The sequence below is a fragment of the Leptodactylus fuscus genome, chromosome 3 (genome assembly GCF_031893055.1).
Source record: "Leptodactylus fuscus isolate aLepFus1 chromosome 3, aLepFus1.hap2, whole genome shotgun sequence".
Taxonomy (NCBI): domain Eukaryota; kingdom Metazoa; phylum Chordata; class Amphibia; order Anura; family Leptodactylidae; genus Leptodactylus; species Leptodactylus fuscus.
This window is the reverse complement of record NC_134267.1, coordinates 233,421,695-233,565,873: the sequence shown is the minus strand read 5'-3', so window position 1 is coordinate 233,565,873 and position 144,179 is coordinate 233,421,695. Positions and strand designations below refer to the sequence as shown.

Below are 144,179 nucleotides of genomic sequence, written 5' to 3'. Positions count from 1 at the left end.
CCGGGCCTCCGATCATTATACTCGGGGGTCAGAAAAGACCCCCGAGTATAATAATAGTGTTTGTGGGGCACGCGCCGCGTCACTTACCGATCCTGGCCCGTGCCAGGATCGGTAAGTAAATAGGGCCTGTTACCGGCTGGCGTAACGGCCTATTTTTTAAAAATAAACGCAGCGGTGCAGGCTGTCGCCGGCCACCTAATGTCCCGGGCCCTGTGGCAGCTGCGACCCCTGCTACCCCGGTAGTTATGTAAGCCGTGTACCGAGGTGGGCTCCCCAGGATACAGCGAAGTCACGAACAAAGGAAGTGAGTCCAATTCAATTTAACCAAGATAGGACTTTACTTAGTTTAGATAACCTCTTTTGTCCAAAAGAACACTCCCAGGTATTACATTTACACAGCCTAGAGGCTGGGACCCTGGTGTTATACAGCACGGTGCCCACTAGTGTGGCCTTCAATATACTCCAAGCTTTTACCTACCTGCAAGCTGCGCCTATGCAGCTGCCTGTTACCTGTTATTACCCTATTACACAGGAACAATTCAGTGTGTGTGACACAGGCATCCGGCGGTGTAACACCAGGGTTTACAATCTTATCACAATACTACTAAATTCCCCCCAAACCAAGTACAACTAAGCAAGCATAATGGTTAGTTAGCTTGCAAGCCAAACAGTGTAAAGTTAAACTAAATGTTGCTCCCAGACTTCCTTACAAGTCCCTCTCTGGGAGATATAACTCTGTAGAAATCCTCTGTGACTTAGTCCTTTTACCAGACAGGTAGATAGTTCACCAGTATTGCAGCCTGGGGTGATGATTATACCTAACTAACTAACTACAGGCTTTTTACTCAGTCCCAGCAATATGGTGCAAAACTTGCAGTGTGGTGCGTGCACGCTTACTTCTGTTGGGTACCTTTAGTCTCTGTTAGCATCAGGGTGAAGAGGAGCTCCTCGGACAGCATGCGGTCTCACTGACAGTCTCACTTCTCAGCCAAGTCTCTGACAGTAATCTTCTCCTTAGGATGGTGTCTGGACAGACTCTGAAAGTCTCAAATCCTCAGCTATTCTTGCTGTGGCTTCTCCCTCCAAGGACCCTCTCTGCACAGTGATGTCTCCACAGCTCTCTCTTCTCCTCTAGAGTCCAGCACACTCTGACTCAAAATGGCTCCTAGAACCTTCCTACAACGATCAGGGTCTCCACATCAATCTTCCAGGGGCATGCAGCCTTTTTCCTTTTACTTGTTATCTTGCAACAGCGACCTCTTGTGGTCAAACAACAAAATGTCAGGTTATGAAAACACCAACTCAATTACACATTGCACATTCACTACACAGGGGCTGTTTCACCCTCTTACATGCCACCCCACTAGAGGTTGACGTCCCTGGCAACCTTTCCCATATAAACTCATCTTGTGCATAGCGCTGTGGGGGTACCCCAGCATTGGACCTGGCTGTCCTACGCAGAGTCACAGAATCAGGGGCACCCGGCACACCCAATGATGGCTGTTCTGCAGGTTGTACAACTCCCTCCCTGGGCGGCAAACTAGACTCGACTTGGTTCCCTGGATCGGCTGGGGCAGGGACAACCCACCACTCATCGTCTAAGGGGGTTTCCCTGGTAGCAATGCTAGGAGCCTGTACCACCTCGTCGGCCACCGAGTGTTCAAAATTGCAGCGTCTTAACATGTTACGGTGAAGGTTCCTTGAGGGTCCTCCAGTCCCTACTGGCTGTACCTCATACACTGGAATATCAGGGTCTACCTTTCGCTTCACAACATATGGTACCGCCTCCCACCGCCCATCCAATTTTCCTGTTGGCCTCTTGGCCCTGACAATCACACGATCACCTGGGGCGTATTCATCCCTCTGCACCGGCCCTGGGTTGGGGTGTACTATTTGTCTCATGCGTTCGCCCACAACCTTATGTACTGCTCTCAGTCGGCGACGGTGTTCTTGCGCCCATGCGGTAGTGCTCCTTGGAGGAGGCTGCATTGGATCTGGCATGTGGAGATCCTCAATCTCTTGACCTGCCCTCCCAAACATCAACATGTGTGGAGAGTAACCAGTGGTGTTGTGTACTCTATTGTTATAGGCCCACATCAGTTCAGGTAGATACTCTGGCCACCGAGCTTTTTGACTATCCTCTAGCGTCCGCAACATCTGTATCAAGGTGCGGTTGAACCGCTCGCATGCCCCGTTCCCCTGTGGATGATATGGGGTCGTGCGAGAACGTTCGATCCCATAGAGTTGATACAATTCACTCATCAAAGCCCCCTGAAAGCACGCCCCCTGATCTGAATGGATTTTCTGTGGACACCCAAACACTTGTATAAAGTGTTTGCAGACCGCTTCGGCAGCGGATTCAGCCGTCTGATCTCTGGTGGGTACAGCTACTGCATACTTTGTAAAATGGTCCGTCATAACCAAACAGTAAGAATGTCCTGAGGTAGAGTACCCAATCTGTACATAATCAATCATTAGAATTTGCAGGGGGGCAGATGTTTGAATAGTTTGTACAGGGGCACGTTGTTCGGGACTTTTACTCAGCCCGCAGGACCGACATTGAAGACATGCCTTGGTCACCATCTTTCCCAAATCTGGACAATACACAAATCGTTGGAGCCATTGGTACGTTTTGGCACTCCCAAAATGGGCCCCACTCTCATGGGCTTCCTGAGCGGCTACTGGTCCCAATGACATCGGGATGACAATCTGTTGCCGGTGCTGCAGCTCTGACTGTATGTATATGGTCCGACATAGGAGTCCTTGGATGACAACCAGCTTATCCCACTGTCTCAGTAACTTCTGACCCTCTTGGGTTAAGCTAGCCCGCTCATTCGGCCGTGGCCAGATCTTAGTCCGGATCCACTCTTTCACTTTACATAGGTCCGGACAGCTATTTTGAACCCTTTCCCAATCTTCCAATGTCTTCCCCAGCACCATCGGCATCCCTGAAGCCACCCCACTTGAATGGGTTATGTTCTGGAATGGCGGTATTCTGCCGAGGTGTGGGATTTCACTGTCTTCTAGCCCTTCCTCTCCACTCTTGGTTGGCAACCCCACAGGGACTCGGGAGAGGGCATCAGCGTTGCCATTCTCTCTCCCTGATCGGAACTGGATACGGTATTGATACTTGGAAAGGCGGGACATCCACCTCTGCTCAAGGGCACCTAACTTAGCGTTCTCTAAGTGTGCTAAAGGGTTATTGTCCGTCATCACAATCACTTCTGCACCCGTCAGATACTCTGTGAATCTTTCAGTCATGGCCCATACAAGTGCCAAAAGCTCCAACTTAAAGGAGCTGTAGTTGTCGGGGTTACGCTCTGACTCCCTTAAGGACCGGCTGCCATAGGCAATCACCCTCTCACGTCCATCTTGAACTTGAGATAGCACAGCTCCCAGACCATGTAGACTTCCATCGGTGTACAACAGGAATGGCTTATCAAACTGTGCATAGGCCAGGATCGGGGTACTGGTCAGAGCTTTCTTTAACCCCTCAAAGGCTTCTTGCTGTCGTGGCCCCCACTCAATGGGGCGATTCTTGGGTCCACCAGCTGTGCCTCTCAGTAGTTCATTTAGGGGGCCAGCCCGATGAGAGAACTTGGGTATGAATCTCCTGTAATAACCGGCCAACCCTAGAAAGGCTTGTACTTCACGCAGGGTTCTTGGTTGGGGCCACTTCTGGACGGCCTCCACCTTGCTGGGCGCAGGTTGTACCCCTTCCGGAGTGACTACATGTCCCAAGTACTCTATTCGCTGCTGGAATAGTTGACACTTCTTGGGCTTGATTTTTAGCCCATGATCACGCAATCGCCCTAGGACCTGCCGCAGCTTTTCGAGATGATCTTCAAATGAGGACCCAAACACTACAACGTCATCCAAATATATCAATTCCGACTCAAAGTTTAGGTCACCCAAACAGAGCTCCATCAACCGCTGAAATGTCCCTGGGGCATTGGACAGACCGAAAGGCATTCTGTTAAACTCATAGAGTCCCATGGGTAAGATAAACGCTGTCTTGGCCTTGTCCTTCTCGGCCACTGGCACTTGCCAATATCCACTGGCCAAGTCAAGCGTTGAGAAATACTTGGCATGACCGAGGGAGGATAGTGACTCTTCAATCCGTGGAAGGGGGTATGCATCACGGACGGTCTTAGCATTTAGTTTCCGGTAATCTACGCAGAAACGGAGACTTCTGTCTTTCTTCCGCACCAAGACCACCGGAGCAGCCCATGGGCTCTTACTCTCCTGGATCACTTGATTCTCCAGCATGCTAGCCACCATTTCTTTCACCTCCTGATACATCTTGGGGGGAATCTGCCTATACCGCTCCCGAATAGGCGCAGCGTCGCCAGTGGGGATTTCGTGTTCAATGGCGGTAGCACACCCGAAGTCTTCATCGTGTCTTGAAAACGCCTCCTGGAATTCCCACAGAGTGTCTTCCAGAAGCTTCTGTTGTCCCGGGGTCAGAGACCGGCGATCTACTCCCATCAGAGACATGATCACTTGCCCATTCCACTCTGCCGTTGGAGGCTGCCTTTGCTGGACCTTCACAGCATAGGTCCAAGACGACCTCCCATCAGGCTGCAACGTGAAGCTCTTCCGGCGAAGGATGTCACCCCCGGGCACGTGAACTTCAGCCAGCAGGGTATTCCCAGGCACGAACAACTCACTGTCCAGAACGTTGAGACAGCGTATAGGCACACACCCATCCTTCACAGTGGCAAGTGCTCGGGCTACCAGAGGGCGGGTCTGCGTTTCTCCCTGCAGGGCAGGCTCTATCAAGACCTCTAGTCCATTTAATGGTCGTCCAGCCCCCACCGGAAGCATCACAATATTTTCCTGTCGCGGTGGAATCTTCATTGGGGCACTCAGCGGCACCTTCACGTATCCAATGGAGCGCCCTGCCATGGTGCTCTTCTGCAAACTACAGCTCCTCACCATCTGCTGTAGGACCTTCTGAGTCGGCCGGTGTGTGGTGGCCCGCTGCCAGTATTTAGGTCCTTCCTTTGCATAAAGGTGATGATCTAGGTCTCTCAGCACGTTCATGCCCAGCGTCACATCGAGTCCTCTCCTGGACGGATGGTCTATCAGCACGATCCCCTTTTTGCCAATGTCTTGCCCAAACAGCCGGACCCGCATCCAGACGATCCCTTGTACGTCCATCGCACCATTGTTGGCAGCTATCAACCGGATGACACTTCCATCCTCTGGCTCCATCATATGTCCGAAGTGTCTCTCGAAGAACTCCAGGGGCATCAGGGTGCACTCCGATCCAGTATCAACTAAGCAGCGTACCTTCTGGCCCTCCAGCTCAGCTTCCATAACGGGGCTGCTAGCATATAGGTCGCATTCATCACGTACGGGGCTTGATTGTTGGTGAACCGCCACAGGACGCCCCGTTACTGCGGCGGTCGGGAGTTTAAAGCCGGCTCGGGTTCCACCTCCCCCTTACACTCTCTGGCGATATGGCCATACTGTCTGCAACTCCAGCAGAGGGGTCCCCTTGATACCTGCCCAGCTGATGAGCCTCGGTTGGTGGGTCCTCGGCCACGGTGTACTCTCAGCGGGGGAGAGTAGGACGATGCGGTCATTTCTGGAACCATGGATTGACCTGCTCGCATCTGGGACACCTCCAGTCGGAGTTCTCTCATTTCTGCCCGTAGAGCCTGGACTACATCCTTTAAGGACCCTGGGTCTTCAGGACCTCCTCGGGTCCCTGTCACTTGGGTGCTACTCACAGCCTTCACATTCACAGCCACGGGCGCTTCTTCCCTCTCTACAGCAGCCAGGTAAACATTATAGAATGTCAGGTTGGCATCTGCCCGGATCATCTCTTCCAGTTTATCCTGTAACAACTTATTGGATAACCCTAGGATGAATTGATCTCGTAGCAGCCGGTCCACTTCTTTGAAGGCTCCCATAGCCTCTGAGTCCCGTCGCTGCACTTCATTCAGCATCTCTTGTAAGGCGTTAGAGTATTGCGTTAAAGTCTCACCCTCCCTCTGTGACCGATTGAAGAAGTTGCTCCGCAACTGCGCTACCTTGGCACGCCCTCCCTGAGCTCCCTCTAGCAGAGCAAATATTTTTTCTAAAGTGTCTCTTTCCGATTCGGGCCGTACCATCACTGTCCGTCTAGCGTCACCTTCTAGGGCCCCTAATGCTATCTCTGCACGCAGTTCCGGTATCAGGTTGCTCAGTCTAACTATACTTCGTACCCTTTCAGTCCAGTCCTGCAACGTCATATTATTACCGTCAAACTTTGGCAGATGCTGCATTAGTGCCCCGGCCGATAAGTACCCCACTTGGGCCGGCATTACCAGCGCTGGGGCTTGCTGTGCAGGGGCACCCTGGACCACCACAGCTGGTGCCAGGGGATTCTCTCCCGCCACATTCCCGTCCATGAGGGTCGCTGTATCCTGCCGACTACGCCAAGTTGTAAGCCGTGTACCGAGGTGGGCTCCCCAGGATACAGCGAAGTCACGAACAAAGGAAGTGAGTCCAATTCAATTTAACCAAGATAGGACTTTACTTAGTTTAGATAACCTCTTTTGTCCAAAAGAAGACTCCCAGGTATTACATTTACACAGCCTAGAGGCTGGGACCCTGGTGTTATACAGCCCGGTGCCCACTAGTGTGGCCTTCAATATACTCCAAGCTTTTACCTACCTGCAAGCTGCGCCTATGCAGCTGCCTGTTACCTGTTATTACCCTATTACACAGGAACAATTCAGTGTGTGTGACACAGGCATCCGGCGGTGTAACACCAGGGTTTACAATCTTATCACAATACTACTAAATTCCCCCCAAACCAAGTACAACTAAGCAAGCATAATGGTTAGTTAGCTTGCAAGCCAAACAGTGTAAAGTTAAACTAAATGTTGCTCCCAGACTTCCTTACAAGTCCCTCTCTGGGAGATATAACTCTGTAGAAATCCTCTGTGACTTAGTCCTTTTACCAGACAGGTAGATAGTTCACCAGTATTGCAGCCTGGGGTGATGATTATACCTAACTAACTAACTACAGGCTTTTTACTCAGTCCCAGCAATATGGTGCAAAACTTGCAGTGTGGTGCGTGCACGTTTACTTCTGTTGGGTACCTTTAGTCTCTGTTAGCATCAGGGTGAAGAGGAGCTCCTCGGACAGCATGCGGTCTCACTGACAGTCTCACTTCTCAGCCAAGTCTCTGACAGTAATCTTCTCCTTAGGATGGTGTCTGGACAGACTCTGAAAGTCTCAAATCCTCAGCTATTCTTGCTGTGGCTTCTCCCTCCAAGGACCCTCTCTGCACAGTGATGTCTCCACAGCTCTCTCTTCTCCTCTAGAGTCCAGCACACTCTGACTCAAAATGGCTCCTAGAACCTTCCTCCAACGATCAGGGTCTCCACATCAATCTTCCAGGGGCATGCAGCCTTTTTCCTTTTACTTGTTATCTTGCAACAGCGACCTCTTGTGGTCAAACAACAAAATGTCAGGTTATGAAAACACCAACTCAATTACACATTGCACATTCACTACACAGGGGCTGTTTCACCCTCTTACAGTTACGCCACTGCCTTGTGGCACGTACATGGTTTAAGGTTCCCATTGTGCCACCATACATTATAATGTAGAAGAAGAAGAAAATGGGCGTCTTCACAACTTGACTTCCTTAAAGCTTAGCTTTTATTCCATATAAAATTTAAAAATACAGAAGACGGTGCAAAAGATATGAAAATACATGGTGAAAAAGAATTTAAAAACCGCATCTAACGCGTTTCAGGATATAGTATCCCTTAATCATAGCAGAGCAGATTCTTTTTCCAGCAATGCTATGATTAAGGGATACTATATCCTGAAACGCGTTAGTGGGGTTTTTAAATTCTTTTTCACCATGTATGTTCATATCTTTTGCACCGTCTTCTGTATTTTTAAATTTTATATGGAAAAATAGCTAAGCTTTAAGGAAGTCAAGTTGTGAAGACGCCCATTTTCTTCTTCTTCTACGTTGATTCACACAGCTTTGCAAGTCCCAAAGCCGGGATCTCACACTCTGTGATCTTCCATCAATATCTGGTGAGTCGTAACCATAACAGTATATTTTTGTTTTTTGGATACACTATAATGTCCCTTTGTTGCCCGCACATAGTATAATGTTCCCATTGTGACTCTTGCACATAACAGCGTCCCTTTCTTGTAGTCCCAAAAATGCATAATACCTCCCCCTATTGCCCCTGAGTCCACTCCAGTCTCAGCAGATCCGAGCCGCAGGTACAACGTAGTGACATCACTACATCGCACCGGCCTATGTCCAGGGTGCCATGGGGTGAATGGTGAAGCCGGGAGCCGAGGGCTTCACCCACCCATGTACTCATCTCTACCTATATCCTCCACACAAAATAATGGGGGGCTGTCCGCGTATGGCATCATTGCACCCTCATACACCTTACATTTTCTATATAATGCTATATGGCTCTGTGTACACGACTTTGCAATTGGGGTAAGGCATAAATAATAGCAAACACTCACCGCAAGACTTATGACCAAACATGGGTGTATTGCCCCATAGGTCGCAAATACATAACCTCATAAGTACAAGTAGCGTGACCTTAGCTGGAAGCGAGCCTGCGGCGAGCCATTGTACACAGATACTAGACTTTTACCTTCTGTTTCCTATGTAAGGAACCCGGGGGGCGCTGAGCGCATTCTCATAGACAAACACTGGCCGATGTGAAGTCTGTGCAAGAAAGTGTCTGCCGTCCAGCCCGCCCTCTAAAAATAGCCAGCTCAGCTTTTCCTTCATCCCACCCCGGTCCTCGGTTACAAAGAGAGCCCCTGCTACTTCCTCAGGCTACCCTGTGTCTTTTGTGCTCGCTCGTTTCCTCCCTGTGTGGGAACCTGCTCTGTCCGGCCAACATCTGTCCACCGACCGCCGCTTTCTCATATTTGTCAAAAGTGATGGAATTGTCATTATATTTCTCGTGCCCGAACAATAAACACGACGGGGGAGGGGGGTCTGCTCGGTGTTGGGCGACTAGTACTCCCCGTGGACACGCGCTTGTGTCTCTTCCTCCATTCACATGGACTTCGTTGGATTTATTTTACATGTGCGGCCATTGTTCATACACGGCCCCTTGTTTTTATCACCATGGAAGGTGGTCGAGAAAAAGTTCTGATTCCGTAGGAAACGCTCCACTCTTATTGTCTTCTTCGGATATGGCTGACCCCCCGGGGGGTCTTTAGTTTTTATAAGATGTTTATTTTTTTATGCTATTATTTTCCATCTTGTAACCTTGGGGAAGCCTTAAAGGGGTTGTCCGAGTTGAGAAAACATTTGATCAAATGTGAAAATAACAAAAACCGTAGCCATTTGAGGACCCGCTTCCAGTGCCCACTCTGGTACTGCCTGCAGGACTTTTGTTTACATGTCCGTATACCCACATCCCCATCCAGTCACTGGCCTCAGCAGTATATACCCACATCCCCAGCCAGTCACTGGCCTCAGCAGTATATACGCACATCCCCAGCCAGTCACTGGCCTCAGCAGTATACACGCACATCCCCAGCCAGTCACTGGCCTCAGCAGTATATACCCACATCCCCAGCCAGTCACTGGCCTCAGCAGTATACACGCACATCCCCATCCAGTCACTGGCCTCAGCAGTATATACCCACATCCCCAGCCAGTCACTGGCCTCAGCAGTATATACCCACATCCCCAGCCAGTCACTGGCCTCAGCAGTATACACGCACGTCCCCAGCTAGTCACTGGCCTCAGCAGTATATACGCACATCCCCAGCCAGTCACTGGCCTCAGCAGTATATACGCACATCCCCAGCCAGTCACTGGCCTCAGCAGTATATACCCACATCCCCAGCCAGTCACTGGCCTCAGCAGTATATACCCACATCCCCAGCCAGTCACCGGTCTCAGCAGTATATACCCACATCCCCAGCCAGGCACTGGCCTCAGCAGTATATACCCACATCCCCAGCCAGTCACTGGCCTCAGCAGTATATACGCACATCCCCAGCCAGTCACTGGCCTCAGCAGTATATACGCACATCCCCAGCCAGTCACTGGCCTCAGCAGTATATACGCACATCCCCAGCCAGTCACTGGCCTCAGCAGTATATACGCACATCCCCAGCCAGTCACTGGCCTCAGCAGTATATACGCACATCCCCAGCCAGTCACTGGCCTCAGCAGTATATACCCACATCCCCAGCCAGTCACTGGCCTCAGCAGTATATACGCACATCCCCAGCCAGTCACTGGCCTCAGCAGTATATACGCACATCCCCAGCTAGTCACTGGCCTCAACAGTATATACGCACATCCCCAGCCAGTCACTGGCCTCAACAGTATATACGCACATCCCCAGCCAATCACTGGCCTCAGCAGTATATACCCACATCCACAGCTAGTCACTGGCCTCAACAGTATATAGCATGACCAGTTTTGCACCTGCTGTTTCTAAATAGTCTGCTCCCACATGTCTCAAGCTTTTAATGGACTTCTTGGAACCCAGGGCACGCCACACAGTCCAAGGTGTTTCGCACAAATAAACTTGCAACACTTCACTTTAGCAGAGAGCACTGGCTCTACTCTGCTCACTATTTCACTACTGAACAGTAGAAAACCCATTTATATATTTTATATGTTGTAAGGCAAAATCTCTATTTGGCTTAAGGACCTGCAATCTGGTCATGTGATTATAGGTCCTTCTTACATATAGCTCAACAGGATAAACAAAGTTCAACACAGCAATGACAAACAGGGCTCCCTTTGACTTCAGCCCCATCTAAGCATGTTGGCAGCCTCTAGTTACATGGCACCTAGTGTGGTTATTCATTGCCACCATGTTACAGTTAGGCACAAAGGTCTTCAACTACTATGACCACCAACTTCCCAATCTGTGCGTAGGAGATCCCCCAGTGATCAGGAGCTCAGAGGACCAAAAGTCCTCCTAAAGCCTCCTTGTGAATGGAGCGCCATTGTGCTTGTGTGATTGGTGCTTCATTCCCTTCTATGGGACTGCCAGGACTGTAGTCTCTAGAAGTGCACACAGCCCCATAGAAGGGAATGGAGCACCGATCACACAAGTACACTGATGCTCCATTCACAAGGAGGCCTTAGGGGGACTTTCGCTCCAACATCCTCTGGATCCCTGGAGGAGACGGCCTGTGGATAGGGGATAAGTGTCCTTCTTTTATGGGACGACCCTTTAAAGCAACAGTTACTTAGCTATTTGCACCTACTATCCAGTAGTTAAAGGGGTTTTCCTGGGAGAATATGAAACCCAGGGGCAGCCAGGCTCGGTGTAAAATAAAAAAATAAAGTCATACTCGCCTAATCCTGGCAAAATCATTGCCTACAGTGCCAAGACTGGTTGTAGAGGAAGTGGTTCACATGCCTGCTATGACCAACCACTGGCATCAGTAGGCGCTGGTGAGGAACCAATGATATCTCTCTGCTATGCTGCCAGTCCCTCACCCATGATTGGGCACCGCAGCCACGTGAGCCTCGACACTTCCTATGTGGCCGGGCTCTGTGGTGGACAGAATGGGGATTGGGGTAGTAAAGCAGAGTGTCATGGATAGGTGAGTTGGACTTTTGTTCTTATTTTACACCCATGCTGTTCACCAATGGATTTCAATTTTTTCAAATAATTTAATTCACCATAATACTATAATTCTGCTGTGACGTAACTGCCACTACTACAGGGTCACAGCACATAATCACCACGTGACCACTGAGGCCCAATTACAGTCGCCAGTGGTCTGTGACATCACCAAGCAGGACTGAAGACCGGAGCCCAGGAGAGGTGAGTAACACTGTTTTTTTTATCCCCTCGACTAGGCCTCTGATCATTATACTCAGGGGTCTGTGGGTGGTGAACCCCCAAAACTTGGGGATTTTGCAACATTTGCAATAAACACCATAGGGGCCACTATGGGACATAATACTGTGTGAAGGGTCCACTGTGAGACATTATACTTTATAGAGGCCACTATGGGACATTATACTGTGAGGAGGGGCCACTATGAGAGATTATCCTATGTGGAGAGGCCACTATGGGACACTATACTGTCTGTAGGTACCACTATGGGGCATTATACTGTGTGAAGGGGCCACTATGGGACATAATACGGTGTGCAGGAGCCACTATGGGGCATAATACTGTGTGCAGGAGCCACTATGGGGGATAATACTGTGTGCAGGGGCCACTATGGGGGATAATACTGTGTGCAGGGGCCACTATGGGACATAATACTGTGTGCAGGAGCCACTATGGGGCATAATACTGTGTGCAGGGACCACTATGGGGGATAATACTGTGTGGAGGGGCCACTATGGGACATAATACTGTGTGCAAGGGCCACTATGGGATATAATACTGTGTGCAGGAGCCACTATGGGGCATAATACTGTGTGGAGGGGCCACTATGGGGGATAATACTGTGTGGAGGGACCACTATGGGGCATAATAGTGTGTGCAGGGGCCACTATGGAGCATAATACTGTGTGCAGGGGCCACTATGGGACATAATACTGTGTGTAGGGGCCACTATGGGACATAATACTGTGTGCAGGGACCACTATGGGACATAATACTGTGTGTAGGGGCCACTATGGGACATAATACTGTGTGCAGGGACCACTATGGGACATAATACTGTGTGGAGGGGCCACTATGGGGGATAATACTGTGTGCAGGGGCCACTATGGGGGATAATACTGTGTGGAGGGACCACTGTGGGGCATAATAGTGTGTGCAGGGGCCACTATGGGACATAATACTGTGTGCAGGAGTCATTATGGGGCACAATACTGTGTGGAGGGGCCACTATAGGGGATAATACTGTGTGCAGGGGCCACTATGGGGGATAATACTGTGTGGAGGGACCACTATGGGGCATAATAGTGTGTGCAGGGGCCACTATGGAGCATAATACTGTGTGGAGGGGCCGCTATGGCACATTATATTGTATGGAGGACACTATGGGACATTATACTGTGTGCAAGGGCCGCTATGGGATATTATATTGTATGGAGGGGCAGCTGTAGTATATTATACTGTATGGAGGAGCCACTATGGGATATTATATGGCATGGAGGGGACACAGTAAGACATTATACTTGGTGAAGGGGCTGCTATGGGACATTATACTACGTATAAATATCACATTATACCATGTTGGGGCCAGCATGGGGAGCGTTTTATTGTGTGGGGCCTAAATCAAAAGTTTGCTTTGGGGCCCAGTCTCCCCTGGTTGGGGAGATGTCCCTACACAATCTGGCACTGACCAATCGAACTGTGTATGACTATATAGGACAATCATGTGTCACTCCACCAAATACAGCTCTGTGCTACGGGATGTTGCTCTTCGGTTAGTGACTGTTTTTTGTCCAGCATGTCAGTGACATTTCAGTCAATGACGACCTTCATCAGATTCTGGTAATATGGCAATGGTGATTTTTGCCCCATCTGCATAGACTTTCCTGCCCCATTTGTAGGTCTTCTTTGGAGGTTCCTCTCTCTGGAAGGTCCTATAAAAGGGTGACGGTGAGCAAACTATTACACCAGCCATGGTTGGAATGGTATAACATAAGGACAGATGCTCTTGAATGCTTTTTGTATGAGGAACACACGTATTTACTAAAACAGACTTGGTTAGAGGTGAGGTGTCCTCCTTAAAGGGGTTGTCTCATCTGGACACCCATAGCTGTCAAAGTCAAACAAGTCATCTCTCTAGATGGGACTCCTCGCCATGCCTTCCATATCTTAGCCGTGCCGTCCATGTAATAGTAATAATACCCGAACCCCTGTTTTAATATTTTATACAGCACACCATGAGACCAAACTAAGGGCTGTATATAACTGGCAATATAATATAAGTCAACATTGTCATTGCTCTATATGTCAGCCTCGTAGGAATCCATTAAAAATAGATGATAAATGGCGTATAACAATAGCCTACGTGTATGTGACCAGGTGCACGGAGAGGAAGAGAGGTCTCAGATACAAGACGACCTTCACCAGAGACTATAATAAAACATGAGACGTTAATACACTTGGTGACCCGTGTGATATAGGAAGCAATACAAGGACACATAGGACATTGCTGTGTTATTGGAGCCCTGGCTTATGACTTGAATCTTCCTGTCTTTTCATTTATCATATCTAGACTCTTGTTTAGCCTCTCGGCGAACTTCCTGATAAATGACTTATAAATAGACACAAGATTGATCAGGACTGCGGCAAAGACCCAACGTTATTGATGTCATGGGTGAAAAAGGGTCAAGTGCACGTCTGAATAGGCTGTCAGGACATAACAACCAAAAAGTCAAGACTATCCGACCAAACTGGAGGAAATGTCTACTGAATGTTTACCGGTATATTAAGAGGTCAGACGTGACCGCTATAAGAATATACCAGAATGTGGTCCATATGTGTCTTAGTGCAGTCACCAATAAAGTAATCTGTGGAATCTGAGATAAACATAGTTTCTACCTTTACCCCAATAAAGTGGTCCCAAAAGCAGCCAGAGGGCAAATCTGTTACCAATCTGAAGTTAGTCTTGGCAGCAGTGGTGTAATGATCGTGGTTGCAGGGAATGCGACCGCAAAAGGGTCCAGAGGGGTCCTGCGACCGCAAAAAGGGTCCAGAGGGGTCCTGGGCCCGCGGCCAGCAGGAAATGGCTGGGTTTCAATTCCTTGTTCCCCGACTGCTATACTTATTGTTAATGGAAAGGGCCCTGACTAGGACCCTTTCCATTAAATGCCATAAAAATAAAATAAAAACCAAAACACTTATACTCGCCAGTCCTGGGCTGAACATCCGCTCCAGGGCTCTTCTTGTGGTGGATGCTAAATCCTAGTGGGTTACAGGACCTTTGATGACATCATGACATCATCAAAGGTTCTTTAGTCCACTAGGATACTGTATGATCAGACTCTTGTGTGGGCATAGCTATCTGGATTGTACAAGACAGTGCTAAAGCTGCAAGGAACGAGACTGATGGAAGGTAAGGAAGAAGAGAACATATGTGAGCACGAGAGGGGACATGGGTGTGCAGGCTGTGTATGAGCAAGAGAGGGGATGGGGGTTTAGCCTCTTGTGGAGGGAGGGCACTGTGAGCATATAATTCTGTATGTGGGCCACTGTGAGCATAATACTATGTGGGGACCACTGTGAGCATAATACTGTGTGGGGACCACTGTGAGCATAATACTGTGTGGGGACCACTGTGAGCATAATACTGTGTGGGGACCACTGTGAGCACATAATGCTGCTTGGGAGCCACTATGGTACACGTAATACTGTTTGGAGGCCACTGTGGAGTACATAATACTGTTCGGGGGCCACTATGGAGCACGTAAAACAAAATGCAGTGGTAGTGGCTGTCGCCGGGCCCCCTAATATCCCGGGCCCTGTGGCAGCCGCTACCACTGCTACCCCGGTAGTTATACCCCTGGAGTAGGGGTGTCAGAAAAGAGATCAAGACCGGGGCTGGTAGTCAGGACCGGTAACTCAGGTTTGAAGGTCAGAGACAGGCTGAGGTCAGTAATGGGTGAATAGCAAAGTAGAGGACAATAAACAAAATAAGGTCAGACAACAAGCAGGGTCAAAGTACAATAGAAACAGACAGTATCAAGAGCAGCTTGGCAGAAAACTGGCAAGCTAGGAACCTTATTGCTAAGGCTCATTGTGTCTAGTGAAGGTGCCTAACATTGGCCTGGATAGGAAGGAATTGGCTATAGAAGGATTTGCCTGCATGCCCTTTGAGAAACAGCAAGAGAGCGCATGTGTGCCTTATAGGAGACCAAGGTCGAATCAGAGGGAGAACAAAGGATGCATATATAGCAGGATGGAGGAATGGGGACCACATAGTGTGTAGCACAGGTAATGTGGTGACCATGCCCTCCAGCACCAGGAGAGGCAGTATGTCAGTGGCCACAAACCCCAAGCATTATGCCTGTACACATAGATGATGTTGGCCATTGGCAGGTGTTTGGTGAAAGAAGGTTTGGGCTACCACTAGAAGATTCATACTGTTGTTACAGTCTTCTACTTGGACATACATTGATAAGTCCCAAATCACAGTAGGCTTGAAACTCATCCTATTCTGATCCTGGAATCTTCATGTAGTAAACTCCATACCTCCGATTGGAAGTCGAAGGTGAAGATCAGGAGCTTCTTTAGACTCCACGCCTTAATCTAGCCTGTGCCAAACCAGTTGCAGCCAAAGTATCCCCTTTCTAAGTCAAGAAACTTGGATGGTTGAGCCTACAGCCAAAAATTAGAGTTTTGCAAGCCAAGGAACACATGAGACTAAAGGATCAAAGTTCTCTTCAGCCATGTAAACCTTCACTTGTCATCAGAAGGCCCTGAAGACATGGTCTAAGAAGCGATGCCAACTACAAAGTCGGGAAACCCAGAGATGACGAGACAACCTTACCTCACGCAAGAAAGCCTGAACTTGGGACCTTGGCAGCCTCTGACTTGTGAAAGCATGAATGAATAGACGTATTATAGGAAGCACCTGCTGGACAAGGATATCCAGGACAACGTTTATTATCCCCTTTCAGTGGTCTATTCAGGACTCCATTAGGGGTTTCCTCTTCCCTCTTCTGGTACTTCACACTCGCTAATAACAAAGACAGTATTGTCCTCATAAATGATATGCCAAGAAATATTACTGAAAAGCATGGATCCCAAGGAACACTGGCCAACCTTTCTAACCGTATTGTTAGGAAACAAAAATAATATAAGCATGATATCAAGTGCAATACGATGCTTATCTGAGACCCTTTCATTCAAGATACTAGGCCACCATTGTTTGGAGGAAATGCTCAGACTTAAGTCCATCGAAGGAAATTGCCTTGTTGTAATTAGACATTGAAATGAAGAATATTCCGGTTCCTTGGCCGATGGGAAGGTGCAGGTCTCCATAATCTGATATTCTTTCTCAGCAAAGTAAGGTAAATTATTTGTTGTACCTTATTGACTCTGTGCCGCCTGCCCCTGGATTGCTGTGAATATATTCTACCCGACTTGACCTCAAACCAGACCTCAAGTATGTTTTTGCCTCATTCCTTGGTGCTATGCACTGGTGTCTTTCAACCTGCGGGGTTAGTTGTCACTTATTTCAGAACTACTCCTTGAGGTAGTGACCTGGTGGTTCCTTGCAACAGAGACCAGATTCCTGTACAACAGTTAAAGGACAAAAACCAGGGGATCACTTAGTGCCTTCAGGTGTAGCCCAAAGCACAGTGGGTCTACAACCACTGCACGTTGCTCAGACCATGGACTCTACTGGCAATGTGAACCCTGATCTGAACAAGGTGCTTGTACAAAAACCCTAGAGAGGAAAGTAAAGAAGTTAGAAGTTATAATTGGTCATGGATGATCTCACGGTAGTAGTCAGCTCAACCAACCCTCCGACACTCATCAGGCTGATTCAGGAAAGTCGGGGCCTGTAGTGGTGGTAGTAGTATTCCCTGGGGCCTCCCTGAACCTGATGGTGGTTGTAGTGCCCATGATGGAGATTGCAGGATAGAGGAATCAGAAGACAGTGTTCAGTGATGTAATAGGTAACCCAAAAACATCTATGAAATCGAAGCATAGTTCTTGGGAGCATCGCAAGGCTGGAGCTGAGGTTGATTGTATTCCCTGAGGTCCCTGTTTGCCTTGAAGGAGCAGTCTTCTCCAAAACGTGTGCTTCAAATCACTCAAGAATAACAAAAATCCCTACAATGCCCAGGCTGCGGGATGCAGGTCACACAAAGATGTCCAACCTGGTTCATAGGTTAGATCATAAACCCATCCTAAATTACCTCTCAGTCATTGTGGTGCACACAAAGGGAGCAGGGTGACAGCCCATCTCCTAAGTGCTATTGAGACATGAGCTGACTTATCCTGCAGGATGTCAACCAACCAGTAACTTCAGCTTACACTACTGGTTTCTTGAGGAGAGAGGGAGCTGAACACTCTCTCTCCCAGTAGCTAGGAAGGAGAAGGATTCTTCTCCCTAACTGAGGAGGAAAGGGACTATTTTCTCCCCATCACTAGAATGTCCTAAGATGAAGGCCATAGCAGCTGCCCAGCTTTCCCAGTACGCTACTGGGATGCCCCATTGGTTTGGTAGAGAGAACATCAGGATCAGCTGTTTCTGTTCTTGAGCACCTTCTCCGAACATCTAGATGCCATGTTGGACTCTTCATCAGTTCTGTTTTAAGCTGCAGCCATTCCACCGCCTCCTCAGCCAACACCAGTACTAGTTCACTCTTCACATTGCCATGGTTCCAGTTCCCCAAGTCCTGTCCGGAACATTTCAAATCACTTTGACCTGCATGTTTAGCAGCCTGATGGCCGGAAGTCTAGCAGTTGTAGCTATGGTCACGATGGCAAGGATCTCTACCAGATCCTCATAAACTTCTCTTAGATTTGTACAATTCTGAGTAGGCTTTTGGTGTGTCTGAAGATGGTAGTAGTGTTCCCCCGGAACATGTACGAATATTAGTTTTCTGGAGCCTGATGGTGGTTGAAGTGTTCATGATGGTAGGTGCAGATTAATAATACGATTCAAGAGAGGGTTGTGACAAGGTAGAAACTCACAGTTTTTGCTAAACTTGTTAGGAGTATTTTGGTTCATTGCTTTCTATTTTTCTTACCTGGGGAGTTTTTGGCTGCGCAGTGTCTGGGGTGGCATCCTGGCGCTGCGGGGTTGTCCTGTCGTGGGTATTGGTGCACACCTTCTGACTTGCACGTGCGCACTGCTGGTAGGCAGCTTTATTTCCTGGTTGATTAGTCTGTCCTCCCATTTGCACCTGGGAGGAGTGGTCTCTACTCTGTATTTAAACCCATGCCTCCCATGGTTCTGTGCTGAGTGTCGCTTTTACAGAGCTAGGCCTTAGCAGGAGGAGTAGGTGGTTATCTGGGATAGAGGAAGTTCCGTGGTTGGTTTTTGGGAGGTTTGGGTGAACAAGTTGGTGTGTGAGTTTTCCCTTCTGTGTTCACCAATCCTCCCTCTGTGTATAATTGACTGTGTGAGTGAATTGCCTTATCCTTTGATTTCTACTCAGTTTCCCTGTGTTTGTTTCCTAGTGTAAGGTTCCTTCCCATATTGGTTTGGGGGAATCCTTTCCCACATGTTTCCTGTGTGCTGCTTGTGTTGTTAGTCAGCGCACACCCTTGTCAGTCCCTGTCAGTAGCAGCTTCACTTGTTCGTTAGGGGTGACCCCCTTTAGTCTCCAGTCCCTAGAGGTCTTATAGGGCATTCCTTCTCCCACTTCCATCTAGGCCTACAGAATCAGTGAGAGAGGAGCCGTCGGGGTCAGGCTTAGCCTGAGAACAGCCGACCCACACCCGTGAGGCAGGGACCGGGATAGCTAGTGGGAGTAGTGCAGGGCGAGATTCCCTACTGCTATTCCTTAGCCCCGTTGCAGCTACCTGGACTGACATAACAAAACTAGAACAAAGTGTAAACAAGGAGCTTCCAGATACTGGAGATTCAGGTCATAGGAACTTTCCAGTGTGACTGGGGCTGAAGATGATACTTCCCAGGTGTGTCCCCCTTCCTAGAGCAGTCTTGTACTGATTCCACCAAAACCACAAGTAGTCTGCAAAGTGAAGATCCAAAAAGGGTGCCCTGTTTGACTAGAAGCTACAAGCTTGAAGCTTGTAGAAGCTACAGGGTCATAGCTATTAGGTCCATATAATTTTACCCTCACGGACATGCTATGCAAACAAACTTCACCAATGAGCAGGGATAATTCCCATCTCCTGACTGTGGAACAACACTTGACTGTCCTTGAGCTGATTTGGAGCCCTGCCTAGCCAGGGGCTTAGTCTCCTCCATATTCTTCTACCTGGGACATCTACTGTACCTTACTCCATCCACCCTCCACCAAAGACTCCTGACTCATGTTCTGAACCATTTGCAGCCTTAGGGTGCATTCACACTGAGTAAACGCTAGCTTATTCTGAACGTAAAACACGTTCAGAATAAGCGGCGTCTAAAGCAGCTCCATTAATTTCTATGGGAGCGGGGATACGAGCGCTCCCCATAGAAATGAATGGGCTGCTTCTTTCACTCCGTGCAGTCCCATTGAAGTGAATGGGGAGTGCCGGCGTATACGGCAAGCTCTGCTCATGCCGGAGCGTACACGCCGGCACTCCCCATTCACTTCAATGGGACTGCACGGAGTGAAAGAAGCAGCCCATTCATTTCTATGGGGAGCGCTCGTATCCCCGCTCCCATAGAAATGAATGGAGCTGCTTTAGACGCCGCTTATTCTGAACGTGTTTTACGTTCAGAATAAGCTAGCGTTTACTCAGTGTGAATTCACCCTAAAGGTTTGCATGTCAATGTTTCCACAGTCAAATATAGTCAGTCAGACACTTTTGTGTTTCTAGTGGGACACAACCCATGTCCACCACTACCCTACAGATCTTTTAGTCATTGTAGGTCAACTATCTTTTGAAGACCTGGCTTGGGTGAATCCCATCTGGGATCGATGCCGTCCTGAGACTGTAGGCAGACTTTCTTGGCAACATTCTGTATGGTCTTTGTGGAACCAGGCTGAACAACCTGCTCTAGTCCACAAGGAATAAGATGGTAGAGCATTATACCATACAGTTCCATACTTCCTTCTCAGATAAAAGATGACATCCCTACCTCTCCAGATGCACTTTAGAGAAAGGCCACAGAATGCTGTCACCTCCTGTTCCTTCACCTTCCAGGGAGCCTAGACCGTTTTTTCTATGTGAAATTCACAGTTGTACATTTGCAGCAACAGTTTGGAAAGGTCGTCCTACAGCAACAGCAAGTGTTGTCACAGCAGCAAAAAGCCCGGATGGAAGCTGAGAGGCGACAGCAAGCAAGCGCAAGCACAGCAGCAGGAGATGAACTTGCGGCTTATGAAGAGGCTAACATTGCTCAGCCAGGCTTTGGTTGACCAGAGGATGGCAGTAGAGAGTCCTGGTGTAAGAGAGGTTCAGAGGGTACAGGTCGCAGCCTGAGCTGCCGTGCAGAGTTCCTTGCAAAAGATGGCATCCACAGATGACATGGAGGCCTATCTTCTGGCCTTTGAGCAATTTGCCAAGCGAGAGAAGAAGCCGAGCGAAAGAAGCCGATGCAGTAGCACCTTTTTTCACCCGGAACCTCAGAAGGCCTACTATGACCTGTGTGAACAGGAGGCTAAGGACTACTTTAAATTGAGAGTTGAGATCTTTGCACATCTCGGTGTGAATTTGCTTGTACGTGCTGGGAGAGGGCACCATTGGACTTTCTCTGAGAGTCTCCCACCTCATTCTCAGATGCATGATTGGTCTACTTGGTAAAGAACCTGAGGAGGCCTCTCCAGCAGACGGTGAGGAGAGGGGTACTTGACAAATACACCAGGCCACTTCCACCTAAGATTCAGCGCTGGGTTGGACCTACAATGGCTGACCAGTTGGTATGTTTGGTGGAATGATACTGAGCCACAGAGGAGCTACTGCAGGCGTCTTCCGGATCTACTAACACCAAAGCGGGTAAGACTGCACCTACTACTGTGGGGTCAGGAAGGTTGTGAGAGGAGGACGCTCAGAGGGGGAACAGGCAGCTAAGACTGAAAGTGTCTCAAAATGGAGACCCCTATCGCATCAGGTGTTGGCGATGCCATGAACTGGGATGTGTTGCTGCTCACTGTCCCCTGACAACTGAGGCCATGGACTGCGGCAGTTCTAGGCGGTGTCCCTGTTTGCTAAACCCGCTTGTTCAGCAGAAACTGCGTTTGAACCTCAAAAGTGTAGTGTGACTATAGCAGGGCGTGCGGTACTTGCTCTCCTGGACTCTGCGAGCTTGGTAACCCTGGTGCACCATGATCTGGTCGACCTTGCACTGTACATTGGTCAAAATATTGGGGTCTTGTGCAAACTAGGGAATATCCTATTGCAGAGGACTCCATAATAACTACCTCTGGTACCGCCTCTCACAAAGCGGACATGGTTAAGTCCTGAAAATGTGAATATTGATGATGTCTTGCCTAAGGTTAACACTGAGGCTTTTGATCCTGACAAGGAAACACCAGCTGTAGGGGTGACCCAAGATGGTGATGATTTTCCCCTCTCTGTGTTAGCTGGTGATGCTGAAGGTCAGGAAGGGGTTCTCAAGATGCCGGAGATTGAGGTGTCACATGACAATTTTGGGACTGCTCAAATGAGAGATCCTAATCTGGCTCATGCCAGCGAAAATGTAAAGGTGGTAAATGGTGAAGCCCATTATTCAGGAGCTGATAAGGAGTTCCTTTATATGTCCATGAACTAAATATGAGGAGAAATTGTTGAACAATTGGTGGTACCTTAGCTCTATCAGAGGGTAATGTTAGATTTGGCACATAAGCATGTATTAGGAGGACACCTGGGGTACAAAAATAACAAACAGCACATTCTACAGTGTTTCTATTGGGTAGGAATTGATAAACATATCCAAGAGTATTGTAACTCCTGCCCAGAGTGTCAACTAACCGCTCCTGTGTCACACTTCGGGAGTCCTTTGGTACCCCTGCCCAATATAGAGGTACCCTTTGAAAGAGTGGCTAAGGACTTGGTAGTTCCTGTTGTAAAGTCTGCTAGGAGCATCAGTATATACTAGTGGTGTTAGATTATGCTACACGATACCCTGAGGTTGCACCCTAAGCCAATTGCCAAGGAGCTCTGTTCTCTCGGACAGGTCTACCCAAGGAGATCAGGTTCCGATCCAAAAAACGGGCAACCGTGACTGAATGCTGGTGCAGTGCTCCACTCTGGATTAAGCCCAATGAATGGGCCTACACGGGAGGAGGGAGTGTCTTCAGGCTGAATCACAAGGTGAAACGGCCTGAAGAATGAGCATTTTGCTTCTTTTTCCGGGAGCCGGAACAAGGAAAAAACTCCTGAGCGGCTCCCATTGATTTTGAGCGGTATTGGCCTCAAAATTCTGACCAAAAAACCCCATCTGAACTTACCCTTAAACACCTGCGAACCTCTGTATATCACCCCCAGACAGATGGCCTAGTGGAGAGGTTCAATAAAACCCTTAAGGGCCTGCTAAAGAGGGTGGTTAGCAAAAACAGCAAAGATTGGGATTGCCTACTGCCCTATTTAATGTTTGCAATCCAGGAGGTACCCCAGTCCTCCACAGGGTTTTCCCCATTTGAGTTGGTGTATACTAGACACCCACGTGGTCTCCTAGACATAACCAAGGAAACCAAGGAACAGGAGCAAACTCCTTACCGTAGTGTAATTGAACATATTACCCTGACGCAGGACAGAATTGCAGCGGTAATGCCTATTGTGAAGGAACATATGGAGCAGGCCCAAATGGCCCAGAGCCGGGCCTATAACAGAACGGCTACACTTAGAACCTTTAGTCCTGGTGATCGAGTATTGGTGTTGGTTCCCACAGTAGAAAGTAAATTTCTGGCCAGATGGCAATATGATATGAGATTATTGAAAGAGTCGGAGAAGTGAACAATAAGGTACCAGCTGGGCAAGGGGCAGCCCAAACAAATATACCATATAAATTTACTAAAAACCTGATAGCACGGGGAAACGTTGACATCAGTAGGTGCCCCTAGCAAGGTTACTATTGAAGGGGTAAATACTCCTAGTAAGGGTTCACAGCAGGTGCACATAGCAGAGACCCCGTCTAAGGCACGGAAACAGGAGACAAAAGCCGCAGATACAGGTTAATCTAAAACCATACAGACCTGAAGCTCGCAGACAAGCCATATCTGAGGAGGTCAAAGATATGTTGGCACTTGGGGTAATTGAGGTGTCTAAGGGTGCATTCACACGGAGTAAAATGGAGTGTAATTTGGAGCGTTTACGGAGCGTATACGGAGCGTTTACGGAACGTTTACGTAAACACTCCGTAAACGCTCCGTATACGCTCCGTAAATGCTCCAAATTACACTCCATTTTACTCCGTGTGAATGCACCCTAAGAGTGACTGGTCCAAACTCATTATTTTGATTCCTTAGCCATATGGTACCATAAGGTTTTGCAATGATTTCCTTAAGCTTAATGAAGTTTCAAAGTTCGATGCCTACCTGATGCCCAGAGTCGATGAGTTAATTGAGAGGTTGGGACTTGCCAAGTATTTCTCCACCCTCAACTTAATCAAAGGGTATTGGCAGGTGCCGCCCACTAAAGAGGCCAGAGAGAAAACTGCATTTGTCACCCCAGAGGGCTTGTTGTATGTTACAATGCTATTTGGTTTACATGGGGCTCCAGCAACCTTCCAGAACATAGTCCTTAAGCTCATCTTCAGTACGGACTGAGAAAGTCGCTTGCCAAAAGTTCAAGCCACACTAGATTCCCTCCGAGCAGCTGGTTTAACAGCCAACCCATTAAAGTGTGCTATTATATACCCCAGATACCTGGGGTATATAATAGGAAGACTCCAGGTTAACAAAGTGGAGGCCATTCAAAATTGTCCCCGACCCATAAATAAAGAGCAAGTAAGGGCTTTCATGGGAATTGTTGGCTACTATCGAAGGTTCTTCCCAAACATTGCAACCATTGCAACCCCACTGACAGACCTGATTAAGGGAATGAGTTCCATAATGGTCAAATGGAGTGAAGAGGCTGAGGGGGCATTCCAAGAGTTGAAGTCAATCCTCTGTAACCAGACAGTTTTGGTCACACCTGACTCCAAGAAAGAATTTGTGGTACAGGCTGACGCCTCTGATGTAGGGTTAGGTGCAGTGCTGTCCCAAATGGTGGATGTGCCGTGCCAAAGAAAGAAACACCAGAGTCACCAGGTGGTTTCTGACCTTACAAAATTTTAAATTCGCTGTGGAACACAGGGGAGGCAAGCTACAGGGGAATGCTGATGCCCTATCCAGGACCCATTGTATGATGGCTAATATTGTCTGCCCCTACAGGTCCGAACTAAGGGGGGTATGTGAGAAGGTGACAGGCAAAGTGCTGGAGTCCCGCTATATCAGCCCCAGATTTCTGACCTATGTGTAGTCCAGGGTAGGCTTCAGCCCAGGTCTGGGTCATAGGCTCATTACTGACCCATAAAAGGCTGAAGAGCCTGCACTTCAGGGCAGATCCAGGGAGTGAGAGGAGGCGTCTAGGTCTGTCCTATTGCTCTGAGTCCGGTGAGACTATATCGCGCTCATTGGTTTGTTTGTGTGGCTGGTAGTAATCCACATGTATAGTTAGTTTATTATTACTCTTTAGTTAGTTGCTCAGACGAGCAGGATTTTGTTTCTTATTGTTTTTGCCTGACGTAAAGGCTGTATTTTATTTTGCTCATTTTATTTATTTTCCTACTTTTTCTAAATAAACCTGTTTCCTGCATATTTTGCATCCCTGTCTCTGACTGGTTAGGTCTGCACCACTGCTGCTACCGAGCTACCTTACCCCCAGTATACATATATATATATATATATATATATATATATATATATATATATATATATATATTCTGACTGTCTTCGGTCTCATCTTCTTCTGTATTTCTGACACTTTTTTGTCATCATTACGGTATTAAGAAGCGCTGACAGACTTTCTTTCGGTCCCCTCTTAATCTGTTGATGTTTTTGTCTCGGGTGACTTCCAGGATGAGATGTTTCCCCCATATTTCATTGTTCTGTGCTGATGACTGAGGGTAATCTACAGATTATACTTGTTTTCCTGCCCCTGCCCTTTCTAAACCCTCTCAAGAAGTTAATTTATTTTTGTTGTCATTATGATCAATTTAGGACCTAATTTTGCCGCTGATCATCTTGACTCACATTGTACTGACACTCATGGCTGATATTATATGGATATCACTCTACATATAGTTCAGCACTACAGGATTATGGGCAGAATTTGACACAGAAATCATGTTTTTTTTCAGATTTTTTTATGATTTAGCATGGTGTGGGGTATTCATTGTGGTTGTGGTGGGGCGGGAGTATAATATTACCGAAGTAGACATATTAGGCACTGGATTTAATATCTATTATTGGGCTCTTACTATCAAGGACCATTTCAATGGCAGAGGACTCCTGACAACTGGAAGTGGCCTGGAGGTAAACCCCAGGCCCCCTCAACACTACCCCAACTTAGGAGTTGGGCTGGAAAAGTTGGTTGAGTGGCTACTACTCCCATCTACTGGTTCCCAATGAGTGGTATGAGGCAGCTCCACCTAGACTAGTAGCACCCAAGACCAGACCTTGATCTAATTTGCTCAGATCACTGAATTCTCCCATCTAATATGGATCCACAGTGAAACTGATACACAGAAATTTTTTCACTAGATTTTATGTTGCGCTCTAGGGTCACGGATCTAATGGCCATGCAAGGAGGATCCTATCATGAAAAAGACAAGGGTCTCTAATAAAGTGGCCATTCAGTATAAAATGTTATATAGTTTCCAGTATGGAAATCTATTGGCAGAGACAGGGTCATGGTTTCAAAGGGGTGTGGCTTAAAGGGGGTGGGGTTTCAAAAAATATTCAATTGTGATGGCCAATAAAAGAAGTGAAAAAGTCCAAGGGGTGGTCAAAGTGTAACATATCATTTATGCTGCCCTAGCACCGTCTCGAGCATCTACGACCTACTCTCTGATACGACCATCGATCCCCTACCGGCTTTTACTACTAGCTGAAAAAGGGACCTTGGCACTACATTTCCACCAGATGTGTGGTGCTCTGCTTTCCAATCGAGGCACAAATTCTCCATTTCTTGCAAGGCATGACAGCAAGATTGCAGACGGTGGCGGTGTAGAACTGGTTGGGGCATGATGTTATACATCTGGTGGAACTACCCCCTCCTGTGGCCTTTTTGGCACAAATTATATGGGATAGTTGAGATAGTCACTGGAGTGGTTCTGGAGGACAACCCTGCACCCCTTCTCCTCTCTATCTTACCCCGTAAACTTAGCAAACACACTTGAAAATGCATTGGCTTCAAGCTAGTCACGGACAGGTCCGTCATTCTGAGGTTCCTAGGAGACCTGACAGTATTCTACACTATGTTTTATAGATAGGTTCCTAGGAGCCCTGACAGTATTCTACACTATGTTTTATAGATAGGTTCCTAGGAGCCCTGACAGTATTCCACACTATGTTTTATAGATAGGTTCCTAGGAGCCCTGACAGTATTCTACACTATGTTTTATAGATCGGTTCCTAGGAGCCTTGACAGTATTCTACACTATGTTTTATAGATCGGTTCCTAGGAGCCCTGACAGTGTTCTACACTATGTTTTATAGATAGGTTCCTAGGAGCCCTGACAGTGTTATACACTATGTTTTATAGATAGGTTCCTAGGAGCCCTGACAGTGTCATACACTATGTATTATAGATAGGTTCCTAGGAGTCCTGACAGTATTCTACACTATGTATTATAGATAGGTTCCTAGGAGCCATGGTAGTGTTATACATTATGTTTTATAGATAGGTTCCTAGGAGCCCTGACAGTATTGTGCAATATGTTTTATAGATAGGTTCCTAGGAGCCCTGACAGTATTCTACACTATGTTTTATAGATAGGTTCCTAGGAGCCCTGACAGTATCATACACTATGTTTTATAGATAAGTCCCTAGGAGCCCTGACAGTATTCTACACTATGTTTTATAGATAGGTTCCTAGGAGTCCTAACAGTGTCATACACTATGTTTTATAGATAGGTTCCTAGTAGTCCTGACAGTATTCTACACTATGTTTTATAGATAGGTTCCTAGGAGCCCTGACAGTGTTAAACACTATGTTTTATAGATAGGTTCCTAGTAGTCCTGACAGTATTCTACACTATGTTTTATAGATAGGTTCCTAGGAGCCATAAGAGTATTCTACACTATGTTTTATAGATAGGTTCCTAGGAGCCCTGACAGTATTCTACACTATGTTTTATAGATAGGTTCCTAGGAGCCCTGACAGTATTCTACACTATGTGTTATAGATAGGTTCCTAGGAGCCCTGACAGTGTTATACACTATGTTTTATAGATAGGTTCCTAGTAGTCCTGACAGTATTCTACATTATGTTTTATAGATAGGTTCCTAGGAGTCCTGACAGTGTCATACACTATGTTTTATAGATAGGTTCCTAGTAGTCCTGACAGTATTCTACACTATGTTTTATAGATAGGTACCTAGGAGCCCTGACAGTATTCTACACTATGATTTATAGATAGGTTCCTAGGAGCCCTGACAGTGTCATACACTATGTTTTATAGATAGGTTCCTAGGAGCCCTGACAGTGTTCTACACTATGTTTTATAGATAGGTTCCTGGGAGCCCTAAGAGGACCCTTGGGCCACTACATTATACTCTCAGATCTTCTGGTTCAAATCAAAAGTCCAGTCCGAACTTTCTGCATTCCACAATGCTGGCATAAAAAAGTCACAAAGTAAGAATTTGCGAGTTTTGGAGCTCATACGTGCAAACGTTTTGCAATATTTTTACACCATTCGTTCCACTTTGATGTGGCCGTGATTCAGACATGTCAACGCAACCAGATTTCCCAGGAGTTACACAGTGTTTGATCTCCCTCACTGGGTCACCTGTCGTTCACCGGGTCTGTAGAGTGGGCACCTGGCAGAAATACATTATAAATAGGCGCAGTGCTCTGAGAATTGCTCCCGCCACCTTGTTTCTTTCGTAGAGAAATTATTGAAGAAAGCAGCAGCCATTCCATAGTGTTATTTGCCTGCTACGGATCAGTGAAGTGTTGCAGAGAAGATGATTGATATCCAGCCCTGGTCACCAGGAGCCTCAGAATGGTGCGGGATATCAATCACCTTCACTGGGTTCTGGGTATACAAGGCTGATACTGTGATTACAATCCAAGTCTGACTATTGTAATGTCAGCTACACTTAGGCCTTGTTTTATGCCAACTGAGGTATGTCTCCTGCTCAAGCCCCTCTCCTCTACTCCAGCAGCCCAGAGTCTGCTCCCAACTGGTCAAAGTACCTCCATATTGGCGGCTAGACTGTCTCCATCTGGCTACTTTGCTTGGTGTAAATATTAGACATATGGGATTTTTAAAAGGGGTTATTTAATGACAGCAAGATACCCCCTATCTTGTGGAATTTGCTGATGAGTGGGACCCCCACTGATGGTTTAGCTGCCCTCTATTAACTTTAGATTTCCTTAATAGGGTACAACCCAGAAACCCCTTTAAAGAGGACCTTTCACCACCTCCACCACTTCTTTGCTTACTCCAATAGATACGGCTCCACTGATTCTCTAGCCCCCACCTTTCCTGAGTAACCAGTGCCAGTACGTTCAGCACACAATATGCTAATTAGTGTCTCAAATGTCATGGGGTGGTCCTGAAATGGAGCAGAAAGGCCGGACAGTAGGGAACCTAATTAGCATATTGTATGCTGAAGCTAAAAGTATTATTTACTCAGAAACAATGGGGGATGGAAATAAATTGCAACTGCATCAGAATCAGCTGCACCTAATGAAGGATGCTTAATAATCCTAAAAATCTCACAACCCCACCCCCTAGCTCCATTCACAAGGACGAAGGCTACAGGTGGAAATCTACAGTACGCATCCAATACCCTAAATGTTCATTAGACTGAAAGAGAGACAAAATGTGCAACGCACTTCGGACTCCATAGCAAATTAACGTACCCTAAGCCATGAATCTAATCTCGGCCAACTCTCATTTTGCCTTGGCCATACAATGTCATGCACCTATACAGGATCATGCCCCCTTGTGGCCCTCATACAGTATAACGTCACCCCAGTCGCCCTCGCACAGTATAATGTTCCCTTCTTTTGCCTCCGCACAATATAATACTCCCTCTTTGTAACCCCTACATTATAAGGCTCCCACTCTTCAGTCCCCAAACTAATCCCCTCTTCTTGTGGCCTCTACAATGTAATCTCATGTGGCACCCAGATTGTAATGTTCCCTTCTTGAGGCCTTACAGTGTTAGGGGGCATTTACACTAGTTGTGTCCGTGACATTTTGCATGATTTTAAATGGGAGCAGCATGCAGTGTCCTTTGCTGTCCGTGCCTGTCCTTAAGTGACCGTTCACAAAGATGTCCGACTTTTCAAGCGGACAGCAAAAACCTACATAGGGCTCCTAGGAACCTATCTATAATACATAGTGTATAACACTGTCAGGGCTCCTAGGAACCTATCTATAACACATAGTGTATGACACTCTATCCAATTTCCAGTTCCCTAAGGCAAACACAGTTGAAGTTACAGTGTTGGCCAAAAGTATTGGCACCCCTGCAATTCTGTCAGATACTACTGTATTTCTTCCAGAAAATGATTGCAATCAAAATTCTTTGGTATTATCTTCATTTAATTTGTCTTCAATGGAAAACCACAAAAAGAATTGTCAAAAAGCCAAATTGGATATAATTCCACAGCAAACATAAAAAAGGGGGTGGATAAAAGTTTTGGCACTGTTTGAAAAATCATGTGATGCTTCTCTAATTTGTGTGATTAACAGCACCTGTTACTTACCTGAGGCACGTAACAGGTGGTGGCAATAACTAAATCACACTTGCAGCCAGTTGAAATGGATTAAAGTTGACTCCACCTCTGTCCTGTGTCCTTGTGTGACCACATTGAGCATGGAGAAAACAAAGAAGACCAAAGAACTGTCTGAGGACTTGAGAAGCAAAATTGTGAGGAAGCATGAGCAATCTCAAGGCTACAAGTCCATCTCCAAAGACCTGAATGTTCCTGTGTCTACCATGCGCAGTGTCATCATGAAGTGTAAAGCCCATGGCACTGTGGCTAACCTCCCTAGATGTGGACGGAAAAGAAAAATTGACGAGAGATTTCAACGCAAGATTGTGCGGATGGTGGATAAAGAACCTCAACTAACATCCAAACAAGTCCAAGCTGCCCTGCAGTCCAAGGGTACAACAGTGTCACCCCGTACTATCCAGCGTCAGCGTCTGAATGAGAAGGGACTGTATGGTAGGAGACCCAGGAAGACCCCACTTCTTACCCAGAGACATAAGCCAGGCTGGAGTTTGCCAAAACTTACCTGAGAAAGCCAAAACCATTCTGGAAGAATGTTCTCTGGTCAGATGAGACAAAAGTAGGAAAAGGCATCAACATAGAGATTACAGGGGAAAAAAGAGGCCTTCAAAGAGAAGAAGACGCCCCCTACAGTCAGACCTGGCGGAGGGTCCCTGATGGTTTGGGGTTGCTTTGCTGCCTCTGGCACTGGACTGCTTGACCGTGTGCATGGCATTATGAAGTCTGAAGACGACCAACACATTGTGCAGCATAATGTAGGGCCCAGTGTGAGAAAGCTGGGTCTCCCTCAGAGGTCAGGGGTCTTCCAGCAGGACAAGGACCCAAAACACACTTCAGGTCAGCACTAGAAAATGGTGGTGAGAGAAAGCCCTGGAGACTTGTAAAGTGGCAGCAATGAGTCCAGCCCTGAATCCCATAGAACACCTGTGGGGGAGGAGAGATCTCTTGATGGCAGTTTGGAGAAGGCCCCCTTCACATCTCAGGGGGGACCGCGAGCAGTTTGCCAAAGAAGAATGGTCTAAGATTCCAGCAGAGCCTTGTAAGAAACTCATTGCTGGTTAGCGGAAGCGGTTGTGCGCAGTTATTGTGTCTAAAGGTTGTGCTACCAAGTATTAGTCTGAGGGCGCCAATACTTCTGTCCGGACCATTTTTGGAGTTTTGTGTAAAATGATCAATGATTTGACTTTTTTTCATTCTCTTTTGTGTTTTTTCATTGCAAGAAAATAAATGAAGATATTACCAAAGAGTTTGTGCTTGTAATCATTATCTGGAAGACAACGAGGATTATCTGACAGAATTGCAGGGGGGCCAATACTTTTGGCCAACACTGTAGGTGCTAACCTCCCTGTGACTTGTCCCATGGCCACTACGACTCCCATGTAACCCCAGGCTCTAACCTCTGACCACGACACAACGTGCACATAAAACCAGCCAAGAGAATAGTGTCGCCTTGTGACCTGCGTGTATACAACAGAAGACGAATCCTGATGTTAAACAATCCGTCATACATCTGGCTCATGATCATAGAAATCCTGGACAACGTGTGACTATAAACCTAGAGACAATGAGGATATGTTTACTGTACTGGTGGCCCATTGTGGTGAAGCCGTCAGCCTGTCTACTACATGTGACCACAAGAGGGCATCAGCAGCCATAGTAATAGCATTCCGAGGTCAATGCCGGGGATCCAGGGAAAAGTTCCATTCATCGGGGTCTTAGGTTAACTGGAATATCAGCGTGACATTCATGTATATACAAATTGCGCCAAAAAGTGCAGTGTGTTGTTGGCGCCGGTCTTATGGTGGGTTATGGCAGGCTTTGCGACTCTTTTAGCCTTGTCTATTTTCCTAGATATGGGACATAAATAAGACAATTCCTAAATGTACCATATTTATTCCGCCATACTAGGTTCTGGTGCAAAATATTGGTGGATAGTGTTTAACATACCAAATATATCATGTCATAGGCATCATTTTATAACATCGCTGCAGATTGCTCCGTGCTTGCTGATGTCATGTGTCTTCTGATGTCTTGATAAATCTTCCCCAGAGGACCTTTCACCATCTCCAAGTCCGGATTTTTACACTGCTAAGAGCTGATTCTCCGCTGATTCTGGCACAGTTGGATTTTTTTTTCTCTAGCCCCCACCATTCCTGCGCAATCAATGATGTTAGTTTTGGTGCCTGATATACTGCTTATGCTCTGTATTGTCAGGCAGGGGCAGACAAGGGGGTGTGATTCTGAGCTCTGACCCTGGCTGCCTCTGATTGGAGCTCTGAATCACACCCCCTGCCTGACTCCACCCACCTGACATTACAGAGCCTAAATAGCACATCAGGCATCAAAACTAACTGCATTTGGTGCTCAGGATCGGTGGGGGGAAAATTCAAACAGTGCTGGAGGCGACTATGGACAGATATTAAGAACGAGAATTTGTGGAGGTGGTGAAATGTCCTCTTTAAATACAACATCAGGCACCAAAACTACCTGCACCTTTGATTCAGGATTGATGTGAGGTAGAGAAAAATTCCAACTGTGCTGGAATCAGTGAAGAGGTGACTATTAACAGATGATAAGAACTAGAATAGATGGAGGTGGGGAACGGGTAATAAGCTTAAATAAGTTTTATTACTAATCTGCATGATGAATTATGTAACATCACACAACCTCAGAGAGTGCCAGCTGATCTGGGGGGTATATGGGTGTAAGACCCCCACTGATCTTTGATTGATAGGTCATCAATGATTAAAGACCGCAAGGCCCCTTATTTCAAACACCCAAGACCACACCCCTAAATGAATCATATCCCAAATCATACCCTTAATGACCCCAGACCCCTAAATCAGACTTCAAAATTAATTTAGACCCCTAACCCCCAAATAAATTCAGACTCCATAATAACACCCCACACTAGACTTTAAAGTTAAATTAGATTCCGCACCCCTAAATTTGACCCCAGACCAAACCCACAGACTCCCTTTAACGCCCCAGATCCAAAACCAGTGCCTTATGTAATAGAGACCCCAGACCCGAAATCAGATGACTGTCCTCTCCTCGCTCCAAGCTTCCCTTGTCTTAAGGGCCAGCTAGTGTCATGGCATTCATGCAACGCAACACTCAATATCGTAACCCAACTTACTGATCCTCTGCACCTTTCCTCATGGTGGGTGGAGGGGGGTACATGGAGAGGGTAGAGGTATGACAGATGCTCAGCACTGCTGCAATGGTGTAATGGGCTGTGCACCATCTTGGTTCTGGACGTGACTGGGGGTCCTGGTGGCCGGTGCCATCCTGCAACTTCAGCGTCCAGGTCAGTCATCTCCATATTTCATCAGTATTTGTGTACACACCAATAAATCATAGAGATGACAGTCCGCTCTGTCTATGATTCCTGATGTAACTTCTGTTTATACAACAAAGAAAACATTAGACAACTTGTAATAATCTCCTTCATTACAACAATGCACAAAGTGTGGAGCTGACGGCGTGTGCCTATAAACCAGGAGACAATGGGAACCTGCTGTAAGGTCACAAGTTTCTGTTTGTCTTTAGTTCTTTCCATTGTCCCCAGCTACTGTTTTCAGGGCTGGAATAGAATGTTCTACCAGATGTGACCACTAGAGGGCGATCAGCAACCAGCAATGCTGCACATGATAGAGCAGAGGTCAGGGATTGTTACTGTCCAGCTGTTACAGGAATACAACTCCTATCATGTCATCCACAAGTGTCATTCCCTCCCCGACAAAGAACATTGAGAGATTCCTTACTGACAGCGCAGCATTGTAGCCGCACAACAGAGATTCTCAAGATCCACTGGATATTTTTTGAAATTTTATTGCGTTTCTAAGAATTGTTAAGTTTGCGAAAACTGCATGAAACTAATGTACAAAGTGCAGTGCAAAAATCTACCCAGTACTACCAGATTAATAATGAATAATATATTCTGCTATTGACATGACTACATTGGCGGTATTATAGTAGTTATATTCTTGTACATAGGGGGCAGTATTATAGTAGTTATATTCTTGTACATAGGGGGCAGTATTATACTAGTTATATTCTTGTACATAGGGGGCAGTGTTATAGTAGTTATATTCTTGTACATAGGAGCAGTATTATAGTAATTATATTCTTGTACATAGGAGCAGTATTATAGTAGTTATATTCTTGTACATAGGAGCAGTATTATAGTAGTTATATTCTTGTACATAGGAGCAGTATTATAGGAGTTATATTCTTGTACATAGGGGGCAGTGGTATAGTAGTTATATCCTTGTACATAGGAGTAGTATTATAGTACTTATATTCTTGTACATAGGAGCAGTATTATAGTAGTTATATTCTTGTACATAGGGGGCAGTGTTATAGTAGTTATATTCTTGTACATAGGAGTAGTATTATAGTAGTTATATTCTTGTACATAGGAGTAGTATTATAGTAGTTATATTCTTGTACATAGGAGCAGTATTATAGTAGTTGTATTCTTGTACATAGGAGTAGTATTATAGTAATTATATTTTTGTACATAGGAGCAGTATTATAGTAGTTATATTCTTGTACATAGGAGTAGTGTTATAGTAGTTATAGTCTTGTACATAGGAGCAGTATTATAGTAGTTATATTCTTGTACATAGGAGCAGTATTATAGTAGTTATATTCTTCTACATAGGGGGCAGTGTTATAGTAGTTATATTCTTGTACATAGGAGCAGTATTATACTAGTTATATTCTTGTACATAGGAGCAGTATTATAGTAGTTATATTCTTGTACATAGGAGCAGTATTATAGTAGTTATATTCTTGTACATAGGAGCAGTATTATAGTAGTTATATTCTTGTACATAGGAGCAGTATTATAGTAGTTATATTCTTGTACATAGGAGCAGTATTATAGTAGTTATATTCTTGTACATAGGAGCAGTATTATAGTAGTTATATTCTTGTACATAGGAGTAGTATTATAGTAGTTATATTCTTGTACATAGGAGCAGTATTATAGTAGTTATATTCTTGTACATAGGAGTAGTATTATAGTAGTTATATTCTTGTACATAGGAGTAGTATTATAGTAGTTATACTCTTGTACATAGGAGTAGTATTATAGTAGTTATATTCTTGTACATAGGAGTAGTATTATAGTAATTATATTCTTGTACATAGGAGCAGTATTATAGTAGTTATATTCTTGTACATAGGAGCAGTATTATGGTAGTAATATTCTTGTACATAGGAGCAGTATTATAGTAGTTATATTATTGTACATAGGGGGCAGTATTATAGTAGTTATATTCTTGTACATAGGGGGCAGTGGTATAGTAGTTATATTCTTGTACATAGGAGTAGTATTATAGTAGTTATATTCTTGTACATAGGAGCAGTATTATAGTAGTTATATTCTTGTACATAGGGGGCAGTGTTATAGTAGTTATATTCTTGTACATAGGAGTAGTATTATAGTAGTTATATTCTTGTACATAGGAGTAGTATTATAGTAGTTATATTCTTGTACATAGGAGTAGTATTATAGTAGTTGTATTCTTGTACATAGGAGTAGTATTATAGTAATTATATTTTTGTACATAGGAGCAGTATTATAGTAATTATATTCTTGTACATAGGAGTAGTGTTATAGTAGTTATATTCTTGTACATAGGAGTAGTATTATAGTAGTTATATTCTTGTACATAGGAGCAGTATTATAGTAGTTATATTCTTGTACATAGGGGGCAGTGTTATAGTAGTTATATTCTTGTACATAGGAGTAGTATTATAGTAGTTATATTCTTGTACATAGGAGTAGTATTATAGTAGTTATATTCTTGTACATAGGAGTAGTATTATAGTAGTTGTATTCTTGTACATAGGAGTAGTATTATAGTAATTATATTTTTGTACATAGGAGCAGTATTATAGTAATTATATTCTTGTACATAGGAGTAGTGTTATAGTAGTTATAGTCTTGTACATAGGAGCAGTATTACAGTAGTTATATTCTTGTACATAGGAGCAGTATTATAGTAGTTATATTCTTGTACATAGGAGGTAGTATTATAGTAGTTATATTCTTGTACATAGGAGTAGTATTATAGTAGTTATATTCTTGTACATAGGAGTAGTATTATAGTAGTTATATTCTTGTACATTGGAGTAGTATTATAGTAGTTATATTCTTGTACATAGGAGTAGTATTATAGTAATTATATTCTTGTACATAGGAGCAGTATTATAGTAGTTATATTCTTGTACATAGGAGCAGTATTATAGTAGTTATATTCTTGTACATAGGAGCAGTATTATAGTAGTTATATTCTTGTACATAGGAGCAGTATTATAGTAGTTATATTCTTGTACATAGGAGCAGTATTATAGTAGTTATATTCTTGTACATAGGAGCAGTATTATAGTAGTTATATTCTTGTACATAGGAGTAGTATTATAGTAGTTATATTCTTGTACATAGCAGCAGTATTATAGTAGTTATATTCTTGTACATAGGAGCAGTATTATAGTAGTTATATTCTTGTACATAGGAGCAGTATTATAGTAGTTATATTTTTGTACATAGATGTAGTATTATAGTAGTTATAGTCCTGTACATAGGAGCAGTATTATAGTAGTTATATTCTTGTACATAGGAGTAGTGTTATAGTAGTTATATTCTTGTACATAGGGGGCAGTGTTATAGTGGTTATATTCTTGTACATAGGAGCAGTATTATAGTAGTTATATTCATGTACATAGCAGTATTATACTAGTTATATTCTTGTACATAGGAGCAGTATTATAGTAGTTATATTCTTCTACATAGGGGGCAGTGTTATAGTAGTTATATTCTTGTACATAGGAGCAGTATTATAGTAGTTATTTTCTTGTACATAGGAACAGTATTATAGTAATTATAGTCTTGTACATAGGAGTAGTATTATAGTAGGTATATTCTTGTACATAGCAGTAGTATAGTAGTTATATTCTTGTACGTAGGAGTAGTATTATAGTAGTTATATTCTTGTACATAGGGGCAGTATTATAGTAGTTATATTCTTGTACATAGAAGCAGTATTATAGTAATTGTAGTCTTGTACATAGGAGTAGTATTATAGTAGCTATATTCTTGTACATAGCAATATTATAGTAGTTATATTCTTGTACATAGGAGTAGTGTTATAGTAGTTATATTCTTGTACATAGGAGCAGTATTATATTAGTTATATTCTTGTACATAGGAGCAGTATTATAGTAATTATATTCTTTTACATAGGAGCAGTATTATAGTAGTTATATTCTTGTACATAGGAGCAGTATTATAGTAGTTATATTCTTGTACATAGGAGTAGTATTATAGTAGTTATATTCTTGTACATAGGAGCAGTATTATAGTAGTTATATTCTTGTACATAGGAGCAGTATTATAGTATTTATATTCTTGTACATAGGAGCAGTATTATAGTAATTATATTCTTGTACATAGGAGTAGTATTATAGTAGTTATATTCTTGTACATAGGAGCAGTATTATAGTAGTTATATTCTTGTACATAGGAGCAGTATTATAGTAATTATATTCTTGTACATAGGAGCAGTATTATAGTAGTTATATTCTTGTACATAGGAGCAGTATTATAGTAGTTATATTCTTGTACATAGGAGTAGTATTATAGTAGTTATATTCTTGTACATAGGAGCAGTATTATAGTAGTTATATTCTTGTACATAGGAGCAGTATTATAGTAGTTATATTCTTGTACATAGGAGTAGTATTATAGTAGTTATATTCTTGTACATAGGAGTAGTATTATAGTAGTTATATTCTTGTACATAGGGGGCAGTATTATAGTAGTTATATTCTTGTACATAGGAGTAGTATTATAGTAGTTATATTCTTGTACATAGGAGCAGTATTATAGTAGTTATATTCTTGTACATAGGAGTAGTATTATAGTAGTTATATTCTTGTACATAGGAGTAGTATTATAGTAGTTATATTCTTGTACATAGGGGGCAGTATTATAGTAGTTATATTCTTGTACATAGTAGGTAGTATTATAGTAGCTATATTCTTGTACATAGGAGCAGTATTATAGTAGTTATATTCTTGTACATAGGAGTAGTATTATAGTAGTTATATTCTTGTACATAGGAGCAGTATTATAGTAGTTATATTCTTGTACATAGGAGCAGTATTATAGTAGTTATATTCTTGTACATAGGAGTAGTATTATAGTAGTTATATTCTTGTACATAGGAGTAGTATTATAGTAGTTATATTCTTGTACATAGGAGCATTATTATAGTAGTTATATTCTTGCCTGAAGAAAACTTTTTTTTCCATTCCAGAACCTTGAAATTAACAGTCTAGCCATTCTGTAAGGCTTCTACACTACCTGACCCTCTATGCCACCATCCATCCAGGCTGACAGACCCCCATACTACTCACATAGCCAAGCCTTCAAAATCAGCAGTCCACCCATGCTTCAAGATTCCCGCCACTAGTCCTTTCACACCTTCAAGCCCCAACAATCCCCGGACCTTCATGCTGCAGGCTTCCTGACTTAATAGGCCATCTATACTGCCAGATCCTCCCACACCATCAAGCTCTCCAAACCATTAGTTCCCCACAATTCCAGGCCACCCATTACAACCAGGCCCACTTGACCTTGACCCCCTGAATCTTCACAGTCTCTATAGATACAATTGTCTATAAGTGGCCCTGGAGTTGGAAACTTCCCTGTTTTTGGTGTTACTTTTCCTTCTGACTCTTGTGCAGGTTCATAAACCTCCCAATACACGCGGTTGTGGTTTGGCAGGCGGTGAGCTGACTGGTCGGACTAATGCGGCCTCCTTGTCTGCTAATCTTTTTTTTATTCTTTTACAGTAAATCCCACGAAGCTTTAGCTCCGCTCACATGGCGTGTAATCCCTCTGTGTGATCAGCGGCTGCAGGTTTACCTTGTATTTGGGTTTGTGTAAACCTCGTCCTCTTTCCTGGCTTTTCATCTGACTTGTAAAAGTTTACATTGATCTTTGTCTGCTTTTATGTCGGGATCTAAGACAGGGACTGACGTACACGTTGCCAGTTTCGGGAATTAGCTGAGTATCTTCAGGTAGGGGTCTGCATCAGGGCCAACGTGGAGACCCTCTCCCCCCATGGCGTGTACATTACAATCATACATATATTACAGATACATGCATTGTGTAGATGTAACGTACCCGTATACTCGGAGTGCCTGCATATACATATCATGTACTGGGGCAGTCAATTAGCCGGGCCCAGGGTACTTTTGCATTATGCACAGTTTGCACATCTGTGTTGTCCGCTATATGGGATAATGGCTGCTCTCTACGGTGATATATGGCGGCAGCGGGATTATTAATGACTTGTGCATTTTTACCTTTAAAATTTAGGGTTAGTTATTTATTATGTCACAGGAGTCCGCACATGATGTATGAAGAGGATAATACTCTATGTGCATAGCTATAGGGGATCTATAGTATTTAGCAAACATTCGCTCCATGTAATCTCACTGCTAGCATCTTATATACAAGTCATTTATCACCACTAACACATGAAATGCAGATAAACTGTGAATACAGAATGTAACAAGGAATTTATTGCAATTTGGACCCAAATTTATATAGATTGAAATTCTATATGTTTTAGGGCACAGACCTACTGTCAGATGACAGCCGCTCCTTCCTATCATGTCACCGGGCAAGCCGTACATAGAGTTTGTATGTTTTGGCTAAGTTTGTACAAGTACTCCATGTTCCGACCACTTTCCAAATATACAGTCCTATGAAAAAGTTTGGGCACCCCTATTAATCTTAATCATTTTTAGTTCTAAATATTTTGGTGTTTATAACAGCCATTTCAGTTTGATATATCTAATAACTGATGGACACAGTAATATTTCAGGATTGAAATGAGGTTTATTGTACTAACAGAAAATGTGCAATATGAATTAAACCAAAATTTGACCGGTGCAAAAGTATGGGCACCTCAACAGAAAAGTGACATTAATATTTAGTAGATCCTCCTTTTGCAAAGATAACAGCCTCTAGTCGCTTCCTGTAGCTTTTAATCAGTTCCTGGATCCTGGATAAAGGTATTTTGGACAAACAATTCAAGTTCAGTTAAGTTAGATGGTCGCCGCGCATGGACAGCCCGCTTCAAATCATCCCACAGATGTTCAATGATATTCAGGTCTGGGGACTGGGATGGCCATTCCAGAACATTGTAATTGTTCCTCTGCATGAATGCCTGAGGATTTGGAGCGATGTTTTGGATCATTGTCTTGCTGAAATATCCATCCCCGGCGTAACTTCAACTTCGTCACTGATTCTTGAACATTATTCTCAAGAATCTGCTGATACTGAGTGGAATCCATGCGACTCTCAACTTTAACAAGATTCCCGATGCCGGCATTGGCCACACAGCCCCAAAGCATGATGGAACCTCCACCAAATTTTACAGTGGGTAGCATGTGTTTTTCTTGGAATGCTGTTTCTTTTTGGACGCCATGCATAACGCCTTTTTTTTATAACCAAACAACTCAATTTTTGTTTCCAAAATGAAGCTGGCTTGTCCAAATGTGCTTTTTCATACCTCAGGCAACTCTATTTGTGGCGTACGTGCAGAAACGGCTTCTTTCTCATCACTCTCCCATACAGCTTCTATTTGTGCAAAGTGCGCTGTATTGCTGACTGATGCACAGTGACACCATCTGCAGCAAGATAATGCTGCAGCTCTTTGGAGGTGGTCTGTGGATTGTCCTTGACTCTTCTCACCATTCTTCTTCTCTGCCTTTCTGATATTTTTCTTGGCCTGCCACTTCTGGGCTTAACAAGAACTGTCCCTGTGGTCTTCCATTTCCTTACTATGTTCCTCACAGTGGAAACTGACAGGTTAAATCTCTGAGACAACTTTTTGTATCCTTCCCCTGAACAACTATGTTGAACAATCTTTGTTTTCAGATCATTTGAGAGTTGTTTTGAGTAGCCCATGATGCCACTCTTCAGAGGAGATTCAAATAGGAGATCAACTTGCAATTGGCCACCTTAAATACCTTTTCTTATGATTGGATACATCTGGCTATGAAGTGCAAAGCTCACTGAGGTTACAAAACCAATTTTGTGCTTCAGTAAGTCAGTAAAAAGTAGTTAGGGGAATTCAAATCAATAAAATGATAAGGGTGCCCATACTTTTGCACCGGTCAAATTTTGGTTTAATGCATATTGCACATTTTCTGTTAGTACAATAAACCTCATTTCAATCCTGAAATATTACTGTATCCATCAGTTATTAGATATATCAAACTGAAATGGCTGTTGCAAACACCAAAATATTTAGAACAAAAAATGATTAAGATTAATAGGGGTGCCCAAACTTTTTCATAGGACTGTATACTGATAGTATCATATGGAACTTAGATTGTGAGTCTCACTGGGGACAGGGACTGACCTGAGTGATACAATTCCTGTACAGTACTATGGAATACTTCTATTATCACTATATCTCAGCTTTCTACTTGTACACAAGGTCTTATCCCAATACTTTTCTATGGATATGTGCAGAGCTCACAAGTGTCATCTTCTACTCCTTTTGTGTGTTACGATGGCCTAGAAGCACTCAAAGAGTCTTTTAAAAAAAAATGTATAGCACCTAGAGCTCCAACCACCACAGGCACAATTCTATCTTTGGTCCTTCACATTCTACTAAATTTTGCTCAAGATCTTCATGAGTTTCGTGGCTTCTTTCAGCGTGATGTGTTGGTTGTTCCGGCCAAAATAATGTGATAATTAGAGATGGTCGAACCTGTCAGGATTCATTTTGGGTTTGTGTTGTTCAGGTCCCAGATTTGTTTCGATTGAACAAGTTCGGTACGAACCACATCTTAAATTGGCTTAAAACATAGTATAGAACACTCTTAAGGCTCCCAGGGCCCTATCTATATAATATAGTGTAAAATACTCTTAGGGTTCCTAGGAACCTGTCTATAAAACATAGCGTAGAACCAGGGGTGAACCTAGGTTTTTCGCCGCCTGAGGCGGACGTCAGAAAGCCGCCCCCAGCGTTAGCAGGCGGAGAGCAGGCAGGGAGAGGACCTGCTCTCTGCTAAGCAGTGCCGCACCTCCCATGAGGCGACCTGAAGCGACCGCTTCAGGCGGCGCTATGCCAGGACCCCAGGGAGGGCGGCATTTTCTCTTACCTAAGCCAGTCCAGGACAAGCTGTCCTGGACTGGCTTAGTGTCACCGTCACCGCGCGGTGGATTGGGGAGGCCCTGTGGACGCAGCACTGCTCCAGCGGCCTCCCCTCATGCTCAGGCAGAGAGCAGGTCCTCACCCTGCCTGCTCTCTGCCTGCTAACGCCGCTCTGCCACGTCCCCTTCGCTCTGCCCTGCCCCCTTTGCACCACTCCGCCCCCTCCTCCGGGGGGGAGGGGGCTTTCTGTCGTCCGCCTCGGGCGGCGAAAAAGATAGGTTCACCCCTGCTGCTAAGCGTGAGGGACGGCCGCTGGAGCAGCGCTGCATCCACAGGGCCTCCCCAATCCACTGCTCGCTTCCCGTGCCGGGCTGCCGAGACGGTGACAGCTTGTCCTGGACTGGCTTAGGTCAGCCAAAATTCCGCCCCCCACCCTGGGTCCCCGGCATAGCGCCTCATGAGAGGTGCGGCGCTGTGTAGAACACTGTCAGGGCTCCTAGGAACCTATCTATAAAACATAGTGTATAACACTGTCAGGGCTCCTAGGAACCTATCTATAAAACATAGTGTAGAATACTGTCAGGGCTCCTAGGAACCTATCTATAAAACATAGTGTATAACACTGTCAGGGCTCCTAGGAACCTATCTATAATACATAGTGTAGAATAATCTTAGGACTCCTAGGAACCTATCTAATAAAACATAGTGTAGAATACTGTCAGGGCTCCTAGGAACCTATCTATAACACATAGTGTAGAATACTGTCAGGGCTCCTAGGATATTATCTATAACACATAGTGTAGAATACTGTCAGGACTCCTAGGAACCTATCTATAACACATAGTGTAGAATACTGTCAGGGATCAAAGGAACCTGTCTATAAAACATAGTGTAGAATACTGTCAGGACTCCTAGGAACCTATCTATAAAACATAGTGTAGAATACTGTCAGGGCTCCTAGGAACCTATCTATAAAACATAGTGTAGAATACTGTCAGGACTCCTAGGAACCTATCTATAATACATAGTGTAGAATACTGTCAGGACTCCTAGGAACCTATCTATAAAACATAGTGTAGAATACTGTCAGGACTCCTAGGAACCTATCTATAATACATAGTGTAGAATACTGTCAGGGCTCCTAGGAACCTATCTATAATACATAGTGTAGAATACTGTCAGGGCTCCTAGGAACCTATCTATAAAACATAGTGTAGAATACTGTCAGGACTCCTAGGAACCTATCTATAAAACATAGTGTAGAATACTGTCAGGGCTCCTAGGAACCTATCTATAAAACATAGTGTAGAACACTGTCAGGACTCCTAGGAACCTATCTATAAAACATAGCATATAATACTCTTAGGACTTCTGGAAACCTATCTAAAAAATGATGCATGATGTCAGCAAGAGAATGCTGGATGCCGTGAGGAGCCCCTAAGGAGGTATGAGAAGGTGAGTATCAAAGTTTTTAATGTTTTCCCCAATCCCTGGGCCTCCACCTGTTATACTCTAGGGTTATTTTAGTTTGCCTGAGGTGAATCTCCATTTATTCAGTTTCGTTAAAAAAAAAAAAAAATTGGAATCTTCGGGTCGATCTTGACATGAGTCAGTTCACTCATCTCTAGTCATGATGATTATTATTATGATTATTATTATTACATCTAAATAACCATCTCCATCATAAATATATTTTTGTAAATACTAAAAATTGCAAAAATGCACAACAGAAATATACCTAAAAATACTACTATACTTATTTATATACATTCCAACAAATAAAACTTTGGCTATCTATTGAAAAAAAAATTGTGTTTTGCAAATTTTGTTAAAAATGTTGTTTCATTTGTTTCTATTTCGGTTTACGATTGTAAAAGACAACGGAAGAAAAGTAGCAAGAAAAAAATTAAAGAAAAGAAAAAATTAAAAATTGTGAAGAAAATATTTGACCTGTAATATCGCCCCCATGCAGGCATAACATAAGACTCAGGACATTACTGTGTGCGTTTGCTCCTGGTCCGATCGCTCTTTGTCTAATTAGCCCGGTGATCACATTAGTGTCTGGTTTACACGAGCGGCCAGTTTTGTCATTCGAGCCCTCGCAATGCAATAAATGGACTTAAAGCGACAGGCATCTCTATGGCCTCGAAGCCTAAATTATCCTCATTTAGGGAGTGGATTAATGGGCTGTCTCACTGGCATTACAGATGCCGCCATCCGCCCACGAACTTCCAGTGACATCCACATGCGCCCTGCACTCCCACTGGGTGGAGCGTGGGCGTAAAAATCCATTAAGCCACCAGACCTTTGTTTAAAATCTACTAACAAACCAGCTGCACTTATGGCGCCTGTCACTTACGGAGAGGAACTTAGCGCAGCCGAACAAAGTGAGTGTCAGGGAAAAATAATTGTAAGGTGACCACCAAGGCCCCCGACATTCTATCAGCGAGGGGAGACGATGTCAGGAGTCCGCAGAGACGCCCGCTTGATATACGCCTGCTTTCTAAATTTGATCAGGGTATTGCACTAGTTAGCAATTTTCCGCCACTTTCATAAATCTTGCAAGGGGCGCAGGGGAATAATTCGGGAGGCGACGTGTTCGCTGTAGCAGGGGTCAGCGGGGGCGGTTGTTCAACCTTTTAGATGAAACAATGTTGCGTTTTGTTATTGCGGAGGTTTGTTTGTTGGTTTCGAGGTGGCCAACGCTCATGATCGTATCTGAATCACCTATCAAAGCGGTCATATCATTATTGGGGTTGGCGGAGGGGGCATGCAGTATGGTTATTGTTTATTTCATGGCAGATGAATGGCACCATAGAGTGGCTAGGCCCATGGCGAAAGTATTGTATCATGGCAATGACGTAAACTAGACATGATGTGCCCTACTGTGAAAACCCTTGATATCACGGTCAAGACAATGTGAATTAAAGGGGTGAACTTAATAGGGTGTACTGCCATTTCATTCAGTTCTATGGGGCTCTGTCACACTAAGGTTCATTGGACTGACCAGATTAAATAATGGGTCCAAGCCTTCTATAGCATTAGGAAATAGACCACAGTATCCGTTAAATTTGGGTGGACCATTATTGTATTAGAGCCTGGGTCCATTGGAGGATCTTCTGGGACTCTGATGTTGACATGACCTCTGGAGATAGCGGAACACGGCGCGGTACGCGGCTTATTTTTGCCAGTCAAATGGTGATGAATGTAACACCTGTGCATCCATTGCTCATGCAGATGGGGTACAAGGGAGCCTTATTCTTCCAACCCTACAACCTGGTATTTTAATGTAGCCAATGTAGTATTAGTCTGGTGCACTGTGTGCAATGAGTCTGCCAAGGTGGGTCCCCATCTCCCACTATCTTGGATCCTTTGGCATTTCTTGTCCATGGGGATCTGGGCTATGTTAATATCTTCCTCACCTTCATTCACCAACACCTCACCGAGCACTTAGATACAGGGAGGTCCTTGTTCCATGTTGGATGATGCATGTGAGCCAACATTCCCAATTTCTCCACCATCTATAGTCTTGGCACAATCAGGGCCAGAGCATCACGGTCTTGGCGCCATCTTGAATCTTGTGTTCCAACCTGCTGGGAATCTATTTCGGTTTACTGGACCAGGTCAACTGTTACTGATATTGCCCACCAGCATCCCTCGTTTCTGGGCGTTGAGCTCTTTTACCAGTTGTCGTGGTTTAGCAGGATTTTACAGGAGATCGGTTATGGGAGCGACTACACACATTGTCTGTTCACGTTGACGGCTATGCCAGATCAGGATCATGGAAGTCCTAGACATTGATATCAAACTCTTATCACCTATCCTGTAGAAAAGAGATGTAAGCTTGGCACAATGCCTTAATAGATTGTCTTGGAGGCCATTATGGAAATATGCCACGGGGACAACAGGTCACTAAGGTCACATAAGCCATAGCCTATTGTATCCATCTCCTATCTATCTATCTATCTATCTATCTATCTATCTATCTATCTCCTATCTATCTATCTATCTATCTATCTATCTATCTATCTATCTATCTCTCTCTCTCTCTCTCTCTCTCTCTCTATCTATCTATCTATCTCCTATCCCTATCCCTATCTATCTATCTATCTATCTATCTATCTATCTATCTCCTATCCCTATCTATCTATCTATCTATCTATCTATCTATCTATCTATCTATCTATCTATCTATCTATCTATGAATGGTCACATTTCTAACCAGAACTTGCATTTCACCTCAGTGCAGGTCTTTGGTGCATTCATCCTAGTGCACCATTTCCTAGTGATCTCATAACTTCCTGTTATGCAGCAACCATACTAATGTGTATTGCAGCTGCCGCTCGCTCTGTGTCACTGTTTTTAAGGGACTTGCGGAAATACCATTTCTATGACGCATAGAAAGATGCACATGAAATTCATACTTCCAGGTATCTATTGTCTGCGGGTGTTTTTATGAGATGATGATGTGGGCACGGATCCAGCTCTGCTCCAGATCCTTTCTCCGCTCAACACTTCCTATTTACCTTGTATTTTTTTTTATCTTCCTTGGGGGATTCTCTGGAACTATGAGGAACTGAAATCTTGCCTTAAAGAGAATACGTTTCTTTGTATTTTCTGGCGTGTCGGAAGGCGTTGTCAATGGAGATCCAGGTGCTGAAAACCCCACTGAGTACCACAACAAAGGGGGTGAGGGGTTTTTCAGAGGGCAGTGCCCCTTTCACCCCTGTTGACCTCGCACAGCTTCACTTTCATTCCAATAGGTTAAAAGTTTAAAGAGATCCGATCATTAAAACTCATTTTTTTCTGCCTATCATGTAGGAAAAGCCTTAAGAAAGGCTATTCTTCTCCTACCTTTAGATGTCTTCTCCGCGCCGCCATTCAGTATATAATCCGGTTTTTGTCGGTATGCAAATGAGTTCTCTTGCAGCACTGGGGGCGGGCACTTGCCCTCAAACAGCACTAGGGTTGTCCCCAATGCTGCCAGAGAACTCTCCATTGCCGCCTCCATCTTCTTCAGGAACGGGTCTTCTTCTTGTCTTCTTCCGGCGATGGCTTCAAACTTCTAGGCCTCGGGCCTAGGGCAAAGTCAACTGCGCATGCCCAAAGGCCACAAGAAAATAGCTTCTTACACAGTATTGTAAGTGGCCATTTTCTTGTGGCTGGCAGGCATGCGCAGTTGGCTGCCCAAGGCCTAGAAGTTTGAAGCCACCGCCTGGAGGAAACCCGTTCCTGAAGAAGATGGAGGCGGCAATGGAGAGTTCTCTGGCTACATTGGGGACGCCCCTAGTGCTGTTTGAGCGCAAGTGCCTGCCCCCGGTGCTGTGAGAGAACTCATTTGCATACTGACAAAAACCGGATTATATACTGAATGGCAGCGCGGAGAAGACATCCAAGGGTAGGAGAATAATAGACTTTCTTAAGGCTTTTCCTACTTGGTTGGCAGAAAAAATTGAGTTTTAATGATAGGATCCCTTTAATATATACCTAAAATATTCCCAAAAATGAAAAACATGAAATATTTATCATATGAACCTCAAATGTTAAAAACATTTAGGCTACATTCACATAGAAATATGAAGAAAATGAAGAGGAATTCCTTTTTGTTTTCCGCTTCCGTATTCTGCCATGGTGTAGCTGTGACGAGATGCCCACGCATTGGCATTCCATTGTGGATTTAATTGGCAGGGAACAGTGGCGTAACTACTGGGGTAACTACGGGGGCCTGGACATTAGGGAGCCTGGCGGACGCTGATGTTTTTTTGTTAATAGGCCGTTACCTGCTGGAGTAACTCCAGCCCTATATACTTACCGATCCTCACTCCTGCTCACGGCTGCCAGCACTTCCCCTTCTCCAGCGGAGGCTGTGATCAGGACAGGGGATCGGTAAATAAGACCGTGGGCCACAAACCCCACAAACACTGCTATCATTATACTTGGGGATCTTTATGGAAATATTCCATCCATCGATGTGCGGTCATCAAATTGTAGGTGGACACTTTACCTGGTGAAAACATTGGTGGAACATGGAATTTGGAAAAGTCTCTTGAGGAGAGACTTGTCCTGATCTCTGATCCTTGGGGGGTCTTCTAAATAGAACACTGAAGACTCATTTTCTTCTGTTTTTGAGCTATGGGGAATGTTAAAGATGCACCTCCTTATGGATCACAAGGTTAGGATGGAACGTATTGTATCCTTGTGATCCTTTCTGCACCAAAAGTGCGGAAATCTCAGCATTTCAAAAATAAATTAAATTTTTTAACTATTTCAGCCATATATTAGAAACTGTAAGCCGTATTTATCAAACCCTTCCGTAAGACTGAACCCATTGAAGTCAATGGGATTCTGTTTTGAAGCGCTGACTTGGACATGAGCGCTGCGTTACATCGTGTGCACGGGCCCTTATAGTTACACCTAATTTGTCAAGCATTTGATAAATTTGTTGCAAATTACGCCAAAGCCGATTCCAGCAAATCTCAATTCCCGTAAAGATAAATTTCCTCCTATATCCATATGGCATCAAATTGTGTAAATCTACAAAAAGTTGATTGTTGGCCAGCCATAATTTGTAGAAATATATGTCAGCAAATCTTGAACTGAACATTAACCAAGTTCAGGAAAATTGTTGCTGATATTTTTTTGTTTGTTTGATTTTTTACTCAGTTACTTATATTAAGTCATTTACATTTTTGGAAATTTTTGCAAAATTCTGTCAATTTTCTATACAAAGTTACATTGTTATTTTACATTGTCGATGGCCAAATGAAGATTTTTGTCTTTTGATGCAACTAAGACTACAGCCCGTCTCGGTCCTAACCTTGCAGTAACGTGGACTTCCTTGTCAGCTATTATTTTGTGACCATAGCTTAATGTCAACAATGTATTTTTGTCAACTTATTGCCAAAACCTGAGACGTCCTCAGAGCTGGGTGACTCACAACAACAGGAAACTATCACAATATGTTATTAACATTTTTTTGGGGGTGATCAAGGTCGTAGTTATAGGAAACACTTAACACTTCCAATTATGGTTATTGTTCTAGTCTGTGTTTCTTGTATGGTCCTCTCTGTCATGGCAAATGTTGTAAGTTATTAAGGCTTCATGTGAAAGGAACGGGACTGAGTTTCAGTACCAGACACACACAGACTCGTCCATATGTATTGCGCAGTGTCGATGTGAACAATAAGGCAGCCATAACGCCACAACCGAGCGTGCCGATAGAGTAGCTCCTATCCTGCCCCTGTCAGAAAGGAAAAGAACCCCCATTGAAATGAATGAAGCATGGAAGATGGCACTTAGATGTAATCCAAGGGTCTTTCAATAAAAAATCAGAACCCACAAAGATCGAACGAAAGAATCTTAGAAGAAGCAAGTTCTAGAGTCTCGCTTAGAAATCTCCAGTTGTTTGTGCCTACATACTATACATTCAGAAGGGTAGCGATAAGTAGAGAAGATGGAAGGGATAAAGACACCATCACGAAAGTCTGTTTGTAAAATCGCTTCTTCTTCTTTTTATTATAGTTGCATGGTTGACACATCTTCACGCCCCTTCTGCTACTAGATGGTGTTAATGGTAATATTCTAAAAATCTACCTGGTAAGATATTTATGAAATCCATTGATCTTCATGTGACTTCCCGTATATAATCTGTTATGCGCCATTTTATGCTGTTGTCATTATATGCGACATCTTTCTTGTCCATTTTCTTATCTGTTGATTTATCTATCTAAAATCTAATTAGAAACAAAACTTCAAAGGATTTCATGAAAAAATCTTGGTGTTCTGTTCTTCTATCTTGAAATAGACCCTGATAGCAGTGAAATATCGCATCATTGGCTGATAAAGTCCTTTATTGTTTCTAATTTTGGACTACAGACCAGGACATTTTTACTATACTATTTGTTCTAATACATATGTAAATATATGTATATATATTCTATTATATTATAGTTGGTCAATTGACTATTGACTTGAGGTCTTGCACTGGAGTTATTGGTGCTGCACCTCTATTATCTATCTCCTATCTATCTATCTATCTATCTATCTATCTATCTATCTATCTATCTATCTATCTATCTATCTATCTACAGTATCTATCTGTCCCATATCTATCTATCTATCTATCTATCTATCTATCTATCTATCTATCTATCTATCTATCTATCTATCTTTCTATCTATCTATCTATCTATCTATCTATCTATCTATCTATCTATCTCTCATATCTATCTATCCATCTATCTACAGTGTTGTCCAAAATTATTGGCACTCCTGCAATTCTGTCAGATAATACTCAGTTTATTCCAGAAAATGATTGCAAGCACAAACTCTTTGGTATTATTTTCTTCATTTACTTTATCTTCAACGGAAAACCACAAAAAGAATTGTCAAAAAGCAAATTGGATATAATTCAACACTAAACATAAAAAATGAGGTGGACAAAAGTATTGGCACTGTTTGAAAAATCATGTGATGCTTCTCTAATTTGTGTAATTAACAGCACCTGTTACTTACCTGAGGCACCTAACAGGTGGTGGCAATAACTAAATCACACTTGCAGCCAGTTGAAATGGATTAAAGTTGACTCCCCCTCTGTCCTGTGTCCTTGTGTGACCACATTGAGCATGGAGAAAAGAAAGACCAAAGAACTGTCTGAGGACTTGAGAAGCAAAATTGTGAGGAAGCCTGAGCAATCTCAAGGCTACAAGTCCATCTCCAAAGACCTGAATGTTCCTGTGTCTACCGTGCGCAGTGTCATCAAGAAGTTTAAAGCCCATGGCACTGTGGCTAACCTCCCTAGATGTGGACGGAAAAGAAAAACTGACGAGAGATTTCAATGCAAGATTGTGCGGATGGTGGATAAAGAACCTCGACTAACATCCAGACAAGTTGAAGTTGCCCTGCAGTCTGAGGGTACAACAGTGTCACCCCGTACTATCCGTCAGCGTCTGAATGAAAAGGGACTGTATGGTAGGAGACCCAGGAAGACCCCACTTCTTACCCAGAGACAGAAGCCAGGCTGGAGTTTGCCAAAACTTACCTGAGAAAGCCAAAAACGTTTTGGAAGAATGTTCTCTGGTCAGATGAGACAAAAGTAGGAAAAGGCCTCAACATAGAGATTACAGGAAAAAAAAAGAGGCCTTCAAAGAAAAGAAGACGCCCCCTACAGTCAGACATGGCGGAGGGTCCCTGATGTTTTGGGGTTGCTTTGCTGCCTCTGGCACTGGACTGCTTGACCGTGTGCATGGCATTATGAAGTCTGAAGACAACCAACTATCTATCTATCTATCTATCTATCTATCTGTCTCATATCTATCTATCTATCTATCTATCTATCCATCTATCTCCTATCTATCTATCTATCTGATATCTATCTATCTATCTATCTATCTATCTATCTATCTATCGATCATCTCCTATCTATCATCTATCCCATATCTATCTATCTATCTATCTATCTATCTATCTATCTATCTCCTATCTATCTATCTATCTATCTATCTCCTATCTATCTATCTATCTATCTATCTATCTATCTATCTATCTCATATCTATCTATCTATCTATCCATCTCTCTCTCTCTTTCTCATATCTATCTATCTATCTATCTATCTATCTATCTATCTATACATACAGACACTGCAGAAAAAATCTCCAGCAGAAATGCTATGATTTCAAAAACACCTGCAAAAAAAACACCAGTTACCACTGCAGAAAAGACTCACGTTTTTTCCCGCAGCGCTTTTCACTGAATGTCCAAAGAGTTTCCGTCTACTGATTTTTCTAATCTTTATCTATCTTTATGCCCAGCATTAATAACACTTTAAATCGTGTTTTATAATTTTTTATTATTTTCAGATAAAATTATAACAATGCTGCTTTTTTACATGTTATACAGTATAGTACTTCCACTGACCGCACTGTAGGTGTACACCAACTTACCCCTCAGAGATCAGCACTTACATAACACAGATGACATCACAGATCTGCTGGCTCACTGCGCGTTTCATCCTAGAGGTCGGCTAAATCCTGGTAACTGTGAAATCAGCTTGTTCTAGCACCTGTGACTGGGGATCAACACGTCCATTGTTCCATACAAAGTCTGTTTTATCAGTTTGCATTAAATCCAGCCAGCTCTGTCATAGATATATTAGCAATGTAAGTATATGGTGGCTTAATAGTAAAACCGAGCAAGGAAATCATTTTCAAAAATTTCCAAAACCACAAATAAATACGGTGACCCTTGAAGAATATATAGATTGTTACTTCTGTTTGTATTGTATATACATTCTATAGTTCTAATATTTATTTACATATTCAGTATATGGTACAAAGGGCTAATAACTAATGATAGATAGATAGATAGATAGATAGATAGATAGATAGATAGGAGATAGATAGATAGATAGATAGATAGATAGATAGATAGATAGGAGATAGATAAATAGATAGATCATGAGATAGATAGATAGATAGATAGATAGGAGATAGATAGATAGATAGATAGATAGATAGATAGATAGATAGGAGGTAGATAGGAGATAGATAGATAGATAGATAGATAGATAGATAGATAGATAGATAGGAGGTAGATAGGAGATAGATAGATATGATAGATAGATAGATAGATAGATAGGAGATAGATAGATAGATAGATAGGAGATACATCGATAGATAGATAGATAGATAGATAGATAGATAGATAGATAGATAGGAGGTAGATAGGAGATAGATAGATAGATAGATAGATAGATAGATAGATAGATAGATAGGAGATAGATAGATAGATAGATAGATAGATAGATAGAAGATAGATAGATAGGAGATAGATAGATAGATAGATAGATAGGAGATAGATAGATAGATAGATAGATAGATAGATAGATAGGAGATAGATAGATAAATAGATAGATAGATAGATAGATAGGAGATAGATAGATAGATAGTATTATACTGTACACATCAAAATGTGAGTAACTCAGCAAACATATTTCTTAGCTAATCCTGTGACCTCCTGTATTATAACCCAGAGTTGCAGCTTTTTGCAAGTTACTTGCTTAGGGTATATTCACACAGCAGAAAAGAAGAGGCTGTCCTCTTCATTGTCCAATGCTGTATTTGCTATTGTGTTGAGTCCCTTCTATAAAAAGCAGAACATAATAGTGCAGGTCCTACGTCCTGGCTTTGAGATGGAAGGAGTTGTCCATGTTGGCGGTTCCACTAACAGATATCAATAGTTTAAAGCAGTTTATTACAAGAGAGATTATTTACATAAAAAATGTATAGTCTCAGACGGATATCATTTCCATAGGCTTGGATCATTAATATAATTTCCTAGAAGTCAAAGTCATCTTGGTCAAGGACTTCTTCATCCATACCCTTTTTTGATTTATTGTCACATTCCTCAAGACTTTCTTTGTCGTTTGCATACACCTGACCAATAGCTCCATTTTTAGGGACCATGACAGGACTATTCCGTGGAGAGTCTCCATCTTCATCTTCGGAGGAACTATCGGGATACATCTGTGACTTTTTACTGCCTGAGCTATTTGACTGTCCGTTTGGTGATGACTCTTCTACATTATGGTTTTCTTTGCATTCTATTTCGGCATCTTCAGCGGATCCATTATGTGTTATGAGAGAGCCTTGACATAATTTGTGTAAGTAGGAGTTGTTGACCTCAATAGTCTCATTGTCTTCTCCTTCCACATCTTGCTCACTGATGATAACAGGGTTAGTTGTTTCATTTTCGACAAGGTGGTCTTCATCTTCTGAAAAATCATCTGTTGCTATATGAACTTCATCTTTGTTATTTAGCTCCTCTGCATTTTCTTCTGTCTCATTTGCTTCGTCTTGAGTACTTGGTAGTTGTTGATCTGTAGGTAGGCCATCAGAACTGGGTTCATCATCATTCTCCTTCTCCTCACAAACTGAAGGATTTTCTTCAGGACCTTCTTTCTCCAACACGTCTGAGTTAGAATTTTCTAAATTATCCTTCAGATCCTCTGTAGATAAAATTTCTTCATGAGGACTTTTGCTTTCCAGTTGTTCGGTCACTTCTTCCTGTGTGGATGGCTGAAAATCACTTGGGTCACAGTATTCACCTTCATCCGCCATTACTGACTGGACTTCTTCACTATTAACTTCAATATTTTCACTTGAAATGTCTATTTTTTCTCTATCCATTTCTTCCCCGGCTTTGGATAGAGCGTCTACTTCATTGGAGGCTTCTTCATTCACAACTGAACAGTCATCTGCTAGGCTTGGCTCTACCTCTTTACTTTGTTCCTTTAGTAATGGCGGGACCGTACAACCACTTTCATCATTTTTAGGACCATCGTCCTCTCGTTTCTGTCTCAAAATCTGTTGAAGGTCAAACGCTTTAATGATCGGGGCATTGGCAGCAACTGCTCGTGGTTTTGCTAACTTTAGTGCTCTCTTTTGCCTCATACATTTTTCACATGGGCAAAAGTCATCATTAGGTTGCCCACTACTCTCATCTCCAAATGAAGCACTGAATGTTAAGTCTTCTTCATCGGTTTCACTTGAAATGTCATTAGTTAGTAAACCCCTCTTTTCCCCGTTGGCGTACCGGTGAATGGATACTCTGTGCATTGTTTGTAAACGTCTTCTTCGATCTTCTGCTTGCACAGAAAACCTGCGTTCACCTGGAGGCCTTGGCATCATGGTTCCCGTCAGAGCTTTTATTCTCTTAAGTTCATCTGAAATACTCCTCTGGATTCTTTGACCGACTTCATTTTTAAGTTCTGTAATCATTTGATCAAGATTTTCATTGTCTTCCAAATTCCACCTGACTTTGAACTCGTTCATGGCATCTACGTAATGAGTCATAAATTCTTTCTCAATTTTTTTCAGGAGTTTCAGGATCCAGCTGGGATCAACATTATTTCCTTGTTTTTTCTCATTTTTCCCATTGGAGTCAGACGTAGAAATGACGGTGAGTTGACAATCACTTGAAGAATTACTGTTGTTTGTCTCCGGTGAGTTGAGCTCATTGGATTTTGGATCTCCACCATTGCTCAGGATGTTCATGTTGTCTTTGATCGTAATCCCATGTTCTTCTATCGTTTCTGTACACTCAACATCATTCACATCATTTACTGAATTATAATGCCCTTCTTCTTTTGTTTCTTCCTTTATTTCAGTTTCTGTTGTATTGCTCCTGCTGTTTAACTTCTTCTCATTCATGTTTTCATCCATGCTACATGACTTATCCTCATGATAGCTAGCTACATCAGCCTCGTTTCTCGACGCTTGTCCATTCACTATATTGTGTTCTTCGGAAACAACAGTTTTACCAGCACATTCTACATCCTTAGTTACTGTAGATAGTTTTCCATCTTCAGCCTTTCCAGCGCCCACCATGTGGTCACCTCCACCAGTTACGCTTCCATCACCAGATCCTTCAAAACCACTATTAATGTCAACTCCTGAAGATGAAACTGGTGTGAGTTCATCATCTCTAGAGTAGTGTTTTCCAGATTTAATGTTTGCGATGCTCTTGTTCGTTGGTCCCTCCGTCCATAACGCCTGTAATATGTTTAACAGTTCAATATACTTGGGTTTTTTTAGGTCATTTGTCATCTCTGTTTGATCTTCATCTAGAAGTTGCAGACTAGCTAGGCATGATATCAGAACGGTGGCAGAATTACTGAGCTTTCTTCCCATCGTCTGAGATACTTCTGGTAAACTGTTTGAACGATCAAATTTCGATTCTTGTGAATGACTTAGCAATGCTTTCATTATTTGCACCGAAGTCTGTATATTGTTGGGAAGTAACTTTTTGTCAATTGGTACTCCTTCATTTTTAGCATTATTTTCTGCCACCTTGTTTAATAAAACTGCTTCCTCGTTGACTTTCCCATCCGTCATATTTAACTCCTGAATGTTATTTGTATTATTATCAGAATTCACATCTTGGGATATCTCTTCTTTTATCTCATGATTGTTGTGTTCTTCATTTACGGACTCCTTATGTAAATCTCCTTCCTCTCCTTTGCTTTCTAATCCTTTCTCTGTCCGTGTTTTTTTCTGGCATTCGTCCACTTCATACTCGACAGCCATTGTTTCCGAGGGAATCTTCCTTAGCCACTCATTGACTACTTCCTCCGGGGTCACGTTTGGTAATGCAGATGGAACAAGTTCACTGTTTGTATTGTTATCTACGTCTAAAGAGTCTCCCTTATGCTTTTTCTTAGAAGAGCTAGAACTATTTTTACGTTTTTTGGTACGCTGAACGTCGTCTGTACTATTATGACTTGTCACAGCGGTTTTGGTCTTCTTGCAGGTCTCTGTGCTGGCTTTAGATTCGACCATTGCCTTGGACCCTGGTGTTGAAGCTCTTGAGTTGCCGGTCTTCTCCCCATTCATGGTTTTCAATTGGTCACTGGACATACTAGTGCTAGATATTTTAAATTGTGCTAATCTTACATGGCTGTGGGACGGTTTTCCTTCTGGAGGTGACGGACTATGTATACAATTCATATCAGGATCTGCTGATGGACTTCTTGTGCCGGCAACCGTGTTGACATTTACTGTCTCCTCCTCTTGTGACATTTCTCTGTCACCATCCCGTGAAGAATTCTGGTCACCTTTTTCAGAGGAACTTTTAATTATACTCTTCTTTTCAGATATTGATGAGACTCTTGAGCTAACATTAAAAACTGGATCATTTTCTTGACAGCTGGCACAATTGAATTTAGGGCTTAGAGACTTGCTCGATGCCCGTGAGATGGGAAGACTATGTTCACCATCTGCATTGATAATACCTGCTCCGTGATCTGATTTTTCTGTACAGGTTAATGATTCATTGCAACTTTCTTGATGGTTTAGTATTTCATCTTGTACACAATTTGGTTGTATCGATTCAGATATAGATGACATTGACTGACGCGACCTTGTAGACTGGAAGCTCCGTCCCTGATGTTCCGTAAAGGACTTTCTCTTGGAATCTGATAGAGTAGCCTTGCTCCTTTCACAATCGTCTACGCTTTCTTGTTTGGAAATGGACAAGCAAGGTGAGTTACATAACGTATTCTCTTCTCCATGTCCATTGACTTTAATACTTTTTTTGGAGGAAGATCTGGATTTAATTGAAGATCTGGAAGATGTTGCTGTTAAACACTTATCATAATCAGCGAGACTACATTTCACAGGATCAGTATGTGATACATTTTCAATATGTTTATCATGGATTTCATTACTATGTGAGCTCATTCTATCTTCTGCAGGCTCACTTCCACAAGGATCTTCTGAGTTTCCCGTTTCTGTTGACATGCCTCGCCTATTCTTCAATGACCCCTTACAATTAGGTTGGTGTGTTTCCTCTTCTTCTTCCTCATTATAGCTTATGTTTGACGCAAAACTTTTTGAGTTTCTGCTACTTCTCTTCACCAGTTTTTGAGAATGTATCGATGACTGTGAAACAACAGTAACTCTCCGGCTACAATGTTCACCATCGGAACAAGGAATGGGTGATGCTTCAGGACACTCTTCAAGGCTGCCTTCATGACTTTTTTGGCTATGCAGTTCTTCAGAAAGCTGAGACTGTCGGCTCTTTAAGCTCGATCTTGACTTGTTTTGGCTGTTGCCTCTTTTTGTTTGTTCAAAATCCGAAACGGCATCTACATTTGAGGCCACCGTTGACCGACCACTACGACTCGCACATTGACTAACTGCATAGGCAACCATTGTATCTCCGTTTTCTTTGGTTTCTGAGTACTGTGAAGACCTGTGCACAATATGCTCTGTGTACTCTTCAGAGGACATAGAATGTAGACTATCAATAGATGTCTTTTGATCGCACATCAGTCGGTGTCGTGATGATGTACTCGAAGTAGATGATCGAGTTCGCCATGTAGCTCTTTTCACATAGTCTTCTGGTTGGTTAGCATGCATTGGGTTTTTCCAGATATCATACTCTTGACATTGCATGCCACAATGGCTACAATACATGTCCTCTATACCTCCATCATTTATCTTTGAGCTATACGAGTCAGCATCACATGGGTAGAAGGATTCATCTGTCTCGGAAAAGTTTTCGGCACTCATGTCTTCTTTCTTATCATTTTCATTAAATAAACAAAGTTGTTCACACTTTGCTTTACCTATCGTACTGGATTTTTTTATTTGTGTGGACCATTGAAGGGTTTCTTCATTAAGTAGTCGAAAGCGAACCTTCATCTCTACTGAAAGGCTGCCATCTTTGTTAACATGAACCCTTTTCTCGATGTCATCATTGAGTAGGGAGTGACCCGTGTCTTCCGATTTTACATGAGAACACATATTGGGATAGGACCCAAAGCCGCTGTTCACCGGTGACATATTCAAGTCATTTGGATATGATTTTTCGGAAGACAGGGAAAGCCTTGTCTTATTGCTTGATGCTGGCCGGGGATGGATTACACTCTTTTTGGCTTTTGGTCCAAAGTTTGCTGTATAAACATACACAAAGAGAAAATAATTATTTATTATTAATTTATTTATTTATTTATTTATTAATTATTAATTATTTTTATTAATCATATATGTTAGCTCACTAGAAAAAAAACTACAGTATTGTACAAAGCATATTTAGTAGAATTTAACATGAATCTCAACAAGGAGCAACATTATAGAGAGAAGGAGCCTTTTCAGCAACTTTTGATCAAGTATAATTTCTGAAAAACTTATGCTAGGTTCACACTTCGTGTCTGCATGGGGACCCGAAAAACGGAAACCCTATTTGCTTCATGGAAACCCGCGAACGCCATAGACTTCAATGGGGTCCACTGGGTTCTCGGCCCAGTTTCTGCCTGAAATTAGCAAAGTAGAGTTCAGCTTACAAAACTTTTTATCTTCACATAGTTTAAGCACAATGGGGGACAGAATCCCCGAATATTCATCCAACGCTGATGTGACCACAGTCTTAGGTGCAGAAGTGCCCCAGGAATGGTGACCTAGATGGCTGAATTGAGTTGAATCCCACTGATGGCACAAGTCCCTATTAGTTCAGGACTTTAGGTTAGAGAGAGAACTTTTATAACCTTGGTTGGATATCTGGGCTGCCATGACACTGTATTCACTTTCCATACTGCTTTGTCAGAGGATCATTTTCGAACATAGGACCAGGACAGGCTCTCCTTAACCCTTGGTGAAGGAAGGCTGTCAATCTTCGACTTGGGTTGAGCCGATCTTGACTTTTCAGGATCGATTTTGAAATCCGATTGCCGATAATTTTTCATTCAAACCCGATCTCAATCCCAATTCCGATCCCAATGCAAATCAATGGGATTTTTTTTACTAATCGCAGATCGGATTTTAAAAACAATCCTATTCACTATATAGCATGGAATCTAAGAATTGAACGCTTTAATTGTTAGAATTCACGCTGTGTAGTGATTTTTTTTTTTTAATCACTAAGTAGCCAGAGGATTTTTTTTTAATCCTCCTGCTACTTAGTCCCCCTGGTGTCCATTTACCTGCAGAGATGGCTGCTCCGGTGCCCGGTGTTCTCATTTTTCTTCGCCTCGCTGCCCCCTGCCTCTCAGGTTAGGAGAGTGTGGGCGGGTACAGGGCAGAGAGACTTAATGTTTCCCCTCCCAGCACCCGCCCACACTCTCCTAAGCCACAAGCCCCGCCTTCTTCCTAGCTCTTTAACACTAACCTGGGAGACAGGGCCAGCGAGGCGAAGAAGAAGGAGAACACTGGGCATCGGACCAGCCATCTCTGCAGGTAAGTAGCTACTAGAGATGATAGCTAGTCTCCCATTAAAATGAATGGATGCAGCCGGCGTGCAGGGGGTTGAGGCTGTGTGCTGGCTGCTTCCATTCATTCCTATGGAACCGCAGCGGAGCCTTCACACTGAGTATACACTCCGCTCAGAATGAGCGTATACTCAGTGTGAGGGCTAACATTGGCCAGTAGAAAAGCATTGTGGGAAATAATCACCGATCTCGATCCCACCTAAAAAGATTGTGTTCGGAATTCCGATTGCGATCGTGAAATTTTCTTGATCGCCGATCGGAATCCGATCTTTTCCGAACACGATCGCTCAATCTTATCCTCGACCTTTGCGGTTCCTTGTGGTCTGGAGGGTTAAAGAAAGACTTACAGGGACCTGTCTTCTTTTGGGAAAGCTGCATTTTTTTACAGATTTATATGTGGCACGCAACATTTTATTTCTAGCACATTGATCTTGGTATATTTTATTAAAAAATGCACATTCATCGCTGGTCTCATATTTGGGTCTTTAATACATTATTTCAAGTGTCTCACTTGATGTTTCATTATATTATTATAGGGATGGAGTTTTTGAATATTTTTTAGCCCCTTCTGTACATGAAATATAACTGAAGTTCTACATTTTTGGTTGGTAGCATACACGGTGCTTGACCGCTGTATTATCTCAGTTTCTGGTATCGAAACTAATCTAACTCCTTAAATGCCATGGTCAATGGCAATTACGATATCTGAGCAGTTAGACAGAGGCACCATTGCCCACATTTACCCACCACTCCTGTAATCCAGTAGTATTAGTGAACAGTAATATAGTAATCCAATGAATGCACAATACACTGAAGTACTGCAGTATATTGTACAAGTGATCAAGTGATCTCATCTTCAAGTCCCCTAGGGGAACAATAAAAAGGGGTAATAAAAGAATACAAGTTTTTAGAAATCTTTGGACTTAAATCACTAAAAACTCCACTATCTACGACCTTCCTGAGTTGAGTAAAGGCAATCATAATGCAAAACTGTTCTCAACAGAAATCAGACGGGTTATATCGACATGAGAATCTCTCAGTGTAGCCTAAGGCAACATTCAAGTGACCGAGGTGCAAAACGTCTATTTTTCACGACCATCTTGCACAGGAGGGGAACCCGTTTTCTCAGGTTCCCCCATACATTCGGATCCATGAAAACAGCCAAAAATAAGACATGACTATCAAGTCTTTACACCTCAACTGATTCCTTGCAAGAGTCTCAGAAGTCACTGCATCTTATGTGAAAAGATTTTAAGAGAGTGAGAATCTTCACGTCCTTCTTCTCCTCGTTGAGTTCTCACGACGGTCTTGCCCTCTTTTCTGGCCACAATAACTTTGAAGTCCATGTCTACAAGCTAATTCCTGCCCGGGATCAAACACTGTTTTGGGACCTTGGATTAGCTGAAGATGGAGAAGCTCAAGGAATAGACAGTAAAAGATGGTGTTCTTGTGTAAACCTTCCTGGAAGTAAATCCTGACTTGAGCTTCCAGACTCAACATCTCAAGGTGTCACTCTATGATTTAGCATTTGGCTTTATTACATAGTAATACATCTTTATATTCACACATAGACACAATACAACTTTTTTTAGTATTGAAACCCAAGTCTGGATGATATTTGTATACTATTATATATAAATTTCTGTATGATTTTGTTTTCTTTGATTCTTTCGAAAACGTTTTATGGATCTGGACTGTGTAAATCATAGAACGTCTGCTGATGTGTTAACTATGACAGGATTATGAAGCTCATGACATCAAAGATAAAGTAGCAGACTTGTAAAATCTTTAGTCTCACCATAAAAGTTTCACTGTCTTCTTAATGGTTACGAAATGGAAATGCGAAAATTTTATTGACTGTTATATAGAGACAAGATAGAGATCGGTATCAGGTGCAGGTGTTTCTAAGATTCACAACATACTGATGTTGCCTCTTGGCAATGATTTGTCAAGATGTCACTACGAATTTTAGTCTAGGGCGGGGGTCAGGAACCTTCGGCTCTCCAGCTGCTGTGAAACTACAACTCCCAATATGCTCCATTCACTTCCATGGGAGTTCCAAGGACACCAGAGCAAGTATGCATGCTGGGAGTTGTAGTTTTACAACAGCTGGAGAGCCGAAGGTTGCCGACCCCTGGTCGAGGGTGGCAGAGTGTTCTCCATGATGCAGTAAAATCAGAGGTTTACAGTTTCCTAAACTTTCAGGGGTACTGGCTCCTCCTAGAGAGCACGGTGTAAGGTATCTTCACTTGGCAGAATTTGGACGGTTACCTTAAAAAAATTTAGTTATGGTTTGAGTATTTGGTTATACATCCAAAAGCAGAGGGCTCCAAGTTTACTGCAAACCCCCTTATGCCTTAACTTTTTTGCAACACCAATGTTGCCAATGACATTTTTTGCTTTTTTTTTCATTAAAAAATCCCTACATTTATTTTCCTGTAACAAAAACCCCTAAAAACGAGAAAAGGCAACTTCTGCAAAAAAATTTGTATTGCAACTTTTTTGCTTCTCAAAGCCAGAGGAATTTCTTTTGTTTTTGCCTAACTTTTACCTTTTTTTTTTCATCAGCATAGCTGTACGAAGACTTGTTTTTTGCAAGATGAACTTTACTTCTTTGCTATATGTATAGGACTTACCTTTTTTACCTACAGTTGTACCAGCCATATAAATTTTTATTGAAATACTAGCAGGAGGACCCGGCTTCACATTGGTATATTTCTTTTTTGTTTGTGTAGTGGCCCCATAAGAATCACCCAGTTTTGCACTGGTGTATTTTGTGTCGTCATGTGATCACGTGTCATCCACAGCGCCCTGCCCCTTTAAAGCTGACATACAGCAGTGAAGAGAAATGGCTGGGTTGCTATCGAAACCTGGAGTAAAACTCTAATGTGTGGTACTCTCTGCAGAACCGTGTATCTAATCCTCCCCCGTTTGGTACTGTGTGCAGACGTGTGTATCTAATCCTCGGGTGTGTGTTACTGTGAGCAGACACGCATATCTAATCCTCCGGCCTGTTGAACTGTGTGCAAACGCACATATCTAATCCTCCGGCATGTGATACTGTGTGCTGATCTGTGTATCTAATCCTCTGCTGCGTGTATCTCAGTTTGGATATCAGTGTTGGATTATACATGTGCAGTGACCGTGTGTATTGCAGTTGGAATATGAGTGGAAGACTTGCAGGTTTGTATTTGCTAAGGTGGGACATTGTTTTGGGAAAGCTGTATCTCAGCAATGGTACATCCGAGAGAGTTGGGGTTTGGTCTTAAATCTTCCTGGATACCCGATGTCCTGATCAAACACCACATTGTCTTGAATGAGCAAGCACCACCACTCCTATATAGCCACTTACCATTTTTCTTATTGTCCATGACCTCAGTATTGTCGCTCTGATGAGTTCGGAGGCCCGGAAGCTTCTCGGTGATACTTTTACGCATATTTTCCATCTGGATGGGCTTAAAAGGCTCTTTCCCAGCACAGATGAGGACACTGGAGGACTGCAGAACTGCTTGTATATTTTCAATCTGTTGGGTACAGAACATAAGCACTCAGGGTATCAATTCCTAGTACATGCATATGCAGGGTGTTGTGCTGAAGTGACTTCTGTATACTGCTCATTATTGCCGTGGATTCCATGGTTGATTCAGGCGCAGAGTGCCCAGTGCGAGAAACCTAATTGTATAGGCCGAATCAATGGGTTTGTTTTTTTTTTATGTAGATTGCGAGCCCCCATATGGGGATCACAATGTACTTTTTTTTTTCCTATCCGTATGTCTTTGTAGATTGGGAGGAAATCCATGCAAACTTGGGGAGAACATACAAACTGCTTGCAGATGTTGTTCCTGGTGAAGTTCGAACCCAGGACTCCAGTGCTGCAAGGCTACACTGATAACCACTGAGCCACTGTGTTGACCCTCAATGCGGTGTTTTGCACCGGGCACTCTGCAGCTGAATCAACCATGGAATCCATGGCAAGTTTACGCAGCATAAAACTTTGGCAGAATTCCAAATCTCTGCCTCCTCGTTCTGCTGGGGGGCTGGAGAATGAAGAGATGTTGAAGCAGATGTCCACCTCAAATTCCTCTTCATTTTTGGCCATGTGAACAGTCCCTAAATAGTTTATTTTTGTCAATTATGAAAATGCCTTCCATCAATTCTTGATACAGGAGGGTTTTGGACCTGGCAGGGAGGTTGTTCCTGCCATCTTGGAGAACTAAGCATAAGTCTTCTGTGGATGTAGGCTTACTCCAACCCTTCTGTCTCTTAACATAATCCATATAGACTGGATGATGTTGAGATCAGGGCTCCTGCCATCACTTCCAGGGCTCCTTGTTCTCAATGACCTTAGCTTTATGTTCAAGGTTATTTTCTTCATGCAAAATAAACTCGGAGCCAATCCCTGATTGTAAAAATTACTTCTATTACAGCCAAGTTTGAAGAAGCAAAGAAACAGGCATCATGAGGTCCAGAGATGCAGTGATTGGCCAAGAAAACTTAATTTAGCAGATGAAGATGCCCAAGTGTTCCATCAATTCAGAACTAGGACCGAAATTGTACCAAAAAGTGGATTTTCCAGTGATTGAGGACCCGCGCTCAGATGTATGGCTAAAACAATGACTTTATTAAACGAACAAGGCACAACGCGTTTTAGGCGTCACTTTGCTCTTCATCGGGTGCAAAATTTACAGCTGTAGAAAATAATCCAAAGGACAGATCAGCAGTTTTGCAATGTCTGTTTACAGAAAGCAAGTTCTATTACAAGGAAGGAGGCATGAGCTTCAGTCCTGCCATTGTAGCCCTGGAAGTTTGCAAACAGAAACTGAATGCTATAACAGGCCACGAACATTGGCAGGACTGAAGCTCATGCCTCCTTCCTTGTAATAGAACAGACATTGCAAAACTGCTGATCCGTCCTTTGGATTATTTTCTACAGCTGTAAATTTTGCACCTGATGAAGGCCGAAGTGATGTCCGAAACGCATTGTGCCTTGTTCGTTTAATAAAGTCGTTGTTTTAGACATACATCTGAGCACGGGTCCTCAATCACTGGAACATCCACTTTTTGGTCCAGTTTCGGTCATACACATACAACCGTAGGGTGTCAGGAACCCAGCATCCCCACGCAATTTAAGATCGTGTAATCACAACTCATAAAGGTGAGGATACAATTGTATTTCACCACCTTTGGTCTTAACAATATTACACTACGGGCTGCTCGGTGTCTCTCTTGCTTTGGTTTTTTGAGATCCACATCAATTTAGAACTGGAAGAAACATGTCGAACCCAGGTAAACCCGTCCAGTGAAGATCTAAAGTTAGTTCTCCAAGATTTTTGCAACAACCTCTCTGTCAAGTGTCTTTCAAGATGGATGTACGTTTATTTCTCTTTCGTTTATCGCTTAGTATTTTATTAATTGACAAAAAATAAACCTTGTTTTCCTTGTCCTAGCTCAAGATAATACTGTAAGTTACCTTGTTCTGCAAATCCCTGTCTTATGAGTCTTATTCCTGCATGACCATCATGGGCACTCCAACCACCATCAGAAGCAGGGAAGCTTACAACCATTATGACATACCCTCCGAGAACACTATTACCACCATCAGACACCCTGATTGCCCCCTTAGCACTACACCAGCCTTAAAGGAGAGCTAGAAGATCTGGCTGAGTTCGTTGCCATTGTGACCACAGAGACTACTACTCCCAATCTTCCGGCCTCCTCCACTGGGCTGTTGAAATGGACTCCTGGTGCCACTCACCGTCATATAAAGGGAAACACTATAATGGGCAGAGGAGATATGTGGAGTATCTGGGCGCTAAGGAGACTGCTTCTTATTCTGGGAGTCTCTTGGATATTCGGAAAGAGCTAGGAAGTGTTCCCTAGGGAGAAGCATATAAAACCACCACACTGGTCCTGTGTTCTTCCGTTCACACTTGAGTTTCCGTGGCTTCATAATACTTCTATATAGCGCCACGTGGTGCTCTATAATATGCCGTATTACAGAGTTATTCTCCCTTAGAATTACAACATAATACGGTGTCTGATGGACACAATGACACAATTTGTGATTTCTTTTATTCGTACTGAATCATACCGGAAAAAAAATTTGTGTACTTCCAGAACAAACTAGAGGTATACATAGAAAAAATAAGACCCCATAGTATCCTCAGAGGTTGTACCATGAGTAATGTATATCCTATGTATATGTTTACTACGGAGTGCAATATTAAAGCATTATACACTATATCTAGAGACCGTCAAATGGCGAAAGCTGATATTTAGTTGACCAAACCTCTGGAAAACAACATTCAAGACCGTACAAAAACCCATCACACAGACTGTATGAAAATAATACTGCCCCTGTAATGTAGATGAGACCGGGCCAAACCCTGATAGAGAAAAGCCAGATTACCAGTCATTATGTCTAATCTGATAATGCAGCCGTCTTCTGAGCAGCGTCATGAGCAGTCACGACGGCAGTGAATTCTGGGACACGCTCTTGGTGGTCGTCCAGTACAACCGTATATGTATACATGACTAAGGTGATATTTAGGGTCTGCACTAGGTCCCACCGCAGGGGCATCAACAAGCCAAAACCTAGGTGAAGGAAAGTCTAGCTGCCAACCCTAACCATGACCAATATGTAGGATCTCTATATGTGTGTTGCTTTATTGTGTAATGTATGTAATATTTATAAGTATGTGTGTTATGTGTATGTGTATATATGTGAAATATTTGTGTAATGTGTATGTATGTGTGTATTGTGTATGTATATAGTTGGAATAAGTATGTATATGTGTGTGATGTGCATGTATATGGGTGTAATATTTATGTATGTATGTAATGTACATGTATACGTTCATAGTGTATGCATTTAGGTTGTAGGTTCTATGTATTGAACTATATGTATGTGTTAGTAATGTACTGTATATACGTGTATGCAGTGGCGTAACTAGGAATGGCGGGGCCCCGTGGCGAACTTTTGACATGGGGCCCCCCCGACACCGAAGATCTCGACCGAGTCCCTCCTACGCATTCCTGCACGCTCTATTATGTCCCATAGTGGCCCCTGCACACAGTATTATGTCCCTTAGTGGTCCCTGCACACAGTATTATGTCCCTTAGTGGCCCCTGCACACAGTATTATGTCCCTTAGTGGCCCCTGCACACAGTATTATACCCAATAGTGGCCCCTGCACACAGTATTATACCCAATAGTGGCCCCCTGCACACAGTATTATGTCCCTTAGTGGCCCCTACAGGACTAAATACTGTCACCCGCTGACCGCTATACCAGGACAAATTGTGGATAAAAAAAATCTGGTCCTGTGCATTACAATTTAGTAACTCCATGTGCCTCATATTAATAACAGTTAACCCCATCATCTCCCTCACATTAACCCCTGTGTGCGTCACCATAAGAGTTACTGATATGTGAGAGACATGGAGGTAATAATAAAGTATCTTCATTACTATTACCCCCAAATGTCTCACATATCAGTAACTCTTATGGTGAGACAAAGAGGGGTTAATGTGAGGGAGATGATGGGGTTAACTGCTATTACTATGAGGCACATGGAGTTACTAAAACACAAGTAATCCCCCCAAATGCCTGATAGTAATAAGTATAGTAACCCCAGTACGTACCTGTGTAGCTTCAGTTTCATTTTCCTGGAGCAGCTTCTTCCTCTTCTCTTCTGTGCAGGACGGCAGGGATAAGCCCCGCCTCCTCCTCTCATTGGTGGGCAGAGGACAGCAGAGAAAGGGAGGGGGGAACGTCCTGCAGCGCTGACAGGAGCCAGACGTGCAGCTCCTGTGTCTCAGCCGTTGCTGCAGCTTCGGGGCCCCCTGTTGGTGGAAAGTATTCCACCAACAGGGGGCCCCGATCATTATACTCGGGGGTCCGAAAAGACCTCCGAGCATAATGATAGCAGCGGTAGCAGCTGTCACTGGGCCCCTAATGTCCCGGGCCCTGTGGCAGCTGCTACCGCTGCTATGGTGGTAGTTACGCCACTGCGTGTATGTAGACACTGAATATGTCTTTTTTCATGTGATATCTCTGACCGTCCACTGGATGTTACTTTGTAACACTTTTTATTGGAATGCTACAATAAAAGTTATTTTTTAAGAAATTTTCATCGTGTCGCCTGGTGGAGCTGGATTTTTACACTATTGGATTCTACTGAATATGTGTATGTAAGTGTACAGTATGGCAGTACTATGAATATGTACTATACTGTATAATATGTAGGTGCTAGGGCTGTATTAGACACACAGATGGGGGGGGTTTACTGATAAGCACTTGTTCTGTACTTGCATAAGGATCAATTGTTAAAGAGATCGTCCCCCAGTCATATACTTTCATTGTTTGCAGCAGGTTTGCACAGTTTTTATTACACAGGGAAATGTGCTACGGGAGAATAATGGTTTTTGTGTTCCCCAAAAGCAAGCGATCAGCAGCAATGTAGAAAAACCCTGCATGCAGGGTTCCTCTGTCCGCTTGAGAAGTCGGACATCTTCTCTTGCGGACAGGAAAGGACGGGCACGGAGTGCAAAAGAACGCACCCGATGCCCATTAAAGTGAATGACAGGTGTCACAGACACATATAGTGTCCGCTCCTAGTGTCCGTGACATATTTTGAGCGGACACTAGGAGCGGACACTACATGTCGGACACCGATGGTAGTGTGAACGCTCCCTTAGACAAGTCTATCAGGAGCGGCTGTTCCTAGGAGCAATCTGTCATGATATATAGATAGAAATATAGACAGATAGAGCTATATATACGGTATATTGAATACATTCTTTACTAATAATCAGTTGCAAAGATATTGTAATTCCCTGGTATATATGTAAACTAGAGATGAGCGAACAGTGTTCTATCGAACACATGTTCGATCGGATATCAGGGTGTTCGCCATGTTCGAATCGAATCGAACACCGCGTGGTAAAGTGCGCCAAAATTCGATTCCCCTCCCACCTTCCCTGGCGCCTTTTTTGCACCAATAACAGCGCAGGGGAGGTGGGACAGGAACTACGACACCGGGGGCATTGAAAAAAATTGGAAAAAGTCATTGGCTGCCGAAATCAGGTGACCTCCATTTTAGACGAATAGTGGATTTCAAATCCGGGTCATATGAGAATGTGAACTTTGTGACTATGAGACAGGGATAGCTGTACAGGCAGGGATAGCTAGGGAGAACCTTTATTTAGGGGGGAATGTTATTAAAAATAACTTTTTGGGGCTCTATCGGGTGTGTAATTGTGATTTTTGTGAGATAAACTTTTTCCCATAGGGATGCATTGGCCAGCGCTGATTGGCCGAATTCCGTACTTTGGCCAATCAGCGCTGGCTCTGCTGGAGGAGGCGGAGTCTAAGATCGCTCCACACCAGTCTCCATTCTGGTCCGACCTTAGACTCCGCCTCCTCCAGCAGAGCCAGCGCTGATTGGCCGAATTCCGTACTCTGGCCAATCAGTGCTGGCCAATGCATTCTATTGGCGTGATGAAGCAGTGCTGAATGTGTGTGTTTAGCTCAACTACACCGGTGGAGTAGTTGAGCTAAGCACACAGATTCAGCTCTGCTTCAATCAGCGCTGGCCAATACATTCTATTAGCTTGATGAAGCAGAGTGTGCACAAGGGTTCAAGCGCACCCTCGGCTCTGATGTAGCAGAGCCGAGGGTGCACAAGGGTTCAAGTGCACCCTCGGCTCTGCTACATCAGAGCCGAGGGTGCGCTTGAACCCTTGTGCAGCCTCGGCTCTGCTACATCAGAGCCGAGGGTGCGCTTGAACCCTTGTGCAGCCTCGGCTCTGCTACATCAGAGCCGAGGGTGCGCTTGAACCCTTGTGCACACTCTGCTTCATCAAGCTAATAGAATGCATTGGCCAGCGCTGATTGAAGCAGAGCTGAATCTGTGTGCTTAGCTCAACTACTCCACCGATGTAGTTGAGCTAAACACACACATTCAGCACTGCTTCATCACGCCAATAGAATGCATTGGCCAGCACTGATTGGCCAGAGTACGGAATTCGGCCAATCAGCGCTGGCTCTGCTGGAGGAGGCGGAGTCTAAGGTCGGACCAGAATGGAGACTGGTGTGGAGCGATCTTAGACTCCGCCTCCTCCAGCAGAGCCAGCGCTGATTGGTCGAGTTCCGTACTCTGGCCAATCAGCGCTGGCCAATGCATTCTATTAGCATGATGAAGCAGTGCTGAATGTGTGTGTTTAGCTCAACTACACCGGTGGAGTAGTTGGGCTAAGCACACAGATTCAGCTCTGCTTCAATCAGCGCTGGCCAATGCATTCTATTAGCTTGATGAAGCAGAGTGTGCACAAGGGTTCAAGCGCACCCTCGGCTCTGATGTAGCAGAGCCGAGGGTGCACAAGGGTTCAAGTGCACCCTCGGCTCTGCTACATCAGAGCCGAGGGTGCGCTTGAACCCTTGTGCAGCCTCGGCTCTGCTACATCAGAGCCGAGGGTGCGCTTGAACCCTTGTGCAGCCTCGGCTCTGCTACATCAGAGCCGAGGGTGCGCTTGAACCCTTGTGCACACTCTGCTTCATCAAGCTAATAGAATGCATTGGCCAGAGCTGATTGAAGCAGAGCTGAATCTGTGTGCTTAGCTCAACTACTCCACCGATGTAGTTGAGCTAAACACACACATTCAGCACTGCTTCATCACGCCAATAGAATGCATTGGCCAGCACTGATTGGCCAGAGTACGGAATTCGGCCAATCAGCGCTGGCTCTGCTGGAGGAGGCGGAGTCTAAGGTCGGACCAGAATGGAGACTGGTGTGGAGCGATCTTAGACTCCGCCTCCTCCAGCAGAGCCAGCGCTGATTGGTCGAGTTCCGTACTCTGGCCAATCAGCGCTGGCCAATGCATTCTACTAGCCCGATGAAGTAGAGCTGAATGTGTGTGCTTAGCACACACATTCAGCTCTACTTCATCGGGCTAATAGAATGCATTGGCCAATCAGCGCTGGCCAATGCATTCTATTAGCGTGAACTGAGTTTGCACAGGGGTTCTAGTGCACCCTCGGCTCTGCTACATCAGATTGCTACATCTGATGTAGCAGTGCCGAGTGTGCATCAGATGTGTAGTTGAGCAGAACTGGCTCAGCACTGCTAAGTCTCTGCATTCGCATAGGAATGCATTGGCCAATCAGCGCTGGCTCTGCCGGAGGAGGCGGAGTCTAAGGTCGGACCTGAATGGAGACTGGTGTGGAGCGATCTTAGACTCCGCCTCCTCCAGCAGAGCCAGCGCTGATTGGTCGAGTTCCGTACTCTGGCCAATCAGCACTGGCCAATGCATTTCTATGGGGAAAAGTTAGCTTGCGAAAATCGCAAACTGACAGGGATTTCCATGAAATAAAGTGACTTTTATGCCCCCAGACATGCTTCCCCTGCTGTCCCAGTATCATTCCAGAGGTGTTGGTATCATTTCCTGTGGCATGATAGTGGACTTGGTGACCCTCCAGACACGGATTTGGGTTTCCCCCTTAACGAGTATATGTTCCCCATAGACTATAATGGGGTTCGAAACCCATTCGAACACTCGAACAGTGAGCGGCTGTTCGAATCGAATTTCGAACCTCGAACATTTTAGTGTTCGCTCATCTCTAATGTATACTGCTAAATCCTTTATTGCTGACATTTAGCAGAACCGTCATAAATCTGTTAAGAATACCATTGATTCCAATGGGATTTTATCTGTTGTCCATTAGTGACCATTTACACCAAATCCATCACATGTCCGTTACTTTTCGTGGACACAAAAATTCAGGGTGCAGGACTATTGTGTCCGAGAAAATTAACGGTTTTATGACGGACGACAATCATCCGTTATTTTTTTAACATGTCATTGGGTAATGGACGGGCGTCCGTTACACCAGGGGTCCCCAACCGCCGGTCCGCGGACCAGTGGGGCATGTTGTACTGGTCCGCGCACCGGCGGCGAGGAGTCAGCAGCTGCTGTGGAGCCGGCAAGTGCCCGGGGTTGAGCCCTGACGCTTGGTTGTTGCTCATCGGGATAAGGTGAGCAGAGTGCGGGGTTGAGCCAGGACCCGCTGTATGTCCGGGATTCTAGTACTATGCAGTACATGCAGCGGGTCTTGGCTCCACCCCGCACTCGCCTACTAAACTTTGGGCAGCTACATTACAGGTCACTTGTCCCTGTGATGTGTAATGTAGCTGTAGTGAGGCTGTAGGGAAGTTAATAGCAGCATTAGGAGTGATATCCGTCATCAGTAGCCATCTTCATAACAGTGTCTGTCATCAGTAGCCATCTTCATAACAGTGTCTGTCATCAGTAGCCATCTTCATAACGTGAAGTGTCCGTCATCAGTAATCTACACCCCCATGCTTAACCCCACCCCCAAACACACCCATTCCCCACCCCCATCTACACCCATTCCCGCCCCCACCGGGCCATAGAAAAATTGTCTTGCTGAAACTGTTCCCTGGTGGAAAAAAGGTTGGGGACCACTGCATTACACCGCCTGTTTTTTTTCTGCACATGTGCAGCCAAAATGATATGTTACATGTATCCTACGGGTCGGCACAATCACATTGTTACCAAAATTATATAGTTCTTTTTATTTATGTTTTAACCCCTTAGAAGAAATTCTAAACTTTCCAAAAAATATACATTTCTTGAAGCCACCGTAGTCTGACACCCAAAACTTTTTTATATTTCCATATACGGGAATGAATAACATGCCTTTTTTTCGAGCTCAGATTTACTTTTTACTTGTACCAATGTGGGGAATGTGTATTTGCTTTGATCGCTTTTTATCCAAATTTTTGTGGGAGGTGAAACTGCAAAAAATGGCCACCATTTCGGTGGACAAGATATTCCTCACCTTTCAAAATGTTGTAATCCATTGGTTCCTATCCTTATTTCAGTCTTATATTGTACCCGTCTTAAGAAATTTGGTAGCTTAGAAATTTTTGCTTTCTAAAGCCAGTTGATACTTACTCTTCTTCCATCCACGGTATATAACCTTCTCACAGTGTACTGCAAGACATCGGAGGCATCCTCGAGAAAAGTCCTAAAGTTGCGAGCATTCCTCCGATTTAGGATGATAGAACGTCTCATTGTTGGATCGCCATTCTTCACTAGAACAATTTTCTTCCTTACTTTCGGCACCTGTTGAAAACGAGTTGCAGAGTATTCCTCCTCTAGGTCCTCATGTTGGCCTTGCTTTCGGGCGCTCACTGGACGACTGGGTCTCTGATTTCCCACTTTGCGTCCAGCCATGGGTTGTACGTATTTTTTGTCAGAACAGATATAAGTTCCTCCATCTTGAAGTTGTTCCAGTCTGCTTATATTATGTGTACCACGGGGTGTAGTGATCGTCCGAACCCCAAAGGGCAATGGAACTTTGTTGGAGAGATCGTCCATGAGGGCGCTAAAACTTTTGAAGCTGCGCCGATTAATGGCCATCTTTACTCCGCTGAATTGAGGATCTCCGCTCTTAAAGAAGGTTATTTTCTTTGCTGGGGTCACTTCGGAGACTGCATGAGATCGAACCACTGGTGGAAAAGGCCGATCTGGACTGGATGGAGGCGCCGAATAACCTTCTGCTATAGATGGATTCATTTCGGTTGATGACCTGGACCTGAAATTTAGAATAATTCTGATTATTGTCATAGTAGAAAAAAAATCAGGTAATAAAACTTAATTTCATGCATCACCAGGAAATAGGGAGATAAATTATTGAGATACCTTTCCAGCCTCTGGGGAGAATGATCATCATTCACATAGATTTCTACTAAATATCCCGCTGGAAACCTCACTGACGGATTTATCATCACAAATATAAATCATGAGAACTTCTCACTTCTCAGGATGTTTAACGTGAGGAGTCTGACCTTAATGTTTTGTGTGTATTATTCTCCTTCAGAACCACAAAATTTTTGGATTTTTCATTTTGCATTCCAAAACTTTCTTGGAATATTTTTCAATGCAGTGATATGGGGTCTTGGTTTTGAGATTTAGACGGGACAACCAAAACAAAAACATCATTATTTCAGGCTATTTTTGCATTTGCTTATGTTGTGCATTTTGGGCCTACAATAAGTACCGTATATACTCAAGTATAAGCCGAATTTTTCAGCACAGTTTTTGTGCTGAAAAAGCCCCCCTCGGCTTATACTCGAGTCAGCAAAAAAAAAAAAAAATTGGGGGGTGGGGGGGGGGGGGGGTGGGGGGGTCTAGGACCAGCCACAAAATCAATATATAGAATCTCCCATAAAATAGTGCAAAAAAAAAAGTTCTAAATCCGTCCTTTCGCTAGAATACATATTAGAGTAGAAAATTACTGTGAAACACATACACATTAGGTATCCCTGTGTCTACTGAATATAGGGTATCTGCAGTGCTCCTGTTCCGTCGGGAAGGGGTTAATAGGAGCACTGCAGATACCCTATATACAGCCAGACTGAATTCTAAGTGGGGGAAGAAAAAACTCAGTCCTCAAGCTCAGGGAAGGGGCAGACAGACAACCAAAACACCCCCTCCCCTTCCCCAGCATCTACTGCACCCAAAAACTCAGACCATTTTAATTTCTTAAATTTTCCAGTAGCTGCTGCATTTCCCCCTAGGCTTATACTCGAGTCCCAGTTTTTTGTGGTAAAATTAGGGGGTCGGCTTATACTCGAGTATATACGGTAATAAGTATAGTAAATGTTGTAACTGTTATGGGGAATACCCAATATTTGGAGCAAAAGCTAGGTTGTTTTTTTTTTTTGTTTTTTTTTAATCCAGTTAAAAGGGTTGTCCAGTTCCTATTTTTATTTGTTGATCCTGCTGTTACAGGGTTACTCACCTCTCTGTGTGTTGTTTTTTTTTTTTCCTTTTTATTTTTTTTATAAAATACCAGAAATCGGTTATTTATTAAAAAAAAAAATCCAATATCACGTATCTGTGAATAGCAAAATTATGACTAGCAAATAATTTGAAGGTGAAATTAGAGTCAAGCATTTTTGGTCAATAAGGTGGAAATGAGGTGTGAGCGGGCGACCTATTTTATTTATAGAACAGGAATCTATCAAAATTTGATCTTCAGAATGCATATTTGTGTAAGGCACACAGGGTTTTTTGTTCCGGAAACTGAGGCAGAGGCTTTAGTTTCCGGACCAAAAAACAGGTAGCTGTGACTTGATGCCGATGCAGTGGCATCCAGTACACCAGTATCCAGTACACCGGCATCCCGTCGCGCACTCCGCTCTGGATTAGGCCCAAATGAATGGGCACAGTCGGGAGGAGAGAGTGTCTTCAAGCGGATTCGTGAGGCGAATCCGACTGAAGAATGAGCATGTCCGTTCTTTTTTCCGGGAGCTGGAACAAATGGCTGACCAAAAAACTCTATGTGAACTCAGACTTAGTGTATCATAGCACGAACAAAGGAAATTTCTGAGGACCTCGGAGGAAGAGTTGTTGGAAAAGCTTACAAAACCATCTCTAAGGAGTTTGGACTTCACCAATCCACAGTTGATGGATATAAATGGAGGAAACTTATTCTCTTCACCTGAAGTGTCCAACCAACAAAGATCACTCCAAAAGCAAAGTGTATAATAGTCTACAAGGTCACAAAGGAACCCAAGGTAACCTCTAAGCAAGTGAAGGCCTTTCTCCAATTAGCTAATGTTAATGTTCAACAATGGTACACATATCGGGATTGCAAGGAGAAAGTTGCTGATCTCCAAAAAGAACATTACTTCTGGTCTTCAGTTTGCTAAGGATCACCTACACAAGCCAGAAGGCTATTGGAATATCGTATATACTCGAGTATAAGCCGAATTTTTCAGCACAGTTTTTATGCTGAAAAAGCCTCCCTCTCGGCTTATACTCAAGTCAGCAAAAAAAAAACCATACAAAAGTAGAAAATTACTGTGAAACACATACACATTAGGTATCCCTGTGTCTGATAGTGCCCAGTCTACTGAATATAGAGGATCTGCAGTGTTCTTGTTCCATCGGGAAGGGGTTAATAGGAGCACTGCAGATACCCTATATTCAGCCAGGCTAAATTCCAAGTGGAAACAAAACTCAGTCCTCAAGCTCAGGGAAGGGGCAGACAGACAACCAAAACACCCCCTCCCCTTCCCCAGCAACTACTGCACCCAAAAACTCCAACCATTTTCATTTTTGAAATTTTCCAGTAGCTGCTACATTCCCCCCCCCCCTCGGCTTATACTCGAGTCAATAAGTTTTCCTAGTTTTTTTGTGCTAAAATTAGGGGCCTCAGCTTATATTCGGGTCGGCTTATACTCGAGTATATACGGTAATTATTTGTGGATGAAGGAGGTCAAAATAATTTTTTTTGTTGAAATGTGAATTGTTATTTTTGGAGAAAGAAATACACTGCATGCAAGAATAAAATCCTCATACCATCTGTAGACATGGTGATAGTGTCATGGTTTGGGCCTGCTTTGGGTCAGGACGACTTAGTCATCATCGATAAAACAATTATATCGTCTACTCCCTTCCTCCTCATGTATCCCTGTTGCCTCATCCTCTCCCCCACTCTGCCCCTTGCTCCTGTCCTGTCTTGGCTCCCCCTTCTCCGCTCTCTCTCTTTTTACTCTTTCTTTTCCTCTTCTTTGCATTTTGTTGTCTCTCACGAGACTTTTGATTGATAATAGTAGTTTTGCACAGGAACCAATGGGTGCCATAATACGGTTAAGTGCACAAGGCCACATAGAAGTGTTCTGCAGCTTCATACCCCCAATATAATAATACCTCTATCATCCTTACAGGACATGACACAGAAATATAAGGCTTACAGGGGATTATCATGAATCAGGTTGGTATTAGTATATAGAGGAAGGTGACAGCCATACATTTACCCTGTGCCTATAGTTCTTACACTGAATCAGATGTAACGGTGCGCTCATCAGATGAGCATAGCTCCTCATATATAGCACCATGATATATTATATAGATACTTTATAGCTCAAGATTCAACTGGAGATCAAACTCCTTGCAGATGTTATTACTGGAAGGATTTGAACCCAGGACTCTAGCACTGCAAGGCTGCAGTGCTAACCACCGAGCCGCCGTGTTGCCCCAGAAAACCAAATTTTGATATAATTTTGGTGGTCATCCCAAAGAGGTTTCACTGTTACTGTTTTATTGTATATAGAATACTGTGTCTATGTGATACAATGAAACTTCTTTGAGACAAACCCCCAAAACTGGATTAAAAAATGGTCTTCATGGGGGACGGTCTTCTCAAAGATTAATATGGAAAACTGAAAATCTCTCACAGAATATGTGGCAATGGACAAACACTGGATCAAGATTGGATGAGCCAGTGAAGAAGAGACTGCGCTCCACAGGTGAGAAGAACCACAACTTTATTAGGTAATTCGGAGCGATCGGCTTTAACAGCTTAGAATTGTTTGCACCTGAGGAAGGGCAAACTGTATGCCCAAAACGCGTCGCGCTCCGAATTACCTAATAAAGTCGTTGTTCTTCTCACCTGTGGAGCGCAGTCTCTTCTTCACTGGCTCATCCAATCTTGATCCAGTGTTTGTCCATTGCCGCTTGTCTTTACACCCGTGGGGTGTTCGGGACCTTGCAGTTCCGATACAGAGAGGGAACCTCTGTCAAACGTTCCCGCTGTCTATGTGGAGTTGTGTCACTCACAACTTCAAAAGGTGAGCCTAATTTTATCATACATCTTTGCTGTCTCTACAATACTACTCTACCGGCAGCTCGGTGTCTCTTTTTGTTTTTGAGGCTCACAGAATATGTGGTCTGGGTAAGGGGTGGTCGTTGGCAGAGGTTTCAAGTTATATGTTCACTTTACATTATCATTATGTACCTTTTAGGTCCTGGGTTCCTGGACAGGTGGATTAATGAAGAAGAAAGACCGATGGATGCGAGGATAAACTGCGCTACTCTCTTGAGATAAAATACGTTCTTTATTCCGCTTTTCTTAAAAACATGACGCTACATACCTCCCAGATTCATGTCCCCCCATCTCTACCCCCAGATTCATGTCCCCACTCCATCTCTGCCCCCAGATTCATGTCCCCCCATCTCTGCCCTCAGATTCATGTCCCCCCATCTCTGCCCCCAGATTCATGTCCCCTCCATCTTTGCCCCCAGATTCATGTCCCTCCATCTTTGCCCCCAGATTCATATCCCTCCATCTCTGCTCCCAGATTCATGTCCCCCATCTCTGCCCCCAGATTCATGTCCCGCATCTCTGCCCCCAGATTCATGTCCCCTCCATCTTTGCCCCAGATTCATGTCCCTCCATCTCTGCCCCCAGATTCATGTCCCCTCCATCTCTGCCCCCAGATTCATGTCCCTCCATCTCTGCCCCCAGATTCATGTCCCCTCCATCTCTGCCCCCAGATTCATGTAACTCCATCTCTGCCCCCAGATTCATGTCCCCTCCATCTCTGCCCCCAGATTCATGTAACTCCATCTCTGCCCCCAGATTCATGTCCCCCATCTCTGCCCCCAGATTCATGTCTCCACATCTCTGCCCCCAGATTCATGTCCCCACATCTCTGCCCCCAGTGTCATGCTGTCCTCTCCATCTCTGCCCCCAGTGTCATGCCGTCCTCTCCATCTCTGCCCCCAGTGTTATGCCGTCCTCTCCTTCATCTGCCCCCAGATTCACGTTCCACCTCCACATTAAACTTACCTTCTCCTCCGCTCCCTCGACGCTCTCTGCGCGCCTCTCTCGTTGACACATGCGGCTGAAGGAAGGAGCTGACACAGGAGCCAGGAGCCGGCGGCAGCGGCGAAGCGAGGAGCTGACACAGGTCAGCTCCTCGCTTCAGCCGCATATGTGTCAGCGAGAGAGACACGCAGTGGCGAAGCGAGGAGCTGACCTGTGTCAGCTCCTTTCTTCAGCCGCATGTGTCAGCGAGAGAAGCGCGCAGCGGCGAAGCAAGGAGCTAACCTGTGTCAGTTCCTTGCTTCAACCGCATATGTGTTCAACTCAGATCTGCGTCCTGGGACCGCGGGACATGTCACCCAAATCGTGAATGTCCCGCGGAAATCGGGACGGTTGGGAGGTATGTATCAGTATACCTAAGTTGAGGGCCCACTTGGACATGTTCGCCCCCCTGGTGCTCAATCCCTAGCTTTGCCTCTGTTCAGGAGGAAGGGTTTTGTCCCCTTAGTTTTGCAAACTCCCACAGCACAAGCAAACTCATCATATAAAGTGAAAAGATGGTTGAGTTAAAGAACATTAAGTGACGTAGGTCAGAGGCGGCCTTGCCAAGATCTAAGTTATCTTCCAACATGGCGGCTGCAGTGAGATGTGGGCTTGTAAATACTCTGTGGGCAGATCCTAATGCCACAGCAGGACCAAAGATCCTAACCAACTTTATAGGGAGCGTTAATCCGTACTTCTACTGTAAATTGCGCATACTAAGGCTAGCCATATACGGTAGATAAAGACCTGCATTCATGCAACCATTCGATCAATGGTATCATCGCTCTGATGTCCAATCCAACCATCAACATAAGTAACTAAACTGGCCAATATGGCAAATCATCGGCCGATTTAACTAGTCATTCTGCTTTTATTTTTGGCTGACTGATGGTTTCAACAGCCAACAGGTTGGCAGGTTTTTGGGCAGACATCCTGCCATGGCACAGTTCCAATGCACGTCCTAAGCCCCTTCCCTTTCTTGACCCAATTGTTGATAGAGAAAAAAATATCTAAAATACTCCGGTCTCTGGTCTCGCCAATCTGGTCGGTTTTCTTCTTCTGCCCCATGAAACTGGACAGGAGACGGAAACCCGGCGGTCAGCTTTCAAACCCCTTTTCTTGAATGGGTTGCAGCGGGGAAACCATTTTTTTTTAGCCGAACACAAAGTTTTTACTGCTCTACCTGCAACTAAGTTGGACAAAGGGCGAAATATGAAGCAATATTATGTATTGAATGTGAAACCATGTTATAGCCATGTTATATCTGATATAAATGTCCCTAAAAAATGAAATATAGGGACAAGACGAGTGACGCCTTTAGGGGGAACAGACATAATTTTTTATTTTATAGGTTGTTCTGTCTCCGGGAACACCTGGAGAGGTCATTCCTCTGTATAAACATGCAGAAGGCGTCAATTCTAGGACCCAAATGTAAAGCTTCTGTCATCTGTCACAGGTTTTCCTCAATGACGGAGCTGGCTGACGTGTATCCGAGGCCTCTCCATCCGCAGTAGATGATGTCTGATAAGGGATTATTACCGTAAGGAGCGCAGTCACTTATTATGACGAATAGGTAACACCTTTAACCCTGGGGGTCTCTTCTACTCTCCTTATCAGGTCAGGTGTAGGATTTAGTGGAGACAAACCTGTAATCTGTGAGTCAATGAGGAAGATCTCCAGGACAAGATATCAGGGTAGTCTACTGGCTCCTAAATCACCCCCAAAGTAACAACATGAGGGGGAGGTTAACTAAAACAGCCATATAAACTACAAGTGGACAGGTGTAAAACACGGCAGATTTTTAACAGCTTGTAAATCTTAAAAATACTTACGCCTATCTCTTGCTGGTGCATTTTGCGCTGTAAATTTTTTTTATTGTATGTTTTAGATTTTATTGGATATTCTAGCTGCACTTACTTTCTGGTGCAAAGTACGCCATATCCCCGGCACACAGAGTTTAGTGTATCTGCCCTGTTGTTCTATAGGGCACTTTGCAAGGTTTACAGATATATAGTATTGTGCAAAATGGCTGTGTAAGCGGCCATTTTCTTGTGGCCTGTGGGCATGCGCAGTCGGCTCTGCCTGAGGCCCTGAAGCCAGCTCCGGAAGAAGACGCGCAGAGAGCTTCTTCCTGAAGAAGATGGAGGCGGCGCTGGAGAGTTCTCTCGCAGCATAGGGGACGCCCCCAGTGCTGTTTGAGCGCTGGGCCGCACCCCCAGTGCTGCGAGAGAACTCATTTGCATACAGACGAAAACTGGGATTTCTACTGAACGGCGGCGCGCCGAAGACATCTAAAGGTATGAGATGAATAGCCTTTCTTAAGGCTATTCCTACGTGTGATCCAGAAAAAATGTGATTTTAATGGTAGAATCCCTTTAAGCCCTCATATTGCTCTGTGAACAGAAAAATAAAAAGTTATGGGTTTTGGAAGGCGGGGAGTCAAAAGCGAAAACCGAAAATCAAAAAATGTCAGTGGAAGGAAGGGGTTAATGGGAACTGCTGGATATAACCAAAGTGCAGCACTCGAAAAGAAAAAAAAAATACTGGGAGGAATTTACTATTTTCTCTACACCAGCAAACTATTGGAAATGGGAGAATTGTGGCACCTCTCGGCATACAACCCTTTTTGTACCAAAGATACATTACCTTGGTCATTTTGTGCCCAACTTGCAAGTTTTTGTAAAAGCAGATGTGAGGGGAGGGAGACCATGATAGGCCAGTGTGGGGACATCTCACCCCGACAATTTTACTAAAACTCATGCCGGAAGCCTCTTAAGGGTTTGTTCACATGGAGGAAAATGGTGAGAAATTTGGTGTGGAATTTCAGCGCTGAAAAAAAAGCCTTCCATTGACTTCAGTGGGTTCCTTTTTTCTTATCTTACACAACAGAGACATTTTTCATTTATGTGTTTTTTTTTCTCCCTGCTTTCCACAAGCCATCATTTTCAAATTTTTCCATTTACTTAATCATATGAGGGCTTGATTTTTGTGTGACAAGTTGTACTTTCAAAAGGTACCATTTATTATTTTGTACAATGTACTGGGAAGCGGTAAAAACAATTCAGAATGAGGTGAAATGGGAAAAAAAATGCATTACCGCCATTTTCTTATGAGTTTTGGCTTTTTATGGCTTTCAGTGTGTGGTAAAAATACTCTTAGCTTTATTCTCTGTGTCGGTAAGATCACAGTGATACCACATTTACTGTATATACTCGAGTATAAGCCGACCCGAGTATAAGCCGAGGCCCCTAATTTTACCACAAAAAACTGGGAAAACTCATTGACTCGAGTATAAGCCGAGGGGGGGAAATGCAGCAGCTACTGGAAAATTTCAAAAATTAAAATGGTCGGAGTTTTTGGGTGCAGTAGTTGCTGGGGAAGGGGAGGGGGTGTTTTGGTTGTCTGTCTGCCCCTTCCCTGAGCTTGAGGACTGAGGTTTTTTTCTTCCCCCACTTGGAATTCAGCCTGTCTGACTATAGGGGATCTGCAGTGCTCCTATTAACCCCTTCCCAATGGAACAGGAGCACTGCAGATCCCCTATATTCAGTAGACCGGCCACTGTCAGACACAGGGATACCTCATGTGTTTGCGTTTCGCAGTAATTTTCTACTTTTATATGTATTCTAGGGAAAGGAGGGATTTACAACTTTTATTTACTTTATTTTATTTTGTTTAAAGCTTCTTCTTTTTTTCACTATTTTATGGGAGATTCTATACATTACTATTGCAGCTGGTCATAGACAGACACACACACACACACACACACACACACAAAAAAAAAATGTTTTTTTTTTTTTTTTTTTTTTTTTTGCTTGACTCAAGTATAAGCAGAGGGGGGCTTATACTGAAAAATTCGGCTTATACTCGAGTATATAGTTTTTTTATGTTTTGAGAACTTTAGAAAAGTTCTAAATTTTGAAGAAAAAATACATTTCTTCAAATCACGATATTCACAACTGTAACTTTTTTTTTATTTTTCGGTGTAAAGAGATGTGCAAGGTGTCTTTTTTGTACGACAATATGTAGTTTTTATTAATACCATGTTGGGGAATGTATGATGTCTTTTTATTCAATTTTTTCAGGGAGGCAAAGCAGAAAAAAAACATATATTGAGCCATTTGGATTTTTTTTTCCTGCTACAGCGTTTACCGTATGGGACAAATGTTTTTATTTTTTAATAGTTTTGGGCATTTTTGGACTTGGAGATGCCGAATGTGATTATGTTTACTTTTATTTATTTCTATTTATATGTAATCAAAGGAAAAGAAGGAACCATTTAAACTTTTAGGCCTAGTTCACATGGGGACGGATTAGCGTATTTTGGTCATGATATTGACGCGTCAAAATCGGAACCAAAATACGCTTGCCGCAACTGTCAATCACGGCTTCCCGCTCCGGAGTAGGCCCAAAATGAATGGAACCAGTCCAGAGGGTGCTGCTGCAAGGCGGACGCCACGGCTCAATTCCACGCCATAATCCACCCCCTCTGTGCCCAGGTGAACTAGCCGGGCCCTTAGAATCTTTCAACTTTTTTATATTTTTAAAAATGTTTTTAAATTATTTTTTTTTAGCCCCACCCCCTTCCTATGGTTATAAGATGGCCTCCGTGATTGCACCATTAGTGATTGAAATATAGAAAGTGAAAGTAACCACTCAGGTGCCGTTGTCGCATTTGAAATAGCACAGACCCCGCGGCTAGTGTGTCAGCTCTGCTACAGAGCGTCCACCATAATTAGTCATGTGCACCGCAACGTAAAAGTACATCCTAGTGCGTGTAGGGGTTAATATTTCTGATGCGTTTCATGCCTGTGGAGGAATTGATTATGGACTGGTTCATATCTGCGTTCAGTATTCCGACTTTGGGAGAAACATTGGAAAAATATGGCCCTACTAGAACTCCCTATTCGCCCCCAGCAGGAGGAATTTATTAAAAATGGCATTTCCTAAATCAATCTTAGGCCTGGTTCACATCTGCGTTCAGTATTCCATTTGGGGAGTCCGCTTTTGACCCCATGAACGGAAACCTATACGCATTAAAAAGCGGTTAGCTAAGAAACCACATGGACCCTATAGACTATAATGGGGTCCATGGGTTTTCCGTGCGGTGTCGAAACGAATTATGCAGAGAGAAAAGTACTGCTGGCAGGATGTTTCTCTCCGCATGATTCGTGCGGACACCACGCAGACCCCATTATAGTTTATAGGGTCCATGTGGTTTCTCAGCTAACCACTTTTTAATGCGTATAGGTCTCCTTTCATGGGTCCCCAAGCGGAATACCGACTGCAGATGTGAACCAGGCCTAAGATTGATTTAGGAAATTTAGTAATTTCTTAGTAAATTCCTCCGACCGAGTCTGAACAGGGAGATCTAGTAGGGACATATTTTTCCAATATTTCTCCCAAAGTTGCTATGGAAGGAAGAAAGGATGGGAAGAGAAGAATGAAGAATTAAAGGGACATGGCTGCCAAAAGTAGGAAGCAAAAGGGAAGGAAGGGAAGAAAAGAAAGAAGGGACGTAGTAAAAGAATAAAGGAAAGGGAGGAAGAAGGAAAGGAAGACAGGAATGAAAAATAATAGAATGAAGAAATGATGGGTAAATGATAAATTAAGAAAGACGGGAAGAGAAGAATAAAGAATTGAAGAGATCTATGGATGCCAAAAAATAAAGTAAGCAAAATGAAAAGAAAGTAAAGAAAAGAAAGATTGGAGGAAAAAAAGAATAAAGGAAAGGAATAAGGAAGACAGGAAGGAAAAGGAATACAATAAAGGAAAGGAAGGAATGAAAGAAGAATTGTTTATATGGTAAAGGGAAAATAAGGAGGACAGGAAGAGAAGAATGAAGGATTGAAGAGATGTATGGAATTGGAAGAGAAGATAAAAAAGAGGTGAGATAATCAAAGAGCAAAGAGAAGACAGGAAAGAAGAAAGGAATGGAAGGAAGGCAGGAAGGAAAGGAAGGGAATGAAGGGAAGGATGGAAGGAATGGTAAATAAAAATAAGAAGGATGTGAAGACAAGAATGAAGTATTGAAAAGATGCATGGATGTCAAAAAATAAAGGAAAGAGAAGGAAGGAAGGAAGGAAGGAAGGAAGGAAGGAAGGAAGGAAGGAAGGAAGGAAGGAAGGAAGGAATGATGTAAGGAAAAGAGTAGGAAGAATTGAGGGAAGGAAGACAAAGGAAAGAAAGAATACAGAAAAGGAAGGAAGAGAGGTAAAGAGAGAAGGAAAAGAATAAATGAAGGATAAAGAAATGTAGATGGAAGGAAAGCAATGAGTGTGTTCTCCGTTTCTCATGTAGTGACGCAGTTACCTATAACCACTGCTCACACAATTCAGGCTCTCATTATATCGTTCTATGTGTTGATGGGATGTCTGGACAAAGTCTTGTTAATGAGATCACAGGCCGATGTGTTATTGGAACCAGCGCTCTATAAAAAGAACATGAGCTGATCCGCTGGGCTATAAGGAGGCATCATGGAAAAGCCATCAAATGCTTTTGACCTTCGTAATCACGTGTATGCTTCCTGTCCTATCCGCCGATAGAACGGCGAGCACTGTATGAACCCGGAGCAAAGCATCTCTGGATATAGGGAAGGTGCATACAAAGAACATGAATCCTAATATAAAGTCTGGGTATATGGGGCTGGGGAATTGAGGAAGTAAGCAGGGGTGCGCAATATGTTCTAAGGCAGTCCAGCTTATAAATAGGACATATATTATACAGTGTACACTTTGTACCTTAACCCTTTAAGGACGCAGGTTAGGTTGTATGTTAATGCAACTTTTTTCATATTTTCCGCATTCTAAAATTGATATCTTTTTTCTGTCTGCATAGCTATGTGAGGGCTTCTTCTTTGTGTGATGAGTTGTACTTTTATTTGGCACCATTTAGGGGTACATATAATGTTCTGATTTGCTTTTATTAAGGTTTTGGGGAGTGCATGTAAAAAAAACCTCACAATTCTATTATGATTTTTTGCATTTTGTTCCTATGGCATTCATTCTGCATTAATAATGACATGACAACTTTATCCGGTGGGTCACTATGATAGCGATCATATCATATTTAGGGTGAATTCACACTGAGTAAACGCTAGCTTATTCTGAACGTAAAACACGTTCAGAATAAGCGGCGTCTAAAGCAGCTCCATTCATTTCTATGGGAGCGGGGATACGAGCGCTCCCCATAGAAATGAATAGGCTGCTTCTTTCACTCCGTGCAGTCCCATTGAAGTGAATGGGGAGTGCCGGCGTGTACGCTCCGGCATGAGCAGAGCTTGCCGTATACGCCGGCACTCCCCATTCACTTCAATGGGACTGCACGGAGTGAAAGAAGCAGCCCATTCATTTCTATGGGGAGCGCTCGTATCCCCGCTCTCATAGAAATGAATGGAGCTGCTTTAGACGCCGCTTATTCTGAACGTGTTTTACGTTCAGAATAAGCTAGCGTTTACTCAGTGTGAATGCACCCTAATATTGGTTTTATTAGGTTTTACTGTGTTTATTGATAAGACATAATGTTTCAAGCAAGTTGTAGTTGTTATTGGCACCAATGTTTGATCTCTATGAATTTTTGATCAATTTTTATTGCTCTTTTTGGGGAAAGCAAAATGACCAAAATACACTAATTTGTTCATTTTTAAACATTCACCATATGGGATAAATAATGCTTTTTTTTGGATAGTACGGACTTATACGCACATGGGGATACCTAACAGGTTTGTTTATTTTGTCTGTGCCCGTCTCTGCCCCTAGACTACAGAATATAATATAAACCTATCCCTGTCACCTAAAATTCCTCTATCTCCTCCCTCATCTCTGTCTTTCCCATGTTCTACAATGACAATGATTGAAGATTAACCTCCAAACTTCCCATTCCGCTCACCAAGGATTTTCTTGTGTTGCGCCAGTTCTCTGGAATGCGCTACCCAGGACATTCAGATTAATAAAACATCCATATTGTGCCCTAAAACACACTGTTTAAACAAATATACCGCATTTCATACATTGATTCCTGTCTTCGATCATGTTCCCTAAAGTACTTGATTTCTTTGCATGCAGAGACTGTTCTTGTGCGGCTTTATGTGTTCTAGCTTACTTAGTATACAAGATGGCTGGCCCATTGAACAAAACAAGCACTTTTACCTCTTGTATCCTCCTATGAACTCATAGATTGTAAGCTCTTGTGAGCAGGGCCCTTACTCCCACTATTATAAGTCTCTTAGGGCCCCTTCACACTACTGAACTACGTCTGTGTCCACATGCCGATTGGGAGAAAACCATCAGGACAGTGGCATAACTAGGAATGGCGGGGTCCCGTGACGAACTTTTGACATGCCTCCCCTCGTCCAACTGACACTGACGCCGAAGACCTTGAACGACTGCCCCCCCCCCTGCATTCCTGCACGCGCTATTATGCCCCATAGTGGCCCCTGCACACAGTATTATCCCCATAGTGGCCCCTGCACACAGTATTATGCCCCATAGTGGCCCCTGCACACAGTATTATGCCCCATAGTGGCCCCTGCACACAGTATTATATCCCATAGTGGCCCCTGCACACAGTATTATGCCCCATAGTGGCCCCTGCACACAGTATTATGCCCCATAGTGACCCCTGCACACAGTATTATGCCCCATAGTGGCCCCTGCACACAGTATTATGCCCCATAGTGGCCCCTCACACAGTATTATACCCCATAGTGGCCCCTGCACACAGTATTATGCCCCATAGTGGCCCCTGCACACAGTATTATGCCCCATAGTGGCCCCTGCACACAGTATTATGCCCCATAGTGGCCCCTGCACACAGTATTATGCCCCATAGTGGCCCCTGCACACAGTATTATGCCCCATAGTGACCCCTGCACACAGTATTATGCCCCATAGTGGCCCCTGCACACAGTATTATCCCCCATAGTGGCCCCTGCACACAGTATTATGCCCCATAGTGGCCCCTGCACACAGTATTATGCCCCATAGTGACCCCTGCACACAGTATTATGCCCCATAGTGGCCCCTGCACACAGTATTATGCCCCATAGGGGCCCCTGCACACAGTATTATGCCCCATGGTGGCCCCTGCACACAGTATTATGTCCCACTGTGGACACCCATGAACAATCATTATACCCTGGGTTCTTTTCAGACCCCAGAGTATAATAATCGGAGACCGAGGGGGGATACAAACATAAAAAACACTGTCACTTTCCTATCCCCGGCTCCGCTGCAGTCCTCGGTGGTGTCGGCCATCTTCAATGACATCCGGATGTCAGACAACTAAGCATGATGCCTGTACGGAGCGTGGAGAGGTAAGTAACAGTGTTTGTTATGTTCCCTTACCTCTCCCAGGCCTCCGATCATTATAATAATAGTGTTTGTGGGGCCTATGGCATCACTTACCGATCCCGGGCCTTGTCAGGATCGGTAAGTAAATAGGGCCCGTTACCAGCTGGAGTTACTCCAGCCGGTAACGGCCTATTAAGAAAAAAAAACACAGCAGTAGCAGCTGTCGCCGGGCCCCTAATGTCCCGGGCCCTGTAGTTACACCACTGCATCAGGACATGCACCCATTACAGTCAACGGAGAAATTCTTCTGTTAATTTTTTATCACGGACCAAGAGACACTGAGAAAAAAAATTGGGACCTGCTCTATTTTATCTCCTTTTTCTATTTGTCTAAGTCATTCAAATCTATGGGTCCTGGAAAAATGTACAGTACATGGATGTTATCTGTGTGCAATGTGTGTGCCGTCCATGTGCTGTGCGAGGCAATGCTAAAAAAATAAAGGGGGGGGGGTGCAGATGCAAAAAAGATAATTGGATGACACAGATTGGGCATGGACAGCACATGGAAATACACTAGGACGTACAATTTTTTATAGTCTGTGAAACAGATAGTGTGAAAGCAGTCTAAAAAATTTCGACTCAAGGTCCCATATTCACAGGGCAGAGTTTAGGTAGGATTAATAATATTATACAATTTAAAAAATGTTTGTGGTGCACAAAACATGCGATGACCCAGCAAAGGAGCATTTGCTGATCACTAGCACCTTTAGGGTTTTTTAAGTTGATGCCTGTGAGTCGGAGACACCAGGTGCTGGGTGTGAGGGAGGATATTTGGCTGGAATATTTAGACACAGGTCTAAAATAGTGAACTGAACCTTTGTCCTTGGTGAAGGATGGTTTTTCCCTCCGAGGGGGAGTACATAGAAATAATGGGCCCCTGGTGGTGTTTTACAGTCACTGGAAAGAGAACTCCATTCACACATTGGGGAAAAATACATGCACCACACAGCCTGCGATTTCCAAACATAGCCAAATTTCCAACATGTTTGGGGCTATGTATGGGTGCACCAAGATGAAAACACCACTCTTCTATGACTTTAGGGGGCCGCATTTTGATAACAATACAATGCATCTAAGACATTTCCGCACCTATATTTTAAGGATTGTGTTTCCATTTTATCAGAGGAAAGAAAAAGACGAAGCAAGTCCAAAAATACAGCTCCCATTGATTTCAATGGGAGACGATCGTTTCTTTTTTCCCGGAGATGCTTGTTCCGGCTCCTGGAAAAAAGAATGGACATGCTCATTCTTTAGGTGGATTGTGCCTCGCGAATCTGCCTTAAAACACTCATTATATTTGAGTCTAATCCAGATCGCAGTGCTGCACTGCATCGGCATCCAGTTGCGGTTGCCCCGTATTTTGGACCACAACCTGAGGCGGCCTCCGCATCAAATTCCGATCCACAATACTCTGTCTGAACTCAGCCTAATTCTCCTTTTTGCTCAGTGCATGGGCAGTCCATACTAGACCATATTATATATCGTCCCTCATGCTCTATGCTACATATCACAGACATCCTACAATAGCCAAAAACAGAAATGGAGAAGGATGCTGGGTGCAAAGTTTTAGTTTTATCCATTTAGGTTGACTAATTTTGCACATTTTTTCCTCCAGTAAATGTAATGGGCACTTCAGGCCTTGCCACTTTTAGCATGATAACGTTTTGTTGATGGTCGTGGGTGGGGGATATTTTGGTGGATTGTTTTTTACAGGAAGAAGATAAGTGGTGTTGGTCTTGAATTACATCAAGTCTCGGCGCTGGCCAGGATCTGTCCCCATCTGAACCTCGGCCGTGTTTATATCTTGGCAGGCTGTGAGGATGTTGTATGAATTTGATATCACTTTATAATTTCCCATACATGGAGCGCAGCGAAGACCGCTGTTGCCAGGAAGGAATCGTACCATTGTACCGGCTAGAAAACAGAAAAGGAAATCTGTACAATCAGACATGGACAACGTGACACAGAAGCAGAGCGTATTTCTCTGTCCTGGCCATGTAACATGCTACTTCATGGTATGGTCACCTGCCAAGGAAGCCGCTTCCAGAGCTAATCCGTCTTCCCAAAAGACATCAGGGTTAATCAAGTCATCTGCTGCGGTGGATTAAGGTCAGATCATTGCCACCGGGGTGGAGGTTTCGTCATTATCATTTCTTGTATAACAATTACACGGATGTTATATAATAAAATGTCGCCTGCGCCGTGGTCCCCTCCACTACAACCATGAGCTGAATTGCAAAAAGTTACCATGCAATAATGGGACTTTCTATGTCATCGGCAAATACTGATCCACATAAAGAATTGCATGATCCCCTTCAATTGTGGTCTTTGGATACGGCATGGACACATGGCAGCAAAAAAAGTAGTCGGGTGTCCAGGCCCATAGAAATGAAAGGGCCTGTACAATGGTGTATCCACAATGGTCGTGTGAAGGAGGCCATTGATATTGATGAGCTATTCTTAAAGGGGTTGTCCATTACAGCTCTGGGCTAGAAGGAAGATGAACCATTAAAAATAAAAAAAACATACTCCCCCGTCCCTGGCGCTCCGATGTTTCCTGTTGCTCTCCAGTTCAGCAACGTCCCGGGTCTTGTTCATGTGGAAGTCTTCGCTGCATGTGACCACTGAGGCCTCAGCAGCCTAAAGAAAGAACCCAAGACATCACTCACGCCATGGGTGACCGGACAGGGGCAGGGAGTATGTTTTTTTCTAATTTCACCTCCTCCTGATGCAGGACTGTAGTTCCTGAACAACCCCTTTAACAAAAGTTATCAATATATGATCTAGGGTTGAGCGATTGGGATCGGAAAAGATCGGATCCCGATCGGTGATCGAAAAAAATTTCACTATCGGGATCGGCTGAGAAATGATCGAAAATCGGATTTTAAAAACGATTCTGAAATCTCAAGATCGGCTCAACCCTAATATGATTTGTGGGGGTCTGACATCCAGGACCCCGAGGATCAGCTAGTTGAAGAAGCCACAGCTTTATAATGAGCGCTGTAGCCTCTTCGGTGAATACCAAGCACAACCCCGTACATTTCCAAAGGACTGTGTTTGGTACTGGTACGGTGACAGGTCAGTCCTATTCAAGGAAATTGAGTTGAGCTGCAATACCAAGCACAGCCCCTAGGCTACATATAGCACTGTGCTTGGTGTTCAGTGAATAGGCCTCTTTAGCCAACTAATCTGCGGGGTCCTGCAGGTCTGAACCCCACACATCACATATTGATGACCTATCCTAAGAATAGTTTATCAATATGTAAGCCCTTAAAATCCAATTAAAGGATACATTTTTTTTATAGTTTTCTGGAATATAGTTACACACGACTAGATAAAGCCATACGCCGTATCTCCTGGTAGGAAAGCACCTGAATAGCCAAGGATGTATCCAATACAAAAGGTTCAAGCTCAGGCTAGATGTGCGTCTAATGTTTTGCTTACTTTTAACCCTAGATATGATTTTTTTTTTGCAGTTCGTATGAAAATTTACACTTTGGCACAAAGTTACATGTAGGTGTATGTGTGTATAAAGTGCCAAACGCCATGTTTACACGATTACAGGTGTCTCCTTTTGGGAACTGTATAGGTAGTGTGGTCTTTGACATGCCAAAATTGTGAACATTGTCAAAAATTGTCAAAAACAATGTCAGCCACCATTAGAGACATGACATGACAGTCCCCATGAGAGCCACTAGGCCCCATGTGAATCAGCCACAATACCCCATAAGAACCTAGCCCAGTGTGTGTTACTTATCTGCTCCATGTCTGTGCATCTCTTCGTCTAAGGGTAACAATAAAGGAACACTAAACCTAGGAATGAATAATACAAGTAACAAGAGATAATCCTGTTGTCATTGTTTGCCAGTCTGCAGAACTTTCTGTATGTTTCGGAAACAAATCCAGGAGAGAACAAAGGGTTAATCTCCTGTTGACCTTCTCCAGTTATGGCTAGAGACCAATTGATTGGCTTAGCCAAGTGGCGGACCGTACCAATATTTCTACGTTAGGTAAGTGGAAGAAAAAGAACAATATAGGCAGGCTCTCCACCTTAACTTAGCCGATACTGACCACCATATACATGGACGGAGGACCTCACCAGTGTGATCCATTTATAACAGAGTCAGATAGTCCTCCATGATCGGTCAGAGGATCACCCCTAGTCTGCCCTTTCTGAATTGCAGGACTGTGTGACATAATACCTCAAAGGAAAGTCATTGGATGTCTTATGCCCAACACATCATGGGAACGTTGATGGTGTTGACTCCATCGTGAACAGCTCATGCTGGTGAGGTCATCCTTCCAGGTATAGTGGTCAGTATCACCTGAGCTTCCATTGAGCAGTGACCCCATGTGGCATCTTTTCCCTCTACTTACCTGATGTACATTGAAACATTTTTGGAATACAATAAGACCACAATATCCGCAGGGAATAGGTTCAAAGCCTAAACAAGGACCCTGTAAACTAGCATCAAACAGTAATCCACACAATGCACAGAGCCAGAAGATCTGCAGTGACTGGGCCACGATGTTACAGGCCCGGTCACTGCACAGTATACAAAGACACTTGCCTCTGGCTTTGTACACTGCTCAGAGAACCATTGATCAGTGCGTGTGTCGATTCTCGGCCCCCATTGATTTTATGTTAAAAACTTATCCAAAGGATAGGTCGATAATAAAAAGCCTGAAAATATTTGAGGTTCTTAGTACGCATGTTGATCAATTTGTGAGAGCCCATCTGCCAAATGGTAAAGTAACCTCCCTACAAAGACTCGTCACTCTCTGGGCCTAGGCATCCAAATGAATTCAGGAGAAGTGTCTTATCTAAAGAGGTTGTCTTGTCACTGGCAGATGGGCTCTCACAAATTGATCAACATGTGTGCTAAGAACTTCACCTTCCTGTATTTATATGGCATAGCAGTAATATTATTGGGTGCTAGCAGAGTGCTGTTGCAATTTTTTGTGTTTGAATTCCTCCAAGGGCCACAGCAATCTGCACCTGCCTAGTTTGGCAGCACTGACTATTTTTGCATTTGTTGCTTTGTACATATGGGGGTGTGGCTTACTCCATTTTGTTTTGTGCATGCTGCCCATGGCTGATTTTAATTGGAGCAGAATATTCTTGAACTACATGTTACCATATTTAATTTGGCCCAGAGAGCGGTCTTTGTGGTGTAGGGTCCCATTTAACAGGCCGCCTAGTTGCTGGCAGATGGGCTCACACAATTGTTTATCAAAGTGTATACTAAGAACCTAATTTCATGTCCTTATACATACAGTAGGCACTGTCTGATGGGGGACTGACACCCAAAACCCCTAGCTGTTTTAACAAACGATGCCTCCAAGCACTGCAGCCTTTTCACGGCTCACCAAGCACAGCGCCATACATTATAGAGTGGCTGTGCTAGGAATTACAGCTCAGCCCCATTCACTTGAATGGTTCTAAGCTGCACACAGGTCATGTGATAAATAAATGTGACGTCACTGGTCTATGAAGCGAGCAGTGACCTCACTAAACGGATGCTGTCGCTTCAACCAGCTGATCTATTAGGGCACTGGAGTGTAGGACCCTCACTGATCAGATATTGACCTCTTAAAACAGGTCAAACATTTTAAATGTATAAAATATCCAAGTAACATTCAATTCTTTCCAAAACCTGGTGAACTCAACAACAAGGAGTCCTGAGCAAAAATTATTAATTATTTATTTTATTAAATTTCAAGCTTGCCTGAAATAGATATAAACCATTGGATAAAATCACTGCAAAAAACACTAACTACAAGAAAAATACAGGAAATCTAATAAGTAAAAAAAAAAAAAAAAAAAAAAACATAAAAGGGCAGGTTATATGAAGCTGTTGGTCTTATTCTCCCATCTAGGCTCCAGATAGACCAGACTATAGTAGAATTATTGTATATTCATTGCATAGGCTATAAACTGCAACGTATTTTGTGAGTCAATTTCTCAGTTTTTCCTGCTTGCTGTAAGAGTAAGGGAACTGTTTGTTTGCCCCATGCTCTGTTCACATATACACTGTGTCGCACCCTTATTATTAGTATCTATTTTGATTACTTATATAACTTATATAACTTACTTATAGAATATTCTGGAGCGCTTTACAGATCTTGTCCCTCAGAATTTTGCAACCATTTGTAATATACAAGGATGAAGCTTCATGTACTTAAACCACAAGGCCATGATAATAAATGGTACCTGGTTTACAGCTGCATTGGGTAGATCAGATCTCCTTTATCCAGTGACCCACTTCACAATCGTTCATCTCCAATTATGTCATTCTCGGCCAATTCTGAAAGGAAAGTCACCAATACAATGCATCCTCAGGGTCCGAAGCAGAACCGATCAGCGAGCCATGGTCAGGGTCCGGTAACATTCCCTGGTTCTGTCGCTTGACATCTTTGCTGATCCACACGAAAAAAAGAATCTGATTCTTTCTGAGTGGTCACTTTGAAATGGATTATGATGAGTGTAAAGAGGATTAGTGGGAAGCCATCTGTAGGACAGATAATTAACTAATAGGGTTAGTGAGACCATTTCCTCCCTGTATTCAGAGACTGACTGTCATATACCGACACCAACACTTTCTGTTTTATTAACTATATAGTTTATGTCCTGGACACAATTTTTTAATCCTGTCATCACAACATAATACAATACTGTCAAGACCCAGTATACACTAAAGACACATGTATGTACTTATACAACATAATATTTGTGCCTCATTCAATGGAATTAATCCAAGCTCTCATAAATGACTCAGCTCATACTGATCCTGAGTTACATCCTGTATTATACTCCAGAGCTGCGCTCACTATTCTGCTGGTACAGTCACTGTGTATATACATTACATTACTTATCCTGTATTATACTCTAGAGCTGCGCTCACTATTCTGCTGGTACAGTCACTGTGTACATACATTACATTACTTATCCTGTATTATACTCTAGAGCTGCGCTCACTATTCTGCTGGTACAGTCACTGTGTACATACATTACATTACTTATCCTGTATTATACTCCAGAGCTGTGCTCACTATTCTGCTGGTACAGTCACTGTGTACATACATTACATTACTTATCCTGTACTGATCCTGAGTTACATCCTGTATTATACTCCAGAGCTGCGCTCACTATTCTGCTGGTACAGTCACTGTGTACATACATTACATTACTTCTTCTGTACTGATCCTGAGTTACATCCTGTATTATACTCCAGAGCTGCGCTCACTATTCTGCTGGTGCAGTCATTGTGTACATACATTATATTACTTATCCTGTACTGATCCTGAGTTACATCCTGTATTATACTCTGGAGCTGCGCTCACTATACTGCTGGTACAGTCACTATGTACATACATTACATTACTTATCCTGTATTATACTCCAGAGCTGCGCTCACTATTCTGCTGGTGCAGTCACTGTGTACATACATTACATTACTTATCCTGTATTATACTCCAGAGCTGCACTCACTATTCTGCTGGTACAGTCACTGTGTACATATATTACATTACTTATCCTGTACTGATCCTGAGTTACATCCTGTATTATACTCCAGAGCTGCACTCACTATTCTGCTGGTACAGTCACTGTGTACATATATTACATTACTTATCCTGTACTGATCCTGAGTTACATCCTGTATTATACTCCAGAGCTGCACTCACTATTCTGCTGGTACAGTCACTGTGTACATATATTACATTACTTATCCTGTATTATACTCCAGAGCTGCACTCACTATTCTGCTGGTACAGTCACTGTGTACATATATTACATTACTTATCCTGTACTGATCCTGAGTTACATCCTGTATTATACTCCAGAGCTGCACTCACTATTCTGCTGGTACAGTCACTGTGTACATATATTACATTACTTATCCTGTACTGATCCTGAGTTACATCCTGTATTATACTCCAGAGCTGCACTCACTATTCTGCTGGTGCAGTCACCGCAGAACTGCGGAAAAGCTGTGTCTTTCTTTAAAAAAAAACCCCAAACACTTCATGTTACTTTAGATGTGGAATGGCGTACTCCCTATATATTTAATTGGGGGACACACATCATTGACTCATGTATTGACGACCTATCATTGGCACACCCACCGATCAGCTGTTACTAGTACTACACTATATACAGCACTGTGCAATAAATAGTGAAGAGGCTGTAACACCTGAATGCTGCAGCCACTTCAGCCATCTGATCTGTGAGTGCCCCAGGCGTCGGCCCCCACCAATAACATATAAATGACCCATAGCTATCAGTAGATGTCTTGTAAAACCCTTATTTTTTCAGTTTTTGCACCAAAACAATGTAAGTGAATCCGTAGTCTGCCTAGCTGCTGTGGAGATAGCAGGGATGATGGCTGTCACTTCTCTCCTTGCAGGTGAACGATGTCATTTTGTGTAATCCTATAAATACGTTGTCTCTGAGCATTGTGCCCTGCGCGGAGCAGATGATGGACATGTGGCGGCTTGTTGTCCTGACTCAGCAGAGAGGAGACTCCATTCTGTGATGTGTACAGACAGCTACCAGGTACTGAGGACCATCAACAGAGCCCAAAGAAGAAAGGACTTTTATAGCAAGGCCTTCGGGGAAGACCTTAGGAGTAGCCATGTCATATCACCAAGATGATGTCTATTGTAATGTGCTGAGTAATTAACTATATGTCACTGCAGGGGTTAATGCCCTGGTATACTGATAGACAGAGAGTACAATGAGAGAAGTCAGACACTGGGAAGAGGCCGAGCTGTATACTGTGTTATTGCTGACTACAACGTATATACGTGACCTCTTATGACTGTTAGTATTAGACAACACCCCGGGTCTGTGACTGTCATTATCATGTACCACCCCTGCGCATACCTCCCAACTTTTGAAGAACCGAAAGAGGGACAAAATGTGCGGCGCGCTATGCGCGCCGCGGCAAATTTAACCCCGCCCACTTTGTGTTGACTCCGCCCACTCGTTAATCTTTTCATGTGCCCGCACACAGTATAATCCTCCTACAGTCACCCGTAAATTATATGTCCCCCCTCTATCTCTCCCCCAGTTTCATATACACCCTTCATCTGCCCCCAGTTTCATGTCCCTCTTCCATCTCTGCCCCCAGATTCATGTCCCCCATCTCTGCCCCCAGATTCATGTCCCTTCATCTCTGCCCCAGATTCATGTCCCCACATCTCTGCCCCCAGATTCATGTCCCACATCTTTGCCCCCAGTTTCATGTCCTCTCCATCTCTGCCCCCAGATTCATGTCCCCACATCTCTGCCCCCAGATTCATGTCCCCTCCATCTCTGCCCCCAGATTCATGTCCCCCATCTCTGCCCCCAGATTCATGTCCCCACATCTCTGCCCCCAGATTCATGTCCCACATCTCTGCCCCCAGATTCATGTCCCACATCTCTGTCCACAGTGTCATGCCGTCCTCTCCATCTCTGCCCCCAGTGTCATGCCGTCCTCTCAATCTCTGCCCCCAGTGTCATGCCGTCCTCTCCTTCATCTGCCCCCAGATTCACGTTCCACTTCCACATTAAACTTACCTTCTCCTCCGCTCCCTCGCCGCTCTCTGCCCGCCTCTCTCGCTGACACATGCGGCTGAAGGAAGGAGCTGACACAGGTCAGCTCCTCGCTTCGCCGCTGCCGCCGGCTCCTGGCTTGTACATCGCGTCTACAAGCCAGGAGCCGGCGGCAGCAGTGAAGCGAGGAGCTGACACAGGTCAGCTCCTCGTTTCAGCCGCATGTGTACAAGCCAGGAGCCGGCGGCAGCAGCGAAGTGAGGAGCTGACACAGGTCAGCTCCTCGCTTCAGCCGCATGTGTCAGTGAGAGAGAGACGCAGCGGCGAAGCGAGCACGCGAGCAGCTTCAGCCGCATGTGTCAGGGAGAGAGGCGGGCAGCGGCGAAGCGAGGAGCTGACCTGTGTCAGCTCCTTGCTTCAGCCGCATATGTGTTCAACTCAGATCTGCGTCCTCTGGACGCAGATCTGAGTTGAAATCGGGACATACCTCCCTCCAACCGGGACCGCGGGACATGTCACCCAAATCGTGACTGTCCCGCGGAAATCGGGACGGTTGGGAGGTATGCCTGCGTCCATTGTGACTATTAGTATTATGCGCCACCCCTGTGTCCATGTGACCTCCTATGACTGTTAGTATTAGGCACCAGCCCTGTGTCCATGTGACCTCCTATGACTATTAGTATTAGGCACCACACCGGGTCCATGTGACCTCCTATGACTATTAGTATTAGGCACCACACCGGGTCCATGTGACCTCCTATGACTGTTAGTATTAGGCACCACCCCTGTGTCCATGTGACCTCCTATGACTGTTAGTATTAGGCACCACCCCTATGTCCATGTGACCTCCTATGACTGTTAGTATTAGGCACCACCCCTGTGTCTATGTAACCTCCTATGACTGTTGGTATTAGGCACCACCCCTGTGTCCATGTGACCACCTATGACTGTTAGTATTAGGCACCACCCCTGTGTCTATGTGACCTCCTATGACTATTAGTATTAGGCACCACACCGGGTCCATGTGACCTCCTATGACTATTAGTATTAGGCACCACCCCTGTGTCCATGTGACCTCCTATGACTGTTGGTATTAGGCACCACCCCTGTGTCTATGTGACCACCTATGACTGTTAGTATTAGGCACCACCCCTATGTCCATGTGACCTCCTATGACTGTTGGTATTAGGCACCACCCCTGTGTCTATGTGACCACCTATGACTGTTAGTATTAGGCACCACCCCTATGTCCATGTGACCACCTATGACTGTTAGTATTAGGCACCACCCCTATATCCATGTGACCTCCTATGACTGTTGGTATTAGGCACCACCCCTATGTCCATGTGACCTCCTATGACTGTTGGTATTAGGCACCACCCCTATGTCCATGCGACCACCTATGACTGTTAGTATTAGGCACCACCCCTATATCCATGCGACCACCTATGACTGTTAGTATTAGCCACCACCCCTATATCCATGTGACCTCCTATGACTGTTGGTATTAGGCACCACCCCTGTGTTCACATACCCTCTTTAGGATATGCCATAAATATCCTATCGGTGAACGGCTCCCACATCAACCAGTGGTTCAGAGTTTCATACAGTCTGTATGCTATACAGTGCATGGAGCCAGAAGCAGTTGGCTCAGTACACTGTATAGTGGCCAGGCGTCGGTACTGTAACTCATTGACTTCAATGGGAACTGAGCTGCAGTACTAGCGCCCAGCCACTATACTGCTTATGGCTCCAGGTACTGTAAAGCACTCCTGAACAGCTGATCCATGCAGGAGCTGGCTGTCAGCCCCCCCAATGATCAGATACTTAATTATTTAGATTTGCTAAATTATTCAATGTTATGTTCATGAAAATCCTATTAACTCCTAATTCCCCAACCTAGTAGGGTAGCTATATATGAATGAAAGAATCTACCTCCACCCCCATCCACTATACATTTACAGCCCCAGCTCCCCCTATCCAATGATCGGTACTGGGCGTCGGACCCTTACCAATAATGACATAGAGAGGAAGATATTATACGCAGATAAGGGGTCACTGACTACAGGGTAGAGGTCACTGTATATCCATGTAACATTTCTTATTGTCCGTATATAACCATGTCACCTACTTCTCTGCTAAAGGTGATTCATAGCCTTTGTTGTAATATTTTCCTAGATTTGGATTTTCGTTTCCTCTGTGAGGAAGTAGCCGGTTTATGTGTTTTAGCGGTGATACAATGAGGAGCCTGTAAGAAAACTCACCGCGAGTCATAACAACGTCGCTGTCCATGAAAAACAATAAAACATCAACAGGCGGGCTCCCGACCTGCGGTGTCCGCCTCCGCTTGTCTATTTTTATTTATATTGGGGTAGTCAAGTGAGCGAGCTCATAGTGACAACCAGAACAAGGGTGTATTCACTTTCAGTAACAAAAAATTTCTTCCATATGGAGGCAGAAATTTCTGCTACAATTCTGTTGAGTGTGAATATACCCTAAAGACCAGGGCACTATTTGCACTAGGGAGACAGGAAAGTATTTTGACCTGGAAGTGGTCAACCGTAATAGATCAGGGGTTCCACTGTAGGGCAACCTCATGAATCACTCCATTAAAATGTTCCCTACTCATTAAAGGGGTATTTTGGTAATTGAAAGATACCCCTATCTACAATGTACACAGTCCAGTCATATTAATGTGACCACCGCCTACTTTTGACGGCAATGTTAAATAACCAATGGCAGAAGGCGCGTGTCATCAGCCATCTGGGTGCACTCATCATTGAGGAAGACACGATGGATCAACACCAGTATGCATCTATCCTTGCGGACCATGTTCACCCCTCCATGCCAATTGTTTTTCCTCAGGATGATGGCATCTACCAGCAGGACAATGCAACATGTCATTAAGCTCGCAGTGTACGTGCGTGGTTCGAGGTGCACCAGGATCAGTTTACCGTACTCACTTGGCCAGCAAATTCCCCGGACTTGAACCCAATCGAGAATCTGTGTGGCCACCTTGATCTGGTCGTTCGTGCCATGGATGCTCAACCGCGTAACCTAGCGCAGCAGGACACGGCACTGGAGTCGGCATGGCTCAACATCTCAGTGACCATCATCACAACATCCCCTCTCTTCCTGTACGTCTCGCAGCGGTCCGCTCTGCCAAAGGGGGTTATTCTGGATTCTGACAGGTGGTCACATTAATGTGACTGGACTGTGTAGAAGGTAACTTGCTAACCGTTGGCAATCAGAACACTGGGATCCCGTCTGATCACAAGAACAGGGATCCTAGTCCCACATCTGAATGGAGCAATAGTTGTAGCATGCACGCTGTCACTCCATTAATACGTATGGGACTGCCAGTGTTCCGCTATCTCCAGTAATCCTATAGAAGTGAATGGCGGGGCGACGCTTATTAGACCTGTCACTTCGGGGTACAAGGGACCACCTTTCTCATGATGAGAGCAGGACATGAAAAAAATAAGCGTCCTGCTCGATCTTGCTGCAGATTTTGTGGCTGATTTAGTCCGAACCTTGAGACAATGGGCCGATTAGACTTTCGCCTCGGGAAATCAAAGACTGAGGCAGATGTCAGCCTCAAAGTCCTTCCTAGAATGAACAAGCCCATAGGGATGTAACCAAGGAGGCCCATACCAACACTTTAGGTGCCAACTCTTCACCATGACCACCTTTAGCAGCAAGTTCTGGACATGGAGAAATGTTGCACATGGTGATGTCACCGAACGGGGACTCTACAAAACAGCAACATCACAGCACTGGGATAATGCACATTATGTATCATAGCACAGAAATAAGACACAAGACGTTCCGCATGCACGTTGAAGAGAACAGCCGCACATTCCAGCTTCACGTTTGCCCATAAGACAACCCCTTTGATGATAATTGTTCTGCCTATGGCTGCAGTCATGTGAAGAAGGTCTTTAGACTTGCAAAAACTAAACGCTTTTATGTTGGACGGGGCGACAGCTCACTGCATCCTGATATTTCACTTTATAACTCTATTGTTTTAAAGGATTTGTCCAGAATAGGGAATTCTGAGTTAAAGGGAGGGTTCCCCTCTTGAGGATCCTCATCTTTTGGCTGGAGTGGAGAGTAGAGATGGACCAACACTGAAGATCCATTTTGTTTCAGGTTCAGGCAGTTCAACCCCAAAATGTGTTTGGGGTCATAAAAGTTCTCTTCAGATCCCAGAGTATAATAAGTGGAGACCAAGGGTAGGTGCAGAAAAATAGCAAACAGTTGTACTCACCTTACCTCAGCTCTTCTGGTCATCCTCAGGACATTGCTCCATCTGGGTCCTCTTCTGGCGTCTGGGTGACGTCATGTGCTCCAGAGTCACCACTCAGACCTATGATTGGACCACAGCGGTCACATGGGACATGTCAACATCAAGACATTATACAAGCATCATGACATCAACAAGTCTCATGAGACCACTGACACCCAAGCACAGGCCTCAGCAGTGACCCTGGGGCGAATGATGTGCCCCAAGAGAGGACCCAGAGGATACACTGGATGCCGCAAGGAGAGTCACTTCCCTTGGGCCTTCACCAGCGCCGCACCTCTAATGAGGCGAGGTGAGGCGGCAGCCTTAAGCGGTGCAATCCTGTCAGCTGCAGGGGGCGGCATTTTGGCTGACCTAAGGACAAGCCGCCCACATATTAAACAATCAGATTCAGCAGCAGGCCTCCCTGCCTTGTTCTGCGGCCCCAAAACACCCCCACCACCGCTCCGCCACACGCCGGGTGACGTGGCCACGTGAGCTCAGGCCCGCACCCGACGTATGTCTGTGCTCCTGCTGGACAGCTAACAGAGGTGAGTACGCTTCTGCAGTTTCAAAATAATAATAAGAGTGATTTTTCTAATATTTATCCGCAATCCATAGGATTTTCCAACCGTATTTCTAACCGTCTAGGGGGAGGGGGCGTCTTTTGATCGTCCACCTCAGGCAGCAGAGAGGCTAGGTTCACCACTGGTCTTCACCTATTATACTCTGGACTATTATACCCCAGAGTAAAAACTATTTCACTTTCAGTTTGTGGATGATGACCCCCTAAAGTTTTGGGTCAAGCCTGAAACTTTTGGAAAATCCATGTCAAATATGGTTCAATTCAAACCGGTTTGCTCATCTCTAGTGGAGTGCAGTTACAGAGCATCACTTATGCCTCTTGCAAATGACCGTGGCTGAGACCAGAGTGCTACATGGTCATGTGTGCCGGTCGACAGTCCAGGCCACAAGATATAGAATAAGTCCTATTTCTGTCCTATTTTGCGGTCCTGCTTCCGTGGTTCCTATTCATTTAATGAAAGGGTGCGCCGCCCCCAGCCGGAAGCAAACGGCCATGTGCAACCAACCTTACTCTGGAGAACATGCCATTACTCCGAAAACCCATTGATGTGCATGGACGCCATGTAAGGGTCAGTGCACACAGAGCTTTTTGGCACTGATGTTGACGCTGAATCCGCCCAATAGAGTTCCTATTAGGAGGCTTTTTTTGGAGGCTGATTTTTGAGGCGGATTCGGCGTCAAAATCAGTGCCAAAAAACTCTGTGTGCACTGACCCTAAACTACCCCAGTCTAGTCCTGCTCAGAGCTGTAGATTTTTGCTGGGGTGCTATGTCTTTGCAGGTGTACACACACTAGATTCTGGTATAATTAAAGTATTACCATCAAAATCATGCGGCCATCAATGTATACCACACCTCTCTGATGTATGTCTCCTGGCGCCAGACCAAAAAATGCAGCATGCAGTGCTTTAGGGTAAGTTCACACGTGGCAGACCTGCAATAATAATGTCAATGTCCAAAAATCAGTTTCATTCATGTGAATGTGGGTGCGAGAAATCCCTGCACCTGCCGTATCATTCAGATGAATGGACCAGATTTAATGTGGCAGATATGCTACATGTGAACATAACCTAAGTGACTAGATACTGACACGAACAGCACTAAAATATTGTGTGTGCATATATATATATATATATATATATATATATATATATATATATATATATATATATATATATACATGCTACAGGCAATGTATAAAAAGCAGGCATTCTATACAATGCATTGTACAGAATGCCCGACATTATTAGGCAATGTATGAAATGGGAGAATCATTCTATAGAATGCCAAATGCAAAGGCAAAGTGTGAAAAACCCCAAACGAGCGGCTCCGTGAAGTGCTTGAAATGTAGTGAAAAAGTCTGTGACGTAATATTGGATAGTACTGGCGTCTTTTTTAACAGGATAAATGAGTTTCCTTTTGTTTCCTACAATCATCACATCGTAGCGATTCAGCAACCAATAGTCCTTGGTTTCCCTCTTAGTAGTCATTTTGGCTTTTTGGACATCATTGATTAACTTCTGGTAAGTAGTTTGGCTTAACCAAATACTGTTTTTGGCAGCGTTCCCTCGAATTTTGTACAGTTTGTCGTCGAATCGTTGTTTCATGTCCTTCTCCAACACTCCAGCTTGCTCGTCCTCCCCTTACCACATTTTCATGGACATTCATTCACGAACAAAACCAAATTAAGTTGAATTTCGGCAGAGAAGACCGTCGCGTATCATGCTAGAAGTGAAGATCATCGGAGATACTGGTGAACAAAGTGTAAGCCTGAGGCAACGGCAGAGAGAGACCGTCGTATCGCGCATGCGCGGAAGTGGCTTCATGCTAGAAGCGAAGTGTGACCATCGGAGATGATGATGATGCTAATACTAGTGCCTTGCCGAGGAACTGAAGAAGCAAAGCGAGAACGAAGGTCACCTATTAGTTCATGCTAGAAGTGAAGCGCGCGTGACCATTGGAGATGATGATCATGATGCTGCTAGTACCAGTGCCTTGCCGAGGAGCTGAAGAAGCGAAGTGAGAACAAAAGTCACCTAGTTTTTCATACTTTGCTGCTTTCTCATTCGGCATTGTATAGAACACCAAGGCAATGTGCGAAATGATGAATCGTTTCATACATTGCCGGCTAGTTTTAGGTATTCTATACAATGCCTAACTATATCTAGATATACGTAAACTCAGCCTACCAAGCATTATGGGGGAGATTTATCCATCCTTCTATACCAGTTTTCTGGCACAGAGGGATGATATCATGGCGCCCATTTGCACAAGACACTTTCCTGCACCACAACCCCCTTTCCGCAGTGCGTGAATGTGGACAAAACAGGGCGAGCTGGGGCACGGACACCTTGGCCCAATATAATTCTCATAACTAACGCCAGTTCTAGCACTGGGATGTCCGACTGGTTTATAGAGACTGGAGCTTATAAATCACTTGTTCTCTGCACCAGTCAGGGCCTTTATTAAGACTGACACACAATACGCCAGTCTTTATAAACATGCCCCAGCATATATTATATCATAAGACAATATGGGGACAGGCTCACTGCAGCCCCCTGTAGGTTTGCAGTATTACAGCATGCCTGAATGGGTAGTTCTGAGGAATTCTGATTAACTCAAGCAGGAATCTGTAAATCCAGGGCTGTCAGCAGTCTTGGCGGACTATGCGGCCTTGTCTTAGAAAGCTATGTCTATAAATACATATCCACTAGTATACAGTATACACCCAGAATATAATCAGCTTACCCTAAACCCACGGGCGCTCTGTAATGGGCTGAAGGCCTGAGGACAGACACACATCATCTGCAGTGGGTGGAATACGACATACCTGTCATGGGTGTTACATGGCGTGTCACACCGCTGGACTCTCTGCCGCGTGTGGGCTACACACTAAGGATATTATGCAACTTTATGTCACCCCGTGCCTTTCCTATATATTTGTCTCATGTCATAAACGTGTCATGAAAGTTGTGTTTGAGGCTAAGATCACACATTAAACAAAAACTGTGTTTTTTGTTGCATATTTTGCATCAGATTTTTGGAGCCAAAGCCAGGAATGGATTTATAAGAAGGAATAATTGTAAATAATTCCTTTAAATTCCCCATTCTTTTTGGTTTTGGCTCAAAATCTCCTATTGAGTACAGATGTCCTGCAGAGCGGAGGGTGCATTTGTGTAGGGGAGCTATGCGATAGCTGACATGTATGGCCGGCTTCACTTTGGTTTGGAGTTGCAGTTGTAATACAGATTCTTATATGCAGCTGTATTATAACAAAACCTAAATGCTAACCCAGAAGAACCACAAGTAGCAGGTGACCAGAAGCTTCCCTACAGGTACAGTGCAAAATATACTAGAGGCACCATTAAAATGACTTTGCAAATGCGCCTCTGACGTATTCCTGACAGCCCTGTAATATTGCCCAATACACTAAAATAGGGTTATCTTATAGCAGCAAGCAGTGGCATGTCACCTGGTCACTTGCCGGGGCCACCGCTGGTTTAGAGCCTGGACCTTTAGGCTAAGGCCCCACAGGATAGGTCATCAGTGTCAGATTGGTCAGGGTCCGAAACTTGGACCCCGTCCAGATCAGCTGTTTCACTTGAAGCCCTATATCAGGTATAATGCCAGAAGGAGCCCTGCTCCTGTGCAAGTGCATTAGAGCTGCGTTGCAATTCCAGGCACCACCACTATAGTGTTCAGTCCTCTGTATACTGTATACAGCTTCCAGTCCATGCAGTGTAGTGGTTCACTTGAATAGGAGCAGGGCTGTTTACGGCTGTATAACTGGTATATGGATTCTGGCAGCCGAAACACCTGATCAGGATAGGGTCCTGATGTCGGACCCCAACCGATTTGATGACCTACTGATGTGCCCAGTCACATGATGTTATACACAGATATATACAGTCAGTGACAATACCATTATCCTGTGGACAGGTCATATAATATATGTGGCACAGAGGGATGATATCATGGCGCCCATTTGCACAAGACACTTTCCTGCACCACAACCCCCTTTCCGCAGTGCGTGAATGTGGACAAAACAGGGCGAGTTAACCTTCAGGATAACCACTTTAGTAGTTTTAGGCACTTTTTGCATGGTACAGTCTACAATGGAGTGGTTAAAGTGGTGGTTTCTGAGATTGATATTAGATCTGTGGGGGTCCAGCATCTGGTACTCTGGCAGATCACTGGTCAAATGTCGGTACTACAAAGGTGCTCCATTGAAATATATGTCCCCTAAAGAATAATGTCCGCCTTCACGACCCTCCAACATTATAATGTCCCCCTCTAGTTGCACCCACATTATAAAGTTCCACTCCCGGAGTCCCCCCATAAACCTAATACTTACCTCACCCCATTCCCCTGCTTTTCTCTTCTGTCTCTGGGCACTGAAAGTCTCCCTAAACCCACCTTGTGAATGGACCACCAGTACGCTTGTGAAAATGATGCTCCGTTCACTTCTATGGGGCTGTGGGCACTAATGGAAATTACAGTCTGGGCAGCCCCATAGAAGTGAATGGAGCTCTGGTCACACAACTGCACTGACGTTCCGCTCCATTCACACGAAGCTTTAGGGGGACATTTGGTCCCCCGTCTTCCTGACCACTGCAGCATTCATTGATTGGGTCCCTTCCGATCGAACATTTATCCTCTGTCCTGTGGATAAGGGTCCATATTATAACAAGCCCTTGAAATACTATGATACCAGTAATAGATTAGGGAGTTCTTCTTTATACCATTTGCCATAATAGTCAGTAGCAGTATTTTGTAGCTTTTCCTAAATCTATACAATGTATAGACCGGAAAAGAGATCCCACAAAAATTATATAGACAGTATATCATAGAATAGTGACTTAGTGACTAACAATGACACAGTAGTATTAGACATTTGGCACATACATGCTGTATATAACATCTCCTATAGAACCTATTCCAGCATAGTGCACATTTTCTTCCATGATAACAAGTAAGGGAAAAGTTTTAGCAATAGAGAAAAACATTATTGTCAGAAGTGGGATTCGAACCCACGCCTCCAGGGGAGACTGCGACCTGAACGCAGCGCCTTAGACCGCTCGGCCATCCTGACTATAGGAGTACTAGGACCCTCATTGACTGTAGAGCTTGAGGTGCCGGTCACATGATCTGATATCCTTGTTATTATACGTATGGATGTATACGGTCAGTGACTTTCCTCTATATATAGAGCTGACGCCTGCGGACTGTGCTCGTGACTCCCCCCGTACATTGTATGCCGCAGCATGGTCGTATCCCTAGCGCCTCTACAGGCGGAAGTAGGTGTAACACGCGGCTCACGTGACACAAGAGTACATCAGCGGCGCTGTGTTGCTAGATAACGCTGATACACTTGGCACGGCGCTCTAGGTGCTGTACTATGCTATATACCGGCCCCTAACACAGTCAGCCCCATAAATAGTGTCCCCATACACAGTACGCCCATAAATAGTGTCCCCTTACACATTGAGCTCCATAAATAGTGTCCCCATACACAGTCAGACCCATAAATAGTGTCCCCATACACAGTCAGCCCCATAAATAGTGTCCCCATACACAGACCCATAAATAGTGTCCCCATACACAGTCAGCCCCATAAATAGTGTCCCCATACACAGTCAGTGCCATAAATAGTGCCCCCATACACAGTACGCCCATAAATAGTGCCCCCATACACAGTCAGCCCCATAAATAGTGTCCCCATACACAGTCAGCGCCATAAATAGTGCCCCCATACAGTCAGCTCCATAAATAGTGTCCCCATACACAGTCAGCCCCATAAATAGTGTCCCCATACACAGTCAGCGCCATAAATAGTGCCCCCATACAGTCAGCTCCATAAATAGTACCCCCATACAGTCAGCTCCATAAATAGTGTCCCCATACACAGTCAGGCCCATAAATAGTGTCCCCATACACAGTCAGTCCCATAAATAGTGTCCCCATACACAGTCAGTCCCATAAATAGTGTCCCCATACACAGTCAGCCCCATAGGGTCCCCATACACAGTCAGCCCCATAGGGTCCCCATACACAGTCAGCCCCATAAATAGTGCTCCCATACACAGTCAGCCCCATAAATAGTGGCCCCATACACAGTCAGCCCCATAAATAGTGTCCCCATACACAGTCAGCCCCATAAATAGTGCCCCCATACACAGTCAGCACCATAAATAGTGCCCCCATACACAGTCAGCCCCATAAATAGTGTCCCCATACACAGTCAGCCCCATTTATCGTGCTCCCATACACAGTCAGCCCCATAAATAGTGTCCCCATACACAGTCATCCCCATAAATAGTGTCCCCATACACAGTCAGCCCCATAAATAGTGTCCCCATACACAGTCAACCCCATAAACAGTGCCCCCATACACAGTCAGCCCCATAAATAGTGTCCCCATACAGTCAGCCCCATAAATAGTGTCTCCATACACAGTCAGCCCCATAAATAGTGTCCCCATACACAGTCAGCTCCATAAATAGTGCCCCCATACACAGTCAGCCCCATAAATAGTCCCCCATACACAGTCAGCCCCATAGGGTCCCCATACAAAGTCAGCCCCATAAATAGTGTCCCCATACACAGTCAGCCCCATTTATAGTGTCCCCATACACAGTGAGCTCCATAAATAGTGCCCCCATACACAGTCAGCCCCATAAAGTGTCCCCATACACAGTCAGCCCCATAAATAGTGTCCCCATACACAGTCAGCCCCATAAATAGTGCCCCCATACACAGTCAGCCCCATTTATCGTGCTCCCATACACAGTCAGCCCCATAAATAGTGCCCCCATACACAGTCAGCCCCATAAATAGTGTCCCCATACACAGTGAGCTCCATAAATAGTGTCCCCATACACAGTGAGCTCCATAAATAGTGTCCCCATACACAGTCAGGCCCATAAATAGTGTCCCCATACACAGTCAGTCCCATAAATAGTGTCCCCATACACAGTCAGTCCCATAAATAGTGTCCCCATACACAGTCAGCCCCATAGGGTCCCCATACACAGTCAGCCCCATAAATAGTGCTCCCATACACAGTCAGCCCCATAAATAGTGTCCCCATACACAGTCAGCCCCATAAATAGTGTCCCCATACACAGTCAACCCCATAAATAGTGCCCCCATACACAGTCAGCCCCATAAATAGTGTCCCCATACAGTCAGCCCCATAAATAGTGTCTCCATACACAGTCAGCCCCATAAATAGTGTCCCCATACACAGTCAGCCCCATAAATAGTCCCCCATACACAGTCAGCCCCATAGGGTCCCCATACACAGTCAGCCCCATAAATAGTGTCCCCATACACAGTCAGCCCCATTTATAGTGTCCCCATACACAGTGAGCTCCATAAATAGTGCCCCCATACACAGTCAGCCCCATAAATAGTGTCCCCATACACAGTCAGCCCCATAAATAGTGTCCCCATACACAGTCAGCCCCATAAATAGTGCCCCCATACACAGTCAGCCCCATTTATCGTGCTCCCATACACAGTCAGCCCCATAAATAGTGCCCCCATACACAGTCAGCCCCATAAATAGTGTCCCCATACACAGTGAGCTCCATAAATAGTGTCCCCATACACAGTCAGGCCCATAAATAGTGTCCCCATACACAGTCAGTCCCATAAATAGTGTCCCCATACACAGTCAGTCCCATAAATAGTGTCCCCATACACAGTCAGCCCCATAGGGTCCCCATACACAGTCAGCCCCATAAATAGTGTCCCCATACACAGTCATCCCCATAAATAGTGTCCCCATACACAGTCAGCCCCATAAATAGTGTCCCCATACAGTCAGCCCCATAAATAGTGTCCCCATACACAGTCAACCCCATAAATAGTGCCCCCATACACAGTCAGCCCCATAAATAGTGTCCCCATACAGTCAGCCCCATAAATAGTGTCCCCATACACAGTCAGCCCCATAAATAGTGCCCCCTTATACAGTCAGCCCCATAAATAGCCCCCCCTTACACAATCAGCCCCATAAATAATGCCCCCATACACAGTCAGCCCCATTTATAGTGCCCCCAGCCAGAGGATGATCCCAAATACCAGTGCCCCATAACAATACCAGTCTGCAGTGCTATAAACAGTGCCCACCAGACTGCCCCCAAACAACACCCCAACCAGAGTGCCCCATAATCAGTTCCAGATGAAGTACCTCTATAAAGTGACATGACACCAACCCGTGCCAAACCCACCATGTGATTTTGGTAACATATGCACACCGAGGTTACACGTATGTATCTGTGACTGATAGACTAGCCATCAGATATGCGGTGAATTTTAAGCTGGTTTAGGGGCAGATTTTGCCTCCCATTGCTCTCAATGACATAGAGATGGTAGGACGACGCTGAAAAAATAAGCGCCCTGATCCAACTTGCCGCAGACTTCACAGCTGGTTAAGGGGGTGTTCACATTCGACGTCCGCCGTGTCACCGTCCTATTCCCCGGAGAAACTGCAAAGGGGACGACTTCTCGGCGGTCAGTTTTAGATCCCATTCGTTTGAATGGGTTCTTAAAGCTAACCCCTGATGTCCGTATGCGGCCTCTCCTCGGGGAAACTGTTTTTTTTTTTGGCCGGACACAAAGTCGGATATGCAGGACTTTGTGTCTGTCCAAAAAAACGGTTTCCCTGAGGAGAGGCCACATACGGACATCGGGGGTTAGCGGACACGGGCTCAAGTGAGTCACAGAATCCGACGCTAGGGATTCCCCTTTGACTAGGCCGGCGGCAGGAACTCCTCTGTAGTTTTGGCCATGTGATGATTATTAGAGATGAGCGAGTACTGTTCGGATCAGCCGATCCGAACAGCACGCTCGCATAGAAATGAATGGACGTAGCCGGCACGCGGGGGGTTAAGCGGCCAGCCGCCGTCAAAGCGGAAGTACCAGGTGCTTCCATTCATTTCTATGGAGCGTGCTGTTCGGATCGGCTGATCTGAACAGTACTCGCTCATCTCTAATAATTATTGCTAATAATTGTATAATATTATGTTCGCTCATATCTCTCCTGTAAACCTCTCCCTCATATCCCATTATATAGGACTTTATATGTGATGAATTATACTAATTACACTTATGAGATATAACGTACAGATGTAGCAGCGATAACCCCAACCCCTGCTATTGGGTAACCTGCTGCAGCGCAATCTCTTATCACAGAAGACAACAAAAAACAATAAACAGTCATCGAAAAGTCTTTTTTCATTGATTGTTGTTGCCTTCTGTGATGAGATCTTGTGAGATGAGATCAGCTATATTACATACATGTATTCATTATAATGTGGATATCTTATACACATGTAATGTACATATCACATACACTAATCCTACTAATATTATAAATGTGAAAGTTTGTGTGTTTGGATGTTTTTTGAGTTTGGATGTTTGTTCCTCAATCACGCTAAAACGCCTGGACGGATTTGTGTGCAATTTTCCACAAACATAGTTTTCCCTTAGGATTGAGTCACAGGCTACTTTTGGTGCCACTAAACAACATGGCTTCCTAGCAGGAGACTCACAAAAGCAGGACTCCTAGCCCCAGCTATAGACTCACACACACTGCCTGGCATTTCCTGCCTCAACCTGCCTGCACACTCCTTACTGTCACCTCAGGAGTCGCCCTCACTCTACTCACTCACATTTACATATAGCTTTCCACTATATAACACATCACATTGTCTGTATCACTACATACACAATACAACACATCACATTGTCTGACACAATACAACACATCACATTGTCTGACACAATGCAACACATCACATTGTCTGTATCACGACATACACAATACAACACATCACATTGTCTGTATCACGACATACACTATACAACACATCCCATTGTCTGTATCACGGCATACACAATACAACACATCGCATTGTCTGTATCACGACATACACAATACAACACATCACATTGTCTGTACCACGACATACACAATACAACACATCACATTGTCTGTGTCACGACATACACAATATAACACATCACATTGTCTGTATCACGACATGCACAATACAACACATCACATTGTCTGTATCACGACATACACAATATAACACATCACATCACATTTGCTAGCCCACCAAACTTTTTAAAACACTTTTACAGTTTCACACGTCTGTGTCCGCCCAATTCTCCAATCACCGCAGACGAAGTCGCGGGTAAAAGCTAGTCAGTTATAAAGAGTATACAATATTACATACACCTAGTGTATATAGTCTATAAACTTCTCAGTGACTATATATTATACACCCTCCTCAGTGACTATATATATTATATACACCCTCCTCAGTGACTATATTATATACACCCTCCTCAGTGACTATATATATTATATACACCCTCCTCAGTGACTATATATATTATATACACCCTCCTCAGTGACTATATTATATACACCCTCCTCAGTGACTATATATATTATATACACCCTCCTCAGTGACTATATATATTATATACACCCTCCTCAGTGACTATATATATTATATATACCCTCCTCGGTGACTATATATATTATATACACCCTCCTCGGTGACTATATATTATATACACCCTCCTCGGTGACTATATATATTATATACACCCTCCTCAGTGACTATATATATATTATATACACCCTCCTCAGTGACTATATATATATTATATACACCCTCCTCAGTGACTATATATATTATATACACCCTCCTCAGTGACTATATATATTATATACACCCTCCTCAGTGACTATATATATTATATACACCCTCCTCAGTGACTATATATACTATATACACCCTCCTCAGTGACTATATATATATTATATACACCCTCCGCAGTGACTATATATATTATATACACCCTCCTCAGTGACTATATATACTATATACACCCTCCTCAGTGACTATATATATTATATACACCCTCCTCAGTGACTATATATATTATATACACCCTCCTCAGTGACTATATATATTATATAAACCCTCCTCAGTGACTATATATATTATATACACCCTCCTCAGTGACTATATATATTATATACACCCTCCTCAGTGACTATATATATTATATACACCCTCCGCAGTGACTATATATATTATATACACCCTCCTCAGTGACTATATATTATATACACCCTCCTCAGTGACTATATATATTATATACACCCTCCTCAGTGACTATATATATTATATACACCCTCCTCAGTGACTATATATATTATATAAACCCTCCTCAGTGACTATATATATTATACACACCCTCCTCAGTGACTATATATATTATATACACCCTCCTCAGTGACTATATATATTATATACACCCTCCTCAGTGACTATATATATTATATACACCCTCCTCAGTGACTATATATTATATACACCCTCCTCAGTGACTATATATATTATATACACCCTCCTCAGTGACTATATATATTATATACACCCTCCTCAGTGACCATGTATATATTATATACACCCTCCTCAGTGACTATATATATTATATACACCCTCCTCAGTGACTATATATATTATATACACCCTCCTCAGTGACTATATATACTATATACACCCTCCTCAGTGACTATATATACTATATACACCCTCCTCAGTGACTATATATATATTATACACCCTCCTCAGTGACTATATATACTATATACACCCTCCTCAGTGACTATATATATTATATACACCCTCCTCAGTGACTATATATATATTATATACACCCTCCGCAGTGACTATATATATTATATACACCCTCCTCAGTGACTATATATACTATATACACCCTCCTCAGTGACTATATATATTATATACACCCTCCTCAGTGACTATATATATTATATACACCCTCCTCAGTGACTATATATTATATACACCCTCCTCAGTGACTATATATATTATATACACCCTCCTCAGTGACTATATATATTATATACACCCTCCTCAGTGACTATATATTATATACACCCTCCTCAGTGACTATATATTATATACACCCTCCTCAGTGACTATATATATTATATAAACCCTCCTCAGTGACTATATATATTATATACACCCTCCTCAGTGACTATATATACTATATACACCCTCCTCAGTGACTATATATTATATACACCCTCCTCAGTGACTATATATTATATACACCCTCCTCAGTGACTATATATATTATATACACCCTCCTCAGTGACTATATATATTATATACACCCTCCTCAGTGACTATATATATTATATACACCCTCCTCAGTGACTATATATATTATATACACCCTCCTCAGTGACTATATATATTATATACACCCTCCTCAGTGACTATATACACTCACCGGCCACTTTATTAGGTACACCTGTCCAACTGCTCGTTAACACTTAATTTCTAATCAGCCAATCACATGGCGGCAACTCAGTGCATTTAGGCATGTAGACATGGTCAAGACAATCTCCTGCAGTTCAAACCGAGCATCAGTATGGGGAAGAAAGGTGATTTGAGTGCCTTTGAACGTGGCATGGTTGTTGGTGCCAGAAGGGCTGGTCTGAGTATTTCAGAAACTGCTGATCTACTGGGATTTTCACGCACAACCATCTCTAGGGTTTACAGAGAATGGTCCGAAAAAGAAAAAACATCCAGTGAGCGGCAGTTCTGTGGGCGGAAATGCGTTGTTGATGCCAGAGGAGAATGGCCAGACTGGTTCGAGCTGATAGAAAGGCAACAGTGACTCAAATAGCCACCCGTTACAACCAAGGTAGCCAGAAGAGCATCTCTGAACGCCGCACAGTACGTCCAACTTTGAGGCTACAGATGGGCTACAGCAGCAGAAGACCACACCGGGTGCCACTCCTTTCAGCTAAGAACAGGAAACTGAGGCTACAATTTGCACAAGCTTATCAAAATTGGACAATTGAAGATTGGAAAAACGTTGCCTGGTCTGATGAGTCTCGATTTCTGCTGCGACATTCGGATGGTAGGGTCAGAATTTGGCGTCAACAACATGAAAGCATGGATCCATCCTGCCTTGTATCGGTAACGGTTCAGGCTGGTGGTGGTGGTGTCATGGTGTGGGGAATATTTTCTTGGCACTCTTTGGGCCCCTTGGTACCAATTGAGCATCGTTGCAACGCCAAAGCCTACCTGAGTATTGTTGCTGACCATGTCCATCCCTTTATGACCACAATGTACCCAACATCTGATGGCTACTTTCAGCAGGATAATGCAATGCCATGTCATAAAGCTGGAATCATCTCAGACTGGTTTCTTGAACATGACAATGAGTTCACTGTACTCCAATGGCCTCCACAGTCACCAGATCTCAATCCAATAGAGGAGCATCTTTGGGATGTGGTGGAACGGGAGATTCGCATCATGGATGTGCAGCCGACAAATCTGCGGCAACTGTGTGATGCCATCATGTCAATATGGACCAAAATCTCTGAGGAATGCTTCCAGCACCTTGTTGTATCTATGCCACGAAGAATTGAGGCAGTTCTGAAGGCAAAAGGGGGTCCAACCCGTTACTAGCATGGTGTACCTAATAAAGTGGCCGGTGAGTGTATATTATATACACCCTCCTCAGTGACTATATATATTATATACACCCTCCTCAGTGACTATATATATTATATACACCCTCCTCAGTGACTATATATACTATATACACCCTCCTCAGTGACTATATATATATTATATACACCCTCCGCAGTGACTATATATATTATATACACCCTCCTCAGTGACTATATATACTATATACACCCTCCTCAGTGACTATATATATTATATACACCCTCCTCAGTGACTATATATATTATATACACCCTCCTCAGTGACTATATATATTATATAAACCCTCCTCAGTGACTATATATATTATATACACCCTCCTCAGTGACTATATATATTATATAAACCCTCCTCAGTGACTATATATATTATATACACCCTCCTCAGTGACTATATATTATATACACCCTCCTCAGTGACTATATATATTATATACACCCTCCTCAGTGACTATATATATTATATACACCCTCCTCAGTGACTATATATATTATATACACCCTCCTCAGTGACTATATATATTATATACACTCTCCTCAGTGACTATATATTATATACACCCTCCTCAGTGACTATATATATTATATACACCCTCCTCAGTGACTATATATATTATATACACTCTCCTCAGTGACTATATATACACCCTCCTCAGTGACTATATATATTATATACACCCTCCTCAGTGACTATATATACTATATACACCCTCCTCAGTGACTATATATATTATATACACCCTCCTCAGTGACTATATATATTATATACACCCTCCTCAGTGACTATATATATTATATAAACCCTCCTCAGTGACTATATATATTATATACACCCTCCTCAGTGACTATATATACTATATACACCCTCCTCAGTGACTATATATATTATATACACCCTCCTCAGTGACTATATATATTATATACACCCTCCTCAGTGACTATATATTATATACACCCTCCTCAGTGACTATATATATATTATATACACCCTCCTCAGTGACTATATATATTATATACACCCTCCTCAGTGACTATATATTATATACACCCTCCTCAGTGACTATATATTATATACACCCTCCTCAGTGACTATATATATTATATAAACCCTCCTCAGTTACTATATATATTATATACACCCTCCTCAGTGACTATATATATTATATACACCCTCCTCAGTGACTATATATATTATATACACCCTCCTCAGTGACTATATATATTATATACACCCTCCTCAGTGACTATATATACTATATACACCCTCCTCAGTGACTATATATATATTATATACACCCTCCGCAGTGACTATATATATTATATACACCCTCCTCAGTGACTATATATACTATATACACCCTCCTCAGTGACTATATATATTATATACACCCTCCTCAGTGACTATATATATTATATACACCCTCCTCAGTGACTATATATATTATATAAACCCTCCTCAGTGACTATATATATTATATACACCCTCCTCAGTGACTATATATATTATATAAACCCTCCTCAGTGACTATATATATTATATACACCCTCCTCAGTGACTATATATTATATACACCCTCCTCAGTGACTATATATATTATATACACCCTCCTCAGTGACTATATATATTATATACACCCTCCTCAGTGACTATATATATTATATACACCCTCCTCAGTGACTATATATATTATATACACTCTCCTCAGTGACTATATATTATATACACCCTCCTCAGTGACTATATATATTATATACACCCTCCTCAGTGACTATATATATTATATACACTCTCCTCAGTGACTATATATACACCCTCCTCAGTGACTATATATATTATATACACCCTCCTCAGTGACTATATATACTATATACACCCTCCTCAGTGACTATATATATTATATACACCCTCCTCAGTGACTATATATATTATATACACCCTCCTCAGTGACTATATATATTATATAAACCCTCCTCAGTGACTATATATATTATATACACCCTCCTCAGTGACTATATATACTATATACACCCTCCTCAGTGACTATATATATTATATACACCCTCCTCAGTGACTATATATATTATATACACCCTCCTCAGTGACTATATATTATATACACCCTCCTCAGTGACTATATATATATTATATACACCCTCCTCAGTGACTATATATATTATATACACCCTCCTCAGTGACTATATATTATATACACCCTCCTCAGTGACTATATATATTATATAAACCCTCCTCAGTTACTATATATATTATATACACCCTCCTCAGTGACTATATATATTATATACACCCTCCTCAGTGACTATATATACTATATACACCCTCCTCAGTGACTATATATATATTATATACACCCTCCTCAGTGACTATATATACTATATACACCCTCCTCAGTGACTATATATATATTATATACACCCTCCGCAGTGACTATATATATTATATACACCCTCCTCAGTGACTATATATACTATATACACCCTCCTCAGTGACTATATATATTATATACACCCTCCTCAGTGACTATATATATTATATACACCCTCCTCAGTGACTATATATATTATATAAACCCTCCTCAGTGACTATATATATTATATACACCCTCCTCAGTGACTATATATATTATATACACCCTCCTCAGTGACTATATATATTATATACACTCTCCTCAGTGACTATATATTATATACACCCTCCTCAGTGACTATATATACTATATACACCCTCCTCAGTGACTATATATACTATATACACTCTCCTCAGTGACTATATATACTATATACACCCTCCTCAGTGACTATATATATTATATACACCCTCCTCAGTGACTATATATATATATTATATACACCCTCCGCAGTGACTATATATATTATATACACCCTCCTCAGTGACTATATATACTATATACACCCTCCTCAGTGACTATATATATTATATACACCCTCCTCAGTGACTATATATATTATATACACCCTCCTCAGTGACTATATATATTATATACACCCTCCTCAGTGACTATATATTATATACACCCTCCTCAGTGACTATATATATTATATACACCCTCCTCAGTGACTATATATATTATATACAACCTCCTCAGTGACTATATATATTATATACACCCTCCTCAGTGACTATATATATTATATACACCCTCCTCAGTGACTATATATATTATATAAACCCTCCTCAGTTACTATATATATTATATACACCCTCCTCAGTGACTATATATACTATATACACCCTCCTCAGTGACTATATATTATATACACCCTCCTCAGTGACTATATATTATATACACCCTCCTCAGTGACTATATATTATATACACCCTCCTCAGTGACTATATATACTATATACACCCTCCTCAGTGACTATATATTATATACACCCTCCTCAGTGACTATATATATTATATACACCCTCCTCAGTGACTATATATACTATATACACCCTCCTCAGTGACTATATATACTATATACACCCTCCTCAGTGACTATATATTATATACACCCTCCTCAGTGACTATATATATTATATACACCCTCCTCAGTGACTATATATACTATATACACCCTCCTCAGTGACTATATATATTATATACACTCTCCTCAGTGACTATATATACACCCTCCTCAGTGACTATATATATTATATACACCCTCCTCAGTGACTATATATATTATATACACCCTCCTCAGTGACTATATATATTATATACACCCTCCTCAGTGACTATATATACTATATACACCCTCCTCAGTGACTATATATACTATATACACCCTCCTCAGTGACTATATATACTATATACACCCTCCTCAGTGACTATATATTATATACACCCTCCTCAGTGACTATATATATTATATACACCCTCCTCAGTGACTATATATATTATATACACCCTCCTCAGTGACTATATATATTATATACACCCTCCTCAGTGACTATATATACTATATACACCCTCCTCAGTGACTATATATACTATATACACCCTCCTCAGTGACTATATATATTATATACACCCTCCTCAGTGACTATATATACTATATACACCCTCCTCAGTGACTATATATACTATATACACCCTCCTCAGTGACTATATATATTATGTACACCCTCCTCAGTGACCATGTATACATTATATACACTCTCCTCAGTGACTATATATATTATATACACCCTCCTCAGTGACTATATATATATTATATACACCCTCCTCAGTGACTATATATACTATATACACCCTCCTCAGTGACTATATATACTATATACACCCTCCTCAGTGATTATATATTATATACACCCTCCTCAGTGACTATATATATTATATACACCCTCCTCAGTGACTATATATATTATATACACCCTCCTCAGTGACTATATATACTATATACACCCTCCTCAGTGACTATATATACTATATACACCCTCCTCAGTGACTATATATACTATATACACCCTCCTCAGTGACTATATATACTATATACACCCTCCTCAGTGACTATATATACTATATACACCCTCCTCAGTGACTATATATATTATATACACCCTCCTCAGTGACTATATATATTATATACACCCTCCTCAGTGACTATATATATATTATATACACCCTCCTCAGTGACTATATATACTATATACACCCTCCTCAGTGACTATATATATTATATACACCCTCCTCAGTGACTATATATATTATATACACCCTCCTCAGTGACCATGTATACATTATATACACTCTCCTAGCTCTTTTCTTCACTATTATGACACACTAGCCTCCATCCACCTCTTCTCTCCATGGGGGGCGCTCTACATCGCCTCAGGCCCCGGTTTCCATAGCAACCACCTGCCCGGCACAAGCCGCCAGACGGTAACAGCGGCGCTGAGAGGCTTTGGCGCCCGGCTAGTGAGGGGAGGGGCTAACTTTCCCGCCTCTTAAGTAACCACGCCCACAGCTCTGAAGTGCCCGCGCCGTTGATGGCGCAGTTGTGAGAGGATTGTGGCGCCATTGTAGCCAGCGCTGACTGGAAAAGCAGACATGTCCCTCATGTTGTCTGCACTAGCATGTAGGACACGTTATACCTGGGAGCATTCTCCTCATTGTCAGCCTCAGTGACCCAATGTGGCCATGTCCTACCAGGTGTAGTCACTGACTACTGGAGGAACTTGTGACAGGTTCTGAAGACATGGCCTCCTCACATAGAAGAGCACAATACTTCCTCCATTGCTCTTGGTCAGTTCAAGGATATACTTGTACTGTAAAACATCTAGGCCGGGGCTACGCAGCAGTGTTTGCCTCAACACAAGATGGCCGCGTCGTCCTGTAACTCTTTCAGTGATGTAAGACAATGGATTATATTGTGACCCTGACAAGGCTGTGAGCGCAACGTTAGGCTGCCTTCACACGGAGTAACGGTGTACTCAATTTGAGCTTATTTTTACAAGCGTAGAAGTCCGAGAGTCGCGTTAACGTTGCATTTACGCTGCGTTTTTTTTACTATGAGTGCATACGTGGCGTTTTTTGCTTGCGTACATGCTCCGCGTTTTTTAATGGAGCGTGTATGCGAGCAAAAAACGCTGTGTATGCGCTCATAGTAAAAAAAAAACACAGCGTAAATGCAACGTTAATGCGACCCTCGGACCTCTACGCCTGTAAAAATAAGCTCAAATTGAGCCCGCCGTTACTCCGTGTGAAGGCAGCCTTATAGTCGTAATGAAAAGCCCACATACTGATAACCCGTACTGTGGTTAGGTTATCAGTCCGAAAACTCAATTTGGGTCCAGAAAACACCTTTTTAGGCTGAAATGCAGCGATAAAGCGCTGCGGGAACAACCGCGATGTGAACGCATCGCAGTTCTTCCCGCAGCGCTTTGGACAGAAAATTCACAGAGTTTTCCTCCGCTGACTCTGTTACAATTGTATGTACGGGGGAGCCGCCGGCATTTCCGTAAATATAATTGACATGCTGCGATTTTCAAAACCGCAACGGTTTTGGAAATCACAGCGTGTCCGCGCTGTGATTTTTTTTTTTTTTCTGCAAAGTGGGGATGGGATTCGCATGAATTCCATCCACTTTGCAAGTACTGTAAAACGCTGCAATTTTTCACGCCGCTGGCAAGTTGTGGGGTTTCCGACCTGTGGGGGCCCCAGCCTTAGGCTGAAGCCCCACCTTGCGGAAAAGCAACATTTTTATGTTGTGGATTTTTCAGCTTTTTTTCAGTAGTCAGGAGTAGATTGAGAAGGAATGGAAAACATGTAGGAAGCTTTTAGACGTTTCCTTTCTGTTAGGGTAAGTTTACACGGGGAGTGGTATGTCAGATTTTGGCACTGAGAGTGACGCGGGGAGCTGCGTCACTCTTGCATCAAAATCTGACTGTCGCGGCTTCCCCCTCCGGACTAAGCTCAAATGAATGGGCCGACTCCGAAGGTTGCTGCCGCCAGGCAGATGATGAATCCACCTGAAGAAAGGTCATGTCGATTCTTTTTTCCGTGAGCGGCAACATGCCTCTCATGGAAAAAAGTAGCCTGGCGGTCTACATAGACCTCTATTGTGAGGGGGCGGATTATGATGTGGATTATGTGCCATAATCCGCCCCGTCTATGCCCATGTGAACTAGCCCTTAAATCCACTCCTGACTTTGGCTCAAAAAAAACGCAGCAAAATCTGCAACAAAAATGTTGTGTTTCTGCAACGTGGGGCCGTAACCTAAACATCCAAAATAGCCCTGTTGTAAAGCTTTCCACACCTGCCATAGAAAGATAAAGGTTTGGTGAAACCAGGGAGAGTTCAGCATGGCTTCATATAGGTACGTGCCAGACCTCAGGCGTATGCACAGTGAAGCCGAGCCCAACATCCCTGAGTTTACTGAACAACTGCACAGGTGGTTGCAGCCAGTGGCGTAACTACCGCCATAGCAGCGAAGGTGGCTGCCACTGGGCCCGGGATATTGGGGGCCCGGTGACAGCCGCTACCGCTGCTATCATTATACTCGGGGGTCTTTGCAGACCCCCGAGTATAATGATCGGCGGACTGGGAGAGGTAAGGGAACATAAAAAACATGTTACTTACCTCTCCACGATCCTGCCTGACGTCCTTTCTAACGTCACATGAACCCGGCCTGCGTCCCGGGTCATGTGACGTCAGACGTCATTAAACAAGGACGGCAGCGGAGAAGACCGCGTAGGAGCCGGAGACAGGTAAGTAACAGTAGTTTTTTATGTTTTTCTCCCCCCTGGGTCTCTGATTATTATACTCTGGGGTCTGAAAAGACCCCAGAGTATAATAATTGTTTATGGGTGTCCACTATGGTGGATAATACTGTGTGCAGGGGCTCCTATGGGAGATAATACTGTGTGCAGGGGCCACTATGGGGGATAATACTGTGTTAAGGGGCCACTATGGGGCATAATACTGTGTTAAGGGGCCACTATGGGGCATAATACTGTGTTAAGGGGCCACTATGGGGCATAATACTGTGTGCAGGGGCCCCTATGGGGGATAATACTGTTTGCAGGGGCCCCTATGGGGGATAATACTGTTTGCAGGGGCCACTATGGTGGATAATACTGTGTGCAGGGGCCACTATGGGGCATAATACTGTGTGGAGGGGCCACTATGAGGCATAATAGAACGCACAGAAATGCGTAGGAGGGGGTCGGTCAAGGTCTTCGGCGCCGGTTGTAGCACTATACTGTATAGCTCTATCCACACCTGTCTCATGGCTAACAGGTGCTGGATCATACTTGACAGAGATCAATGGCACCTGGCAGACCTCATTGATTCATTATATCAGGTTATGCCATGTTGTCTGTGTTTTGACAGAATCTTCTGATAGGGTGTGCAGAGATCTTACAGCTCTTCTCTAATACATAGTGTATGACACTGTTAGGGCTCCTAGGATCTTATCTATATAACATAGTGTAGAATACTCCAGTGACTGATTTTAGTACAGGACTGTATCACCATACCTCCCAACTTTTGAAGAGCCGAAAGAGGGATAAAACTTAGCTCCGCCCACTTTCATTTATTTTTCATGTGCCCCCACACATTATAATCCTCCTATAGTCACCTGTAAATTATATTCCCCCCCATCTCTTCCCCCAGATTCATGCTCCCCCTTCATCTGCCCCAGTGCCATGCCGTTCTCCCCCCCTTCATCTGCCCCAGTGCCATGCCGTTCTCCCCCCCTTCATCTGCCCCAGTGTCATGCCGTTCTCCTCCCTCTTCATCTGCCCCAGTGCCATGCCGTTCCCCCCCCCTTCATCTGCCCCAGTGCCATGCCGTTCTCCCCCCTTCATCTGCCCCAATGTGATGCCGTTCTCCCCACCCATATGCCCCCAGTTTCATACAGTTACATTAAGTTCCCCTCAATGTTTAACACAAATACTTACCTTCCAACGCTCCCCTGCTCTCTCTCCGCTCTCTCACTCCACTCTCTCACTCCACTCACATAGTTGTAGGCCCAATGTGGCGTCATCACATCGCGCCTAAACACGCCGGAGCGCAGCAGTAAGGCAGGAGCTGAGCTGTGACAGCTCCAGCTTTACTCGCGTATGGAGGACGCCGATGAGTTGAAATCGGGACATACCTCCCGTTGATCGGGACAGGACACCGAATTCATGAATGTCCTGCGGAATTCAGGACGGTTGGGAGGTATGTATCGCTATACTTCTAGGAGTCAGTCTTCCTGGCATAAGGTGCAGACCAGTAAATCCATGAAATACCCAGCATGAGTTCAGAGTTGTGAGAATGCGCCGTTCAGATCATATTTTTTACATCCATTTAGCAGATCGGTTTAATGGATGGACATGGAGATCAACGTTTAAAAAAAAAAAAAAAAGATTTGTTTATGTCCATTTTTTTGTCCAGACACAAAAAGTATAGTACCCTGACAAATCCCTTTTTAACACTTATCACTATGTATACAGAAGACCATCCGTTTGCATCTATTCTATCCATCCATTTTTTTCATCCATTAAACAGATCTGCTAAACGGATTTAACAAATATGATGTATACTAGCTGGTACCCGCGACTTCGTCTGCGGTGATTGTAGAAGTGGGTATATACAGGCGCGGGTAAGGTTTTCGTACTGTGTATAAGGTATGGGATATGAAATGTAACTTTGTAGCTTGTTTTTGCTGTAATTCAGATAATACGTGAGACTTTTGTGTTGAAGTTAATTTGTATTTGAGCTGCTATATATACGGTGTTGTGAGAAACTTTACATAGTGACTTTGGGACAGAAGTATTTGAAGTTAACCCTTTCCCGTCGATGGCATTTTTTGATGTTCGTTTTTCGTTTTTGACTCCCCTCCTTCTAAACCCCATAACTTTTTTATTTCTCCGCTCCCAGAGCCATATGAGGTCTTAATTTTTCCTGGGACAAATTTTTCTTCATGATGCCACCATTATTTATTCTATATAATGTACTGGGAAGCTGGAAAAAATTCTGAATGGGATGGATTTGACGAAAAAATGCATTTGTGCGACTTTCTTACGGGCTTTGGTTTTACGGCGTTCACTGTGCAACCAAAATGACATGTCCCCTGTATTCTGTGTTTCGTTACGATTCCGGGGATACCAAATTTATATGGTTTTATTTACATTTTGACCCCTTAAAAAAAATCCAAAACTGTGTTAAAATTTTTTTTTGAAAAGTCGCCATATTCCGACAGCCATAACTTTTTTATACGTGTGTGTACGGGGATGTATAGGGCGTCTTTTTTTGCGGGACCGGGAGTACTTTGTAGTTCTACCATTTTCAGGAAATGTTATTGCTTTGATCACTTTTTATTCAAATTTTTATCAGAATCAAAACAGTGAAAAAACGGCGGTTTGGCACTTTTGACCATTTTTCCCGCTACGGCGTTTACCGAACAGGAAAAATATTTGTATAGCTTTGTAGAGTGGGCGATTTTGGACGCGGGGATACCTAACATGTTTTTGTTTCACAGTTTTTAACTACTTTTATATGTGTTCTAGGGAAAGGGGGGTGATTTGAATTTTTAATCCTTTTTATTTGTTTTTATATTTTTTTTACTTTTTTTTAAACTTTTTTTTTTGCATTTATTAGACCTCCTAGGGGTATTGACATGGGTGGGCGGTGTCGCGGATTGTCAGAGCGGTGGGGGTCGGCAAACATGGCTGCTCCGGAGCGTTAAAGAGAGCCTCCTGGAGTATCGGTAAGGTGAGGGGCAAAGTGGTAAAGTATATGTATATGTGATTGTGTGGGGTTAGGGGCGAGGCTGTAGAGGGCAATATGAATTTTGTGGCTTGCTATGGTCCAAAGTGTGTGAGATTGCAGAGATGGTGGTGTGAGTTTGGGTTTTGTGGGGGTCCTGGCACAAACGTATGTGCGCTATTGTGACGAAAAGTAGCCTATTGCGCATTCGGGTGTATTAACTATGTTTGTGGAAAATTTCAGCCAAATCGGTCGAGCAGGTTTTGCGTGATTGACTAACAAACATCCGAACACACAAACCCACAAACATCCAAACTCACAAACTTTCACATTTATAATATTAATAGGATGAGTCCTAAGTATAAGTATACATAGAGTCTGCATCCTGCACGATATTGCCTCAGAACCCGCTCACAAGACTACTGCTGATAATCCCTATTGTGTCTGGGGCTATTCAACAAGTAAAGCTCTTCTTTGGCTTTCTACTGTAGGATGCACACTACTGAAAAGTGGAGAAGAACCTGATGTGGAAGCCTCAAATTCTTCTTCACTTTTTGCCGAGTGAGAGTGAGCCTAGCCGTAGGGTGTGCTAACACTGCAGCTGCTATCTGCAATCAACGATTATACAGGTAAGATAGAGCTATCACCTGTATAATCAAATCATGCAATCATTGCACACCACATGTGGCAGCCACCCCATTAGCACACAGCCTAAACCTGCGGCCACATGATGTCTGCTTGGGCCACCAGTGCTTTCACATAAGTAACTGACCGGCTGATTAGTTATGGACTATTCCTCATTACTGGCCATGTGGTCACCAGAAAAACTGCCCAGTCTGTAATGAAGAAAAACCCAGTGTGGCAGCAGACATTGTATGGCAGCACCCTCTTCTATTACACAGGCTGTTGTCACATGCATGCACGTGCTATAGCCCTTGTACCCTTATAAATGTTTTACCCATATATATGATCTATAGAAATAAAAATTGTTAAAATGTATTGTCCACTTTGTTTCAGAAGGAAAAGCAGAACCATAGAAAACAAAGATGAACAGCAAATCTCAACGATCAACAGCGTCCAAGCCTTGTGGTCAATGGTGTCATAACAGTTAAGAACACATGTAGCATAGAGACTGATGGCAGATAAAGCCCCCCTGGTCCATCTAGTCTGCCCTTAGGGTAAGTTCACACAGGAGTTTTTTGGATGGAATTTGACGCGGAGGCCGCCTCAGATTCCGGTCCAAAAATCAGCTAGCCTTCACTGTATGGCGGTGCAGTTCACCAGCATCCAGTCGCGGCATTCTGCTCCGGAGTAGGCCCAAATGAATGGGCCTAGTCGGGAGGGAGGAGTCGCGAAGCGGACGTCCGCTTCTGAATCAGCCATGGAATCCGCCTGAAGAAAGGGCAGGTCGCTTCTTTTCTCAACAAGCGAGAACAAACCGCTCGCGGAAAAAGCAAATGCCCGGCTCCCATTAATACAATATATCCAAACATTGCTACTGATCTTACCCCCACACCCCAACTAATTGACATTGTGCACTTTTGTTGTTACGTTCTGATATGAACTTTTTGATAAATTCCTCTCACCTGCTGCCACATTTGTTTTGTGACCTGTGCAGAGGGAGAAGCGTCGATGATCAACTAAAAGGAATGGTGGATTTTATAACAAAGGTGTTATCTTTCAATGTAATACTGTCAACTTCTTGTTTCCATTACGTGTGTTAACTTTATAGGGGGCAATGTGAGTTCACTGTTTTCTCGCCATAGATGTGGGGGCTGGAGTGTGGCAGTGAAGGTGGTCCATGCAAAAGGTCTATATACGGGTGCTGTGTACAACTTATAATAATTATGTACTGAGCAGTGGACAAGCACAGAGGATATCAGGTGTCGCTGTGCCAATCCACACAGGACTGACAACTGTCCTGATATGTGAGCGGAGCTGGATCCAGCCAGAGAGACAAGCTAAAGCCTGATATTCTGTTGGTTTGTGAAGTGACATTGCGTTCATTTTGACTTTTACTGAGCTGGAGTTTTGGATCTAATAAGGTGGTGTCCCTGGATTATTGCAAGCAGATCCTTATTTCATCCTGGAGAATGCCTGAAGTCTTGGGATACACAGCTGTTAGACTGAGGGTGAACCCCAAGTTTCTGAGTTGTTCTCAGAGTCTGTTCTAACTGGAATCATTGCACTGTGTTTTCTGAGGGAGACTGTGACCATTACATCAGGTGCCTTCCAGAAACGGTAACTATTACACCGGGTGCCTGCCAGAGACTGTGACCATTACATCGGGTGCCTGCCAGAAACGGTAACTATTACACCGGGTGCCTGCCAGAGACTGTAACCATTACACCGGGTGCCTGCCAGAGACTGTGACCATTACATCGGGTGCCTGCCAGAAACGGTAACTATTACACCGGGTGCCTGCCAGAGACTGTAACCATTACACCGGGTGCCTGCCAGAGACTGTAACCATTACACCGGGTGCCTGCCAGAGACTGTGACCATTACATCGGGTGCCTGCCAGAAACGGTAACTATTACACCGGGTGCCTGCCAGAGACTGTAACCATTACACCGGGTGCCTGCCAGAGACTGTGACCATTACATCGGGTGCCTGCCAGAAACGGTAACTATTACACCGGGTGCCTGCCAGAGACTGTAACCATTACACCGGGTGCCTGCCAGAGACTGTAACCATTACACCGGGTGCCTGCCAGAGACTGTGACCATTACATCGGGTGCCTGCCAGAGATTGTGACCATTACACCGGGTGCCTGCCAGAGACTGTGACCATTACACTGGGTGCCTGCCAGAGACTGTAACCACTGGGTGTCTGGAAGAGACTATAAATAGAGATGAGTGAACACTGTTCGGATCAGCCGTTCCGAACAGCACGCTCCCATAGAAATAAATGGAAGCACCCGGCACGCCGACCGGCCGCCGGCAAAGTGTACGTGCCAGATGCTTCCATTCATTTCTATGGGAGCGTGCTGTTCGGAACGGCTGATCCGAACAGTGTTCGCTCATCTCTAACTATAAACATTGAACTGTGTACCGACCATTGTCTGTAGCCACTTTGCTGTGTGCCATGAGAAAGGGATACGATAGTCCCGAAATGCGTAGCCTTGCCATGAAGTAACCTAACGCTTTATAGTTACGATGTAACTTTTTATTTGGATGAAACTAAAAGTTATATTTTACATTTTTTGTTGATTTGGTGTCGACGCTGGATTTTATCGTTTTTCACTTTGCTGTGTGTCTGCCAGAGACTGTAATTATTACTCTGTCTGCCCTTTCAGAGAAACTGAAACCTTTATGCATTGTGTCGGCCCTTTACTCTTATACCGTATGCCTGCAAACAGTTTTTAGAGACTGTAAAAGCATGAAGAACTGGACTCATTCGTGACTGCAACCACCAAGCTGGGAGCCTTGCACCTTACTTTTCAAGCATTCTGCTGAATTCTGTTCCTATGTCATTGCCTATGCCATTTCACTGTGCCAGGTTGGGTCAAGGGTCACACAGAGAACTGACCCTCTTACACATAGTGCAGCTGATGAGGGTTACACTGTAGGCAAAATAGTATTGATGACTTTATGAACTATACTACTTTTATATCCATGAGACAACCACATCCATGTGCATAACCACATTACTCTCTGTTTTTCGGAACTGGACTCCTCCATGTGCATGGGAGCTATGGCTAACACTACAGGATGACCGTGTCATGCACAACTAGGAATGGCAGGGTTGTGCTAATAAAGGTAAATGTAGTTGCATTGCCACAACCAGGACACGACTGTCACATGAAATCCATCTGGTCTAGATTTCTTGCGACCATCATGTTGCAGTCATGGTAGCCAGTGGCTACATAAGTGTGATGTGGGCCAAGTTGCTGTGTAGTCCTGGCCCAAATGGCGATTTCTTCTGACCCCATAAGCATAATGAACACATGTAATCAAGAGAAAAATAAATACATGACGTCTGCATGACACACCCTCCTAATGCAGAAGACAGGAGGTATCACCTGACATTTTTTTTCTGGCCATCTAAAAAAGAATGTTACCTCAGCGCTTCAGGGCAGGGCAGGCAATGTTGTCAATATAATCATTAATATTACATAATACACCGTACTAGCTGTGACAAAACTTGTTCTATTAGTGTCATTTACATAGATTCTCACATCACCTGTCAATATTAGCGTTTTAATTTCTGATAATTTTAGCACATTAGGTTTTGTTTTTTTTTGTTTTTTTTTAACGTTTTCAGCTTTCAATCCTCCATTTATCGAATTATGCACTTAGAAATATTAATCTGCTGTTGTCTGTGAGCGGCTGAGTCATGTTAATCCAAGAAGACCGGCTGTGTCATAACTCATTGCTAAATTGGCTGCTGGCTTGGTGTGAGATTTATTTTGGCATCCCTACTCCTAAATATAAGGGAGTAAGGGTCCATTCACACGGAGGAAAATTGGTGAGAAATTTGGTGTGGAATTAAACTCCCATTGATTTCAATGGGTTCTGCTAGCTTTTTTTTTCCACTAGTGGAATTTTCCTGTACTGTGACATCACTGTGTGTATTATCCTGTACTGTGACATCACTGTGTGTATTATCCTGTACTGTGACATCACTGTGTGTATTATCCTGTACTGTGACATCACTGTGTGTATTACTCTGTACTGTGACATCACTGTGTGTATTATCCTGTACTGTGACATCACTGTGTGTATTATCCCTGTACTGTGACATCACTGTGTGTATTATCACTGTACTGTGACATCACTGTGTGTATTATCTCTGTACTGTGACATCACTGTGTGTATTATCTCTGTACTGTGACATCACTGTGTGTATTATCCTGTACTGTGACATCACTGTGTGTATTATCCTGTACTGTGACATCACTGTGTGTATTATCCTGTACTGTGACATCACTGTGTGTATTATCCCTGTGCTGTGACATCACTGTGTGTATTATCCCTGTACTGTGACATCACTGTGTGTATTATCCCTGTACTGTGACATCACTGTGTGTATTATCCCTGTACTGTGACATCACTGTGTGTATTATCCTGTACTGTGACATCACTGTGTGTATTATCACTGTACTGTGACATCACTGTGTGTATTATCTCTGTACTGTGACATCACTGTGTGTATTATCTCTGTACTGTGACATCACTGTGTGTATTATCCCTGTACTGTGACATCACTGTGTGTATTATCCTGTACTGTGACATCACTGTGTGTATTATCCCTGTACTGTGACATCACTGTGTGTATTATCTCTGTACTGTGACATCACTCTGTGTATTATCCTGTACTGTGACATCACATCCCAAGTCCACATTCATGGGCATTATGTAACTATAATAAAATCTGGAGTGACCAGCAGATCAGCGTGCACACTGTTGCCCTAGTACAGCTCCATAGGCTTTGACTCTGCGCTCTAATTCGATGGCCATTTCATTCAGAGTCCTCCTGAGAGCAGTCCTGCTAGAAATATACTGACACCTACTAGACATAAGGATGGCCTCATCTGTGGAGTAGGTGGGTGCCGGCTAGTAACATCATTCATTAATGCCTGCCAATATTCTACAGGACACATGGTAGGTGAAACAAACCTCCAAAGGATGGATATCTGCTCTGAAGATCGACTCTACCCTAGAGGCGATAAATCTGCTTTTAACAGACCTATGGAGCTAACTCACACAACAAGAATCAATAGTTATACTTCTGCCGTTGTATTAACAGCCAGCACATGACCCAATAGATAGTACTAGATCCATGCACCTGGCCCGTGTGACCAATCTGACAACATGCTATTCAGACTGATTTCATGGAACCTTAAATAGACTCAGTTCTGTGCGGGTCCGTATGAAATGGGTTATCCTCGGGTCTACACTCAGCTGTGAAAAAAGGACTCTTACATGGTCAAGTGCACGTCATGTACAGTATGTGTGAATATACGCTTAGGAGAGGATTTCCAGGGGTCCTCTGGCACCCAAGCAGCACCGTCATGTATATATAGTCAGTGGTGTAACTACCGGAGTAGCAGGGGTTGCAGCTGCCACAGGGCCCAGGACATTAGGGGCCCGGCGACAGCTGCTATCGCTGCGTTTTGTTTTTTTTCTTAGTAGGCTGTTACCGACTGGAGTTACTCCAGCTGGTAACAGGCCCTATTTACTTAGCAATCGCCAGGATCGGTAAGTGATGCCACCGGCCCCACAAACACTATTGTTATACTCGGGGGGTCTTTTCAGACCCCCGAGTATAATGATCAGAGCCCTGGGAGAGGTAAGGGAACTTAAAAAAATAGTGTTAGTTACCTCTACGGGCAGGTTTCAGGCCTAGTTGTGTGACGTCCATGATGTCACATGACCGGGACCTGCGTCCCAGTTCATGTGATATCCCGGACGTCATTGAAGAGGGCCGACATCACCGAGGACTGCAGCGGAGCCGAAGATAGGTAAGTGATTGGTTTTTATGTTGGTTTCTCACCCCTCCCCCTGGTCTCCGATTATTATACTCTGGGGCCTGAAAAGACCCCAGAGTATAATAATTGTTCATGGGTGTTCACAATGGGACAAAATACTGTGTATAGGGGCCACTATGGGGTGTAATATTAAGTGCAGGGGCCGATATGGGGCGTAATAGTATGTGCAGGAGCCACTATGGGGCGTAGTAGTGTGTGCAGGGGCCACTATGGGGAATAATACTGTGTACAGGGGCCACTTTGGGACATAATACTGTGTGCAGGGGCCACTATGGGGCATAATACTGTGTGCAGGGGCCACTATGGGGGATAATACTGTGTGCAGGGGCCACTATGGGGCATAATACTGTGTGCAGGGGCCACTATGGGGCATAATACTGTGTGCAGGGGCCACTATGGGGCATAATACTATGTGCAGGGGCCACTATGGAGCATAATACTGTGTGTGGGAGCCACTATGGGGCATAATACTGTGTGCAGGGGCCACTATGGGGCATAATACTGTGTGCAGGGGCCACTATGGGGCATAATAGTATGTGCAGGGGCAACTATGGGGCATAATACTAAGTGCTGGGATCACTATGGGGCATAATACTGTGTGCAGGGGACATTATGGGACAAAATAGAGTGCACAGGAATGCAGGGAGGGAGGGTTGGGGTCTTTGGCATCGGTCATGGGGGGGGGGGGGGGCATGCCAAAAGTTCGCCACGGGGTTATGCCACTGCACGTGCATCTTGTGTGAGTCTGTGACCTAAACCTCATCACTGCTGTCCTGGGAGGAGTAAGGCCTTTATATAACGGTAGATCTTCAGTACCTTCTGTAATATTATAGCAGATTTCTACCCAGGCCTGGTAGCCGATCCCTGTTCTATAGTGTTTGCTCGGATAATGATTTGATTGCCTTGGATGCTGAAAGTCTTCCACTTATTTTGCAAGATTGAACTTGTTTTCGATGTATCACTGTTATACATAGACATTGTCAAAAATAATAATGACTCGCCTGAGGAGGTCTATCGATAGACATAGTATTAAGAGTAATCATAACACGCACTAATGCCATCATTTCATCAGGATGGAAGCCTTCCCCTCATTAAGAGATAGAATGTTGTAGTAAAAAAATATTTGGCTAATGGGATGTGTCTTACAGTAAGTGATGATTAAATTACACAACATTGTATCCAACTGACTCAGGTATCGCAAATACTTTTTCGTAGATCTATTTCATATTTAGCCACTTGCCAACGAATTGTTACGTGCCGCGGACGGCTCTGGCTGCTGTGCATGGATGGGAGTGGCGCACTTGGTTGCGGCAGGACGGGGAAACTGCCTCAGCGCTGCCGCATATGCAGGGGGAAGGAGGACTGGTGCACGGGGGAGGCTGAGGGCCGCGTAGGAGGTGATTCGCGCAGGGAGTGAGGGCGGCGCGGACGAAGTCGCGGGTAGTGCTAGTAAAATATAAAAATGATTAAAAATTCTAATCCTCCCTTTTTCCCTGTAGCACACATAAAAATAAAACAATACCATGAAACCCAATACACATTAGGTATCCCTGTCTGAAAACGCCCGTCCTACAAACTTACACAACAGAACTTTTTTCACCAATTGCCCCCAATTCTGAATTTTTTTTTTACCAGCTTACCAGTACATTGTACAGAATAATACATGGCTGCAACATGGAGAACAATTTGTCCCGTAAACATTAAAGGGATTGGCCACTTTCAGACAAACAAATATACAATAAAAAGATATACTGTTTTCCATTATACTTTCTGTATCAATTCCTCACAGTTTTCTAGATTTCGGCTCGCTGTCATTCATTCTGTTACTTCTAGAGGATAAAACTCTGACCATGGTCATGTGATTTACGGTCCATGGTCATGTGATTTACGGTCCATGGTCATGTGATGAGGACACGGGTGCCGCTCGTTATAGTCACAACACAATAATCAGAGATTAGCCTGGTAAACAGTTATTATTATTATTATTATTGTTTCTTTATATAGCACCATTAATTCCATGGTGCTTTACATTATTATATTAATTCCATGATGCTTTACATTATAATATTAATTCCATGGTGCTGTACATTATTATATTAATTCCATGGTGCTTTACATTATTATATTAATTCCATGGTGCTTTACATTATTATATTAATTCAATGGTGCTTTACATTATTATATTAATTCCATGCTGCTGTATATTATTATATTAATTCCATGGTGCTTTACATTATTATATTAATTCCATGGTGCTTTACATTATTATATTAATTCCATGGTGCTGTACATTATTATATTAATTCCATGGTGCTTTACATTATTATATTAATTCCATGGTGCTTTACATTATTATATTAATTCCATGGTGCTCTGTACATTATTATATTAATTCCATGGTGCTTTACATTATTATATTAATTCCATGATGCTTTACATTATTATATTAATTCCATGGTGCTTTACATTATTATATTAATTCCATGGTGCTTTACATTTGGGGTTTACATACAATACACAGAATATACAGGTAGATATAATACTAACAGTGACTGACTGGCACAGTGGGGTAGAGGGCCCTGCCCGCGAGGGCTTACAATCTATGAGGGAAGAGGGATAGAGACAGAAGGAGAGGGGGAGACTGTACAAATGGCGGTGCAGTGATAGTGTTATTGGAGGTTGTAGGCCTTCCTGAATAGGTGAGTCTTCAGGGCCTTCTTGAAGCCTGTGATTGTGGGGGTCAGTCTTATGTGGCGTGGTAAGGAGTTCCAGAGTATGGGGGATGCACGGGAGAAGTCTTGGAGACGGTTGTGTGAGGAGCGGATGAGAGCAGAGCGGAGTAGGAGGTCATTGGAGGATCTGAGGTTACGTGTGGGCAGGTAGCGGGAGATGAGGTCAGAGATATATGGAGGGGACAGGTTGTGGATGAGGTCAGAGATATATGGAGGGGACAGGTTGTGGATGAGGTCAGAGATATATGGAGGGGACAGGTGTGGATGGCTTTGTATGTTAGCGTTAGTAGCTTGAACTCAATTCGCTGGGCTATAGGTAGCCAGTGGAGGGACTGGCAGAGGGGAGCAGCCGATGAAGATCGGGGGGTGAGGTGGATTAAGCGAGCAGCACAGTTTAAGGTGGACTGGAGGGGGGCGAGGGTGTTTGCCGGGAGTCCATGCAGAAGGGTGTTGCAGTAGTCTAGACGGGAGATTATTAGGGCCTGGACGAGCATCTTAGTAGTTTCCTGGGTGAGGAAGGGGCGAATTCGGTGGATGTTCTTGAGTTGGAGGCGGCAGGAGGTGTTGAGGGTTTGAACGTGTGACTTGAAGGATAGGTCAGAGTCCAGGGTTATCCCAAGACACCGGGCCTGTGAGACAGGGGTAATAGAGTTTTATCCTTTATAAAACTAAAGTAACAGAATGAATGACAGGAAGCCAAAATCTAGAAAACCGTGAGGAATTGATACAGAAAGTAAATTGGAAAATTGTATATCTTTTTATTGTACATTTGTTTGTCAATATTGGTCTGAAAGAGGCCAACCCCTTTAAGCCCTCATACGGCTCTGTGAACGGAAAAGTAAAAAAGTTATGGGGTTTTGGAATGGGGGGGGGAGTAAAAAAAATCAAAATCAAAAAGGAGTTAATAAAACTCATGTAAAATGAAATAACCCCCAAATACTTTCTATCCCAATGTGCATAAAACCTATAGTTACATACACTTACATTTATAAGCTAATAAATAAATTGCTATGACTGAATGGCTTCCACCAATCGGGCCATGAAAACAATACTTTATATGAACTATTGGTAGAAAATATTTGACTATATTTTGCCACACCTCTCCAACATGACTGGCACTTACTGTGCACATAACACGATCCAGATATAAGGAATTGCTGCAAAGGTGGGGGAGTCTGGGAGCTGTAGCTGATGTGCCCATTTTGCTTTGGTTTTAGGTGTTGGAGAGCCTCTTTTAGGATTTTTAGGGGCTACAGTTAAGTATCATTGTATGAGGACGGCTCCTACACTGTGTTTTTCTTGTGACTCTGACAAATATAATATATAGATATACCTTGAAGATGAAACTGTATTCTACTTTTTTTCCTTGAAAATGTAATATACCTTTAACACCTAACCAATTTCTAGACTATCCCCCATTATCTTATAAATGTTTTATTTAATGGCAAATCCCCATTATCTTCTTGGTTCCCGTGCGAGTTGAGGCATATAGTTGTCTTTCAACATGTTCAAAAAAAAAAAAAAGTTTCCATAACTTTTCTGCAAATTTAATTTCTCCTGTCATACCAAGGTAGTTAAAATCCATCATTCATAAAACGTGAGTCAACGCACTTTTCAGTATCGGCAGGAGTTTAACCCATTTCTCCTGGATTACTCTGTGCAGTGTCATTTCGACTGTTTGTCCTAAATAAAGACGTGTATAAGAAACATGGACAACCTGACATTCATGTCATAAGAACAGGCAGGCCACTGTCATAGCTTTGTCCCAGTCTATAAACCCAGCTCTTCACACAACATAGGGGCAGATCTAGACCTAGTGTGCCATCCCATGCTCCTACAAGATGGTCCATTCCGATCCAATGACCATAGAGTAGGGACTATCCTGTGTCATCAGGACAGAATGCATCGGAAGCCCCCATAGAGGTAAGTACATCATGGACTGGACTGGGATGACATCAGAGAGTACTCGGTCATATGCATGGGACCCAGTGGCGTAACTAGGAATGGCAGGGCCTCGTGGCGAACTTTTGACATGGGGCCCCCCCGACACCGAAGATCTCAACTGAGTCCCTCCTACGCATTCCTGCGCGCTCTATTATGACCAATAGTGGACCCTGCACACAGTATTATGCCCCATAGTGGCCCCTGCACACAGTATTATGTCCCTTAGAGGCCCCTGCACACCGTATTATACCCAATAGTGGCCCCTGCACACAGTATTATGTCCCTTAGGGGCCCCTGCACACAGTATTATACCCCATAGTGGCCCCTGCACACCGTATTATGTCCCTTAGAGGCCCCTGCACACAGTATTATACCCAATAGTGGCCCCTGCACACAGTATTATGTCCCTTAGAGGCCCCTGCACACAGTATTATACCCCATAGTGGCCCCTGCACACCGTATTATGTCCCATAGTGTCCCCTGCACACAGTATTATGTCCCATAGTGGCCCCTGCACACAGTATTATGTCCCTTAGAGGCCCCTGCACACCGTATTATACCCAATAGTGGCCCCTGCATACAGTATTATGCCCCATAGTGGTCCCTGCACACAGTATTATGTCCCATAGTGGCCCCTGCACACAGTATTATGTCCCTTAGAGGCCCCTGCACACCGTATTATACCCAATAGTGGTCCCTGCACACAGTATTATGTCCCTTAGAGGCCCCTGCACACAGTATTATACCCCATAGTGGCCCCTGCACACAGTATTATGCCCCATAGTGGCTCCTGCACACAGTATTATTCCCCATATTGGCCCCCTGCACACAGTATTATACCCAATAGTGGCCCCTGCATACAGTATTATGTCCCATAGTGGCCCCTGCACACAGTATTATGTCCCTTAGAGGCCCCTGCACACCGTATTATACCCAATAGTGGCCCCTGCACACAGTATTATGTCCCTTAGAGGCCCCTGCACACAGTATTATACCCCATAGTGGCCCCTGCACACCATATTATGTCCCTTAGGGGCCCCTGCACACAGTATTATACCCAATAGTGGCCCCTGCATACAGTATTATGTCCCTTAGAGGCCCCTGCACACAGTATTATACCCCATAGTGGCCCCTGCACACCGTATTATGTCCCATAGTGTCCCCTGCACACAGTATTATGTCCCATAGTGGCCCCTGCACACCGTATTATACCCAATAGTGGCCCCTGCATACAGTATTATGTCCCATAGTGGCCCCTACAGGACTAAATACTGTCACGTCCCCCGCTGACCGCTATACCAGGACAATTGTGGCTAACAAATCTGGTCATGTGCATTACAATTTGGTAACTCCATGTGCCTCATATTAATAGCAGTTAACCCCATCATGTCCCTCACATTAACCCCTGTGTGCCTCACCATAAGAGTTACTGATATGTGAGAGACATGGAGGTAATAATAAAGTATCTTCATTATTATTACCCCCATATGTCTCACATATTAGTAACTCTTATGGTGAGGCACACAGGGGTTAATGTGAGGGACATGATAGGGTTAACTGCTATTAATATGAGGCACATGGAGTTACTAAAACAAAAGTAATCACCTCCAATGCCTGATATTAATAAGTATAGTAACCCCAGTATGTACCTGTGATTTCTTTCTTTAGTTTCATTTTCCTTGAGCAGCTTCTTCTTCTTCTCCTCTTGAGTGCAGGACGGCAGGAGCTCGGCAGGGATAAGCCCCGCCTCCTGGGCTCTCCTCAGCCCTCTCATTGGTGGGCAGAGGACAGACAGAGAAAGGGAGGGGGGGAAGGGGGGAGAGGGAGAGCGTCCTGAAGCGCTGACAGGAGCCAGACCTGCAGCTCCTGTGTGTCAGCCGTAGCTGCAGCTTCGGGGCCCCCTGTTGGTGGAAAGTATTCCACCAACAGGGGGCCCCGATTATTATACTCGGGGGTCCGAAAAGACCTCCGAGAATAATGATAGCAGCGGTAGCAGCTGTCACCGGGCCCCTAATGTCCTGGGCCCTGTGGCAGCTGCCTCTGCTGCTATGGTGGTAGTTACGCCACTGATGGGACCTTACTAAGACTGTCAGGTATGTAGACAAGGAAGACTAAGACTGGTCTTACACGACCGTAGTTTAAGACAGCAAATGGTCCACAATTAAAAAATTAAAAATTGTGGACCCACTGTTTTCTATGCGGCCTCTTACACCACCGTAGATTTTGCCCGTGGTGTGGCGTGCCATATCCGTGGCCCTGACAGTATACCGCATACACTTAATGGCCGTGTTTTTACGGCACAGACTGTCTATGGGCGCATGCAGTTTTGCGAATATACACTGAACATACATCAGTGTATATCCGCAATTGCGGATGTCAACATGTGTGTTTTGTGGTGTGTTTTGTTTTTTGCGGATGCACTTTGCGGCTAGGCACGGACGTCTGCGGAATGAGCTTTTAGAGTAAAATTTGTGTTGCGGATCCGCAAATTGCGGACCACAAAAACCACTACGGTCGTGTAAGACTAGCCTTAAGAGCATTAAAACATGCCAGATTTATTACAATGCTGTAGTGCATCTTAAACCACGCCCCTTCTCGTTAAACCATGCCCCCTTCTTGTTAAACCACACCCCCTTCACATTAAACCATGCCCCTTCATGCCCCCATTAAGCCACGCCCCTCCACATTAAAGCACGCCTCTTTAGGGTAAACCTTGTCTATTTCCATCTATGCCACAACCCTTCAAGGTAGAAAAATACATCTGAGGCCTCACGTTGCAGAAACACAGCTTTTTTTATTGCAGATTTTGCTGCAGTTTTTTGAGCCAGGGCTGGATTGAGCAGAAGTCTAAGAACCTCCTGTATATTCCCCATTCCTCTTGTAGCCATTCTTGGCTTTGGCTCATAAAACCACAACAAAATATGCCAAAACAAATGCTTAGTCTTATGATAAACATGATGCACAGAACATAGGCCAAATTTTTGGCACAAATTGAAATAGTTTTCCAGGCCCCCAGCAGCTTTTATACTGATGACCAATCAGGGGATAGTTTCTATGATGTCATCACGATTGTTGAGCGCCAATGTAATATGCCACTCACATATTACTATTTATTCCCCAAATTTTGATACTTCTTTTGGCTGATGACAAAGCTTGTCATTAAGCGAAACGCTCAAAAATAGCAGCCCACCTGTCCATAGGTGGTGTGTACTAGTGTAGCTCAGCCCCATTCACTTCTATAGAGCTGAGCTGCAGTACCACACACAACCTGTGGACAGGTGTGGCGCTGTGCTTTATTAATCATGACTACATTTGAATTAATTCATGAATTAATTATGACTACTTTTAATTATTTCATTTTCTCTCCTTCCTTTCCAACATTTTTAATTTGTAGATGTGCGGTAATGATCCGATGAGTCAATATCTTCTAAGTAATGAAAGTCAATCATCCAATTAACCGGGAGAACAAAATCACAGACAGTAAATTATACATAAACTAATTGTAATGTAGAATTACTATTACTAAGAAATGGTACACAAGCGTACACTGTGGAAAAAAAAGTGCTGCATCTCCGCCGCTGTCTTTTCCGCAGCGTTTTTTTTAGCTGCGGCTCGCTACGTGGGGCCTTACCCTTAGACTAGGTTCACACGACTGCCATTACATTGCTCTCACCTGTCATACGATTAAAGTAACGGACTTAAAGGGGTTGTCCAGTTTCTAACATTGATGACTAGAGATGAGCGAACAGTAAAATGTTCGAGGTTTGATATTCGTTTCGAGTAGCCCCTCAATATTCGACTACTCGAAGCGAATATCGAACCCTATTATAGTCTATGGGGGGAAAATGCTCATTTCAGGGGTAGGCAACATTCGATCAAATTATACTTACCAAGTCCACGAATGAGGGTCGGGCTGGATCCTCCGAGAAGTCTTCTCCGTGCAGCGTCCCCGCGGCATCTTCCGGCTCTGAATTCACTCTGCCAGGCATCGGGCCTGGGCAGAGCCGACTGCGCATGCTGGCACTACAAGCGTACATGTGCAGTCAGCTCTGCCCAGGCCCGATGCCTGGCAGAGTGAATGAAGAGCCGGAAGACGCCGCGGGGAAGACTTCTAAAGGTAGGAGAAGAACCAGCGTTGATTGGCCGACTGTATAGCATTCGGCCAATCAATGCTGGTTCTGCATCGAACTTTTACATTCGAATAGCGAGTAGTACTCGATCGAGTACGAGTATTTCAAATACCGTAGTATTCCATCGAATATCTACTCGATCGAGTACTACTTGCTCATCACTATTGATGACCAATCCTTAGGATAGGTCATGTATATTAGATCTGCGAGGTTTGGACTCCCAGGACTCCTGCAGATTTGCTGATCAGAGACAGCACGGCTCCTGGTAATACGGAGACCCTCACAGATGCAATATTGATGGCCTAGCATAAGTATATTAGAAACTGGGTAACTCCTTTAGTAGGATGACTGGTGCAGACAGTGTCCCCTTAGTAATAAGACAAGATTGAAGCGTTCTTCTGTCATGTTTGTTTACTTTTTGAAGGACTTGAATGGACTTTTTCCTCCATCACTATGACATCCGTTGCTCGTATTCTATGACGGATGAGAGCACCAGACCATCCTGTGAACCTAACCGTAACCCTTTATCATGTTGCCATATATTTAGATTTTAGTTCTGGTTTTGAACCAGTGACCCCCTGATATGTCATAATAATAATAATAATACATTTTATTTATATAGCGCCAACATATTCCGCAGCGCTGTACAATTTATAGGGTTCAGATACAGACATACATAACAAAGAACGTCATTTCACACAATGGGACTGAGGGCCCTGCTCAAAAGAGCTTACAATCTATGAGGTAGAGGGGGTGACACAAGAGGTAGCAGGGGCGGCATTGCTTATACAGTGTTCAGACAATTTTGTGCATTAGGAATTGTGATAGGCTAGTCTGAAAAGATGCATCTTTAGTTTGCGTTTGAAACTGTAGAAGTTGGGAGTTAATCTTATTGTCCGGGGTAGAACATTCCAGAGAAGTGGTGCAGCTCGGGAGAAGTCTTGTATACGAGCGGGGGAGGTTCTGATAATAGAGGATGTAAGTGTTATGTCATTGAGTGAGCGGAGAACACGGGTTGGGCGATAGACAGAGATGAGGGAGGAAATGTATGGAGGTGCGGCATTATGGAGAGCCTTGTGGATGAGAGTAATAACTTTATATTTTATTCTATAATGAATAGGCAGCCACGAGAAGGGAATGAATGGGCTCCATAGGGAGCACAAATCCCTTTGGGCCTACACTAAGGTTTTTGTGTACAAGTGTGCCATAGATTTGTATGATCTTTTGTTTATGATATTGTGTCAGATAACAATGTGCAGAGCCAGAGTATTAGAAAGACATTGTCGGGATTAGCAAGAGACAATTTAGGATGATAATAGGACATAAGCCGACAATTATCTGGTAACCAAAACTGGCATATCACCTTGCTCATAGCGGCAGCCTTCTCCAGCAATGTGAATCACTGCCATGATATCTTTAATACTTATTATAGATTAAGCTGTGTAGACAAACCGTGAATATAAACTTCTGTACTGATTTTACATGACTTTTATCACATGTAGTATGAGATCTCTCCATAAATCTTAAAGGGATTCTATCTTTGGGAATACTCATTTTTAACTAAGAATATATTTGTATAGCAACAAAACAGATAAACTCCAGCATGCCACGGATAAATAAAAATGAACTTTTAACTTTGAACTTAAAACCATCTCAACGTACATGGATCCAAAACATAACATAAAAAAAACACAAAAAGGACAGCTCACGCGTTTCGGGCATTTAAAAGAAAGATCCCCGGACCGATCGGAGGCATTAACCCCTCCGGCGCCATGGTCAGAGGCGCCATTTTCCCGTTTGCGCATGGGCGCCGCCATTTTGCCGGTGATCGCCGGCTCCTGGAGCATGCTTCAGGGCTGACGTCATGTTGCCATGACAGCCGGGAGCCTTTACAAGGCTCCCCGGCCAGTCTGCTATCTCTTTCTTTTGCAGGCTGGTCTATGCAGCCTGCAAAAGAAAGGATGATTTTTTGCAATGCATTAGCATTGTAATGCATTGCATTAGTGATCAGACCCCCTGGGGTTCAACACCCCTAGGGGGGTCTAATTAATGTAAAAAAAAAAAAAATATATATATATATATATATATATATATATATATATATATATATATATATATAGTATTAAAAATTCAAATCACCCCCGTTTCCCTAGAACACATATAAAAGTAGTTAAAAACTGTGAAA

General features: G+C 43.7%; 1 protein-coding gene and 1 non-coding gene across 2 annotated transcripts; both read right to left on the bottom strand.

Moving 5' to 3' along the window:
* Positions 1–53,987: 53,987 nt before the first annotated feature.
* Positions 53,988–94,926, bottom strand: RP1L1 (RP1 like 1). The gene is made up of 4 exons (XM_075269303.1): positions 94,689–94,926; positions 73,422–74,064; positions 63,796–63,967; positions 53,988–59,132 (listed from the first exon to the last, which is right to left on the bottom strand). Exons 2-4 carry the CDS (start codon positions 74,043–74,045, stop codon positions 54,013–54,015), a joined length of 5,916 nt encoding a protein of 1,971 aa, XP_075125404.1. The 5' UTR covers positions 74,046–74,064; positions 94,689–94,926; the 3' UTR covers positions 53,988–54,012.
* Positions 94,927–107,893: 12,967 nt separating this feature from the next.
* TRNAL-CAG (transfer RNA leucine (anticodon CAG)) lies at positions 107,894–107,976 on the bottom strand. Its single transcript has one exon. It is a non-coding gene; the product is annotated as a tRNA-Leu (tRNA).
* Between the last annotated feature and the right edge of the window lie 36,203 nt (positions 107,977–144,179).

Coding starts and splice junctions, on each gene's coding strand:
- RP1L1 (XM_075269303.1), bottom strand. CDS start 74,045: ATGAATCCATCTATAGCAGAAGGTTATTCGGCGCCTCCATCCAGTCCA. Junction 63,968..73,421: donor ATACCGTGGATGGAAGAAGA/GTAAGTATCAAC, acceptor TGTACCCAACAG/ATTGAAAATATACAAGCAGT. Junction 59,133..63,795: donor CATGGACAATAAGAAAAATG/GTAAGTGGCTAT, acceptor ATGTTTATACAG/CAAACTTTGGACCAAAAGCC.